General features: G+C 31.1%; 2 protein-coding genes and 1 long non-coding RNA gene across 4 annotated transcripts; all 3 read left to right on the plus strand.

Moving 5' to 3' along the window:
• Positions 1-653: 653 nt before the first annotated feature.
• Positions 654-49,569, plus strand: LOC129988293 (organic cation transporter protein-like). Its single transcript, XM_056096480.1, has 12 exons — positions 654-872; positions 6,145-6,442; positions 8,204-8,321; positions 10,136-10,239; positions 13,760-13,914; positions 16,633-16,801; positions 21,570-21,711; positions 30,878-30,966; positions 37,350-37,555; positions 41,667-41,848; positions 44,180-44,319; positions 45,897-49,569. Exons 2-12 carry the CDS (start codon positions 6,171-6,173, stop codon positions 45,985-45,987), a joined length of 1,668 nt encoding a protein of 555 aa, XP_055952455.1. The 5' UTR covers positions 654-872; positions 6,145-6,170; the 3' UTR covers positions 45,988-49,569.
• A 6,265-nt stretch (positions 49,570-55,834) lies between these two features.
• LOC129987609 (A disintegrin and metalloproteinase with thrombospondin motifs like) lies at positions 55,835-105,447 on the plus strand. Of its 2 annotated transcripts, none has more exons than XM_056095572.1 (15): positions 55,835-55,951; positions 60,686-60,786; positions 63,519-63,582; positions 66,527-66,732; positions 75,394-75,480; positions 78,631-78,859; positions 80,396-80,574; positions 82,645-82,716; positions 87,131-87,335; positions 90,458-90,584; positions 92,305-92,466; positions 93,880-94,009; positions 99,610-99,729; positions 101,834-101,942; positions 103,647-105,447. In XM_056095572.1, the coding sequence occupies exons 2-15, from the start codon at positions 60,691-60,693 to the stop codon at positions 103,784-103,786; spliced, it is 1,926 nt and encodes a 641-aa protein (XP_055951547.1). In that variant the 5' UTR covers positions 55,835-55,951; positions 60,686-60,690; the 3' UTR covers positions 103,787-105,447. The 2 variants fall into 2 exon arrangements, with proteins under 2 accessions (XP_055951547.1, XP_055951546.1); XM_056095571.1 differs by lacking the exon at positions 55,835-55,951 and adding an exon at positions 58,561-58,753.
• Positions 105,448-113,825: 8,378 nt separating this feature from the next.
• On the plus strand, positions 113,826-120,874 carry LOC129988552 (uncharacterized). Its single transcript, XR_008785654.1, has 3 exons — positions 113,826-114,050; positions 114,898-114,950; positions 118,334-120,874. It is a non-coding gene; the product is annotated as an uncharacterized LOC129988552 (long non-coding RNA).
• Positions 120,875-136,758: the final 15,884 nt, after the last annotated feature.

Here is a 136,758-nt window from a genome sequence, read left to right on the forward strand (position 1 = left end):
TCTAATCATCAAAATAATAATTACTTCGAAGAAATTGTCAATTGGGAATAAAACTGTGAAATTTCCTGTCTTATGAATGAAATCCATGATTTTTCCCATTTATGATTGCTGTGATTCAGTTTAATGATGACCTAAATAAAAATGGTTTAGGAACAACAACAATGAATGATCTGAAACGCTACCTAATAATAAACTAAATGAAAGTATCAGGAGAAAATGAATTGATTCTTCTTTTTTTAAAAACAAAAATAATCTGAAATTAAAAAAAAATAAAGTGGAGAAATGAATTAGGTTGAAATGGAAAATTATCTCTGAAAACATCATTCATTTTAATGATTGAAATAATTATTTTGAAAAAAGTGTCAATTGCAATAATCGAGAAAGTAAAAAAGCAAGTACACATTAAAAAAGAAAAAGCATGCATAAATTATAAATATTTCTTTCCATAAACATACTTTGAAAATCAGATCAGGATTACATAAAAAGCAATCTAACCATTCTTCCATTAAGGAAATGTTCTATTTTTACTTAAATGCAACGTGGAAACAAAAAGAATCAAACTTCCACACTTGAATAAATTTGGCGAAAATGAGATTATAAAATCTGCCTTTGGCGAGCTGAACATGCAGTGAGCCAACGAGAAACGGGAGTTCTACGTCATTCATCCACACGTAACGGAATAAATTAAGTTCATGAGCCGCGCAATAAGCTAATTTTTTTTTCTTTTCGTTTTCCACCTGCTAAAGAACGTAGACTTTATTGACTTTTGTTTACAGACTTTTCCCCTTTGAAAACTATTTAGTATGCCAATTTGGTTAATTTAGTAATCTCATGATATGTAATTTTTATTTATGAAGAATAATTTAAAAAAGGTAAGAGAAATTCTTCTATTTCTATGGCTTTAGTAGTAGTAGTATTATTAAAAATTTATCAAACATTTATATCTGCTTCCCCAATTTTTTTTCTTCTAAAAATAAAACTTTAACATTTTGATTTTATTTTTAAACTTTAACATTTTTAACATTTTAAATTTCAGTTTGTCGAAAATAATTCAAATGCCTTTATTTAAGTATCTTTAAAAAGTGTGAGTGTGTGTGTGTGTGTGTGTGTGTGTGTGTGTGTGTGTGTGTGTGTGTGTGTGTGTGTGTGTGTGTGTGTGTGTGTGTGTGTGTGTGTGTGTGTGTAAATGTCCATATATAATCGAATTATCATTAAATATTAAATACGATTAAATTATTATAGAGGAAATTATTTTTACTTCTTCAGATGAATAAAAAAAAGAAATTTTTATTGTACAATAAAATATAAAGAGTCCTCAATTATTGTTCACGTTTTTATAAACCGTATAAAAAAAATTCTACCCTTTAAAAATTAGCAAACTAGATATATTATTAAAAGAAACGAAAGAACATTGTATAAAAAGGTATATCTGATTATTATTATATTAGTATTACGGTATATTATTTTATTATTAATAATATATTAAATCATTTAAAATTCTTTTTATATAAAAAAGTGTATTTGAATAATTATTTTAAAATTCTTTTTATATAAAACAGTGTATTTGAATAACAATTTTAAAATTCCTTTTATATAAAAGAGTGTATTTGAATAATTATTTTAAAATTCTTTTTATATAAAAAAAGTGTATTGAAATAATTATTTTAAAATTCCTTTTCTATAAAAGAGTCTATTTGAGTAATTATTTTAAAATTCTTTTTATATAAAAAAAGTGTATTGAAATAATTATTTTAAAATTCCTTTTCTATAAAAGAGTGTATTTGAATAATTATTTTTAAACTCCTTTTATATAAAAAGCATATGTGAGCAAATATTTTAAAAATCCTATCATATAAAAGGGCATATGTGAATAATTATTTTAAAACTCCTTTTAATTACAAAATATACTTCTATTGATGTTTTTAATAAATAAAATACGGCCTTATATACATTAATAACAAAGAAATAAGGAAATAAAGACTATGACTCTGAATTATCAGTTATATCGGTATTAAGCTGGAAGATTTCATTTCTTCAAAGGCATGCACTTAAGATTATCTTATCACATCAAACAAACAAAAAAATTGTAAATATAATATTTAAGGGCTTTATAAAAATATTTCAAAATTTCTCTCTGCAATAACAGAAAACTTTAAACCTTAGTATGTAGACTGAAATTACTTTTTAGAATATTTATTTATTTAATAAAATAAATATACCATTTTTTTAGATACTTTGAGCTGAAATTTTACTGCCTTGCGCAAACTTCAAATGCATTTGTGCAATATTTCAGTCGGAAATGAAATCTGTGTTTTTCCATTTTCAAACACTCAACAATGATATTATCACATGACAAAAGTTTTATTTTTGTAATCTTCTCTAAGTATATTAAGTTTCAATATTTTTAGTTGTTGAAATAAAACATTTCTTAAAAAATTGAAAGTAATTTTACATAATGGTATTAAAATTAAATTAAAGATGAATTAAAATTATTAATAAAGTTCAGTATTATTAACGTTTAATTTAATGTTTAATTAAAATAATTCATTAATTTAAGTATTATTAAAGTTAATTTCATTTTGAATTAAAATTAGTAATTATTTATTTAATTTAATTTATCAAGATAAGGATTGTTAGTCCGACGAACCACATATCTTTATTTTTGAAAGTACGCGTCCACCTATCGTTTTTTAAAAAACTTAACTGCCGTGACATCACAATTGCATTGTAGAAGTAACTGTTTTTTATTTGCATGCACCGTTACTTGATGTAACAAAAGGGGGGAAAAATATGTTTTTTGAATTCTTTCTTCTGTTTTTGCATTTGTGCCTGCGACCTTATATTTGAAATTTATTTTACTGTCACTTGCGTACTGACTTACATCTGTAAGCCTTGTGGTATACTTGTTGGCACACAAGGAGTTTATACATAGAGAACAAAAAAAAATTATAAATAGTACTGAATATTAATAAGATATATGTATACGCAAAATTTTAAAAGCTTCATTAATGAAACAAAAGTTATATATTTTTTAAGTAGTTAAAAAGATAATACAAATTTCGTTGCATTATTTCATGCATATCATTACACTTTTTATATTGACTATGTTTATTAGGTTAACTGTTGAAATAAATAGCTATAATAAAATGCACTAATTTTTTAAGAAAAATAGTATTATTTTAAGAAAAAAGGTGGAAATTCTTTGATGATTGATCATAGAATCGAACGAAACATTGAAACATTTTTTTTTAATTGAAACAACGAATTTGAAACATTTTTTTCCTGCTAATTTTGATTTCTCCATTATAATTCAAAATTACTTCATCGTTCCAATGAGCGTGCGGGTAATAGCGATGGATAATTATTTGGAAAGTTCTGCCCCTTCTTTCCCTTCCTTTGAATATAAAAATAGCAATTTTCTATACTTCCATATCTAGTTTTTTTGGTGATAAGATTAAGGTACTTTCGTTTAAAAATTGCAGATATTTTACAAATCGTTGTTTTGACACTAGGTTAAAAAATAAGGAATAGTTTATAGTAGCTTATCGATAGAACTAAGTTCTTTATTCCTTTTTCGGAAAAAGGAACTCACTTCAATTCATTCTATACTGCTGATCATAGCATAAATAAGAGCTGCTATATAGTAGCTTATAGATAGAACTAAATTTCTTATTTTATTTCTCGGAATAAGGAACTTATTTTAATTCATTCTAGACTGCTAATCATAGTATAAATAAGCAATAGTAAATAGTAGCTTATTGATGGAATTAAATTTCTTATTTTTTCCTCGGAATTAAAAACTCACTTCATTTCATTCTAGATTGCTAATCATAGCATAAATAATAATATTAAATAGTAGCTTATTGATAGAATTAAATTTCTTATTTTTTTTCCTCGGAATTAAGAACTTATTTCATTTCATTCTATACTGCTAGTCATAGTATAAATAAGGAATAGTAAATAGTAGCTTATTGACGGAATTAAATTTCTTATTTTTTCCTCGGAATTAAAAACTCACTTCATTTCATTCTAGATTGCTAATCATAGCATAAATAATAATATTAAATAGTAGCTTATTGATGGAATTAAATTTCTTATTTTTTTTTCCTCAGAATTAAGAATTCATTTCATTTCATTCTATACTGCTAGTCATAGTATAAATAAGGAATAGTATATAGTAGCTTATAGATAGAACTAAATTTCTTATTTTATTTCTCGGAATAAGGAACTTATTTTAATTCATTCTAGACTGCTAATCATAGTATAAATAATAATAGTAAATAGTAGCTTATTGATGGAATTAAATTTCTTATTTTTTTTCTTTGGAATTAAGAACTCACTTCATTTCCTTCTATACTGCTAGTCATAGTATAAATAAGGAATAGTAAATAGTAGCTTATTGAGGGAACTAAATTTCTTTTTTTTCCCTCGGGATTAAGAACTCACTTTAATTCATTCCAAACTGCTAATCATAGTATAAATAAGGAATAGTAAATAGTAGCTTATTGATGGAATTAATTTTTTTTTATTTGGAATTAAGAGCTCACTTCATTTTATTCTATATTCCTACTCATAGTATAGATAAGGAATAGTAAATACTAGCTTATTGATTGAACTAAATTTCTTTTTTTTCCCCTCGGAATTAAGAACTCACTTTAATTCATTCTTGACTGCTAATCGCGTTTGATATACCGACAAAGTTAAACTGTTACAGCATCCGGACAGAAAAAGATTCAAATTTCCAGATTTTATATTTACGGATAAAAGCCTCTTCTTTGTGACATTCGACAAGACGTTTTCATTTAGATTTTTCTCAATATGTCGCCATTAATTAATGGATAGTACGCAGAACTAATAATATATAATTCACAGAAAATATAATAAAAATAAATACTAATTATTAGAGTTTTTATGTAGAAAATACTTAGAGTGGAGTTAACTCTCCCAGCATCTAATTATTTATCAACTTTCTATAGTAGGTGGAGTTTCAGAAATATATCATAGTTTTATGTATTAGATATTTGTGGATTGTTATCCCCCCCCCCTTCTTCCATTTCATATATGGTATGCACATTTATCCCTTTTTTTTCTAAAAGATCAAAGGGTCTTATTTATTTATTAACCTACGAACTTGTAAATTACAATTTATGAAATCATATTTCAGACATCAGTAAGAGCCCGTGCACCATCTGGATTTTGTTTTACAAATAAAGTCCAGTGCCCATGTCTGATTTGTGTCGAACAATCATACGATGTAATTCCCGTCAAGCTACAATGTCGGACATGTAAACAATTACAGTCTAGCTCAGCTTTTTCTCAGGAGATTGAGTGAAACTTAGTGTGCAAATGTGTGCAATACAATACTAATAACAAATAAGTTCTTGAATTCACTAATTGTTTCTGCGGTATTTTGTATGGTTTAGGACGTGTCCAAGGCAAACTAAGTATACACACAAAACTTCAAGAGTAACAAAATGTTTGGCAAGCAATTTGTGCCATTATGTACTTACATTGGATGGGTGCACTTGCTTCTGATGACTCGTTTGTTTAACGGACACTTTACTCTACATTAGATGTCATGGCAATGCAGTACTGTCGGAAATGTGGTACGGAGTACATTGAAATCATATTTTTGTGGCGGAAATGGGCATACATATCACCAATAATGAGCTTTTGGTACTATAGAAATATCTAACAAATAAGTAACTAGGAACAAAAAATTCGATAGCTCTTAGTGAGGATATCATCAAATGGAAGCTCAAATTTTAATGTCAGACATCCTTTAAAATAACAAAACCGTTTCCCACATTTTAGAAAAAGGTAACACGGCGGGAAAATATAGATATTATAAAGAATAGCTCAAACAGATGAAACTGGTTCATATGTTTGAAAAATTTAGAAAAGCTTTTTAAAACTTTTTATTATTATTTATTTATTTTGCATATAATCAAAAATATGGCTATTTTTAAACTTTTTCAAAAAATTCTTCGAGAATGTAGCCTTAAAATCAAGTTACTGCACATATGTATAAAGATATTCCTGGTATTTGTCTATTCAGTTATTTATCAGACTGCGAGTCCGAATGGTGTTGAATAAGTAATGTTGTAATATATAAGTGATTTTTAAAATCTCTTTCTCATGTAGTGAATCCAAAAAAAAAAAAAAAAAAAATGGCTCAGGGTACAGAAGAAAATCGACCCCATCATGAGACAGGTCACCATCAAAAGGATCTCATGGATCTGGTGAAGGGAAATGGACCTTGGCAGTGGATGGTTTGTGCGGTGGTCCTCGCAGTCAACTTCCCAGATGGAGCCAATAATATGTCTATAGCTTTCATGGCTCCCAATGTCGATCACTGGTGCGCACGGCCACCTGGCATCAACATGACCGTGGAACAATGGAAGGAGATTGCCCTACCTCCCAATGACCCACATTGTTCTAGGTAAGATCATACCCTTTCATTTTTTTATTCATGTACTAAAGTCGATAATTTAGAATCGCTCCATTTAAATGTAAACATATTCCATGTCGTTTGCCTCTAGCTCCTTTATTTGTATTAGTCATTCAGAATCATCCCATTCCATTCAAATATTGCGAATGGCATTCCATACTATTCCACATTTTTATTTATTTTTTATTTTCTCCTAGGCAGTTCTTCTATACCCTAGTTCTGCAATTTCTAGGCAGTCCCTTGTGACATTTCCATTCCACACTGTTCCATTTTGTATCATACCGACTTAGGCCAGTCATTTATGATCACCACTCCACTGAAATTGTGGGATGGTACACTATGCCATTCTACTTTTTCCCTCCCTCCATTTAGGCTGATTGCCTTCCACGTCATTCCACTTTGTGTCCCCTTCATTTAGGCCAATCACTCGTGATCATTCCATCCTACACTATTCCACTTCATAGCCCCTTCATTTAGGCCAGTCACTCAAGAGCTCTCCATTTCACACCATTTCATTTTGTATGCTCTCCATTTAGGCCAACATTCAGGCTCACTCCACTCCTTTCAAATGGTAGAATGGCATTATATGCCATTTTACTTTTTCTCCCCCTCCATTTAGGCTGGTTACTCAAGATCTCTCCATTTCAGAGCATTTCAGTTTGTATCCTCTCTATTTAGGCCAGCATTCAGGATCACACCACTCCTTTCAAATGGTAGAATGACATTCTACTTTTTCTCCCCCTCCATTTAGGCTAGTCATTCCACACCACTCCATTTTATATCCCCTTCATTTAGGCCAGTCATTTGTGATCACTTTATGATACTCGCTAGATGACATTCCATGATTTAATCCGGCCATTTCGGCCATTTATTCAAGATTACTCTACATAAATGGTGTTAGTCACATATTCCACTTTGTCCTCTCCATTTAAGCTGATTTCTCATGATCATTCCATTCCATTCATGATCCATTCCACTCCACTCATATGGTATGATAAGCATTCTACTTTTTGGACCCGATATTTAGGCCAATCATTCATAATCACACCCCACCTCATAATTCCGTAAATTTTTAGTGACTTTGATTTCTTATTTCCCGAATCTCTCCCCCCTCAAGCCAAGTTAAAAGGTTACGTGTTCTAAATTTTGTTCAGTCTCTAATCTTGTTAATCATACATAACAACTTATTCTGGACACACTAATATTTTATTATTTTATACAAATAAAACTCCCTTTTTCAGCAATTAAAATTTAACAATGGAAAAATTTACCATTTCCTCGAAGCAATCATTATTTACTGGGAAAAAAATGAAATTCAAAGTTTCATCTCTTTTGAATAGTTTGATCATAAAAATGGGAATTTTTTGTCTTAAAAGTTAGCGTGCCTTAAATATTTTGCTAAAAGCGCCTAATAGAAAGGAAAAATAGTATAAAAATTTAGGTATCACAATTTTTTCAGCAATACATTTACTATCTCGAATAATATAAAAAAGAAATTTTTATATCATTTAAAGCAATTTTCAACTGGCGGTATATGTATATCGTTAATGCTTTACAATTAATTTGGCTGTTGGACCATAACTATAATAGAAACCTTTGTATATCGCCGCACTCTGAGTTGTATTTAAATTAGAATTGCAAGTATTCTTGCAAAAGTAAGTTGAATGTTTTTGTTTTTAAATATCGAGAAAATACTTTTTCCAGCTAAACTTCAAACTTATTTAAACAGGTATTATTTCCTTATTTAAACAGGTATAGATATATAAATATTTCATTGGCTTCTGAAAATAGCAGCTCATCTAGAGAAACAGTACCCTGCGAATCGTGGGAATACGATCATTCCATTTACGCTTCAAGCATTGTTAGCCAAGTAAGTATGGACAACTTTCAAAATTATAATTTATTTAAACGTAAACCGAGTGACGACAAATAATTAAAAAAAAATAATTGTAAGAAGAAAGATACAAAAACAAAGGAATGGATTCAAATTATATAACATCATCATAACTTTACAAAGCTTTTCGTTTATGATATTTTCAAAATTTCCAAACTGGTATCGTGACATCACAATTTCTTCACGAAAGATGCGAATTGGATTCTAAAATTAAACTTTCTAGGCATATGTGTTGTGTTTGGAAAAACTGACATCATTAAGTTTTATTATTTACAAAGCTTCGAAGTTTAGCATGAAAGTTCAATTGTGGAAAAAGAAGTTCAACTGAAAAGTGAAAACGACTTTTTAAAAAATTAGTAAAAGAAAAAGAAATCAAAATCGCTTTCGGAATTTGACTTAGATTTACAAAATTTGCACAAAAAGAATATGTACTCTGATGTGATTTTTTTTTTAATTGGTTAAAAGTGAAGTGAGATTTTGATATTTTTCTACGGTAATTTTTGAAAATATTTCTACACAAAAATAATTTGTATATCATTTTAAAATCCAAAGAAAAAACATTTTATGATGCCAGTTATTTCGTCATGTAATTTTTTTCTGAATTTTGTTATTTTTTTAAATCTTAAACAATTTTTAACCATAGTTGTCATTTTTCAATATAATTCAAATCATATTCATTTTATTTTCATTTCAATATAATTCAAATCATTTTCATTTCAATATTTCAACATAATTCAAATAGCTTTCATTTCAATATTTCAATATAATTCAAATCGTTTTCATTTCATTAAAAATTAAGGAAAAAATGATCTAAATATTATCTATACAATTTTATTGACCAATAAGGAGGCGACTTGAGTTTCATCATAAGAAGATAACGAGAGAAAAACAACATGCGATTGGAAGCTAGATTATTCGAATAGTTACTTGTACCTAATGGCATTTTTGTACTATGGAACTTAATCCCATTCGGGAGGTGCAGAGATATAATGAACAAAAGAAATTTAAGGTATTAAATAACACGACTTTAATTAATTAATTTCACAGTTTAATGCTGACAAATATTTCACAATTGATGAAACAAGCATCACCTTTTAATGCCGACAAATATTTTATTGATGGAACCATGAACAAGTTCTGTAAAACATATTTCTCTGAAATCATGCGGAATCAAAATAATTGGTTCTTCTTCCTAATTTGATGATTCTTCCTAATCTTCCTTCATATTTTACTAAATTATTATCTGGAAAAAATAGTTTTTGCATTATCTTAAAGCTTTAAAAAAAATCTTTTTAATGGTATCAATTTTACATCCGCATATTTTTTCCTTGTTTTTTAATAATTTTTTTTTATTTAATTTGATTCATAATACGTAATAATGTTTTTTATGTCACCATGAAATTTAAATTACCCATGAAAACATTCAATCGCGTGCTTATACCATTGTTAAAATTCAGAGTAGAAAATTTTTTCTTCTGGCATTAACCTTGAAATAAGACTTTCACTTCCTCTTTCATTTTTCTTTTTTACTTTTTTAAGTTTGCACAAGCAGGAAATCAATATAGATTAATTCAATTAAATTCATGTTTTTTTGGTCGTATCAAATAAAAATGTAATTTTTTAAAAATTCATATTAGCCATTTGACACCCTAAGAAATCTATAATCGGGGGGCATACAAGCTTATCAATAGTCAGAAGGTTATGTAAAAATATAGTTCTAAGAAACAATATTCGTTTATGATGTTAAGAAACATCGGAATTTTATCTTGATATAAATTCTTTTGTTATAGTGGAACTTAGTCTGTGATCGAGCGTGGCTCGTTTCAGTGGCCAAGTCCATTTTTGCTGCTGGGTACTTCCTTTCATGCACTTTGTTCGCATATCTTACAGATAAGTAAGCACATTTTATGTGTTAACTATACTTTTTATATTTTTACTGAACCTACTGTAAGATTTTTTTTTCTTTTATAATGCGAAACTCGAATTTGAGCGAAATTTTATCATTTCTCGATTATAGCAATTAAAGCATATTAATCAACAATTGATCCACTGAAATTCGTGAAACAATCAGCAGATCATACATCAAACTGTGAGTAAAATAATTTAGGATTATTGATCGAATTAATACTTTGCTGCAAATGAAAATGCCCAAATTAGAGCTGAGTGATACTGTATCAACCTGATATTTTGCATCAGGTGAGTGATACTGTATCAACCTGATACTTTGCATCAGATGAGTGATACTGTATCAACCTGATACTTTGCATCAGGCACGCAAAAGTATCAAATAGACAAAACTGTTACATACTATGGATATTAAGCATTTTGTCTCAATTTTTGGCCTCGATATTGATAATTTCTTTGAATTTATTTATTTTCAGTCGGATGACAACGTATGAATGTGATACAAAGTATTAGGTCGATATCTCTTAATTCGTTGAATTGACTCGACGATGTTATGAGCCTGCTTGAAGTTTTTTAATTATATAGATTTCGTCTCCTGCTATTATCGCCCATTACTCCATGTAATGATACGATACACTGAAGAATTCCCAACTTCTCCTATTCTACCTGTATCCGCAAAACTTTTCATTTCCTCTTCTCACTCAACCGTAAAGCACTTTCAAAACCAAGGCCATTATCATACCGGCATCAATAGTACTTCCGAAGAAGCAAAATCCCATTATGGAATCATATTCGTGTATATACCTGAGCTAATAAACAAACATATAATAGGGTTCAATCCTACAGGAAAAAAGTCAGTTGCCGGCTGTATCAGGTATAAAAGTATCAGATGAAAATTTCAGGAGTAGTCGAGTATCAATATCAACATGTACCTGATATAATAAAATCGGCTATCAACCTAGCTACAACCGGGTATGCCTCTCTCAGAAACAAAAAGCTTGTAGAAATGTTCGGGTTAAATCGGTTACCAGCTGAAACAGGTATAAAAGCATCAGTTTCAGTCGAGTAATAGTATCAACTTGTATCTAATACAATAAAATCTAATATCTACAGCCGGAATGATTATTGTTATCTTTCCTAGTCACAAAAAGCCTGTGAAATGCTCTTTACTGCCACCGTTCTTGTAGCCTTGTAACCAGGTGCGGAGAGCTTGTCAATATCATTTTATTTGGTCATCTTGAAACTTTCTCGCATTTTTCCCCTTAAAAAGGCTATCTCCTCCTCTCACCGCGTAAAAACTGCAAACTTAGACGAAACCGTGAAAACCACGAGTAATATTTTTATTTTCAGATTTCTACACAGAAGAGTTTTATGTTTTGTAATATTTTAAATAAAATCATATTAGCTTATTGGATGACTTATTTTTTCATCGACTGAAAACAAAATTTGATATAAAATCGAGCGAATGTCACGAAGTGATCTACAGTGCCCGAAAAAATTATAAGGACACGCGAAAAATCGCCAAATCTAGAAGTCTTGTTTACAGAATCGTATGCAAATTTTTGCAGCAAAAATAGAAGTAAAACTAAAATATTTTATGCGTAAAGTAATTAAAATTTTCAATTTTAAATCTGCTAAAATTTAAATTTTAATTTTTAAACCTAAATGAAAACGGAAAAAAGTGTAAGGACATTGCTTTTTCTCCAGTAATTATTTAAAAATTTGAATATTTGAAAGCATAAAATGACAATTCCGAGTTAAAAGATTCATTTGTGAAAAGAATTTCCCATTCGGTGACTTTCAGTGTGAATTTTTAAACGATGCCCAAAGGAACTCAACTTTCTTACTCTGAAAAAGGAAAAATTGTTGCTTTTCGAGAATGTGGATTAAGTGGATGGAAAATTTCAAAAAGAATCAAGAGATCTAAAACGGTGGTTTATAATTTTCTAAAAAATCCTGGGATGTATGGTATGAAAAAGTGAACTGGGAGACCAGAAATTCTCATTCGTCGACAAAAAAGAATGATTGTAAGGAGAGCTTGCGAGAAAAGAGAAGCCGCAAATGAAGTTAGACAAAATTTGAGTTTACCATGCTCAACAAGGACTGTTCAAAATGTTTTGAGTAAACATCCTCAAGTTTCTTATGGGAAATTAGTGTCACGCCCCCCCCCCTCTTACAAATCATCATAAGGAAAGAAGAGTTTACTTTGCCGAAAAATATATTTCTCTTGGTCAAAAGTGGGCCGATGTAATTTTTTCGGACGAAAGAAAATTTCAATCTTGATGGACCTGATGGTTTTCATTATTTTTGGTATGATCTGCGAAAGACCAAAGAAGTGTTTTCCAGGCGTCAATATGGTGGTGGCTCGGTTATGGTATGGGGCGCTTTTGCGGCAAATGGAACCACTCCAATTGTATTTATCAACCGTAAAATGAATTCGGACAGGTATGTTGATATGTCGGGAGAAAGTTTGTTACCTGAAGCGCCACTAATTACTTCAGGGGACTATATTTCTCAGCAGGATAATGCTTCGATACACGTTTCTACGAGTGCAAAACTCTGGTTTGAAGCTAATTCTCTAAATTTACTTGATTGGCTGGCGAGAAGTCCCGATCTTAATCCAATCGAAAACTTATGGGAACTTCTAGCCCGAGAAGTTTATAAAAACAGCACACAGTATCAATGTACACAAGATCTTGTCGTCGCTATCAAAGACTCTTGGGAAAAATTATTTGTGGACATTTTAAAAGATCTTTCAGGATCTATGACCTCTCGGCTTTTTCAAGTGATTGAAAAAAAAGGTAGTTTTCTTGATTATTGAAACATTTTTTAAGTATTTTACAACATGTCCTTATAATTTTTTCCGTATTTCCTTTAATGTTAAATTTTGTAAAATCAATATTTTGAAGCTAAATTGTGTTTTTTATGTGGTATAAGTGTTATCACAAAATTATGCAGCAGAAGTAAGAAATATAAAAAGTTCATTTAGGTAAAAGGGAAATAAGGCATATTTTCATGCAATTACATGTTGTCCTTATACTTTTTTATTATCTATAAAACCCAATCATATTTTGCATTTCGGTTAAATGAGAAGGCATCATTAGAGCTTTTCTCCTAACCAAATTTTCCTTTACAATGTGACTTAACCGATATGATGGATCATTAATATTAGCTGGTGCACAATGTTTTATTTCAAATTTCAGCATCTAAGATTTGGTCTGTCTTGAGTCCGCCTATTAAATGGCCAGTTAAGATTGAGACTAACATACCATGAAAATTAAAGATGCTGATTTCTACATTTATGCATATAATCAAGATGCTGCTATTAAGTTTCCAGTTCTTGATGAAAATTAAAGATCATAAACCTATAAAACACAAAAATATGTTTTTATGCATGTCTATTTTAAACTTTGAAGGTTTAAGCATATTTTATAAAAATAGAAATATTTGATGCGATATCCAGATAGCAAATTAGACACTAGTTTATACTCATTTGGTATTCTTCACAGGTTTGGCAGAAAACCACTGATTCTTGCATGCAATATTCTTGCCATTGTGAGTGGAATCTCTTGCATTTTTTCTACATCATTTCACATGTTCGCCATATCGAGATTTTTCGTCGCAGCCGGACTCACTGGATGCGACCATGCAGCATCTGTCTTGAGTAAGTAAATTTATGAAAATAAAATGTTGAACCAACACAGACATTTGCTAAACCAGCTGGAGTGGGTTCTCCGAGACAATCATGCCATTTGTGTCGCACATGGCATTGGCGTATAAAAGTTAGAAAATATTAACTTTTCACATGAGTTTAACATTTTTACAGAATTTATCGTGCCATTCAGAGCTAGTTAATTAGCGATTAATCCTTGCCATGCGTTAATAATATCCATAAATCGAATTTGTGTTAAAGACACATTTTTTTCAACAGATTGAAACAAAAATTTAACACAAAATTGCACTTGAAAGTCATAAATTACCATACCAAATTTGTGTTGTTGTTGTTTCTTATGGCACTTAGAAAAGCTCGCTGTTCTGAAGGCAGCGATTTAAGCCGAAAGGGGGTGAATCTCTTGTTTTTGTAGCGCCAACTAGGGCCGACTTTGAAATTCACTCATCACTCACTCGCTTGCACAACCCCTTTTTACAGGAGGGCACATTCACACAATTCACAGATAGAACAGAGGAAGAAAAACCATGCCCGAACCAGGGCTCGAACCTACGACGCATAGATCACGGGGAAGACGCGCTACCCCTATGCCAGGACGCCTGCCCATACCAACTTTGATATGTTTAAATTAATGCGTTTTTGAATTGTCGCGTTTATGTATTTTAAAAGTACAGACCTACAGACAGTCAACCCATCGTTGGATTTGGCCCAAACTTGACAGTTGTCTACTCTAAAGATTTTAAATCTATGTACCGAATTTTATTTATCTAGCTTTCTTTGTTTTGTAATTATCATGTTGACTTCTATTCGAACAGCTGATCAGACGAACTTCCTCTGAATATATTTTACTCAAACTTTGATAGAAATCCTCGAATTTAGTATAAGGACTATATACCAAATTTCAACAGTTTAACGAAAAGCGTTTTGAAGTTATCTTTCTCATAGACGGACAGATATTTTCCAAAAATATGTTTTTCGAACTCAAGGAGGTATGGAACGTGGAAAATCGTCACAATTTCGAGTTCGAATTTTTTGATGCTTTTATGATTACTATGCCTTCTTTATACTACGTATGCGAGAAAGTTAAAATAAGTTCTCGTAGCATATAAACCTCATCTGTTTTGCGTTTGCAAGATTAGTGCCGATTATTTCGATCCATTGCAAAATAGATATTATTGTAGGGAAAACAGCGATGCAGATGTTTTTGATAGTATCATCGATGCAGCGGATTGCGATGTTTAAAAATCGATAAGAGGTCGTATTTCATTAATGGTGGTTACAACACAGTAACTCTTTACAGACTTTCCCTTGGAAATATTCAATAGTCACTTTACAACTCAGCTGTTTCTCTTCCTGATATTTCATAATCTTGTAAGACTTTTCTTTTTGGAAAGTGCTTCTAGGATAGCAATATTTAAATCAGCTTGAGTGGCCTCCTTGAAAATTTCTTGCATAATCTTTAATAAAGATCTTACCTTCCCTACCCCCCCCCCCCACCCACCTCTGCATTACATTGGGAACCTTGGATGCGACAGTGAATTCCTTGCATGTCGTTAGTGAATGATAGTTACGAAATATATTTTGGCTTGAATATTGCATTTTTATTGAATTTATTACCCGAATATGTTTTTTGCCATCACTTTACCAGCCTTTTGAATAAACTTGTTTAAGAAAATTGCATTTCCATCGTTTTAACTTCAAAAATTATTTTAATCCATTCCAGAAAACATTGAGCGTATGAAAATATTACCAAGAAAAAGAATAAACGCAAGCAACGCGCAGAAAAGTAAAAACGTTTTATATCACAGTCACAGTTAATCTGACGTTTAAGTTGAAATACAGTACGCTCCCTAGTATCCGGCCTAATGTGGCGGAAGGACTGTTCGGATAACAAAAAAAAAAAAAAAAAAAAAAAAAAACGGATAGACTGGAGTTTTGTGAACTCTTTTGTTTGCCCACCAGTACCTAAACACAAACATTTTATATCAAAACTTACTATTATAATACACATTTTCTCACTTACCGAGTTCTCAGCCCTCCATTTATATTAAGCCACGTAGAATGTAAACGTAGTTAAAATAGAGTATTGGTAGTTTATATATGTTTATATACTGCACTGAATGTTTTAAGAATTTATTAGAGAAAAGGTAAGTTAAAAGATATAAACTATTCGCATTTTAACATAAATTCTGTTATGACTAACTTAAATGCAGGAAACATAAACAAAACATTAACGTAAATCGTAGGCCTACAGAAAATTGACTGAAACTGATTTTATTTTTCAATAATAAATGATTACATAAATATGAAAATGTAACCCTAAGATGAATGAATGAATTTATAGTTTTTAGGTTTTAAAAAAGTCCTTAAGAGATGATTTAATAGACATCTTTAATAGGTGCCTTGCTTTCTTCATTTAAATACAATGAAAGAAAACTAGAGCGCCGGATAGTACGGATAACCGGATAGTCACGAGCCGGATACTCGGGAGTGTACTGTAGTAATAGTATAGTTAATGTAAAATCAGTGAAAAATTATGCAGGAAATTATGCAATCAAACAAACACTTAATGAATTAAAACAGAGTTTTCCAATTTTGTTGCTGTCAATCAGCTACAGATGTATCTGGTATTGTGGGATAAGACTTCGGCGCAATTTTCTTGAAAAATTCGCTATCTTTACTCTATCTAACCCAACCTTCCTTTCTTTTTAGTGATAGAGATTGTCAGTCCTAAATACCGAGCGCCTTATCACGTTATAACTGGCATGGCGTGGCTCGCCGGAGTGTGTCATCTTCCGCTCATCGCCTTGTGGTTGAGGAATTGGATTTACATAAAAATCGCCATCGTGCTGCCGAGTGTCTTTATACTTTCCATTTGGTGGTATGTTTCCTTTTGATTAAGATGCAGAACAGTTCTCATATTTAATTCTAAAATTTGATAATTGGTTTTTAATTAAATAAATAAAAATAGAGAAAATAGGGTTTTTACAGGAAATATATAAATTAAATTAAATTTCTTATGTCACGAAACAAGAAGCTATTGCTAAGTTAATTTCAATTACCAGATAGCTCTACAAACAGTGGATAAATGTGTTATCTAGGATAAAAACCAACACCACAAGTTATATCAAAAATTAGTTCAAACATTTTATTCAAGTTTTAAATTAAATACAGTCACCAAAATTAAATTAAATTAAGTACAGTCAAATTCTTCAATTGCCGAGACAATGTTTCTGTGACAAGGTATGGTCAATGTTTGATCCAATTGAATTTAATCCACATTTTGACGTTTAAATAGATCGATTGATGACAAAAGAAAAATTATAATTGTCTCTGTAGCAGTGATAGTATTGTTTTGTTTTAATCTGCTAATGGAAAAAAAGTATTGAAACATAAAAAAGTATTGCTTGATTAATAGTGGCAAAATAACTCGTGCCGCGTAATCACTACACCATACAAAAGAATTTACAAGACTTCATTTGACTCGGATGTAAAAAGTCAGCAGAAACAATTTTGGCAATGCAAACTCGTAGATAGAAGTCTTCCCACACGGAGTTTCAAACTTTCAAATGTACAGTGTTGAAATATATTCGTAAAATCGTGTAGCATTGCTCTTGCAACTGCAGAGCTATTTAGTATTTTTAATTCTTAGCTATATTTCTTGATAAATATCCACCAATTAATGAGGTTTCTGACTTTGGAATCAATTTACATATGAGAATTTAAAGTCCCTTTTTTTAAGTCCGAAGCATCAATTTTTGGATCTTGATTTTTTTTAACCCTTAACTGGGGAGGTGCGGTCTACGAGATCGCATTTCATTTAGACTCAAATTAAATTTTCTAATGAATGTATTAGTATGAAAAACTGCCAATATATTTTTCTTGATATATAGATATGTTTAAAAAATTTTCAAAATATATTGTCATTGAAAAAAGTAAATGCGTTGGAACATACGTTTTCTTCTCAAATTACATGTTACAATAAATAATATTCTTGAAAATGCGTATTACTTTTTACTTTTTAAATCATATTTATTTTTACAGTATATGAAGGTATATAGAAGACAATATAATGTAAAATTCAACAATTATATGAAAAATAAAAAAAATGACAATGGGTAAAATTGGCCCTTTTTTCATCGGCTTGTGTAACTTTCATAGCACAGTTTCTAGGGCATTTTAAACATACAGGTTAAGAACTAGCATAAAAATCAACCTATAAATTCTGCATGTATATCTCTTGGTATATTAATATATTTTATAAATTTTTCAAAATACATTATCATTAGAAAAATTGATTATGTTTGAACATACATATCAAAATCAGTTCAATGCGAACTTTCATCGAAAAATTCTTCTGTACAATTATCCTTATCACTAAAATCACTTTCTGCTTCATTTAAAAGTGTCTGTCATAATAGGATCAGTAAATTGGATGATATTTCGGAGCCCAAGTTTTAGCGCCCTCTGCTAAGCCTTGTTTATCACTGGGGCACTAACAGGGAGATGCGGTCTTAGAGACCGCACTCGAAGAAATAACTGAACTATTTTAAAAAGCATCTGCTGAAATCTGTTGAAAAAAATGCACGTGTATTGAAGGTCACAAAACAGGAAGCTACAGAGACAATCCATTCAATTGAGCTAAAAATAGAATAGGGGTGATAGAAAAATCCATCGCTAACGGTCTCACTGACCGCACGTCCCCAGTTAAGGGTTAATAGCATAAATACACTACACTCAAAATCTGTTTTAAATTTTTGCTGATAACACAAATAAAAACTGTATGTTACTGACAACACAAATGGTTACTGACAACGCAAATAAAATAACAGTATCATCAATGAAAGGCAAAATTAAATCAATATCAAAAATTTGTTCTTTTTCAAAAATATTTCTATTTATTTAATTTTGCCTTTTTAAATCATTAAAATAGTATTCTAAAATATTTATCAATAGTAAACCTCCAAATTTTTTCTAGCAATCTCTCGATTAACATTTACAGATGTTAAAATATTTATATATAAGAGCTAAAAAGTTAATATAATCCAATGTAAAGTACGTCTAAGCATATCTAAAATTTATAAGAATTGTTTGCTGTTTCCAATTTTCCACAGATAAAAATTTATTCCACGTTTTTGCTTGTAAGGAAAATATAGCTCTATTTTTTTTTTTTTAATTTCATATGTATGCTTTTATAGTGTTAATAAAGGCTATTAAAACTGTATAAAATTTTCATGGGGAATTTTAATATGATAATAATAGATTATCTCACAATTTATAAAACCCTTTATAAATTTTGATTTTGTTCGACTATAAAAGGCTCAAATTACACAAAATTATTAAATAATTCGCTTATTATATATAAAAAAATATTTGGGAGAAGACGCTTTCAAATTTTAAACTTTTATTCCATCCCTGGAGGCATAATTTATGTACAAGAAGCAATGACGGACTAACATCCGCTCACCAGCGATACAAAATCAGAAGAAGCGTAAAAAGGGTAGAAAATATTTTTCCCAATGTTTAAATACTATGAGATTCTGATAAGGAGTTCTTTACACGCGTCAATTTAGAAAAGAGGGATTTAGGTATTTTTTAAAAGAATTTATTTAGGTTGGCAAATTTTATCCCTTCACTGGGAGTGTGAGAACATGTCAAATTCAGCAATTTTAGAACTCAGCAATATTAGAACTTAATTAAATAAAAATGGTGGATCAGAAAATAAGAAAACATAGAACGAAGTTAAGATGGGCTAAATTAAGCTAACAATTAGGAAAGTAATTAAGTTTAAATTAGATTTATATATATATATATATATATATATATATATATATATATATATATATATATATATATATATATATATATATATGAGACATGCCATCATACAAGAATGACGCTTGCGATGATGAAGAAATTTTATGAAAATTCAATGACAATGTCGTAATCATGAATCTTCTATTCTTCTCAATTGTCTTTTCAACCACTGTAAACAAATACTCATCAATCAAAGACCAACCATACCATTTCAATACCATTTCCTTCTTCATAGTGAACATTTTTCACGTCTTCACAGAAACTTCGTCTCTTTTTCTCCTTAACATTGAATGACTCACCTTGTTTTGTCTTTAAATTTCACAATTTGTCTGTTTATTTCAATCGGTAGTTTATTAGTTTTGTGTTCTAGTTATTAAGAAAGCGGCTGACAGAATGTAACTCGTATTTTAAAAAATGACTTCTATTGTTTGCCAATGAATAAGCAAAACTCAGCGCTTACGCAACAAAAACTGAAAACGGAATTTAATGTCTTGATACTTCTAGTATATATACAATTAAAGGCAAACGAATTACCGTTTGAAGTTTCCAACTGATTCATTAAATGTTTTTACAACTCCAGTTAATTCAATCTGCTCAAAACTTCCTTTCAGTCAGAGGAAAAAAATTATAAAAGAAAGCAAAATGATAGCAATAGTTACCAAACAGAAGGTTTAATTGATTGCTTAAATTGTTTAACCATCGCCACTTAAATACAGTATTCGCCAAAATATACAGTACTGAAATGAAAAGATGAACAAAATTACATTATTGTCATCTGTGAGTTTATTTTTCCTCAAAAGAAATTAACATACATACATTAACACTATTAGCTTGTTGATTTACCAAGATGTGCGTAATGTAAGTGTTCAGAGTGTGCACTGCCTCTCTGTTGACAGTGTTCATATCATTCACACAGATTCTCAAACATACCCTGTTACAAAGGTTGATGTGCAAAAGAGATGATTTCCTCACGTAATGCAGGCGCAGTTCTTGGTGGATCTTCACAGTTGAACACATTTTCCTTTAACATTATCCTTCAGTTGATACAGTATACTACCAGAACGTCGAAATTTCGTAACAATAGACAGCAATACTGTGTTACTTGGTGCCTCTTATTAAAATTCTCTTAAAATTGTTCTCCTACCTTTTTTCAAACTCGTTCCACCTTCTCGACAGCTTCCGTATGAGCGGAAATAATGCTGAACTATAAATTTTTTTCCTCCGACAAAAGACTCATTTCCAACAACATGTGCACAACACAAGTTCCTTTTCACTACTGCGAACATGTGTAGCTGAGACTATGCCTCGTCCGCAAACGACCACGAGTTCGAGATGTGCGAGTTTCAGTACTGTATATTTTGGCGCATACTGTAATTGCTATGGAAATTGACATTCATATCTTCCTAAACTCTTATCTAAAAAAGACTTTTTCATTATCTTAAAAGTCAAAAAATTTCCTTCCTAATGATATTTTTATTTCCGTACAATATTTTTTCTTTATTTCTAGCCTTTATTCATTATTAGTAATATTGTTTTTAATTTTATATTGAAATTCAAACATATCCATTGAAGCATTCAGTTGTAGGTTTCTACGCTTGTTAAAATGAAGATAAAAAAATATTTTGCTTGGACTTAAACTTCAAAATGGGATTTTCACTTTGTCTTAATTTCATAGTTTTAATTTAATGCGTTGCAGTTTGTAGTATTCTGATTCAATTAAACTTATATTTTCCATCTTTATCAAAAAACGAAGTGAACTTTAACGTTTCTGCATGAATATGTAGGTATTCACCCTCTATGTCTGGTAAAAATAATTCTGTAGATTATTTTAGGCTTTTACCCGAATCCCCTCGATGGTTGTTGGCGCACGGAAAAACAGAAGAATCCCTGAAGATTCTATCAAAAGCTGCAAAAACAAATGGATTAAAAATTTCTGATGTTAAATTAAGGGAAATGGTATTAAGTCTGAAAGAGGTAAGTTTCGAAAATTATGTAAGAGATATCATTTTTATCATGTTCATGCGTTTTCATAAAATATTTTGAAAATCAAGGTGGGGAAGACTGTTACATTTGTGTTACTATAAGTGTTGTCCAAATGAAAAGTGGAAAAGTTGAATGAAAATAATACCTTTATTGGAAAGCAAAAGAAATTACCAAGGACGTTGTAATTGTTGGATATTCGAGTCAATTAGATCTGTCCCAGAAAAGTAACATCATTGGTTAGATCATTTTGTAACTGGAAGTATGGTGTACTTCCGGATCAAATGCGATTGGTTGTTGTATTTGTGCTTTTAAATAAAAAGAAATGACACTTACTTGGTGTGAGCTTTATACTCTGAAAGAGTATAGTTCATTAAAGAATTTAATGAACTTTTAGTTCATTAAGGAATTTATTTTTAAATATCCTGCCTCGTGTTTGCACTTTGTTCTTACTGTCGTGAATTACGCCAATAGGCTCCATCGTTTAAGTAGCAGGTCTATGCCTTTGCTGTAGAAAGATGGTAATTGATTCTTGAGAAAGTCCTGCATAGCTTCCTTCACTTTATCGCTCGAATGGAAACGTTCCACTGTAAGATTCTCTTAAGTGGCCCAAAGATGTGGAAGTCACAGGTTGACAAATCCGGACTGCACAGCGAGTGTCTCAATGCTTCCAATGGAATTTTTTAAGGTCGTTTGAACTGATTAAGGTATTGTCGTTAAGGTATTGTCATGGAGAAGGATCACTTGTTGTGCGAGATGGCCCAGTCGTTTGCTTTTGATTGTTTTCCTTAGTTTCGTCAGAGTACTTTAATATTATATAGAATTGATAGTGTTTCTTTGGGACAGGGAAATCAACCAAGAGTGAGCCATAACAGTCGAAGAATCAGAAACCGTACTACCGCGCGTCTCTCCAATCTGGAAGCATCCATATATAGCACGCCGTTACTTTCGATCAATTACCTCTACAACGAGCAGCTTTCTCTGTTGAACACTGTATGCAATGCACACCTCCTACTGCCTACGCTGCTAGAGCTGCAACCGTACTACCGCGCGTCTCTCCAATCTGGAAGCATCCATATATAGCACGCCGTTACTTTCGATCAATTACCTCTACCACGAGCAGCTTTCTCTGTTGAACACTGTATGCAATGCACACCTCCTACTGCCTACGCTGCTAGAGCTGCAACCGTACTACCGCGCGTCTCTCCAATCTGGAAGCATCCATATATAGCACGCCGTTACTTTCGATCAATTACCTCTACCACGAACAGCTTTCTCTGTTGAACACTGTATGCAATGCACACCTCCTACTGCCTACGCTGCTAGAGCTGCAATCGTTCTGGCACAATCGCAAGTGTCCATTTTTCATTTGGGCAACTCTCATAAATATGAAAGCAAGAAATTAGTAACAATAATTCATTCACTTATAGTATGAGCTTCAAATAGTAGCGTTCAAAAGTATAGTACAGTACAAACTTCATAAAATTCTATAATAAAAGAATTTTTATTTTATAAAAATCCTTCATCATTTGCATAAAATTTATCTTGCTCTAACATTATTCATTTAGTAGCTGTCAAGATCGATGCAGCTTGATGACACAATTTAGACTCCGATAACATGCAGGTTCCGAATTAGATTTTATTAGAAATAACCGTAAGTCTGCCGAAAAATATATTTGAAATCGAAGATTACATTTTTATAGTAGTTTTCCCTAGTGATAATAGTCTGATAAAGTCTATAATAGAAGTGGAAAAGAATTACATTTTTCTTTTCGAAAATCGTTCCTGAAAAACCATTTACAAGAACTTATTTTCAAATATCTTACCAGTGGGAATGGTCACCTCGAAACTTTCTCGCATACTATTTAAACAAGGCGTTATCCTCCTCCAACCATATAAAATTGTTGGCCCTCAGCAAACCTGTGAATAAATACCACGAATGCTGAGATTTTCATTTTTACTCATAAAGCGTGCTTTCTAGTACAGTAAATAAAACAAGAATTATATATTCACTATATGTTAATTAGCGAACAATAGTTACAAAAGATCGAACTTCGGCGTGAATCTAGTGTTTCTACTGAATCTATATGATATTTAATTGGTGTTAAAACTCTGTGCCAAATTTTATCTTTGAAGATTAATTGCTGACATTCAGTTAATACACAAGTACTAGAAAATCAATTATGTATTTTGGAACTTTTTCGCCCTATTATTATCATAGAATTACAGCTGTAATCAAAAGATCCTATACCGAATAATTTATTCATGTACATACTTTTTTTATATTCATGTACATACTTTTTTTATATTCATGTACATACTTTCCTGTACATACTTTCTGATTGCGTTTACTTGTCAGTTACGTTTACAAATCTACAAATTTGGAACCAAAACCATCAAGAAGTAAAGACCAACAAACGGTCAACCTCTTGATGGTTTTGGTTCCAAATTTTACACGGATCTACATAATTGGTGTTAAATCTCTGTGTCAAATTTTATTTTTATTGTTTTTTTTAATGCTTTTCAGTTATTATGTTCGCTTGTACACAGACAACCAGATAAACTTCTGGCTGTATTTTATGCAAAATTTGATAGAAATCTACAAGTCTGGTAAACCAAATTTCATTCATCTAGCCAAAAACATCGATTTCAACAGACATGATTCCAAAAATGTGTGTGTTTATGTTTTTATCTGAGAAGGATCGGTAACGTGTTTCAAATTCGAATTTTTCGATGATTACCATATTCTGCATACTTCGTGTACGTGAAAGTAAAATGGTATATTGTTGCTGTTTCTTATGGCACTTGCCATGGACAAGCCCGCTGTTACGAAGACAGCGATTTTAAGCCGGTTGGGGAGCGTCTTTTCTTTTTATAGTAGCGCCATCTAGAGCCAAGAGAACGACTTAGCTACAAACACGTCACAACCCTTTTTACGGGGCGGACTTCATTCACGCATTTCATTCACTCCTCCACAGACCGTAATTTAGACTTGAATAAGAGAACGATCACCCCCGATCCAGTACCCTCAGTGGTATTCCTCTCGACATGGAGGATGACCACGACAGATTTATACGCGTGACAGCTAGCGGGGAATCTTCGGCCGGAGGGGTTCGAACTTGCAACCTAAGGGACGCGAATCCAACACTCTACCAACCCGGCTATGCCGGCGCTAAAAAATATATATATATATATATATATATACGAACCCCTAATTTTAAAACATCGTTAATTTGATACAAATAGTTAATTACCACTTTTGTTCTCTTTTTATTGATATTTATAAAAAAGAATCTCTAGAAAATAAAATAGAAATAGAAAAAGTTTCAAATTCTAAGAATAAAAAAAAAATCAAAATTTTTCAGTATTAATAAAAAGTTGTTATAATTCGGATATACCTGAAATTCTAAACTTTTCACAATTATGCATAAGAAGTTCATAAATATTGCAAAACATAGCTCGTCCGTTTTATTTTCTCATACAGAAAGCATAGAAGTATTGTAATCACCAAAACATTTTAACAAATTCCCGGTTTTGACATCCATAAGCTCGAAAAATAATTTTTGGCATTCAATCTGTCTGTGAAACTGATAAGTCAAAACCCCCTTTGAGCTAGATGACTGAAATTTAGTGTCTGGACATATATCCAAATTTTGAACGAACGAAGAAAAATCGTCAACTGCAAATGCAAGAAACTACGTAGTTAAATTTAGGTACATAACTAAAATATAGATTCTTATAAAGTTTAGAGCCAAATCTGTCAAATGGTTGACCGTCTGTCGGTCTGCACTTTCGCATGCATAAAGGCAATAATTCATAAATACAATGACTCAAATCAAATTCGGTATATTAGTTTATGACTAGAACGTTAATTGTGTTGTGAAATTTTGTAAAGTGGATGCAAGTTCAAATGTCGTCCTCGTCATCTTACCACGTTTTAGAATTACGTGATCTGTCCCAAAAAAGTCCTAATGTTGATTTAAAACTGAGCATTAATATAACTGAACTTAATCGTATCAAATCTTGTACAAAACGGTAATTCCATGTTAGAATCTAAAACGATATCCTCACGATAGATTCTATGATAATGATGTCGTGTCCGCGTTACTACGGAAAGGGGGTGCAGTAGCTTCTGAGGGTAAAGACCCTTGAGCACCCGAGGGCAGAAGTCTGACTTCTAGCTCTTATGAAGATGAAACTCACACATTTGCTTGCACAACCCCTTTTTACAGAAGGGGGGGGTACATTCACACACGTCACAGATAGAACATAGAAAAAGAACAGCCATGACCGAACCGGGATTCGAACCAGGGACACCCAGATCACGGGGAAAATATGCTACCCCTATGCCAGGACGTTGGCGAGAGATTCTATAAAAATGATAAATCCATGCCTGAGATCTGTATTTCGTAAATATCGTTCACAAATTCAATGCAAGGTTTCCGCGACCTTACTCTAGGTCAACAATTTTATGCTGGAAGAAGGGATAAAAAGTTAATTGTAGGGTTGCGAGAAAGTTTGAAGAGACCACTCTGGTTTGTTTAAATTGTTTTAGTACAACTGCATCATTCAGAAATTAATTTCGTGGCGGCATTACGGTTAGATAAAAAAATTCTCGAACGCTAATCGCTGTAAAATATTTAAATATTATTTATTCTTATTTCTTAAAAAATACACGTGAAAATATTTCATTCAATAAACCAAAATCTTATTTATAAGAATTTTTGAAAAATCGTTTTATATCAAACTATCATAAGTCCACAATCACAAACAGAAATATATACTGAATTTTGACCTATGTTTTAGAAGCTCTGAACAGAAAGTATTTTGATTTAACGATGTTGATTTACTGAACAGCTGAGCACCTTGCATAAATACACTACACTCTATGACTGATTCTCTTTCGATCAGCAAACTTCCTCCTCGACACCTGTTAATATGCATACTTTCTGTCCTAGTCAAATACTCGAAGTATTAAATTGCATATTTTATCTATAGAAAAATCTCTTGATGGATATATTGTATTTTAAATTGCTGACGAAGAAAAATAGGAACACCCCTCTTAAAATTTGACCGTACACTGCATCATTTATTATTTATTTATGTATTTGGATTTCGTTAAAATTTATACAAATCTAAGAAAATAAGAATTAAAAATACAAAACAAAGCAGTCATAAAACATAAAATTGGTTTTTATTTTTAAAAAAAACTAGAAATTTCAATTTTTTTTACTTTTTTTCCAAAAACTTTTATTTTTTTAATTTAAAATAAAATAAATTTGCTATATTTGAGATTGTGATATTTATAAATTAGCATAATGTTTGGTCATTACGAAATATATGGTACAAAAATAATTCAATATGTATTACAGAGCAGACCTCTGGTTTTTGAGCCTGATTTGGCTCAAATTTGATTGAATTTCGTTACAATTTGGCTCAAATTTGGCTGAAGGTTACTCTTTGGATAGTAGATACTCTCTAAAAATTATTAATTCATTAAAATTAAAAAATGTTAATTTAAAATCAATTAACATCTGGTTCTTTGAATGAAATTTCTCCAAAACTTCAGAGGATATTATTCCGTAAAAAGTATTCTTACATCAGTTCAAAAAGTCTTTACAAGTCTTTTCGCATTGACAACTATAATATGGCTTTTATAACTACAAATAATAATTGAAAGTAATTTAATGATATTTTGCAACAATATATTTCATTGTTTAGTAACTTGGTTTATTCATCTGTTACTAGAATATTAAATACATTTTTGTGTCCATGTTATCGTTTGCATACAATGAAAGTAAAGAAATAAAATTTTAAAAAATAGACCAACTAAACCTAAAAAGGTATCATGTTACAATGCTTTACTTTAAAAGCATAAATCTCCTTTCATTTTTTTTTTTTACATAAGTTATTTAGTCATTCAAAAATATATTTAAAAAAAAACTAACATAGTGGAAGTGCAAATAAGAATCCTATTCTTCGCTAGGATGAAATCTCTTAAAGGCTTAACAAACTAATTTTGTAACACTTTGAGAAATAAAAAGTTATATAGCGGTGTGAATTTATATAAAAAAATCGGTATCAATTTCGAATTAATTTTAAAATATTGTTGATTTCACTTTGTTAGAAAACATGCTTAAATATATATCTGGATAAATGATTATTGTTTCTGAACTTTTCGAAAATGCATTGAATTTTTTCTCAGCTTTATTTTTCGCAATGTTTTTCAGAACGTATTAATTCTTTAACAGTACACTTCCAGGCTTCTTTTACATTTTCGAGTAAAAGAAAACAATGTGATCACCAAAAATTTTGAATTTAAAATTTTGACATATATTTGCAGCGATTGGCGATAGCGAGGACCGAACTCGCAATGTTTGGGTTCGTAGTAGAAAAACATGACCACAAGACAAAAGTAATTACTCATGTCTCGTACCTGTTATCTGGTTTATAAAGCTTCACCACAGTACTACCCTTCTAGTGAGTCGTAGGTGAGATGAACGTTATTTTTTCCAGTTTTTTGCATGGTGATTTTTCGGATGTTGCGCCTTGCCCATTTTTTATTGACTGATTATTTATCAGCTTGGATTTATTTATTGGCTTATCAGCTTCATTTTATTTAATGGCTGATATTTTATCAGCTTCTTTTTTATTTTATCGTTTTTTTTTTTAAATTTCATCGGGTCACCAATGTTGTGATTGCCGATAGGCGAAGATCGAACTCGTAACATTATGGTTCGAAGCCGAGTAACATGACCACTAGACAAAAGTGATCACTCATGTCTCGTAGCTGTTATCTGGTTTATAAGGCTTCACCAAATATTTACTTTCCTGAGCTCCTTGAATCCAAAGAGCACAATTTTGTAACTATGTATATCAGTATCAATTATTCAAAAGCATGAAACTCAATATGAGTTTTGAGCAAAAGAAGGAATTCGATATTGGGTTTTGGATTTTTTATTTGATATTGGATTCTGGTTGATTATGGATTTCGTTCAAGACTTAATAAAAATCCACAAACAAACTGGTGAATTTCTATCAGGTTTTGAACGAAATCCATATATGCATTCTGTCTATCTAAATCCAAGTAAACACAGTTAATGCAAAACGCAAACTATGAGAATAAAATTTGGTATATATTTTTAGCATCTAAAATGTAGATATACAATGGCTCCCAAAATTGAGTATACACTATACTCTTTCTTCTTTAATTTTATTCGTTTTGATCTTAACATTCTTATTTACGGCTAATATTTATAAGAACGACAAAATATACATTAACAAAAGTATTAGGCTAAAAATCAAAACGGAGGAATCAATAATATTTTTATTACAGTAATTTTTATGTCAAAGTTGCAAATTCCAAAGTCACAAAATTGAGTATACACCTTATAAAATATGCGACTTGACTAACATTATTTTTTTTAATGAATAAGTAAAATAGTTTTGTTACTTTAATTGGCAGTCAGTGATTTCTAAGCGAAAACAAACGTTTTGGTTATCATAATGAGCTCCAAAAATGAAACAAATGTTGAAATTCGGAAACTTGTTATTTGATTGTCTGAAGATGGTACATATCTACGAGAAACTGCAAGGAAAATTCAACGCAGTCACGGATGCGTTCAAAAAATTATCCAGAAGTATAAAATGTATGGACAAATTGCTAATAAACTTGGAAGAGGAAGAAAAGAAATCCTCAGTGAAACGACCAAGAGAAGAGTTATTCGAGAGTAACAAACAATCCTAAGGTGAGTGCTACAAAAATTGCTACATCTACTTCAAGAAAAATTGGAAAGTGTGTTTCTGCAAAAACAATTCGAAGAGTAATCCGAAAACAAAATTATAATTATCGCGTAGCCAGAACAAAACCATTCATTTCCAAAGTAAATCGAGAGAAAAGAATTTCATTTGCTAAAAGTCATATTTCAAAGCCCCCTGACTTCTGGAATCAAGTAATATTCAGTGACGAAAGTAAATTTAATATTTTTGGTAGTGATGGTCGATGTTATGTTTGGAGAAAGTTCAATTCTGAACTTCTTCCTAAAAACACCTATCCTGCTGTCAAGCATGGAGGTAGTTCACTTCTTGTATGGGGCTGTATGTCTGCAAAAGGAGTGGGGAATTTAGTTTTCATTGATGGAATGATGGACATAATTAAATATTTGGATATGTTGAAGAACAATTTAAAACACAGTGCCCAGAATTTGGGTTTAAGGTCAAGTTTTCTGTTCCAACAAAATAATGACCCAAAACATACAGCTAAAATAGTTAAGTTATGGTTGTTGTATAATTGTAAAATGCAATTGCACACCCCTCCTCAATCTCCAGATCTCAATGTGATTGAAAATTTGTGGGCAAAATTAGGAAAATCAATTCAAAAATACTATATTAGGGGCAAGGAACACTTAAAAAGAGTATTACAAGAAGAATGGTCGAAAATATCTGGCGAAACAACTCAATGATACACCGTTTACAAGCTGTTCTAAATGCAAATGGATATGCAACAAAATATTAATTTATCTTTTTCTCTTTTTGTTCACAGATTTTGTTAGATGTATACTCAATTTTGTGACTTTGAAATTTGCAACTTTGACATAAAAATGACTGTACTAAAAATATTATTGATTCCTCCGTTTTGTTTTTTAGCCTAATACTTTTGTTAATGTATATTTGGTCGTTCTTATAAATATTAGCCGTAAATAAGAATGTTAAGATCAAAAAGAATAAAATGAAAGAAGAAAGAGTATAGTGTATACTCAATTTTGGGAGCCACTGTATATCAAATTTCAGATCAAATCTGTCAAAAGTTGAACAACATGTCGATTTGCAAATTCACAAGCTTATAAATGCGAGAAAAAAATATAATGATTTATATAAATGAAACTTTGTATAGGATCTTGTTACTAAAGCTGTAATTCTGCGTCGAATTCGATTGTAAATGAGAAATCCAAAATGCACGTTCGCTTTTCTTCATTATATTATGGAGCACAAACTCTAATGTAGGGAGCTCTGGAACTGAGCACTCATAGCGTTCACGACTTTTCCCAAGATACACTTTTTAATAACATTTTTATAAAGAAATATGCAACAAATTTTTGAAGAAAGACCATTCCTGTATGTTTTAAAAGAGATAAATTTATAAATGATATCTTCTTTCCAGCCAGATGTAGATGAAAAGCCCAGAACCAATTGTTTGCAGCTATTTCAATCAGAAATCAGAATGCGGACTCTTCTCATATGGTACATTTGGTAAGAATGTTTCTGTCATTGTTCAGTAAAGAAAATCCAATTCTTAATTTCTTTCTCTCTGTCTTCTTATTTAAATGTTTCTAGTGTTTTTTTTTTTTTTTAAACAGAGCAAAAAGAAAGATTTAAAAATTTTAAATTGGAATTCCAATTTTATGTCTTTCTGAATTTAGAAAAAAAAAGTATTTTTTAAATAACACATATGTTTATCCATTTTTACTTTTGTCGTATACAGAGTACAGAGAAAATATTACTCCAGACTCCAGATTTTGATGAATTTCCACATTTTAAACTTCTCTGAGTTCGAAAAACACATTTTTGGAAATAATTTCTATTTCTGTTGTAAAGCTAACACAAAAGCACTTTGAGCTAGATAGATGTAATTTGGTATAAGGTTTTCACGCCAAAGTTTCAGATTTCTACCAAAATACGTCCTAAGGAGGTCTGAATATCCAGGTATGTTGTTGTTGTTTGTTATGGCACTTGCCACGGACAAACCCGCTGTTATGAAGGCAGCGATTTAAGCCTGAGGGGCAGCGTCTCTTGTTTTTACAGTAGCGCCAACTAGGCCCAAGCTACTCACCTTGCTACTCACGCATCACTCATTCGCTTGCACAACCCCTTTTTACAGGAGGGCACATTCACACATCTCACAGATAGAACCACCATGCCCAAACCGGGACTCGAACCCAGGACCCCCAGATCACGGGGAAGACACGCTAAGCCTATGCCAGGATGCCGGCATACCCAGGTATTCGAATATTGGTTAAAACAATAACTGCAAAATAAAGAGAGCTGGGTAAATTCAATTCGATTTACCGATTTAGCATTTGTAGTATAGACACCTGTCGAATTTGAGCCAAATCCAACAAGAGGTTGACCATTTGGCAATCCGTACTTTCAGAAACATGTGAAACCGCTTACTAAAAAATTCAATATTCTAAAAATTAGTAAATTTGATATGGAAGTTTGCGACTACATGTGTAGTTTTTTTGTCGAATTTTTATTTCAATCCGTTGGGGAAAAAAACGTCTGAAGCATAAATTCCATTTTCGAATACTATTAACCGCATGCCATGAGATAATTGCCTAAAAAACTCGCCAAGAATGGCGTGATAGATTTAGTAAAAATGATGTATTCACGCCAAAAGCTAATATTTCGTTACTATTGTATGCCAATGCAAGGCAAGACGTTTTCTGGGATAGCATCTTTATTAAAGAGTATCAAGGAAATTTTAAGATCTCTCCAGCTGATTCTGTATATTTGATGTATATGCGATAAATAAAATATCCAACGAATTAATCAGAACAAAATTCAGCTTTGAAAACTATCTTTCAGTAAAACTAATAAGTACTAATCTTTGGAGCCAATATGCCAAAGGAATTTAATTGGCTTGGTAATTTTTTAAGCCCAAATGATACCATTATTTGTTGGTTGGAAAAACTCTTTCTAGGTTTAATATCTTCTTAGTCGTTTGCTAGCTTTTCAAAATATGAAAATCATATTTGCGAGAATTTTTTTTTTTTTTCACATGAGCATTGCTATCGGCACTGAATGAAAAGGTTTCAGATGTCTTCATACGTGGACAGCTATTTTATGGCCATCCTATATTTCCGACATCTTTTGTTTCTACGTTCATTTATTTTCGTATTATTATTTGTTCCAGTGAAAATAATAAATACTTTGTATGTGCAAAATATAGCAGAACAAATTTTAAATAACTATTAATAATTATAAAATTCATATGAAAAAAACGCATAATTCTAAATGCGTTTACTAAAATATTCAATATTCTAAAAATTAGGAAATTTTATATGGAAGTTAGTTTGCGACTACATGTGTAGTTTTTTGTCGAATTTTTATTTCAATCGGTAGGGGAAAAAACGTCTAAAACATAAACTCTATTTTCGGATACTATTATCCGCATGCCATAGGGAAAATCGCCAAAAAATCTTGCCAAGGATGACGTGATCGATTCAGTAATAATGATGTATTCAAACCAAAGGCTAATATTTCTAAAAAATATTCAAACAGTTCATATCAGAATTCAATGTGTACATATTAGAATATATGAATTTGGAAATTTAGGATTTAGTTAAAGACATTCACTTTCGTCATTGATTTTCGAAATTTTAACCATCTTAGAATATTAAAAGAAGAAAATCAGAGGAAACATTCAGCAAAATGAACTTCTAAACAAATGTATTTTACAATAAGATCCTGCGAAAAATGCAGGATCTTATCTCAATATCTGCAATATGTAATCTGTACGCTTTTGCGTATCTGTGACCATTTTATCTATTTTTGACAAACCTCGCAATTATATGTATCTGTTAAGCAGTTTTAATGATCAAAATACTGCGTAATATTGAACATATGCCAAAAAAAAAAAATAATAATAACTTGGGTTGTAATGGCCTGTTGGTAAGGTCCCAGTTTCAAGGTCGGAATGTTACAGGTTCGAGATCCGATTCCACCGGGGGTGGGGGCGTCGTGTAAGCAGGTCTGATGCATGCTAAATCCATCCGGGCCAAATGTCCTTCCACTGGTGCGGTGCGGAAATATGAACAGGGGGTGTCAACTCAGATGCCATCCTCGTCATCTAGCTATGGCACAAAATTACGAGGTGCGTCCTAAATACCCATAGTACTTCTTTAAAACGGGATGGGAAAGTATTGCTTTTAAACTAAACCAAAAGAAATATGAAAAACATTCTAACTCAGTTTAAAATTCATAAAACTTTTGATCGTATTCCATTTTCTGTTAAAAAAAAAAGAACCCCTCTATAAAAAAAATGTCTTATTTAATACATGTGACTTCACAGACACTCAGACAATAGTGCGCAAGTCATCGATAACATGTTCATTACTAGGTTGTCACATGAAAAGTTGCTTAGATAAATGATTAAGCTTATTAAAACCACACAGTCATCTTGACTAATAACTTAACCCCCCCCCCCCCAAATAAATATTCTAAATATTACATAATAAATATATTCAGCAATTTCAGCAAACGGATTTAAAAACAGATATGAAATTCCATCATGTATCATATAAATAAAATAAAGGGAACGGGAAGATGTTTAAAACAAAAAATATGAATTTATCATTTTTAATTTAATCTTTTCAAGAAGATTGAACGGGTGAACCGAGTTTAACCCCCTTCTTTGTCATGTTGCGATTACGCGCCAAGGCTGGCAACTACAAGACTGGCAAACCTATTATCTGTTCCCTCGCTTTTGAACATTTCGCAAAACACGGAGCAAGACCATTGTTGGCGAGTTGGCGATTTTTTAAAAATGCGCCAAGCAAGGGGTTAAACTCCGGTCGTAACCGATTGAACATTTATTTACTGATTTGAAGCCCGGAAATGACACCATTCGAAAATCTGGTTTTAATCCTCGGGAGACTTTGTTTACAGTCGGGATTCTTATAAATTTATCATCTAACTGGACGTTTTTTTATGCTACGCTATGATGACACGTTTTGTTTCCACTTGAAAGAAATTGCGAAATTATTTGATGACAATATCCACGCGGTCATAGTTAAAATAACAAAACGATCTCATGTTGTCTGATTGTCAATTGGTATGAAGTAACCGCCTTTTTGGTAATGTAAAACAGCTGAGTATTTCACAATGATGTTGGCATGAAACGTGTGACGCATGTATTTATTTGAAAAGTTTGGACGAAGTATTTAAACCGTTCTGGCTTTCTCAGTTGCATTTGCATATTGTTTTAGATGGATAAGTCAGAAGAACTTTCCATTACTATTTTCAACATTAAAATAAATTATTATTAAAAAATTAAAATAAATTATTATTAAAAAATTAAAATAAATTATTAATTCAAAATTATTTAACATTAAAATAAATTATTAATTCAAAATTATTTAACATTAAAATAAATTATTAATTCAAAATTATTTAACATTAAAATAAATTATTAATAATTTATTCATAAAGTGTTGTAAAATACAGTGAAAGAAGAATACTCCAGAGAAATTCTCAACTTCAAGTGTGAAAATGGAAAAGCATTTAAAAATCACGATATTTTGTTGTTATCATAAGTAACAATGGATTTTAAGTTTTAGCTTCCGTCGTTTAAATAAGTATATCAGAAAAAAAAAATTTATACACAAAAATTTAATTTCGGGGTTCTTTTTAATTACTCTCAAACTGCGATTAAAAAGACCGGAAAGAAAAATCTCTCTTTCCTCAAAAATAAACATCAAATTAGTTATTATTTTCTGAATAAGAAATTTTACAAATATTGTATCTAAATCCGTTTAATGATTTTTTTTATCTAACTTAAGGTGTACGTACACACTTGAAGATTTTTTTTTTAATTTTAACTTTAAAAATCCAGTTTTTTCACAGTAGGTTATTAATATATGTTTAAACTCATTTCAGTGAGTAAAAACCATATTACACTAATTATTAATTAATTAAATAATATTTAATGCGATAATTAGCCTATTTTTTGAAACAAGATATCTTAAATTCTAATTTGTACAGACACACAATTCTAGCTGGAAATTATTCCTAATATTAGTCTTCATGTTGTCTGCCTCAATCAAGTTATAAAAATATATAGTTTCTTTTTTTACAATTTTTTCATCAACGATGAATAGAAAAAGCGAGATTTTTTCTATAATTTTTACCTTTAAACAGCTATTAAAAATTTATTTCCATAAATATAACTTTGATTGAGGCACAAAACATCCGCTATTTCATACAAATTATTTTGATATATAAATAACTGTATTTCGTTAATTTCTTATTGAGTAATTATTGTTTGAATGAAGCAACATAGTGAAAAAATATCATTCTTCATAAAATGAGTTTTAAAAACACCGTAACTAGAGTTTTCAATGAAAGCACCTCAAGAAAAATAATTATAACTCGAGAAATATTTGGAATATTGGCAACATCTTGGTATCGTTTGAAAGCTAAAGAATCAGAGATCATTATTAAGCAATAAAAATAATATTCGATATTTTGAACGATTTTGGAAGTTTCAAGTGTGTACATACACCTTAATCATAACGATACCTTAAAATTTATCCCTACATATTTTTGGTCATCTTTAGAAATAAATTAGAAGAAAAACTTACATTAAAATATATATAAAAATTAGAAAAGAATTCATTTGTGCATTGATTGTAGCAAAAAAGGTTTTCCTATATACGGTGAATAATGTGATTCTATGTCCAACTATTCGCTCACCATATTAATAGTATTAGTTGTGTCAAAAAACTTAATTGAATTACGTGTTATCACAACAAAAGAAAGCACTATTTTTATTATACAGGCATAATTATGTAGCAGCTGCATAATTATGTTTACCTGATAAAAATAAGAATTCAAATGTTATTTATTAAATTCAGAATAAAAAATAGAGAGCAGATAATTATTGATATCCATACAGCGAAATAAGCGATTAAAGTATTGACAACCTAAGAAATTTTAAGTTAGATTTATTGTATTTTTAAGTTAGGTTTATTGTCAGCTTCAGATAAACTGATAAAATTTCTATTTTTACTTTCCCGTATAAAAAGTATAGAGAAAATCTAGTCAAAAAATTCATTGTCAAAAACATTCGTAGTCGAGATTTTGAAGAATTTACACATTTCAGACATCCAGGTGTTAGAGAAACGCATTTTTAAAAAATGCCCGTCTGTCTATGACAAATATAACTCAAAAGCTCTTTGAACTAGACGGATGAAATTTGGTATACTAGCTTAAAACCAAATTTGGTGATTTCTATCATATTTAGAACAAAATCCATTTACAAGAAGTCTGTTCGAATATAAGTTAGCACAATAACTATAAAACGAATGAGCTAGATAGATAAAATTTGGTATACAGATTTAACATTTTTAATATAAACGTCTACCAAATTTTCAATGAAATCCAACAAGGGGGCTGACCGTCTGTCTATCCATATTTTCAGAAACATGTAAACACGATAACTAAAAAATGCTGTAACTTTATATATATATCAAATTTCATTGATATATATTCATTGATTCATTCAGCCATTCAAGGCGTTCACTTGGAAAATATCTTTATGAAAGTGCATGCGAAAAAGTTTTGAGGAATCATTCCTGTAATGTCAGTCTGTGATTACTTGATGACATTAAAATTCCTTGTTATTTATAAAGTTCGAAGTAAAGAAATAAACAAAAGAAAGTCTTCCATATTCTTGCTTCGAGATAAATAACAGCAATGCTAATTTAAAAATTACAAATTACAAAGGTTTATTTCAAATTTTAAATAAACACAATTTGATGAAATTCTATTTGTATTCCATTTATTTACACATATCTTTGACAACTCTCACTTATAAATATATTTCAATAAATTTTCCCTTGCATCTCTTTCAGGGTGGTGACGGCTTTCGTCTTTTACGGCATAGCTTATAACACCAATGAGTTAGCTGGAGACCCCTTCGTTAATTTTACCATCTTCAATCTCATAGACGTTCCAGCATCTTTAACCATTTTATGTTACAAGGGACGACGGAAGCCTTTAGCCGCCTGTTTAGCTTGCGCGGGAGTGGCTTGCTTGCTCGTGTACCCTATTCCAGCAGGTATAAAAATTATCACTCTTTTTTATTTTATCTTATAGGAAGTATGCAATGAGAATATAGCACGCTCATTAAAATTCTCGTCTTCATTACTCATTTTATTATGTTACAAAAACGTTTATTTTTGTGTGTTTTTAGTGACAAAAAATACTTTATTTTTCCATTCTTGTGATATATTTTTATATTCTTTTATACGAAGTATAGAAAAAGTAATGTAACCTTGAAAAAATTCGAACTCGAGATTTTGACGATCCTTCTCCTTTCAGGTCGCCTTGAATCCGAAAGGCATAATTTTGACGTTATGTCTGTCTATCTATGAATATGAAAACACAATATAAATGCATTGAAATAGAATTAAGGTATTTTGTATCTAAAATCAACTTTAAATTTTTTAAAAAAAAATTATTTTCTTTAAGTTTTTTTTTTTTTTTTCTATCCCTGTGCAAGATATCATGATAATTTTATGTTAAAATTGTAGCAACTTAACTCTTTACACTTCGATAGGTAATGAGATGATTATTATGTATAAGGATTTCTTTTAAAGCTTAAAAATCTCCGAAATCATTGTAAGTTTGTTATAATTCTTAAAAATTAATGTAAAACTTTTTGCTATTTAACGGTTTCCATATTCATTCTCCAACAAAAATTTGAAAACCGTACATCCGGCATATTGGTATAGGTATGGAAAAAGCTAAATATTGATCCGTATTAAATTTTGAATCAAATCCTTCAACGGGTTGACCATCTGTCGGTCTGTAGTTTTACAAGCATTTAAACGCGATAGCTTAAAAACTCAATAATTTAATTAAATGTAATGTGGTGTGTGATCTTCTTATTAAAATTATAGTTTTGTGCCAAATTTTGGTTTCAGTTGTTATATATATATATATATATATATATATATATATATATATATATATATATGTAGTGACGAGCGCCTGTTGGCTAGCGCCATCTGCTGGTTGTTAGACGGAGTTAACGCTGGTTAGACGGAGAGCAGATCAGACGGATCTGGGCGAGAGTAAAGGCGTGGCAGATCAGACGGATCTGGAAGAAAGTAAAGACGAGACGAGACGCGACGTATTCGACGAAATCTACTGAATGTTCAATTCTTTTATGTTAATGTATATATATCCTAAATGTCCTAATCGTCCTAAATGTAATTAAATGTGCGTTCCAAAATAGTAGTGATTTCTGAGTCCTACAAATATGGGGGTTCGGCCGGGATATTAATGAAGACCGGCACATAGACGAAAGAACAGCCAAACAGGAGTGAAATTTGACGTAGAGCAATTTGACGAGCTACAATAAACCTTTTGGATACCAACTCCTTGTGGACTGACGCAGTGTGGATCGACGTTGAAGAAATTATTTCTCTACTTTGATATAACTTTCGAGGACGAAAGAGACGTCAGGATCGCCGAATGTAGTGACGAGCGCCTGTTGGCGAGCGCCATCTGCTGGTTGTTAGACGGAGTTGACGCTGGTTAGACGGAGAGCAGATCAGACGGATCTGGACGAGAGAAAAGACGTGTCAGATCAGACGGATCTGGACGAGAGAAAAGACGTGGCAGATCAGACGGATCTGGACGAGAGAAAAGACGTGGCAGATCAGACGGATCTGGGCGAGAGTAAAGACGTGGCAGATCAGACGGATCTGGAAGAAAGTAAAGACGAGACGCGACGTATTCGACGAAATCTACTGAATATTCAATTCTTTTATGTTAATGTATATATATCCTAAATGTCCTAATCGTCCTAAATGTAATTAAATGTGCGTTCTAAAATAGTAGTGATTTCTGAGTCCTACATATATATAGGGTTGGCAACTAAATAATTGCGGATTTCACTCATATATGGCTTCAGTTGAATTTTTAGGTTTGCAGACGTAGTACAAATGTAAAACACATTTTATTATTTGATATTTGGTAATTCAGCTGTCAATCAGTAAAAAAAGTTTTTTGATCGGTTACGTAGTTTTCGTTTGGCGTTCGTTGAAAAATGGAAAATCAAAAGGAGCCTTTTCGTCATATTTTGCTTTTTTATTTCCGCAAAGGGAAAAACGCATCGCAAGCTCATAAAAAGTTATGTGCTGTTTATAGTGACGAAGCCTTAAAAGAACGGCAGTGTCAAAATTGGTTTGCCAAATTTCGTTCTCGTGATTTTTCACTCAAAGATGAAAAACGCTCTGGTCGTCCAGTTGAAGTTGATGACGACCTAATCAAAGCAATAATCGATTCAGATCGTCACAGTATAACACGTGAGATTGCAGAGAAGCTTCATGTATCACATACATGCATTGAAAATCACTTAAAAAAACTTGGCTATGTTCAAAAACTCGATACATGGGTTCCTCACGAACTGAATGAAACGCATTTAACGCAACGCATTAACAGCTGCGATTTGTTAAAAAAACGTAATGAAAATGATCCATTTTTAAAACGACTGATATCTGGCGATGAAAAATGGGTTGTTTACAACAATATCAAGCGGAAAAGATCGTGGAGCAGGCCAGGTGAACCAACTCAAACAACATCAAAAGCTGATATTCATCAAAAGAAGGTTTTGTTATCAGTTTGGTGGGATTACAAGTCAACCTTCTAACTCTCCGACCCGCCCTAAGGCACACGGATTTAAACCATAGAACTGAATGACCGGACCGCCGCAACAGCAATTGGCGGGAACTGTGGTTGAGTCCTAAGGGCCGTCACCGGCCACGGTACAACCCTCCCCGAAGGAAGTACGTCCCGTCATCGATGGGGGGAGTCAGATCCCCCACCTATTAGTGTACCCTCCAGGGTGGCGAGATCCAACCACCATGCCGGAAGCATCTCATCCTCATTTCGAGGTGCCCCCCCGAGGGTGATTACAAAGGAATTGTCTACTTTGAGCTCTTACAACCCAACCGAACGATCAATTTTGATGTCTACATTGAACAAGTAACGAAATTAAACAATGCAGTTGAAGAAAAGCGGCCCGAATTGACAAATCGAAAGTTGTTGTATTCCATCATGACAATGCAAGGCCAGACACATCTTTGGTCACTCGGCAAAAATTATTGGAGCTTGGTTGGGCTGTTTTGCCACATCCACCATATAGTCCTCACCTTGCATCACCTGATTACTTTTTGTTTCGATCTTTACAAAACTCCTTGAATGGTAAAAATTTCAATAATGATGATGATGTCAAATCGTACCTGATTCAGTTTTTTGCTAATAAAAACCAGAAATTTTATGAACGTGGGATTATGATGCTACCTGAAAGATGGCAAAAGGTCATTGATCAAAAGGGGCAATACATTACAGAATAAAGTTATTTAGTTCCATGAAAAAATTGTCTTTGATTTTCTAAAAAAAATCCGCAATTACTTAGTTGCCAACCCAATATATATATATATATATATATATATATATATATATATATATATATATATATATATATATATATATATATATATATATATATATATATATATATATATATATATATATGAACACGATTTCACGCACAAACAAAAATCATTTTTTTCATAACTAACTATTAGAATAAGTATATTTAACTTCCGCTTCGAAGTATGAGCAGTGAAGTATAGTGGTCAGGACAACATAACTGATGCGTCATGCGTTTTTTATAACTAAATATTTACATGTGGTTATACATTGTTGTCGTTGTTTCCAATGGCACTTGCTATGGAGAAGCCTCGCTGATCGAAGTCAGCGATTTTAAGCCGAAAAAGAGCGTCTCTTTTTTTTTTTTACTAGGGCCAAGAGTACGATTTTGCTACTCACGCATCGCATTCGCTTGCACAGCCCCTTTTTACAGGGGGGGGGGGCACATTCACACATCTCACAGATAGAACAGATGAAGAGCAACCATGCCCGAACAGGGACACGCACCCAGGACACCCAGATCACGGGGAAGACGCGCTACCCCTCTGCCAGAACGCCTCTACATATACAATACCAATATATTGTACCTTATATTATATTATTCAATATTTGTATGATGCTTTACGAGGTGAGCATATATTGACTCCATTCATCTTATCACCACTTTTAAAGTTGTAATCGAGTAGTGTCCATTCATTCATCTGTTATTTGATTCTATATTGCAGACCTTATGTGGCTGCGGACAGCTGTTTCTCTGATGGGGAAGTTCTGCATCTCAGCCACTTTCACCGTCTTGGGCTTATTTACTACCGAAATCTTCCCCACTATTTTGCGAATTACAGGTTTAGGATCAGCGTCAGCGGTTGCTCGTATCGGAGCTATCCTCGCTCCTTTTGTCAGAGAGCTGGTAAGTACAATCTTGCATCCGTTTGACGTGTTGAATGCATGGAATAAAAGTTCTCGAATTGTTTTCCTAGATTTTTATGATTTATGTTTATAATTTTTGAGTATAAAAATGATCTAATAGCATTTAACCTACGAAATATAAATATTTTTATGTTTTAAACTTTCAAAATCAGGATTTTAATAATGTCAAGTTAATTTCAACAAATTTTGTGCATGCGTATATGTATAGAATGCTTTAAATGTATGTATTGACCCCGCTGAAACCTTTCCAACTCAAGTTAAGTGAGAAAATTCTCAGAAAAGTAGGTTACTTCTTTTCAAAGTAGGTTATTCTTATAAAAGTAGAAAATTCTATTAAAAGTAAGTTGTGGGCAAATGGAATGGTAGGCCCTAAAAAATTAATCAATTCTTTCATTTCTATGATCATTTCAGTTCAGTTACTGGAACGCCTTAATTGCTTTTCCAATCATATGAAAAATTCCTCTACAATGGCAGCTCATGTTCTTAAAGGGGGGGCCACTGCAATACAAACGAATGTGCTTCTTAATGCAAAAGAAGTCTCCACTCAGCTATTGATGATGATGGCGTGTCCGCGTTACCACAGAAAAGGGGTGCAGTAGCTTCTGAAGGTAAAGAAACCTGAGCACCCGAGGACAAAAGTCTGACTTCCAGCTCATATGAAGATGACACACACACATTCGCTTGCGCAACCCCTTTTTACAGGGGAGCACATTCACGCACCTCGCAGATAGAACTCAGATGAAAAACAACCACGCCCAAACCGGGATTCGAACCCGGGACGCCCAGATCACGGGGAAGAGTCGCTAACCCTATGACAGGACGCCGGTTCAGCTAAAAGGTAACAGGCAAATATGTACTAGGTCATCTTTTAAATGCTCTCATCCTGTCCCCTAATCTATCTAGAGAGCATCTCTAATGAACAAAGCACGCGCCACAGGTATTCTGTCAATTTCATCATATTAACCAAAGATAAATATCTTTAGATGATTTTCTTGTTAAAAAAGCATGCACTATGAATAATAATTTATAGTATTATAAATCTAAGGTTTTTTTTTTTTTTTTTGGAATGCAAAGCATTGCTCTATTTTACAGGGATTACTAAATGAAAAATTATTTTTTTCTAACGAGTGTTTTGCATTACGAGTAAAATTCGGATAGGAATTATACTCATTAAACAAGATTCCGTTGCGTCATATGAAAGGATTTTGCTCCAGGAAAAATGTATTTTTTTCCTTCCTACTTGAATCTGTCAGTAGTAAATGCTACACAAATATGTAGAAAATTGAGTGTGAGTCATGATCACATGATTTATACTTTCGTTTTTTCTTGTTGTATTCGGAAAGCATGCTACATACTGTTAACCCAATCCTACATGTGTGTAACATATATTACTGTGAAACACCAAAATAAGATAATGTCAACATTCTCCGTGAGTGTCGATATTCTCATCCAGTGAATGTTGACATTCACCTGAGAAAGTCAACATTTATCGGCTATTGGTCTATAAAATATGTTATATATAATAGTTTTTTTCATCTTCCCTTTTTAAAGGCGAATTTCAATTTTATTTTCGTATGTGCATAATCGCTTCAATTTTTCTTTTAAGCACGCTTTTCATGACACCGTGATTCAAAACAAGAAATTTTATTTTTAACTTCTAGTCTTTATACAGGGTGATTCAAAACTTATCGTTTAAATTTCGTGGAGTGGTAGGGAATACGTCAGTAAACCGATTTCGCACAGAAAAATACGTACTCAAATGTACGCTCACGCATGCAGAGGACGCATGGGGAAGGGGGGGGGGCTTTGTGGATGACCCTGAAAGCCCATGAGTACAAGACCCCCATACAATGAAATTTACTTTGTTGCAGAATAGTAGCCACCACAGGCACTGACCGTGATATGCCAGGCGTTTTTGAAAATGTTCTGCGATTGAAATGATAGCAATTTTGAGCACCTGCTGTGAACCTGTACTTTACATTTTGTTAGAATAAAAGTCATATTCGCTACCACTTAACTGTACTGTTTCCTTGTGTCCACTTCATTTGTTCATTTTGTCCATGCAGATGATGTTTGTGGATAAACTTTCCTGCGCGAAAACGGTTTACTGACGTATTTCCTACCTCCCCTAGGAAACTTGAACGATAAGTTTTGATTCACTCTGTATGATATGTGTTTAATAAAACATGGCCTAACCTGATATGCACTATTAAACCAAGTAACTAATCCTTTTTTACATATATATTTTAATACATCCTTTCAGGGACTAAATGAATATAACATAATGTTTTTTTTTCTTCAAATATCACAGGGACGAGCAAACCATCCTGTATTCCCACAGATTCTGTTTGGAGTTCTCAGCGTCTCGGCTGGCGGACTGGCACTGCTGCTACCGGAGACGAGCAATCGCAGCGTGCCAGACACTGTTAGGGAGGCAGCACAAATCTCAAGGTAAGATCCAAAACTGATGGCAATGAAAACAAACAAAAAATATGCTGTTCTAATTACATATTTCTTAAAAAGCGGTACAAATGCTGGACTATGAGTTTTTTTTTTGCTTATAATTATTGTAAGGATCATGTTTGGTAAAGGTCCTCAGAAATTTTCCCAAAATTGTTTCTTATGATGAAGCATTTATTTGTGCAATTTTAATTGTTTTCTTGTCTTTGTCCAGTCTTAAGAAAGTTATGGAGAAATAAACGTTTCAACATTTCCCCCCTCCTATTATCTCCAACCCTGTGAGTTGAATGATCAACGTTAAATGCAGCCAGAGTTTCTTATCCTTCCCTCAAGTCGTCACTTGTCGGTTCAAATCAATTCAAAATTATCATGTCTATACGATAAAGGGATTAAAATATATTATATATAACAAGTTATTGTAAAAACAGCTATCCGTAATCACTGTAACCTAACTATCATAGCATTCACAAGAATAGAATGAAATTTTGGTTCAAGATATTTTGAGGTATACGCTCAAGAAGCTTATGAAAAATGGTTACAGTGACGTAATTTCAAAATTTTCAAAAGCAGTATCAACTCTTTTCTATTGGAATGTGTTCTAAAGAAAAAAAAACAATAGATAGCGTTGGAACGGCACTTGTAGAAGATAAATCAACAGTGCTAGATAAACTAAAATGAAAAGAAAAAAACAACAACTGCAGTATGCCTCTTAGAGATGTGAAGTTTAACAGATTCCACTTGGCATGGCACGTGCTTTGGTTCTAGGCACCATCTGCCGCATGCAAAATGTTATCGTAGTTGAAGTAGGTCAAGTAGAAAATTTGTGTAACTCAATAAAATGTTTTATTTTCTGTTACTTCTGTACTGTTGTTGTTCGTTTACGCTTTTCTTCTTAGTCTATCTATCGCTGATGATTTTCATACTACAACAACACTACCTTTCCAACACTATTTATTTTTTTGTTTGTTTTTTCGCTATGAAGAATATATTTCATTAAAAAAAATGTTGTTTTTGTCAATTTTCATATTTTGCTGTTGTTTTTCATATGATTATTGACCGCATATCCTAAAATACCTTGAACCAAAATTGCGTTCCGTTCCTGAGAACGGTTTGATAGTCACAATCTCGTATATCGAGAGAGTTTTTTTTTATATAATCATCCGGTATATATGTATGTATAATATGACTTCTGAATATTTGCTTTGGGTTAGAAAGATCATTTATTATCAATAATAATCTGTAGAAATATTCTAGAAGTTGCAGAATGAAAACTATTGTAATAGGTAGTATCCCTAAAAGAATTCTACATAATAGTATAAACAAAATGTATATATATATATTTACAGCATATTTTTGAAACAGTCTTCATTAAAATGAATATATTTATAAAATTTAAGATGTGAACTGTCTCGCCTAACGAAAAAGAAAAATAATTTCCTTAGAGATATTAAGAATATTATCAATCCAAAATTTATAAAAATGTCAACTGATCTAAAAAAAATTACAATTGTGTGTTAATTACAAATAAGAAGTTATTGTTGTTTATGAAGCCGTTATTTTATTTTCAGGAAAAAGGATTCCGAGGAAAATCCAGAGAAAACATGGATGTTAAAAGATTTTAATGACGGAAGTGAAAGTGAGGATTTAGTATTCGACTGATACAAGTAATAACTTCTGTATAAAGCGTAATAAGAAGTAAAAAGAAGAAAATTGTATATATAAAATATAAAGAAGAAAAAAAGAGCAATAACAAATATGGAAAAGACTGAAAGAAAATTTCAAAAAGTGTGTTTTGTAAATATGTGAAATATACTAAGAAAATGTGTTTAAAATGTATTTGTTAAAATGCAAGGTCTTACAAGGAAATATATCAGGCCAAAATGCAAAGACAAATAAAGACCGAAATAAGCATTTTTCACAAGACTGCTTGCTTTGGAAATGTTGCATTTGAGCACTGGGGACTAATCTGTGCTTAAAGATTTGAAATGACAAGTAAGGCTCACATACTATACGCACAATCACCTGTTATTGGAGAAAACTTGCATTTTTTTTTATCAAGAATGTTAATTTTCAACTTAGATCAAACGAATATTAATTAATTATCTAGTATTTGGACCTATAACTGTGGAACATTTCAAATTCTAGTTCAGTCAGTGTGGCTGGACTACTTACTCGTAAATTTAAAACTTAATGCTTCTACTTGCCTAATTTAGATTTGTTGTTACTTTTCAATAAATCTCAGCATGGTTCTTGAAGACAGCACATTTATTAGACATAGGAAACGAAAAGAAAAGAACACAGGTATTGACAAATACACACACAGCATCATGTTAAGCAGTTCGCGGGAGGAATGGGCCAGAACGAAGCAGAAGCGTAATTACACAGATATTCCTACGCTAGAAAAATAGTCCGCTCGCTTCATCCCAACAGGATTTTTAAAAAATGAGTTCTGGCAATGATATTTAGAAGGAAGCGAAGTTCGAATAATTCTTGAGGCCAACAAACAAATTGATAAAAAATTATTTCAAAAATAAAATTAAAGACAAGCAAATGAAACAAGCTTTTAATGGATTTTGTTTTTAGGGGGCTATAAAACTTTTAATTTTTCGAAATTTTTTAATGATTTCATTTGATAGCCAAAATCTAGCCGTATGTTTAAATCATTTTAAGGTATTGCACATGGATGTATGTTAATTAGTTTAAAAGATATAGTTAAAAACGTGAAGGTAACTGTTGAATTGAAACGTGAAGGTCACTGTTGAATTGAAACGTGAAGGTCACTGTTGAATTGAAACGTGAAGGTCATTGTTGAATTGAAATGTGAAGGTCAGTGATATTTAATTGTGGTATTCTTGAACAAAGAAGTTTAATAAAGGGTTTTTTTTTTTAAGTCATTTTTCAGAATACTACATTTTCAGAGTTTGAGCACATGATTAAATAAAAATATTCCATCGTATCAGTATGAAATTTTCCAAGTATTCTCATATATACATAATAAAAAAAACCATGCAAAATCAAAGAATTATTATGAATACTTTTTTCAGTACTTGCTAATATACCAAAAATATTTTTTAAAGAGTTTTATCTTATTTTAACGACATGAAAAGTAAAATAACTCCAGTAATTCTATTAAAATATATTTCACTTTGCATGATTACCACGTTCTTATGAAGTAAACTGGTGCAACATTTACTAATATAAGTTGCTCATTTTCTGAAAAACTTTACCTTCAAACAAATTCTACCTTCTACAATTTATACGAAACGTTTTTTTCACATATGTTTTAATTAATAAAAAAGATTTCACTGACTTAAAAAAATTATGATTATGTTAAATGTTTTACAAAGCTATGTTTTAAAAAAACCTAACCAAGTTTAAAAATTTTTCCTAACAGTATAGAGAGTTGCATCTGACCAACTTTGACCTTACCGAAGTCTGTTTTAGCTCTTAAAGCCCTATAACCCCTTGAATTTGATGCTTCAACGAATTATCCTATCATAATATGCTCCTTTTCGGTGAGTGAGCACCTATTTGTCCAGCATGTAACACTGATTTTAATGTGAAGCATATTTTGGTCGAATGTCCATCATTTAATTCTCATCGCCAGAACTTCTTCCATTCATCTTCTGTCAATATGATTGACTTGGTGGGTGAGAAACACCACCCAAATATCTTTAACTTTTTAAAGGCAGTTCAGTTTTTTATTTGCATTTAATACTTTTTGACATTAATAATTATTTTTTACTATGCAACACCTATTTTCCTTTTCAAAATCATTATTCATATTGTAATTCTTAAATTTTACATTGAGAGTACGTGTAAAAAGTTTTATCATTATTTAGCATTTTTATTCTTCTAATAAGTTTATTTTAATATGGCCTGATGTCAAACCATATGCTTGGCGCAGTATGGCCAAAGATGGCTCTTGAGCCATAAAACCAAACCAAACCAAACCAAACCTATCATAATATGCCCATTTTTGGCACATGGGCTCCTATTTAATTTCAAAAAATCAGGTATATCTGATGAATTTGTTGTTGCAGCAAAATCCAGTGATTGGATTTTAGTGGAATGTCTATCTGTCTGACTACTTGATAAGAAATCAAATGTGATAATTCTGGTAATTGCGATGTTCAAGAAATAGAGCTATCTTACTCAGTGTTGTATCTTGCAAACATGTTCTTTTCTATACTATCTAGAAAAGGAATCCAAATGAAGTTCATTTGCCATATTTTATTGCAAAAATAACTTTATTTTGACTCTTCTACTACCTTTTATAATTTGAAGTAATGTTTTCAAGACGTTCTGTTTATAACCGTTCGGGTTCCTATGTTATATTGCATTGTTGTTGCTTCCTAAAATATTATTTGAAAACCTTCAGAATATTACTTCATAATTTTATTGAACATATTTTATTGCAAATTGTTAAAGAGGGAATTTTGTAATAGATTTTCTATTCACTTTCTTTTGTGGTAACGTTTTAAAATTTTGAATATTCTCTTGTTCTCTATGACGATTCAAGATTTTAATATTTTTATTGATTAGTTATCAATTAATTGATTAATTTAATAAAAATTTAATTCCGTAGTAGACGCTTTACCTGCCAATGAATTTAAAGCAAAAACTTTTCAAAAATATGTATAATAACCAATGAAAAGAAAAATTTAAAAATTTCTATCTTTTAGTATTTAATGAAAGTATGTTTTTATAAACTGTTTTCAATAAATTTAATTGTTATTTTAGTAGTATTTTTATTTTAATTTGGCATTTCTTTATAAATCTAATTTAGCGTATTTATCTTTTGAATCTCATCATTGTTTTATGTCGATGTTTAAATAGTTCAAAGTTGTTGGAGATAGAGTTTTATTTCATTTTGACCATCAATAGATTTTCCACACTCAGAGCAAAGAGATAAAAATCCCTAATGCTTACAACATTCTTTTAAAGATACCTAATATCCCCTTGGCTAAATCGATATGTGGAAAAGAAATCCCTATCAGAATCTTATAGTAAAATCACTAGAGGGAAAAAATTCCCTCTCTTTCTCTGTACAAATTTTAACTCCCGTGGTGGAATAAACCGAAATTTAAAATTTCAAGTTTTTTCTTTTCGGCCACTAGTCTACTAAAATTATGTTTACAATCTTACGTTTTAAGTAATTTTTTATATGTTTTCTTATTTATATGTTCCTAAAAAATTATAATATATATCTGTAAATAAATTTTTACTATTTTAAAAACATTTAATCTCTTGAATTATGATTTCATTCTTTCAACATATCTCCACAATGACATTGTTTGACAAGTTTTTATTATTTTATCATTTTTTTATCAAACTGCATCATCATTATTATTATTAATAATTGTATCATTATTATTATAATCAAATTTGGAACACGGATTTGTATTACCTTTTTTTTACATTAGAAATCTAAGAAAATGGGAAATATTTCATATTAATAAAGACTTCCATATTCTTCAAGTGATCAATAAAAATTAAAAAAATGAGGGTATACCTTGGTCTAGTCACCGGAAGTAGGGGGAAGATAGTTGTAAATGTCCCACTTTTGAAAAAGAAATATTTTGAAGGGATGAAAAAATTTCGTGTCCCGAGCCCCTACTTCATATTTGCTAAATCAATGAAAGAATGCATTCTACTTAACTTTCTAGATATTTAATAATGCTTCTCATAATAAGTGAATGAAAATTATTGGCCCAAAGCCTTTGATTAGCATCAATAAAAATTCTATAAAAGTGTCTAAAATTTATTATTCCATTGACTTTTTGAAGTTTTTTTGCTTCCGTAATTTGGGAATTATAATTTACAATAAATTTGATAGCTGTGATTTAAAAAAATCTATTTTCAAATTTTCTTTAGGCTGTTTTCGAAAAATTGATTTTTTTTTTTTTTTTTTTGTATTTCAGATGTATTTTCCCTCTTCACATGACTGACATATAATCTTTTTTTTAATTTTAGTTCATTTCCTGTTAGATAATTAATCCATTATATGCTACAACTCTATGACTTATAATGACTCCATGACTTTCTACTACTCTATGGGTCAAATATAATCGCCATTTATACTCAGCTCTATTTCCAAGCAATCATCGCATAAAATATTCGACAAGTAAAGTGATTTCAGAGGATTCGTCCAAAAATTGAAAATGTATTATCCTTTATTATCATACAGTTTTACTGAGTTAAACCATGGTGCAGTGAAATTTAGACCACAAAGAAAGTAAACAAAAATTATTAAAAAAAATGCATTCAAGGGTGGTAGAAAATTTAGTAGGACATATAATAATATAATCAATTTTAGGAAGAACCCTTTTTTCAAGTCACGGAAAGTTAATAATTTTAATCTCAAATATCTCAGTTAGTTTCATAAATAACTCCATCAAACTTTTCCTGTGTTTTTATTGTGGTATAATGTTTCTTTTTCTAAATGACTTTCTGAACGATCTTTATATATATATATATATTGCAACTTCCTTATTTCGTTGCTAGGGGTGCTATATCTTGTCTCACTAAATTCAACATACTCATTTTACTAAAAGTACATATTATTTTCCTGGATATACGAGATGCATTTTTGAATTTTAAAGGTTTAAAAGGAATTTACCGATCACTTTGCATACAGTCAATAACCAAGGAAAAATAAAAATGGGTTTCAATAAAAATCCGAACAACCCTAATTGAATTGGGCATGACTCTTGCCCAGATTTTCCAGTATTAAATGAAGGAAATTGTGGTTTGCTGTTAATTTTGTGATCCATACAGCACAGAATTTACAAATAATCTAATATTATAACTATATGAATGTTGGCATAGTATTTCTGGTTCGTTAAAGAGTCAAAAACAGAATATTTCTGAATAAGGTGGAGAAATTGCAATTGGCAGTTCTGTAAATACTGTAGGTAATGTACCAGGGGACATGTACAACTTTCATGTATATATTTATACAAAATTTACGTTTTGTGCTTCTTAGTATAGAGAGAAAACACTCACTCGAGAGTATCATTTTAGATATCTTCATTTAGAGTTAAAATTTAACACAAACGTACAAAGTTGATAATCAGATCACATACCAAATTTCGTTAAACTGTATCATTACGAGTTTGAGCAATCGCATTTATGCACTAGAAAATAGAGAGTCTGCCCTTTAACGGACTCAATACGAACGTTTAAAGCGTTTTACATTTCTAAAGATATAACCGCATTATAAGTTTTCTTTTTTACATTTATCTGTTTTCTCACTCACGTGAGCACAGACGTACAGATATCTATTTGATAGATTTCATGAAATATTTGATAGAAAACTACAAATTTTGTGCAAGATTATAAACCAAATGTTGTGTTGTTAGTTTATAAACCACATATCTAATTCATGCTGATCTTTATTTATTTTGTTCACATATAAACATAATTCCAACAATATACTCAGGAAATTCGGAATCATGAGTATTGATTAAACTCTCGAGGTAGAATTTTAGGTGATTACAATAGTTTTATCCTTTTTCATAAAATGTATACAAAAAGGTGAAAAAGTTACTTATTTATTATCAATCTTTGACTTGCCATCCATATGGAAATGAGTGTTTTATCATATGAGGCAGAAGAATATGCCTTCAATACTCCTTTCTTTAGGATACAAACCTACAAAACAGAATCAAAAATTGCATTGGGAAGAAAAGCCTTTTTGACATCAGCTTAAACGCTTCGGCAAGAGTCTCCCAGAAACTTTCCATATATTCTCCAACAGAGGTCTTATCCCCCCCCCACATTCCCCGGGAGGGCACTTCGAAATGAGGATGAGATGCTTCCGGCATGGTGGTTGGATCTCGCCACCCTGGAGGGTACACTAATAGGTGGAGGATCTGACTCCTCCCATCGATGACGGGACGTACTTCCTTCGGGGAAGGTTCTACAGTAGCCGGTGATGGCCCTTAGGACTCAACCACATTTTCCGAAAGTGTTGCTGTTGCGGCGGTCCGGTCATTCAGCCTTATGGTTTAAATCCGTGTGCCTTCGTGGGGGGTCGGAGAGTCAATGGGTTGACTCCCCCAACCACCGGATAAAATTATGGGTATTCAGTATGGCCGTCAGCTCCTTGAATGGCAATGGCAAACAATCGTCACGAAATATAGACTTGTGGCTTGAATCTAAAAGCTTTATTGAAATTATCGTGCTAATAGGCAATTCCAAAGCCTTTTTAACGGCCAATTGAAATCAATTTCTGGCACGGAAATTGAATTATAGTCATAAGATCACATAATATATTTCATTTAATTAGATCGTGAGTCAGCGTGAAAAAAAATTGAAATTTTTTGACATATCGAATTGACTTAATTTTAAATTAACATTTTTTTTTACTGTATTGTAGAATAAAACAAAATGGTTCCATGTGAAGCCAGCGAATGACAGTTCGAGGTGATGTGTTCGAGGAGATGTGAAACTTTCGCATCCCGAAACATACTCGCATACTCTCCAATTGAGATCTCATCTCATCTCCTCCAAATAAAAATGTTGACCTTGGAGGCACCCATTTGCGAGCAATAGTTACTAAATATAGATCATTTGAGTGAATCTAACATTTTTACTGAATGTATCTTGCGAATACATACTTTGAACGACTTTTACTGACATTAACATTTTCATATTTCATTGATTTAAGTCATTCTGATTATTATTGCGTTTACATGATTGCAAAAGTACAGACTGATAAACCATCAGCCCTTTGACATATGTGGTTTCAAATTTCAAAACAATTTTTACTTTACCTGGATACAAAATTTTATCTATCTAGATTTTTTTGGAGTTATCGAATTCACATACAATCGAACAACCACATAGTCAGATTTTTTGTCAATTGATTTCATACGAAATAAGATAGAAATTACAAATTTGGGCTTAAGTCTATATGTCGAATTTCATTTGTCTAGCTCAAAATGTTTTGAGTTATCTTGCTGTCAAAAACTTGGAAATTCATCAAAATCTCGAATTTGGACTTTTTTTTTTAACAATTGCAATATTCTTTTTTCTTTCGTATACGAGAAAATGAAAATGAAAAAATTGATATTAAAAATATAATTACAAATGATGCATTGCGTTAGTGTGTGCAATCTTTAATTATTTAATATTCCTGTCCAAGCGATTTTTCCAAAATTTTAATTTTAATTAAGTATAAATTAAATTGAAAGAGATTTCATGTGGTCTTATGACTACATCTCCTTTGTCCATCCGTTTTGGTTGCCTCAACAACTCCCAATTATTTGATTTGTTCACCAATTATTTTCGCCACTTTGTAAACATGTCCAACAAATCAAAATTCTTTATATTTATTCTATAAGTATATTTAAAACAATAACTTCCATTTGGTTAGATAAAATAAAATTACTAAATTGTTGCTATTAATAAAGCTGGTCGTCATAAGCGGTTAATATATAATATAGTATATAACAATCACAAAAATTATTTTGATTTTACAGATTTAAGATTCTTCAGTTATTAAAAAGATGAAAGTAATTACCATTAATATGAAATTTAGATTCAAACTGCAAGAATTTGCCGAATAGTTGCTTCAATTCTTTCTTCGTTACGTTACTTATTTTGCAATTTTCTTTTCATGAAACAACCAACTATAAAAATTCAGCACCATAAACAGTGCAAGAGCAGATTAAACAAAATTTCTTAGGAACTTGTCATCGATTCAGATAAAGATGCATACCAGTCATAAGTGTCTGTTTGATACAAGGGTGCGTTTGTCCAGATATCTGATTTTCTCTAATGCACTTGTTGTATTGGCATGCATTTATCTTGAAATCTTAAAAAGAAAGGAAATCTTTCCTTACTGTAGTTCTTGAAACACTTTTGAAAGTAGGACTCACCAGCGTAACACTCTTCCAAAAATGTGTTTAAGCTTGAAAATTTAGACAAAATTTTTACTTCAAACTTAATTTCCATCCTTTATTTCGAAATCGGCCATTTTGATATTATTCGAAATCGTAAAGTAATACTTTTAGATAAGACTTTTTTTTAGTCCTCAAACTTCGATATATAAAAAAAAGTACTTAAAGGGCATTTTTCGATCCTGTTTTTTCCTGCAAAGTTAATTTTTTTCCAAAAAAAATATATATTACTAATATTGATCTGAAATTTTTAACAATTATTTGCTTTTATAGATCATATGCTTAAGTGAAATTCCAGAAATTTTGTTCAAATTAAAAATATATATATATAAATATTTTTCAAATTATCCTTTCTTTTATTCACCGATAACGACCCACCCCTAAACCCACTTCACGAATAACTTCTTCTACTGTTACTTTTAATAACAGTTCAAGTGTCGACCACCCTTGTGATAGGAGACGTAAAAAAGTTTCAAAAATCTTAAGGCTTGGTTGGGGCATTAAAGGGATACTTAGCAATTTACTATAACTATTTGTTAATGATTTAAAAATTACTTACTTACCAATGTGTGTTTCCATGCATCCCTTTTCAATTTTCACGCTGATTCGTCTCCAGCGAGCCGATTTGTAAACCACTAATTTCAATGCTGATTGTTTGTTATATAAACAAGTCCATTATTAAATCCTGCAAAGAATTTAATAATGAACTTCGAAGGGTTGTCTGTCCAATAATCATAACAGATCACCATAAAGTTCATCAAAGATTACAACTTTTTAATTTATGTAGCCATCCTAATATTGTCCATATAGTTTCCAATAAATATCATTTCAGTTATAGTTATGTTATATTTGTCCAGCTTTTCCAGCCCTAATAGGCCGAATTGTGACTACATATCCAGTTATATGATCTCTAGGTCGCTGTTTTAAGCTATGGTATTTTTTAATAAAAGCATGCAATCTGCAACTTAATTTGAAGGGGTCTTTGTCTATCAAACAAATTATCATACTCATAACAATCACTTTATCATTTTTCTAATGCATTAATGTATTCGGATGTTTTAAGATTATAAGAATATAAGTCATTGACTTATGTGTTTGCTTTGCTGCAATATTCTTCATTCTGTTTAATTGATCCATTCAGGACCTCCCAGTGACATTTGTTTTCCAATGGCTTGAGCTGAGTCATTCTTTTTCTGGCTTTAGAAACTACAAAACCTTCTATGTGATAAGTTCCACTTTTCCTTTGAAGGTGGTTTCCATTTTTAGGTATAAACTTTCGCTCTAAAATTAATAGATTTTTATTTGACCCTTAAATGGGGACGGGTGGTCTATGAAACCGCTAGCGATGGAGTTTTCTGTCACCCATATTCTATTTTTAATTCAATTGAATGAATTCACCCCGTAGCTTCCTGTTTTGTGACCTTCAATACATGTGCACTTTTTCAACCGATTTCAGCAGATATTTTTTTAAATAATTCAGTTAACTCCTCGAGCGCGGTCTCTGAGACAGCACCTCCCTGTTAGTGTCCCAGTGATAAACAAGGCTTAGCAGATGGCGCTAAAACTTGGGCCCTGAAATAACATCCAGTTTACTGATCCTTTCATGAAGCAATTCTCCAGACACTTTTAAATGAAGCATAAAGTGATTTTAGCGATAAGGATAATTATACAGAAGAGTTTTTCGATGAAAGTTCGCATTCAACTGATTTTGATATGTATGTTCAAACATAATTAATTTTTCTAGTGGTAATGTATTTTGAAAAATTTATAAAATATATTAATATCCCAATATATATAAATATACAGAATTTATAGGTTGGTTTTTATATTAGTTCTTAACCTGTATGTTTAAATGTTAAAGAAAACCGTACTATGAAAGTCACAGAAGCCGATAAAAAGAGGCCAAATTTTACCCATTGTCATTTTTTTTTCATATAATTGTTGAATTTTACCTTATATTGTCTTCTATATATCTTCATACACTGTAAAAATGAATATGATTTAAAAAGTAAAAAGTAATATGCTTTTTCAAGAATATTATTTATTGTAACATGTAATTTGAGAAGAAAATGTATGTTCCAACGCATTTACTTTTTTCAATGACAATATGTTTTGAAAATTTTCTAAAACGTATCTAGATATCAAGAAAAATATCTACAAAATTTATTGGCAGTTTTTCATACGAATACATTCATTAGGAATTTAATTTAAGTGTAAATGAAATGCGGTCTCGTAGACTGCCCCTCCACAGTTAAGTCCTAAAATTTCACCTCTCTAGTTAAGGGTTAAACGCGAAAAGGCGTGTTAGAACTTTTGCCCACTCTTCATTTTCTTATCTGGCAACACATCCAGGTACAAACTTAAAGGTCTGTTTTATAAAGCCATCAGCTTAAAGCAATAAAATTGTTATGTATTATTTCTTAGTAAAAATACTGTTTTACTGGACAAGTTCATGCCTAATCGGAATTTTTATGATGTCAGTACCTGCCTTTATGTTATCAGATGAATTCCGTCCATTAATTTTATCTTTACGGCTGAAGGTTTAGCTATGCGGGAAATTACTGATATACTCTCAATTTCAGAACAAAAGAAATCTTTTTCTGACACATAACATCCCTTCAAACCGTGAAAAGTTTTGATACCAAATCATTGAAGATCATTCACATAAAATGGTTGTTAAAAAAACTACAAGTATAAAAATGGATTGGATTCATCCAAATATCACTTGAAATGAAAAGGTGATTTCGGTCGGATTCAGACCCCAAATATAGTTTAGTTATTTTAATGTCCCGTTTTAAACAAACACTAGGGCCATTTTGGTACAGACCTCGTAGTTTTGAACCACAGTCAGATGACGAGGACGACACCTGAGCTGGCACCCCCTCTCCCCGTCACACCACACTAGCGGGAGGACGTTTGATAATGACGGCTTTAACATGCACCAGATCCGCTTACACGACGGTTCTTCGGTAGAATCGGGTCCCGAACCTGAAGTCCTCCGGTTCCGATATCAAGACCTTACCACCAGGCCACCGCGGTTCCGGATCAAATATAGGTTTGATTGCAAAGGAAAATATTGTCATGTAGGTTCTTCATCGGGTGGAACTCAATGACACACACAAGAAATAAAGCTAAACCAATTTATTAACTCAACTCTGAACTGAGAACCCAGTGAATGACAGATCTTCTGTTTTTAAACTAGCAGGGGAAGTTCCAAAATACTTTTCTGGAGACAGTAAGAAAAGTCCAGAATTCTTGTCTGGTAAACTAAAGAAATGTCCAGAATCTTTTGGAACATGAAATAAAGGAAAACATAAAATCAAGGAATTAAATATTTACGTAGACTGTGAATCGCATTGTCTTTAGCGGGATTCGAACTTACGATCTCTTGATTAAGAGACCAGTGCTATGACCATTCGGCCATGGAGAGTAGACTGCCTCTTTTCAATGCGGCAATATTATCGCATATTCCAGAAAATCTCTCTTTTTTAAAAGATGATTGAAACCTTAAAAATAGCAAAGCGAGACATTTTTAAAATAGCAGTGGCAATGCAAAATTGGATTCTGTTCTTAAAAATATCGCTTGAAATGAAAAGACGGTTTCCCCTGAAAAAAATAGTCACGGATTCGAACCCATATATAAATTTGATTGCAAAGGAAAATATTGTTTCATATTACTGAACAATTTCACTTCAAAAGATAACTGAACCTTAAAAATAGCAAAGCAAGGTACTATAGAAATAGAAAAAAGCAATTACAAAATTGGTATGGATTTTTCCAAATATCATTTGAAATAAAAAGGCGGTTTCTCCTGCAAAAATAGTCATGTATTCAAACCATCTATAGACTTGATTGCAAAAGAAAGCATATTCTTGGAAAATCTCATTTTAAAAGATGATTGAAACTAAAAATAATAAGCACCAAGAAATTGTTTGCCCAATTCTCATTATTAGTCTGCCTCTTCTAAATAAATTTGATCTTACAATAGTCTTCTTTATCAATCTATAACCAAGAAAAGAAAATAATATATATGCTCTTGGATTGTATCGAATATGTAATTTAACAATCAAGCTTTTAGAAAGGTTAATGTCAACAACTGAATAATTTTGTCGTTCAAAAAATATCTTTGATTAATAAATAGCACCAGTAGTTCTTTCTTCACTCTTTGAAGTTCTTTTATCTTTACTAACTATGACTTTTGTGAGCACATTTATAACTAAATTCCCCATTTCAATCAATCAGTCAATCCGTATATTGACATGCTGATTTCAGTTTTGCTTTGTCATTGAATATGTTTGTTTCATGTCAACAGAGGTGTGGTAGCTGCTATTTATTGTTTGGTCAAACATTTTATATATAGATATTTGGCTTCCAATTTTAATTTTTAGCCCTGTTGTTGAAACGGCATTTGTTCATGTTTTTAAACTTTTAATGTTAGAGTTTTATTACATACTTCTTTTTAAGGAGAATAAATTTTTTATACTGAAACAACAAGCAAAGAACAAAGGATCAAAAAGGTACACAGCTATTCTATGGTATTTTAAATAATTATTTTTACTTATAATATTTATAAAAACTTTAACGTCTCATATTATATGCCTAGATGCTTTGTATTCGTAATTATTTTCTAACATTTTTAGATATATGTAAATTTTTTTGTGCATATATATAATTTTTTGTTTATAAAACGATTATCATTGTAAGAAGTAGATCATTAGGTGCTCCTGCCCTAATGTCGTCCTATTCATATTACCATATTCCAGATTTATGATTTCCACTTCAAATTAGCCTTCGTATTATTTCTAAACGAATAGTTAATTATAACTATATTATTAGATATATTAATATACTTGTTATAGATTATAAAAAGCAATATGACCTGTTGCCAAAGTCTCAACTTTGGGATTGGTGATGCGCGATTGGTGATGCCTCTCAGAAGATTGCAGAGGGGATGTTAGCTTAGATATCGTTCTCGTCATCTGAACATGGTTCAAAATTACGAGGTCTTCTCAAAATAACGCTAGTGTTGCTTTAAAACGGGATTTCAAAGTCGCTATTCAATAGGAACTGAAAAATAACATGTTCGAAATTTGCTTCCACTGGATAACCATCACGCAAAATGGGCCCATGGCACATTAGTTTCGAAGGGACCAAAATCATGCCCCAATACACAAGCCTCTCAGTCCATCTGATCGCTGCCCAAAATTAAGAGGCCAGTCACAAATCAGCCCTAGTGCTGCTTCTAAATAACTAAAACTAAACTATGTTGTACATTTTAAAATAATAGGGAGAAATTTTTAAATGAGAATGCGCTGTTTATTTTACGTTAGTTCGTAAAAGATGCTTTGTTCAGGTAACTTTAATCAGAATAACATAAAACTATTAAATTGATTCTATTTTATAAAATCGTTAGCAGAAAGAATTTTTTTCGAAAAATTTCCTTTTTGAGCCGAAATAAAACCGATGTAAGCATCTTTAGATTTTTAAGTTGTATAAATCTTTAATCCATATACTTTTCTATCTAGTGACCATATCGCACTTAATAAAGTATATGCGAAAAGACTAAACTACCTAACGAATTGTATCAGATAATTCGTTCGATAAGTTCAAGATTATATAATCCACTTTTAGAGGACTAGGGAAATCTTCTAAATTTCCTTTTTTGCGACTTTAAGTTCCTTTTTCAATTCTAAAAGCAATGTTAAAATCCTTTGAATCTAGATTATATAAAAAAATTTAAAATTTACAAAAACCAGTTCTATAAATATTTGCATCATTGAAACATTATAAATATTTTCTTAACACGTTTAGTGCCATGATAATTTCACATGGCTCACCCATCTTCCAAAATGAATTTCTAATTATGCGTTGAATATTTTAAGGAAATAATAATTACAAGAAACTTTAATTTGTATAATCATTTTGAAATGCATTTATTTTATTGAAACCACCATTGACCCACATGACGCTGAAATGTCATGATATATAATGTTCTGTATTGCATTTAATTCCTTCACGCTATTTTAGTAACGATGATACTATTAAATAAAACTACATTAGCAGATGATAGATAATGGAAAAACTATACTGTGAAAGCCGACTGGCTCCAAAATAAAACTACATTAGCAGACGATAGATATTTCAAAGGCTATACTATGAAAGCCGACTCCAAAATAAAAAGGGATAAATCGCCAATTTGTTGCCTACGCATTTTGAAGCTTCAACAATTTGTTGCCTTCAAATCGCTTCAAAACGACATCATGTTCCCTCATGATAAAAAAAAAAAATTGAAAATTTACTAGTTATGTGTTCTTAGTAATCTTAGCATTGACTAGTAATAGTCGAATATTGTTTCACATATATAGTTTCTAGTAATCTATTAATTCCAATGGCATTTATCGTGTTAAAACAATGGTAATTATAATTTCCTCTCTAAATCTTTTCTGTAGGAACAATGGGATTTCTCAAGTCAGCCAATATAATGCCTATTTTGTGCTTCAATCTTTTGACAATCTGTATTCAAGGCAGTCTTGCATTTCCAGATTTGTCAGTAAGTATTAAAAGTTTGAATATTTAATCTTTACTTGTAGAATTGTTAACATAGAATGGATCATAAATGGTCAATTAATTGGAAACATTACCTTAGTTAGTTTAAATGTATTATTTTTCCTTCTAAAGTGCCAATATTTTTTTATTTAGGATATATTTAGAATTTCATATGTTCCTTGTATAAAACTAGATTTTAAACAAAATGCTTGTTACAGTATGCCTGATATTCCTATCCAATAAAATATGAGAATGCAGGATGTATTTTCCTATAAATCACTCAGTGTCATTTGATAGAAAAATAAAAATTTGGTTGAATCCTAGTTTAGTGGCCCTTGAATTTGTTGCTAATATGGTAACCTAGGAAAGCAAGCGAAATAATTTTTTCTAGTAACCCTAATACTGATTTGTTCCTTTTTTTTTCCTTGTTGAGATATATCTACTTTAGCAGTTTTGTAAAAAATGAAAATTAAAAGTAATCAATACATAAACCTCCATTAAAGAATTTAATTAAATTGTTTTATAATTAAGTATTATTAGTGCTAATAAAACATTCTGTATTGTATTTGTGAATTCGATGTCAACATTTCGAAATATATATGGCGCAGAAAGAACGACGCTCCCATCATCGAAAAGTTCTGCTGTTTTTTTAGTGGAGATGGGGGGGGGTATTTTTTATTGTTTTTGTTTTATTTTTTATGGAAATCGTCCCTTGCTCTAATGGAGAATTAGTTGAACTGAGTAAGTATATTTACTCCTTCAAATTTCTTCTTAAAAGCAAGTATCAATCTCTAGTAGCAAAGTTATTAGTGCGGATGCTTTCATTTTTCCTTGTGTTGTTCTTGTTATTATCAGATTCCTGAAGTTTAATGAGCTAGCAAAGCTAGTAGGTTTCCGCTCCCGCTGCTAGCGAAGTCGTAAGAGGCTTTTTAAGGCAAAAAATTATGCCCGGTGCCTTCTTCAGATGCCGAAGGCATTGCTTACCCGATTTATTCCCTTTTTTTAGAGTTATTCGTAAAGAACAAAATTCATTATGTCCATTGTGCTAGAGAAACTTCTGAAGTCCATCTGCTACCGAAGCTGTAAATTTTTTTAAAAACTGCTCAGTGGCTTCTTTATATGCCGAAGGCATTTTTTGTCATGTGAGAACATGATGCTGTTTTGGTTAAAGAGTTTTGAAGCTCGAAATCGCGTAGGAAATGAATAAAGCATAAATCGCAAGTTTCATCTTCATCTTTTAATCGCATGTATTTCTTTACCTGCTTTTATCAGTATTGCATTATTATTATGTATGCTTCTTTGAAAGCATATGCGTTTTTAAAAAGTTGACGTAAACTATGACATCATAGCTGTTATTTCATCTCAAAATAGGTCGAGCTCCAAAATTTTGTTTACCATCTAGAAAAATTGAAAATGAAAGTTTAAAAAAATTATATATATATATATATGACGCAGATTTCGAATCCTGAAGGCTAAATAATATGTAACATTATTTCTGTTGAAGCAGAGTGCAGGTTTGAAGACATAGACGAGACGTTGCCTTTTTAACTTCGTTTTATACTCTCTACCACCATCCAGGAAAGCATAATTATTTACAAGCAGACACAGCGCAGCACAAAAGCAGAAGGCAAAAAGGAGAAGGTAAAAAAGGGCCAAAAAAAATTATCACTAGTCTTATATATCATGGGATTTCCGGTCACGCGCCAATGCAATACTCATATTGACCTATGAAGATATCACTTTCATTTGATATCTAGTACTGATGGCGCATTATTTTTACAAAGGGCGCCATTTTTTAATTAAACCGAAAGTGGAATTGGTTCACGAAATAAGAGAATATTTTTAGAATGGAGTTACTATGGGCTAAATTAAGATAAAATCATTGAAATTAAATTGAAATTAAAATATATATATATAATAGAGAGAGAAGGGGGGGATAGAGACCGATGATACAGAAGTCTCGTGATTGTTTCAAACCGGTTTTAAACTGGTTAATGACTTAATTAAGACAAATAATGTCTTAGAAAATAATAATGTTCTTACATAACTCGAAATTTGCGATAGGAGACTTCAATTAAATTTTCTTAATTATTTCATTTACTTTGAATTTTGTTTGAAGTATAAACTAGTTCAAAAATTCATTATTTCAGATTTCAAAGGAGATTCAGGAATTGTGACCCATAAAATTTCAAAAAGTACTAATTGAATCCCAGTTCTATACAGATGATTTCTGTTTACTATTTAGCCCTTTAAAAGGACATTTTTTTCTAATCAAGGTATTTTAAAATACTTATAGGATAGTTTAAAAAAATAATTCTTTTAGTTTATTAGAAACATTTATTTGATTTATTAATTTGTTTAATAATTAACAAATCAAAACGCATCATTTTCTATGAGATAAGAAAGTGAAGTATCCTAAATCTTGTAATATCGAAAAATTTCTAAGAACTTATACCAGCCTACATAACTTTATTCAAATATTGATGAATTATGTGAGAAGCATGGGTCCCATGGCCCTAGAAAAGATTAATTTGGCGAGCTATGTGCAAGTGCCTCGCTAATTAATAACGAGACGTACAAAATACTATATAATGAGACTTACTGCGTAACCGAAAGAAGGAATTTTTTCGTACTTGGTACAACTGTGTCTAATATCTTCATTCAGTTTTGTTCCTTTGTCATCTTTTATTACCCTAAATGAATAATTCACCTAAAATTTATTACTTTTTTGTCTAGTACCACAGACAAACGAATTCTTCCCGGTTGGAACAATTGCGAAATGGGGAGCCCAACAGTAAAGGTAAGAAACTTGCTTGTCATTATTTTAAAAACTTGGGTCTTTTTTTCTATTCTAGCTATGTTCATTTACGTAATTTTTGTCTTGTTTTTCTATGATTACACTGCTACTTTTCATTTTTTAAAAGAATTTGGAAGTGCTCCGATTGTTTGAAAACCATCTCTGGTGGTGAATCCAGGCGTTTTAGTCCCAAAATCATTTGTGGAATTTTTGGGTTCTCTTATTTAGCTACACGATAAGTGTCAAGAAAATTACCAAACTGCTCATTACAATGAAACGACAAGGCAATCAAAGATGCGCACTCGTTACATGAACAAATGGCGAATGCTAAATTAAAATTACAAGGATAATCAAGGACAACAGTTTTGAAATAGTTGTCAAATCTGTTCGGTAAATATCATAATCTAAATCTGTTAATATACGTTTAGCAACCGATTCTTTTTCAGACATTTTATTACTGCTATTATTTTTATTTCAGTTAAAATATTATTAAAAGGTAAAAGCAAACGATTTTTTCTTTGATAATCATATTTTATTAATATATTTTCGTTTATTTTTTTCTTTGTATAATAGCTGATGATTAATTGTAAACCTTTTGGAATGTGGCAATGGTTTGGAATATATGCTGTTAAGTTGAAAGAATAAACAAACCGATGGAATTCTAAAATGCTTGGACTATTATTTTAGTTTTTAAGAATTTAAGATGCTCTGCAAGCTATAGTTTGAAGCTTAAGAAAACGGGTAGTTTCCTAGAAAGCATGCAAAACAAATCTGACATAAACTTTTAGAAAATGGGAATGAATCATCCCTCGAAGTAATTTTTTTTTCAAAACTTTAATTTTTTTTTTTTATTTAAAATAATCTTGATGTAATTGGGCAATAAATTTTGAAAATATGATAAAAAAATTTACGTCATATTGCCATAAAAAAATTCTGCAATATCAATATAATTATTGTTCCATTTTTCCCCTAATTTTTGTATAATTTTAAGAATATTCTTATTGAAAATTTGTAAAATTATTTTTGTTTGCATTGAAATTTAAAATACTTTCATCAATACAAATATTTATAAATAAGTAATACTAAACTATATTTACTTATAATACTAAAATATATTTACTTATAATACTAAACTATATTTACTTATAATACTAAACTATATTTACTTATAATACTTATTTTAGTTTAGTGTGTCGTTTATATTTAGATATATTTTGTTATTCTTGTATATAGATATATTTTGTTCTCTTTCATTTTTTAACTCTTAAAAAAAAGCAGAAATTTTATTAAATTTTTCATTTTTTGACTCTTAAAAAAAAGCAGAAATTTCCTTTCTTTTTCAAATTTTTTGAGAAACCTGTAAGTAAATGCCTCAAAGATATTAAGTATTAATAAAATAAACTTCGCTATTTTGAGGTATCGACGGTTATCAAAAGTAATTTTTAAATTTCTAAAAAAACAAAATTCCATATGCTAACCGTGGTAGACCTAGGAAAATTCCGTAAAAATAATAGCAGAATTTTAAAATATCAAACGTTGCAGACGCAGTGTCTTGTATACAAAGTAGATCAGTATATTCAAATTGTTGTACGTGATCCAAGAACCCTAATGTAAAGTAAAATTTTTCTATGTTTCATATTGGCATATCATTCATTTCTGCATGAATCGCATTCTGTTTTTCATCACTGGATTATTAATGAAATTTTGCGCAATCTGTCTTCCGGGCATTCCACTGGAATTACTGATATGGTATTTTAATGATTCATCAAAATGTATCTGCAATTTTTTTGTTACTTAAACTTGCCTGCAAATCTGTTTCCCAAAAACTTCTGCAGTCTTCACATTAAATTTGGTTTCAATATCCATTCATTAATTTTGCCTGGACACTGTGACCACCGAGGGGGGGGCACCTCGAAATGAGGGTGAGATGCTTCCGGTTGGATCTTGCCGGTGGTTGGATCTTGCCACCCTGGAGGGTACACTAATAGGTGGAGGATCTGACTCCTCCCATCGATGACGGGACGTACTTCCTTCGGGGAGGGTTGTACCGTGGCCGGTGACGGCTCTTAGGACTCAACCACAGTTCCCGCCAATGTTGCTGTTGCGGCGGTCCGGTCAGACTTGCCTGGAAACTGCTTGCAGATCCCTCCGAACAGGGAAAAATATATGGTCATCTTAATATTAAGCAATATAATCTGGAATCAGAATAATAGTTTTATTATTCTTTTCATCAGCATTTATTTATAAAACAAACACGCTGGAGATAAAATAAATCGCACTATTTTAATGTTGAAATCAACTGTTTATTAACTGATAAAACACTGTTATTTAACTTATTTAACTGATGAAACACGAAAATGGATTTAGTGCTTATAACTTGCAGTTGGATATTTGAAGAATTGAGAAATTACGTCTTCTGATTTAACTCCATTCAAAACATTCAGGTAGACAATGAACTCAATGAATACAAGACTGGCATCTTAAATGTCTATCACAATTTGAAAATACAGTGTAAAAGGAGCAATGAATATCGATTTGGGCTCAAGTATAAATCCAAAATGAAACTTGATCCATATAACAAACGAACAAATCGATCACCAAAAATGGCTTGTAAACTCTAAAACATCCATGGATGTCGTGGTGGAATAAACAAAGGGAAAAATTATAATTATATCTGCAAACTGATTAGAAACCCTACAAATCAGCGTTTAGAGGGAAATGAAATCCCTAATATCTTGCGAGTAAAGTCTGTACACCGCTTTGAGAAGGAAAAATATATCTATTGGTAATACCTTTACACCCTCCCACTCCTAAAGCAAGAAAAGGTCACATTTTCAATACAAAAATTCATTATGAATATAAATTTACATGGAAAATTGGATTCTTGACTATCTAATTTTACAACAATCCAAAAAAATCATGATGTGACTTATACCTGTGATTCCAGATTATGAAATCGTTCAGCTGCGAATCCTGTCCAAGAGGAGCGCTGATGACAAGGACGTAATTAGGGTCCACTTCTCTGCCTTCGGAAAGAATATCCACCTGCGCCTCCAAAAGAATGAGGATTTCAACGATAAACTGGAGGCCTTGAGAGTCTATGAAGCAACAATGAGCTACGGCGATATTAAACTCGAAGAAATAATTTTGAAGGTAAATAGAGAATATTTTTATACTTGCATAGATCATATTTTGCAATATGCTATATCACTAATTTATTTTAAAAAAATTCAGAAAGCAAAATAAATGAGAACATACATCGAAAATGATAAGACATTTTCAGAAACAATGACAAGGTTTTTTGACAAATCATTTTAGAAAGTTTACTCTTCGCAGATGGTTCTCAAAACAGGAATTATACATAATTTCTACATAGATTCTCCATTATTGCTATGATATATATACGCAGGATGTTTCAAAATTCGGGGTAACTTGTTAGGAAGTGATAGAAGACAATTAGTATCGCTCAAATTCATAAAAATCGACATACATATACATAACTCAAAAGATCATATACAATACAAAGTATTCTATCTGAATGCTCTAAGAAATGGCAAAAGTGATAATCATTCTTTAGTGTTGAAATTTTTGTCTCCTCCATACTTTAAAAAATACCAAAATCTACTACTGTTCGAATTCCAGGAAATGAGAACGCATATAAAACAGCGAAGATTTCAAATACAGCTCTAGAAACGCTTGTTTCTATGGTTGATGCTTTGAGGCTTTTCAAATTTTCTCAGCAACGAATATGTCAAAGAATTTTGGATAGGAATGGTAACCTTTGGTAATATTTACTTTCAGGAAACATAACGTCATTTTGATAAGGCTTAAAGTAGGACACACCTATTTAAATCACCGCCATCTTTCATGTTTTGATCCAATTCCTATATGTAGCATGTGAACTGCATTTTAAGCGTTAAACGTCTTTTATGTTAATGCAAGCATGTTTAACAAAGATAAGCTCACATCGGTGCACATACTGTTGATTTCAGATCATTGGAAACAATTTTAATGTCGTCTTTCTTTACCACTTTTTAAAGTGATTTAGTTTAAACAGTTCATTTAAAAAAAATTGTGATCTGAAAGATAACAAACATTTAGTGCGATATGGCCAAACTCTATACTGTTAACCCAAACTAAATTAAATTAATTTGTCTATATATTTGTGTTTGTACATATGTCTTTCTGTATCTATTCTCAAATCGCCCTCCAATATTTCATAAGATGAATTTTCAGTAAACATTGTACCGTAATACTGTTCTATTACCTCTTTATTTTTAAACTTTTAAATATTCTTCTTGCGTATAACACATTGTCCACAGTACTTTGTTAACACGTTAACTATAGTGACTTTGATTATATTTAAATCGACAAGACATGTGCCTTTTGGAAGGTGAATATTTCGGGGGAGCTCACTGATGGATTATTTAACTCAGAGACAGGAAACTGGGTTGTTGCAATTTTCCTTTTCTTATTAGTCCATAATTATCAAGTTAGAAAACTTAGGAAACTAATTTCCGTGTCACAACAGTGTTGAAGTTTTACTCACATTACCAGGCATCCAGTAAAATCGAAATGATCATCACAGAAACAGAAACGATGGTTAAAATTAAGTCCTAAAGGTCATCACCGCTCACGACACAAACCCTCCCGTAGAAAGTAGTCCCATTATGGAAATTAAAGTAACTACAATACATCCTTAAAATAATCATCCATGAAGTGAAAACATCATACCGGAATATTCTTATTCACATATCCTCGGTAGGAAGTAGTTTCATTATAAGTTACAAACAGATTTTAAATTAAGAAGTATGAGATGCTATGGAGCCGATAACTCTACTAGAAAATAAAATCTTCCAAATAATATTTCTACGTTTTGCTGGTCGTAGATAAGATTTCTTAGAAGTCACGCTTTCAAAACTGAGGATGGTGAAATCATGATACTAAAGAGAATTTCATCATAAATACTTGCATTTAATCTAAAAAAAGGAATCAAACTCCTTCATCTGGTTTGTTGACATGAATATTTTTAAAGATGCTTTTTTTATATATCGAAGAGTAAACCTCAGAAAACTTAGTTTCCAAAGTTTTATAAAAAGTATTTTTATTATGGCTTAACATGATTTGTAAATACATCCAGAAATTTACTTCGCTAAGTCATGAGTGTTTGTGACTCGCATTAATAGGGAAATTTAGCTTTACTCAAGTGCATCCGAAAGTAAATTGTAGATGTTATTATGGCCCATTAAGTCAGAATCTTGGCACTGTGAACTAAAAATCCATTCAACCATTTCAACACCTTCACTTACCGATATTTATAGTAAATTCCCAAATAAATACAAATTGAATCACGAGTCAACCCCGGATGTTACCTCTAAAATGTTTGTTTGAACAATTTTTATTTTTAACAGAGAAACTCCAGTTGACTTAATAAAAAGTAAATTTTTATTCCTTCAAATTTGTTAGTTTCTTTAAAAAAAATGCTCAATTTTTTTTTATATTTGATATTTTTTATATTTTTTTATATTTTTGATAAGATATTTTTTATTTGATTAAAAATGTTTAGCATGATTTTGTTTTAGAAAATCGAGAGTATATTTCATTACCACATTAAAATTCGCAAACATCCATATATAAACAAACTATATATGAAAAAGTTTCTAATTAATGAGGAATTTAAAATTTATTTAAAGAATTTTAATATCTTTTAAATTATATTTAATATATAATATTTCTACGACAAAATAAATTATCCCAGCAGCTGGTTACTGAATAAAATTAAAAAAATTCAGAAAAATCTTAATAAATCCAGTTGCAATTTTGCTTTGAATAGACGCGGAATGCAAAAAAAAAAAAAAAAAAAAAAAAAATCTAAGTGCAGTTCTTGAAAGCCTGAAATCAATTATTTATTTATTTTGCTTACTGATAACAAGCATTCTCTGATAAAGCAGTCTCCTTTTTTTGTTTTGGAGGCCAAGATGGCGCTACGCGAAAAATTGGCTCGTTAATGATCACGTGCTTAAGATATTCTTTTTAACTGTGTTCCGTGCAAACTTATCCTATCGGTTACTTCGTAGCAATTTTAAGTCAAATGATAACGGAAAGCTTCGACCAAGGGCACTGTCCTGCATGTTATTTTGTTTTTCAATCTTTTCAAGAATCGGTATTAAGTTTTTGCCGCCTTAAGTAATATTTTGCTGGTGTGGAATTGCTTAATAATGTTATTTGCATCAAGAAATGTCACTCGTAGTTTCTGGAGAGTGAGATTTTGTAGCTTCAATTTGTTCTAATTTTATTTCATAAACATGTTGTCATCTTAACGATAATTTAAAAAATACTGAATCCTTGAAAAAATAGTAAATTTCACATGTTTTCACTGACGACTTATATAAACGGTAAAAAAAATTGTTTAATAAATTCTATAAAAAGGTTGAGGCAATTCAAGAAGCCATGATTCATTCATCTTGTTTTTAAAACTCAATATTTTTTTTGCGAAATTTGTCTATAAATTCTGGAAAAAAAATCAGGTATCAAAATTTTTAACAGAATTATATTATCCAAAATATGGTAATCTAGAAATGAAATTTCCGAACTTTATAAATATAAGTCTAAAAAATTTCACTTTAAATTAATTAGCAATTTTATAAAATTACCCTGTACATTCCCTTCCTTCAAAGTAAATATGTACCAAAATTGGTACATTGATGTCTAAAGATCTGTCCATTGAGTACCAACAGAGTCACACGTATGCACTAAAATCTCTATTTTAAAACATTAAAGTAACGTTTTCTTTTTTTTCTTTTTTCTTTTGAAAGAAAGCTTGTACTCGTCCTTTTACCAATACAGAAGTTCTAAATTGTAAAAATTTGAAAAATCGAACTTGAAACTATTTTGAAATCTTTTTCTTTGCTGCCACTAGATGGCAGAAGTTGCAAAATGAATTGGCATTTAAAAAAAAAGCGTTAAGATAGATAATAAGAACTCTTGCCATCGCACAGCCTTTGTTTAGTGGTTACTTCGTACTGTTTCGAACTCTGATGAAGTCAGAGCAACCACGGAGGCTGTCCTGTGCATTATTTTTTCTTTAATTTTAAACCATCAAAAATATTATTCTTGATTTCATTTTTGCTATTTTCTTATGCTGTTTATGCAATATTATTTGAAATGATCGAATTAATCCATCAGTTAGAGCTGTAGAGAGAAAATCAGGACGCGGGTTCAAAACTGCTCCTTTTTTTCTTTTGGAGGGAAATCGATTGCTTACGATATCGTATTTGTAAATAATAAAATATAATTCCAAATAAATCATTTAGCTGTTTTTTGTTTAAAAAATCTATTGGTAAATAAAATAAAAATCCAAATTCAAAACAAAGCATTTAATCTGAATAATTTTCATTTAATTAAATCATTTTAAGGAGATAATTTTACAGCAGGAGAACAGAATGTGCAATTGACTATTCTTTACTGCTGAACTGAGCAGAATCGACAGATTTGTTTCTAAATTATGCCAAGAGCTTACTCTTCAAACACCCGAGTCCCTTCGAGGGGCAAGTTACTCATTGCATCCCGTGAATCCATTTTATTTTTTCAAGACGGTGTGACCTCCACTCCACACGTAGTCAGTTCTAAAAACCAATTTTGTCAAAATTTGATAATTTTTACCAGTAATCACACTACTTCGACGTTTAAAGTCCAAACTGAATTATTTCCCGAAGAATCGAGCTTGCTGCTCCTTTCATTGCCACTAACTCCTATTAGTATTATTTGTAGAATCGTCTGTCCCATGAGTACTTCCTTTTGCATAGGTGGTGTAGTGTTTCACTTGCTTTCTCTATCTTTCACAAAATTTCCAAATTAGAAAAATATTGTAAGAACCGTGCCAAAGTCGCCAGAGGTATATCATGGAGTCTCTACTAAAAGAATCTAATTCCTCACATTTCAATATGTAGTGATGGAGTGAGCCTATATGGCCTTAGATTCGTAAGTCACCTGTCTGTCGTCCAAACGTTTTGGAGTATGCTGGTATTTTTCCATGCTTTGTAATGTCGAAGAATGTTATATCCTCGAATTGATATTTATGGTTGGCAGGAATTCATTTGCTGTTCTTCCTTTAGTCGACAAGAACCATTTATCCTGTAATCGGTGCCTCAAAGCAGTCCTCAAATCCTTTCTGAAGATACTTCTGGATTGAATGGTTGACGGGTCTTGTGTATCTTGCTGGATATCGAATGGTATAGTAATCATCACGCTCATTACCAATATGGATTGTAACTTCACGCATCTCTAAACATGAATGTCGCAAAAAATGTCCTTTATATATATATATATATATAGGAAAGTTTGAGAGCTAAAGACTGGTGATTTAGAATGCTAGTCGGAAACTGATGTATGAGAAGATGGCGGTTTGCTTCTAAGCCCGCTGGCTTTGATAAAAGGTCAGAACAAACGACAGCTTATGCATTTCGACATTAAAGATGGTGGCGTGATCAGAAAAGTGTCGTATCCCGTGATCCATTTCCTGTCCATAGTAGTGAGTAACCCTGGCTGCTAATACATCAGAACCATCCGAGTACATTTCAATTTCTTCCATCATGGGATCCTCCACACCAAATCTCGTGTATATCCACTCAATGGGTGCCATGTACAAGGACTGTATCTCGTAATCCAATTAGTGAAGTGTTTTGCATCCAATCGCTACATCCTATTTCTAGATGAATCTCAATTACCTTCTAATCTATAGGGATCTAATCTATTCCAGCTAAAATTTGAAATACCTCAATGGTAGACCCTCGGGGGGGCACCTCGAAATGAGGATGAGATGCTTCCGGCATGGTGGTTGGATCTCGCCACCCTGGAGGGTACACTAATAGGTGGGGGATCTAGCTCCTCCCATCGATGACGGGACGTACTTAATTCGGGGAGGGTTGTACCGTGGCCGGTGACGGCCCTTAGGACTCAACCACAGTTCCCGCCAATTGCTGTTGCGGCGGTCCGGTCATTCAGTTTTATGGTTTAAATCCGTGTGCCTTAGGGCGGGTCGGAGAGTTAGATGGTTGATACCTCAGTGGTAACTGTTAGAAGAGCTCCAGGCAATTTTAGTAAAGGCTGTCGTTGAATTGTATTCAAAGTTTATCTAATCTTCTGAAGCTGAATCCAATTACCGGAACAACGAATAGGGAATTTTTTCTCAAGTCATCTTCGCAGTTTATGCAATTAAAATAATATTTGCATTTACATTATAAAAAGCGGTAGTAAATCCATTAGAGCTTAAAATTTCGCAAGATTGATTTTCAAACTAATATTTGCATTTATAAATCATATTTGGTTTTCTCATGCTGAGAATTCGATAATTAAAGTACATAGGAAAAGTAATAAAAATAAAGGAAAAATTAAATCAACAGGTAAAAGACACATTATGAAACTTTAGAAGAAATACTGCTGGAAAACATCAAAATTCGTACGACTGATGCCTCAAAAGAGATGCATTGTTTTCTTCCTCTCAATTTAGCTTTAATGTAGTTGACTTTAATGTTTAATTTAGCTTTAATGTTTGTGGCTTTAGTTTGGCACCCACTCATGAAACTTTGGCTTATTTTCTTTGCTATTTTGGTTCTATGTGTTCGTCTTTGTTTGTTAGAAATTAATTATTGAAATGAGATGAGCAATAATTTTCTAAATATAATCCTATTTAAAAGTACCATTGTACTTTAAAGTACTAATACTATTTAAAAGTATGACTATTTAAAGGTAAAGTTACTCTTTATATTTCAGTTGTATTTTTTTTTAATATTTTGGTAACTTATTCTAAAGTATAAGAATGCAATAACTGTACTCTTTAAAAAACTGATACTTTCTTCTCTACATACGTATAAATCAATATATTTCCACTTTAGAACATCTACAACCTGCTCGCAAAAATTTAATTTGCCAGGGTGCCATTCAACGAAATTCTATAGATAAGCATCCGTAAAATATTTTAAAATATTAAATCATCAACATAATATAAAAATCTTTAATTACACTATTATGAAAATTGGACAAAAAATAAAATATGAAGCTTTTTCAACATTCACATCTTTTTTCATTTGTCATTTCAATGCCAAACTCTTTAGCTTTCTGGATTATCTTTAATTCTTCGAAGTTATAACCATTCTAAATTTATCATGAATCGTAGTATATACCCTTGTTTCATCGGGCCGCGGTGGCCTGGTGGTAAGTTCTCGGCTTCGGAACTGGAGGGTTTCAGGCTCGTGACCCGATTCCACCGAAGAACCGTCGTGTAAGGGGGTCTGTTGCACGTTAAATCCGTCATGACCAAACGTCCTCCCGCTGGTGTGGTGTGGTGGGGTGGGGAGATGGGGGTGCCAGCTCAGGTGTCGTCCTCGTCATCTGACCGCGGTTCAAAATGACGAGGTCCGTCCCAAAATAGACCTAATGTTGCTTCAAACGGGACGTTAATATAACTAAACCAAACCAAACCAAACCAAACCCTTGTTTCATCCACTTCAAGCTGTGCCACAATCTATTTTTCTGTTCTATATCTTCCTTAGAGCGATCCAACTTAGAGCTCTCAACATTAGGGACACACTTTGCCTATGCAATCTCTTATCCGTAATCACTTTCGGGAAGATTCCTATTTATTATTATTATTTTTTTCTGAAAATGCGATTCTCAGTTACAATTACTTGATCGGATATTGACCAACCATCACAGTACAATATTCTTTTTCAGACTCCAGTTTCTATTGCTTTCTTCTCTGCCTAAATTTAGCAGGGGGGTTGAGGGTCATATCCTTACTGGGTTTTACTCTGTTTTTGTACTGATTTTATTTACTTCCCTGTTGTAATCAAATTTGAGAGGAACCGCAAAAGCGTCGATAGGTAACCACTATCGTGTTGCAAACTCCTTCCCTACCTCTTTAATGCTTGCATACTCCAGCAGATATTAGTTTATATTTCCCGGACTTTTCCAATGGCATTTATCGTCATTATACCGACTAAATCTTTTGAAATAGATTTAAAAAAAAAAAACTTTCCCTGGAATTTATAGATGGTGGTAATGGTCCTGCTATTGACATATTAACTCTTTGCGCACGGAAAATTAATTCCAGGCATAATTATTCACCTAATAAAAAGACTTGTTTATTGTCCCAATATATATATAATATTCTTTTAAGTTGAATTTCCCGAAACATTAATCTATTTAGTTTACCATTCTCTAGGTATTTTTAACAATAAAAATTGAAAAATAAATGAAACGTCAAAATGATGTACCGTCTTGAATGGTGAGAGTACCGCCATTCGAGTGCAAAGGTTGACTCCTAAAGCTCTATGTCAATTATATAATATACGAAATTCCAGTTTTCAGCTGGGAAATTAACGTGTTAATTCTTTTTGTTTTAACCCATTGTTCATCGTGTGAATCGCTTGAGATTCACGTTTTCTATCTAATTAAATATTCTATTCTCTACTACAATTAAGATGGTAAGCATCTTATTAGATAGTGGTCCCAATCACAAGCATGATTCGTGGCAACGAATGAATCAATAATGAGCAGGAGGGCATTTACTTAAGCCTGGTACAGCAGTCTTCAGGAAAATGCATAAACTATCTGTACGATTATTTTCTAGTAAAATAGCCCTCTGCAGAAACTTTGAGGTTTTATAAAAGGCTATTTCCCTGATTCCAACAAAGCATTGTCTCATTCGATTGAGCAGTACGTTTATAACCAGTGAATCAAATTTCATTGCAAGTTGGTCTGACTTCGGTCAAAATCAATGCAAACTTGCTTACAATTGTCACGAATCTTTTACAGGGTGATGATCTCGGAATACCCTACATAGACCCAGTTCAGATGGCCGCTGTCACCATCCGTCACGCACCTGATGGGATATTGCAAATGGTAAGAGTTGTCCTAGTTTAACTTTGCATTTTAAACAAGTTATTAATTTATATAACTACCTTCAGACACTTAAAAAATATGTATCAGTGGTATTTTGGTCATACATAACAAGTATGAACATGCATTTTAAATTATTTTTACTTGATATACTCTGCAATTATTACTCCTCTTGTTTAATTGATAACTTCTTTCCATATCTCAGCAATCGTTATTTTAGATCAGAATAAATGAGGGAATGGCAGTTTTTTTTTTCCTTTCGCATAACAGAAATTCTTAACATGTGGTAAACATATCCTTCAGAGTATGCGGTAGACCTGTTACAAGTAGGTGAAAGTAATCTTGGCAATGACCTAATTGAAACCAAAGGATTAAATTTTTAAAAAAGTGTCGAAAATACTGCTTTCCCAAACTCACTCAAAGATGTGCACGTCCGGAAACGTTTTAGCGAAATAAGAAAAAGAAAGAACTAAAGTAATATATAGTATTGTATTTAAAACTGATTAGCACCAGCGAGATCCACAACCAATCACTTTGTATGATCAGCTTCAGTCATCCGTGTATTTGCAAAAGCTATAACTTCATTAGATGCCATAACATTTTGATACCTTTTTTCCGATTTCAGAATTATCTACAGGAATTCAGAATCCTCTTTAAACTCCTCTTGGCCTTTTTAGCACAATTAAAAGCAAGCATTAAATAATGGATTATCGTTTTGAATAATTATTAGCAATTCTAAAACAAAAAATATTTCAAATATTTTTTCCTTATTTATAACTTTAAACAATTACTATTTTACTATATCCATATTATTTTTCTAAAAGTCATTGCAGTTACCTTTTTTTATTTTGTGTACGGAGTATATAGAAAGTATAGTAATCGTCAAATATCTGTTTTTAGATCTTCCTGAATTCGAAAACCACATTTCTGAAAAATGTCCGTCTGTGACAAAGATAACTCAAACGCTTGCAGCTAGACGGTTGAAATTTGGTATACGGTCTCTGCACCAACTTTCCATATTTCTATTAACTTATGAATAAAATTTATTCAAAGGAAGTTCGTCTGTCCGGCTATTCGAATATAAGCCAATATGATAATTATAAAACTAAGGGTGCAAGATAAATAAAGTTCAGTACACAGATCTATCATCTGTAGTGTATAGACCTGTCAAATTTTGGGGCAAATCCAACTACGGGTTGACTGTCTGTCGATCTGTACATGTAAACGCGATAATTCAAAAAAGCATTGACTGAAATTGGTCTATTTCGGTAAGGGATTTTGTGAATACAAGTGCTGTTTTGTGCTAAATTTTTGATTTAATCGGTTGCGAAAAATGTATCAAAAACACAAATTTGAATTTTGAGTATTAATGCATGCCAGGGATTAATCGCCAAATAACTCGCCAAGGATGACACGATAGATTCAGTAAAAAGGCTAAATTCACTCCAAAATTTAATGTAACATTTTGTAACTATTGTACGCCGATGCCATGTAAGAAATTTTCTGGCGTTGCAAATTTATTAAAGAATATGCGAGAAAGTTTTGTGGAGACTGCTCCAAATTATTTTGACATGAAGAATTAAACCAACTTGACAATGTGATACTGGTCCAAAGAAACATAAACATGAGGTTTATGTTTCCCATACCCTTTAGGTTAATCACTAAAGGGTAGAATTCTCTTCTACTAAGCGAAGCAACTATTCAAATGCATTCACTGCATGCGCATGCAATATGAGATGCGTCGAAACGTCTTTTACAGTTTCCTCTGAATTATCTTTATTCTTGACAATGGAGAAGAACTATTGAACTTCAACAAGAATTTATCCATTTCCATGGGAAGCTTTGATAACGCAACACATCGGGAAATGAACATTGATTCGATTTGGGCAGATTACTCAACAGGTAAAATCACTCTCACTATTTTCAATGTAGGTGGTTTTCAGCGCACATTGTCATAGTACCCAGGAATCACTCTAAAACAAAGTTAATCTTTAAATTGTTTGCCTTCAGCTGCACTGTACCATTCTTTCGAATCATTACTTGTTTTTTTCTGTATCTTCACGAGAAAACTCGAGTCGGTTCGGCTTTCGCTTCGGATGATTCCAGGTTCTAAACCCGACTCCACCGAAGAATCACAATGTAAACTGATCTGGTGTATGTTCAATCCGTAGCGTCCAAATATCCTCCCGCTGCTATGATGAGGAATTTTGGAGAGGAGAATGCCAGCTCTAATAACGCCCTCGTCATTTGAACGCAATTCAAAATCGCGAGGTCCGCTTAAAAATTACCCTATTGTTGCTTTAAAATGGGATATTAATGTTTACTAACTTCAGTGAACAGTGAGTAGTGTATTCAGTAACTAACAGTGAATCCAAAATAATGTTCCGCAATTAGTATGTCAACAGAATTTTACCAAATTTTCCAGGTAATCGGAATTGTACGACATTTGACCAGCGGTTAATCCTAATTACTGCGGATTCTCTAAACTTCCTCTAGTATCTTCCTCTAATATATCTTTTTTCTGTATAATTTTGTATATTTTGCATAGTAAGTATAAAGTTTGCTATTCAATTGCCTTTCTTTTAACGGACTTGGCACTAGTCTGTTGCTTTCATTAATTCAGCAATCTCCTAATCTGATTTTTAACGGATTCCTATAATATCTTTTACTCTATTGTGAGCTACGACTTCCCCATCATACATATAAAGCATGCGTGTAAAGCATTGTATAAAGCATGCGTGTAAAGCATTGTATAAAGCATGCGTGTAAAGCATTGTATAAAGCATGCGTGTAAAGCGTTGTATAAAGCATGCGTGTAAAGCGTTGTATAAAGCATGCGTGTAAAGCGTTGTATAAAGCATGCGTGTAAAGCGTTGTATAAAGCATGCGTGTAAAGCGTTGTATAAAGCATGCGTGTAAAGCGTTGTATAAAGCATGCGTGTAAAGCGTTGTATAAAGCATGCGTGTAAAGCGTTGTATAAAGCATGCGTGTAAAGCGTTGTATAAAGCATGCGTGTAAAGCGTTGTATAAAGCATGCGTGTAAAGCGTTGTATAAAGCATGCGTGTAAAGCGTTATACATTCAAAGCATTTTAAGAACAAATGGAATAAAGAATGAGTCTTTTCCAACTAACTTCTGTTTAACTACTTTCAGGATGGTGTCATTGGTGACGACTTGCGCATAAAACCTGCATCAAATGACATCGATTATCTTATGGAATTTTTTGACTACGTCGGCGAGTTTGAAGACGACAACAGAATCATCAATTTTGGAAAAAATGGAAGAAATATTCTTGGAAACTCCTCATCAACTAGAATTAAAAGTGGTCTTCACTTAGTGTACAGGAGTTTAACGAAGTCGACGATGTCTTCTAAAAGTTTGCGTAAGAAATCACTCTTATTTTCCACTAGCAATGTGAATATGTATTGGTGACAAATAATAGGAAACGACGGAGAAAGGAAACTTTGATATATTTTAACATCAGCGCATTGCAAAATAATTTGTCTCTTATATCTATTATTATTATTATTACTTGCATAACTAGGAGAGTGTACACTTAATGATTTTTTTGCGCACATCTATCTATATTAAAAAGAACAGCGTATCGATTTTATAATTATTTCCTTATGCAACTGGGTGGGTTTGAAACTGATAGAACTAAATTCTTGGTGACAAAATTCCATATTCCTTTATCTAGTCTCTTTTAGAGTTATCGCGTTCATGCATACAGATATTTTATTTGACAGATTTATTCAAAAATTAAATCAACAATTTGATGATAGTACTCAAAATTAATTACTTTAAAATTAACTCGTTTACTTTATTTGAATTATCGCTTTCACTTTAGCCTGAATAGACAGATATTCAATGCATTTGAAAAAATATTAACAAAATTAACCCTTTCTAGGGCCGTGAGAAGTATGCTTCCCACCAAATTTATCAATCTTTGTATGAAATTATGTAGGCTGGCATAAGTTCTGACAAATTTTTTTAGCAAGTCAGAAACTTAGATGCTTCAGTTCTTTATCTAAGACAAAATGATGTGCCTTGATTTGTTACTTTATTATTAATTAACCAAATTAATTAATCAAATTAAATTTATCTAATAAGCTAAATGAATCCCTTTTCTTTTTCTAATTTCAAGCCTAAAAATATTTTAACATAATATGACTAGAAAAAAATGGCGCTTTAAAGGGTTAAAATATCAGATGAGGGTATTTTATTTTTAATTTTTTAAAGACAATTTTTAAAATTTTAAATTACGTCAAATGCAAAACAAATTTCTTTAAAATAGCAATTTATTCTTTTCAACATCATTATCATCAACAATTATACAGTTTCTTTCTAGACATGATATGCGGTACTGAGAGCTAATAACAAATCAAAATATTAAATAAATTCCTTAAGTTACATCTTAAAAATCGGACTCCAAGATGCATTGAAATACCATTACGACTACCGGTCAAATTACATGCCTAATTGTGCTAGATTTCTTGGGATACCGTACAAAAAAAAATATATACGATTATAAGGAAAGAACATAAACACTTTCTTCCGTAAATATAAATTTAACCAGTTAACTGATTTTGACGAGTATACTCATCATGGAAAAAAATATTGCGTTAAATATTGCGGAAAAACATTTTGCGTTATGACGAGTTTATTAATGACAGTTATTATATTTATATAATAATTGTTTAATTATTCTATTCACAATTATTTATTTTATTTATATTATATACATATGTTTATGGCAATTTAGATACATATTTTCCGAAGAGGTCGAAACAGTTAGCTAGTTAAGGAATTCACACATTTGTGAAATTCACTAACTTCGCCCAGAAATGCATCTGTATTCAAATGACTTTTTTTTTCTTGCTCTGATCATTTTTGCTCTGAAATTGTTTGCTTTCAGCAGCGCTCGATGACGTTCTCAACAACATCGACTCTGCAGACGATGGACGTCATCGTAAGGGACCTCTACATGCGTGGCCCGAAGTACTCCTGATGGTGGACTACAATACTTATGAAATGCATTTAAGTCATGGCTTCAACGACACACAGATTAGGAATTACTACATCAGCTTTTTGAATGGGGTGAGCTTGAATTCCCTTTAGAGATACTTTTTAAACAATGTTTTTAATCTGGAACACTATTTTTACTATTTTTAGAGAAAACATAGGAATCGTCAAAAAATTCGAACTCCAGATTTTGACGAATCTCCACATTTTAAGCTTCCCTGAGTTAAACACACACACACATTTTCGGAAAAAATTCTTTCCGTGTCTGACTCAACTCAAAAGCGCTTTGAGCTCGACAGGTCAAATTTGGTACACGCTCTTCAGATCAAATTTGCATATTTCTATCAAATATTAAGCTAATTCGGTTCAGATGAAATCTATCTGCCGGGCTGTAAGTTAATAATAAGTTAGCAAGATAATTACAAAATAAAGAGATCTAGATCAATAAAATTTGGTACGCAGGTTTAATGTCGAGTCTAGACACCTATCGGATTTTGATCCAAATCCAACAAGGGGCTGATTATTTGTCAGTCTGTACTTTTATAGACATGTAAACGCGAAGACTTAGAAAAAGGGTATTATTTAAATATATAAAATCTGGTGTGAGATTTTGTGACTATAAGTGTAAGTTTGGGTGAATTTTTGGTTTACATTGGTTGGACAAAATGAATCTAAAGCACAAATTCAAATTCAATTTTTGGATACTAAAAACTGCATTCCACGAATTAATCGATAAATAACTCACCAAGGATGATACGACAGATTTAGTAAAAATGCTAAATTCTCACCAAAGGTTAATATTTCGTTACTATTGTACGCCAATGCTACGAAAGTGTTCTCGGGTTCTTATTGAGATAAAGTTTTGGGGGGATTAGCCCCTTTGGTTAAATTATGCCATGCAAATTCTTCAAAATGTTCCTAGAAACATATTTAGATCTACCAAATTTATCACATAATTATTCTTCAATAATATTTCAAAATTTTACGAGTTTAGTTTTCCTTTACAAAATATTCCACAAATGTCAATATTTTAGTAACTCGAGTGAGTAATTAGACAGAATATGAATGGTGCAAGTGATCGAAAGGGATGTTTATGAACAGTCACCTGTTAGAGTTGTGCATATCATATCACATTTCCCTCAGTGACATAGTATCAACCAGCTTAAATAGTCCTTAATTCTAGGCAAGGTCCATGACTTCATGGGATCTTTTCCATATCTGTATAGGTCCATCAGTCACCTTGCAATCGAAAAACGACATGTTTCGAATTTTCAACCTTCAAGAGGCTATACAAATCTAAGAAGATAATTAGAATAAAGTCAAACTTTTTTTCGTGCGATCCTTTTTTTATGGAATGATTTTTTTGTTCAATTTTTAATGCTGTATATGAATACCAACAGTTTTGGCCTTATAACACATTGTAATGTTTAGTATCAATGTAAAAATATACACTGCAACAATGTTATACAATGTCTATGGTTATACAATGTATGTACGCATTGTATCAGCCAATTCCAATATATAAATACATATTACACCAGATATTAACATCAATTGCTAACTTTCGAAGCGACAAAAAAATATTTTTATTTTCTCATATACGAAATATAAAGAAATTATTGTATTAGTCAAAATAATAGTATTGCAATAGCCAAACTTTTCAATTTCATCTATGAATTTGGCATTTCGTTAAAAATATCTCTATCTATTTTCAGTTTTTTCAGTTTTTTTATTATTATTATTGTTATGATTATTATTATTTCAATTTATTTTCAAATAAAGTCTTCCGAAAATTCTACTTTTTTCGCTGTATCTGTTTTTCAATGTTCAGTTCTTAGCTAGAATTCCAATATAATCTTCATGCAAATAAACAATTAATATTATCTTTATAAAGAAAGAAATTGCCTTTTTGAATGAAATCTACCTCCTTTTCGTGTCGCCACATAATGGGTAACATAGGAATTCATGGTGATAAATTTAATTGCATATCCTTCTCAAGATTATGCATATCGTTATAGTTTTTTTTTTCTTTACTTTTCATTCTTGATTCTCCAATGTATAGATTAAATTGTAATTTGCAATTTAGTTAAGTGGTTACATCTCATTAAATTTTCAAACAAATTTTTAACTTTGTTTATTTTATAGGTTGATCTAAGGTTCAAGACACTAACAAACCCCAAAATCAGTCTGATACTGTCTCAAATTGTAATTTTTAAAGTAAGTATATAATATATTCTAGACTTTTTATTTACAAGGATGGGCTATTAGAAATGAACATTATTTAAGGATATATTAAAGAAATTAAATTTTTAAATGACATGCCTGGTTACATGTGGATTCTAGTAAATATAGACTGCATCTAAATATCATTAGCTATATGCAGTTATAAATTGCATGCAGTAAGATATAAAAATAATCAGCATGCGAATATATATTTCATTTGCTTCAGACAATAAGAAAATTTCATCTTCCTTCGCCATTTTTTTTTCCAATTTCATATTAGTTTGAATTATGAGAATAAAAGAGGGTGTAAAAGAATACAACTAATGAGAACTTTCCAACGAATTACCATAAATGATTTAGAAATGCATGAAGTTAGAAAAGTAAGAGATTCGATCATGGAAAGCAAGACGTCTTAGCATGTCAATATTTTTTTTATTACAATTAACTACAGCAAAGAGAACATGCAATAACATGATTTGTAGAATTATTCAAAGAAAATTATTTTCTGAAGACTTTGTCCTTTTATGAACTAATAAAGCCTGAAGACTTTTTCTGATTTGTTTTCAATTTCCAAAGTATATCTGAGGATAAAAGTGCTCAGAGAATGTCAGATGTTAAACATCTTATAATGCAGGTACGCGTGCATGCGTGTATGTGTGATTTCGCGCGCCCGCTGTTAGTTCTCTTTTTAAAGCATTCATTAAAAACAGATCATTTGGCTGTTTTTTCGTAATAATTTCTCTAAATATTAATGCATATTCAACGATTTTAAAATTTACCTTTCAAACTATACTAATTTAATTGCTGCGTAGTTTTTCTAAATTTTTCTCCATTTTGAAAAGAGATTTTTTTAAGTTTCGCATCTAAATTCAAACAGTTTTTATTGTCACATCAGATATTTAATTGCTGGATTTTCTTTTTTGAAGGTTAAGGAAGAAAGATTTTGTAAATTGTTTGTGTATTCTTTTACGTGAGGATTCAAAGTAAAAATAAATTTCTCCGAAAATGACAATAAGCAACTTGAAATAGAATACTCAGACACTTAAATTTTTAATGGCATTATATTAGATACATTAGTTGCAATTCATTGTTTTAATATAAGTTCAACTGAATTCCTCTGCAACGACAGTCTTTTTTTATGTCTTTCTTTCCGCGGGAGTTATGAAGGAAATGCTCCTTTTCATTTTGTTCCAAAAAAATTGATTTGAAATTTTTAATTGAAAATTTTGATTATGTTGCCGTTTGATTTTCAATTGTAATCTGTGTGAAATTATTAAATAAGCAGTTGCCAAGGAGATCTGTGATCCAAAAGATTTTTATGCGATATTTTGAAACTTAATTTTGTGCTTTCATTTAATTATAAATACCGTGCAATCAACTTATTCAAATTAAAAACAAGTCTTTAATAAATTAATTTTGGAACATTAGCAACATTTCAAATTATTTCCAAGTTTCATATTTTATTTTGTAACTCCATAAATGTTTTATAATTTAAAATAAATAATGTTTTATTATTAAATATTATTGAGATTTAACTAAGAAAAATTTTCTTTTTCATGATTTTGTTTAATAATACTTTTTAAATTTCAGCTGTGCATTTTTTTCCCGCGATACGTCGAAGCCAATATTTTAGGAAGGGATCTGAAATTAAGTGCTTTGCTTTTTCAATTGATCTAAATTTGTTATTTAAAACTAATATGTTATTTAAAACTAATGGGTTAATAAAAAAGTATTGAATTAACCCATACATGGAGTCAAAATGACTCCACGTTGTTCATTGGCTCCAGTTATCTCGTGGGTTTTTAAATTCTTGAATACAATTATCTCCTCTGTACCTGCAATTGGTACTTTTAGCAGTATGTTGGCAAAAGTCCAAGTTTAAATACTTTTCATATAAACGAGTTATTCCTTTTCAAAGTTTCCGTTGCTGTATATGATATCATTAACTCCACATCTCTGAAACTGAGATTGAAAAAATATATATAAAGCACCAATTAATTTCTACATATTTCGCATTGCAATCCGAATTGTATTCTTCATTTTTATTTGTGAAATTCTGAAAGTTATTGACATTAGTATCATCCTGTAATATCTAAACGAAGTAAGTATTATCAAAAGAATGTTTAGGCTTTTTTCTTATATCTTTCCAAAATTTAAAATTATAACATTTAGCCTTTTTAATATGGATATTTTTGGTAATTATGATTTGCAGAATATATTATGTTTCCAAATTCCTAATGGTTTTATAAAATACTAGCCGCCTTTGGCGACCAGCCGGTTCGCCAATCTTAATGTTCGTTAAAATTTTAATAATTAAATATTTTATGCAATTTCTACTTTAATAGCTTCTTCATCAAAATATTTTAAAACTTCAAATTTTGATTATCATATAATTCATTCATAATATTATAAAGGCCTTCAGTCATAACGTAATATGTATCTCTCTCATTTTCTGTTAGCACCCGTAGAATTTATGCTTTAAATTAAAGTGGAAAGAATTTATCTTCAATTAATATAATAATATTTTTTACTGAAACAAAGCATTTTTTTATAATCTGATTACTGAAAATAGTCACTCAGCGTTTAAACTTTATGGGCACTAAAGAATATCTTTTTTAAATTTATGTAATATCTCAAGAGTTGGTCAACAAAATTTTCTTAGATTCATTATGAGCAGATCGATTAATTAACAATGTTTAAATTTAAATGCATCAAACACTAAGAAAATAAAACGAATCGTTTAAAATAAACGGTTGAAAACAGGTTTTAAAAAAACTACTTAAAAAACGATGTACTTAAAACTATAAGCATATACAAAAAATATATAACTAACATAAATACAATTTACTTACAAAAGCATGCAACTAACCCAAAAATAATTTAAATCATCCATTGATAACGTTGTCATGGCAACAATCAGAACAGAATGCGCATGCGTGAATTTTCTTCGCCGGTTACGTAACGCAAATACGTGATTTTTTCTACGCCAGTTGGGGTAACGCTATGCGGATTTGAAATTTTTAATTTCCTGTATTCTGTTTTATTTTAATTCAAAAGTACTTCAGAATGAATCTGAAAGATTGATTCATTAACAATGTTTAATTTTAAATGCATCAAACATTAAGAAAATAAACAGAACCGATTGAAATAATCCACCGAAAAATGTTAACCCTAGCCTCATTACTGTTGGGAAAAAAAAACTGAAGCCTTTCTCGTTTGGCGCTGGGATAATGGAAGATTTTTTTGGCGGAAAAGTTGGCGGTGGGGAAAATGGAAGATTTTTTTGGCGGGAAAGTTAGTTTTTAATTAATAATTAAAATTCTAATTAAAAATTCGAAAAAAGAAACCCCAGGTGCACATTCCCAACCTCCAAGGTATACATGTACCAAATTTGGTAGCTGTATGTCAAACGGTCTGGCCTGTAGAGCGCCAACACACACACACACACACACACACACACACACACACACACACACACACACACACACACACACACACACACACACACACACACACACACACACACACACACACGCACACACACACACACATTGAGCTTTATTATAAGTATATAGATAAAAAATTCTATGAACTCTTTGACTCCATGTCTCCGCTCTCGTAAGGAAATTCATGTCTCCAGTTATGGATTTTAAAAAAGTAATAGATTTTGAAATTTTGGAGAGGGAAAAGGGCTCCAAGATTTGCATCGCCTAAGGCTTCTTGAAGGATTAATCTTTCTGATATCTGATTGTAATTAACATTGTATTTAATATCTGATTGTATTTAAAATATTAATTCAATTCATATTCTTTAAATTCTTTCTCTAATTTTATGATATATCAAATATTTTATTATTTTGAAATTTTATAATGCGTCTTCAAAAGTTAATTGAAATGATTTCTATTTTTAACAATTTTCTCAGTTTAAGTCTTCGCCAGACAAAGTATTTCCAATCAAATTATCAACTTCCAAATCGTAGATAAAAACTTTGCGTCATTTTTCACGAAATTATCAAAATCGGCTTTTGTTTTCAAATGTTTCCAGTCATTCTCGTCTAATAGTCTGCTTTAAAAATGTGCCTTTTGCCGAAAGAGGAAAAAAAGAATGATGGGAAAAGAGAAGAATATGTTGTAAGAATATATCATATCGAACAGTTGTAGCATATGATCGGCTAAAAGAATCGATTCTAAAAATCAGAACAAATAGGATCAAGAAAAAACTTAGTACAAAGAAAAATATATTTATATGTTAGGTAGTAGCGCCCATTGTCCCAATACACAATAAAGACTTGTAGAAAAATAAGCATTTTCTAGAATAGTAACGAACGTGGAAAATATTCTATAAACTAAAGTCGAGTTTTATATAAATTTTATACAATACCGAATATCATACAAAATTATATTTTCAGAGCATGGATGCGACTCCATTCCTGAAAGAGAACATATTTCCAGGCACAAATATATTCAACGGAGACAAAGCCATGACTGACTTGGGGCGCCATCTTTATTCGGCCAGAAAGAAGTCGGATTTATATCCAGAGTTCGATTTGGCCATCCTTTTGACTCACCTCGACACCTGCAGCGATCATATTATATGCGATCGGAGTACAGCAGGTATGATAAAAAAATCATAACTTATATTTGCTGAGAAATCGGTTCTATTTCTGAACGATTCATTGGTGGAAGAACCGATCATTCTATTTCTAAATGATCCGTTCTTCTACCAGATTTTCTTGGCTGTTTTTCTTATTAGCTCAGAACACTGAACAGCATTGTGACGATATCTTTCAGACATTGTCCGGCGTATTGAATATCAAATAATATCTATGGGAATATAATACAATATTTTGATTTAATAGGGGTAGAAACTGGTTTGACCTTGATTAATTAGATTAGACATATCAAACAAAAACTGTAAAAGTAATTTTTGGAATCTATTGCTAATTTGTTGATATTTGAACCGATATATTGTCACGTATATACTTTAGTGTGAACGCAATGGCACACACAAGTAGAGCTAAACCAATTTATTAGCTCAATTCAGAACTGAGAACACAGTGACTGACCCATCTTCTGCTTTTATACTGGCAGGGGAAGTTCCAGAATACTTTTCTGGAGACAGTAAGAAAAGTCCAGAACACTTGTCTGGTAAACTAAAGAAATGTCAAGAATCTTCTGGAACATGAAATAAAGGAAAACATAAAATCAAAGAATTAAATATTTACACAGATTGTGAATGACATTGTCTCTAGCGGGATTCGAACTTGCGATCTCTTGATTATGAGATCAGTGCTATGACCATTCGGCCATGGAGAATCGACTGCCTCTTTTCAATGCGGCAATATATTCGGAGAGCTTTCCAAATTTTAAATAATTGAGGAGCGCATTTTTGAATAATCAAAATGCGCTATCAAGATAATCTCATCAGCAAACAAAGTGCAAGCTGTTTCCAAGTAGTACAGCTTGTGAAGCAACATTGTACAAAATTGTGGGATATTATATTGTTCAATATTCAGCAATATTGTGAATATATTGTGAATATCATACAATACTGTGAATGTTGCTTAATATCGTATAATATTGTACAATTGCTTGGGAGGTTATAATTTTAAAGTGACATAAATTGATATGCATATGGTCCTTTCTCTCAGTTATTAACGAAGCGTTTCACATCACAATGGAAAAACGTGGCTAAATCTCTATGGTAATCTTCTATTTTTTCAATTATGTAGTTTTCATCTTCTTGTATTTAGCTCTTGTATGCTGTTTAAAGAAAATGTAAGAAATCACCTTTCTCAAGGTGCTTCCAATATGGTTCAGAAATGTATAATTAATTTGCCAAATAAAGCGGTGAATATTCTAGGTTTGAAAACGGTCCTCACACAATTTTACAATTTATGATCGACTTTTAAAAGGAACCAAAATACAACTGCAACCTGAAAACTTAAATATAAATTTGTAAAATCTATACCTCTTAGCAGTCCAGAAACCTTTGAAAAATACATGAGAGTTGTGTATTTATTTCGCACAATTCATCATGTGTTTAATCATTAGCAATTTAATATACGTATACATTTACAATGATACATCCGCTGTATTTCAAGACTCTCTAGACTATTTCCACATGAAAGTTGCGCAGAGAATTTCTCCTGGCTGCGTTGCGGCTCAAAGAAGTTATCCACTGAAGTGTGGTGAAAGGTTGATATCAATGGTTACATCAATCAATGAAAAAATCAACGGGATCGTTAAATCACTCCTATTAATTCCTATTATCGCAAGATATTGTGTACGATATCTCCACAATGTAATCCGGCATTCTGAATACCGGCCAACATTGAACATATATCATAACAATGTTGTCGGGAATTTTGAGCAAAAAAAGTCATTGTGCCATTTTTGATACAATCAGTACTTGTCTTTGCCTTTCTGCAAGTGTCACAATTCACATATGACAAGCTAGACACATGAAATATAATTTGTACAACATATTAAAAGCGTGATAGTTCTCCATTGTATTAAAACTGGTGATTTTCCATTGCCGAACTCGCAACTCGAGCTGGGGTCGATCATCTGCGTAATTCTTTCTCGATACAAAAATTGACTGAATTGATTACTGGCTGATATACACGACATAGTTCAAATTAAAAAGTATTTTTATTCTTTATTAATAAAAAAAATTAGCAAAGACTTCATGCCAATTATAAAATCTTTGACATTCTGGCTCATATTAGAAGTATTTATAATATAAATGCTTTGATTGTATTCGATTTTTTTTCATTATGTTATATGAAATCTGCAGATGACAGTGAAGTCGTGCAAACATCGTAAAGAAAGTGTATTTAATATTAGCAATGTTTAGAATGCCCAAATGTAAGCATAATATTTTAATTTAAAAAATATTTTTATGTAGAATATTATGTACACAATCTTCTCAACATCTGTAAGATTTCTCATTAAATCGAGAATATTAGTCAAGCTAAAGAAATTTTTAAATCTTGTCGAAAAATTATAAAAATTCATACTGTACTAATCTGTTTTAAGTCTGTCTGTGATGAACGTTGGAATACAGACACAGAAAATAAGAAATGAAAAGAAAAACAAAATCACAAAGTGTTTATTGGCAGTGTTGTTGACAAGTACAATGTTTACAATAACTGCTCAAAATTTCATCTAACATTGATACATGCTTGACAGCATTAGTAGAATGATTCGTGAACACATTGAAAAATGGCATGTATTCCACTCACACTTGTAGTAATAGAGGATATTCGTGTAACGAGATCCTCATCTGAGGCGTTTGGAGTCGCATTAACAAGACCCTTCAGATACCCTCATCTGAATCGATTGGAGTCTCATATAAACAAGATCTTTCAGATATCTGAATCGATTGGAGTAGCATAAACAAGACTCTTCAGATGTCTCCGTAGTAAAATAATCAAGGCGCGATAAATCGGAAGTTCGAGGTGGTCAAGTGACTAGTCTGTTGCATAATATCCATCGCCTACTGTCCTCTACTCCATTACTCCTCCGTTTCAACTTTTTTTTTTTTCTGTTTGCGCCTTACAGCATTAGTTGCGTCCATACATTTCTATACAATAAATGACTGTTAAAGTATCCTTTAAATCTGTACCATAAAGGGAGATCATCCTTTTTAGGACAATAACTAATTATGAATTTTCGCTTTCATCAGCAACAGCATTCACTAAAGATAATAATGCATCTTTCTCTTCTTACAGGTATCGCTTATTTAATGGGTGCTTGCACTACACACCAGTCGAATGAACAATGGATGGGTGTAGCAATTGTTGAAGACCGTGGAGGTTTCGATGGCATTCTGACTGCTGCGCATGAGATCGGACATTTGTAAGTAATAAATCGTCATAAATTTTCTGAAAGTTTAATATTGTTTATTTTACAGGTCAAATAATTGGTTAGAAATATCAGTCATATAAGGGACAACAGTTGTAGCCTATAGTTTGTTACTTTGAATGTGAATGTTATTCAGAAAATTAATTCAGATTCACAATGTAGTGTCATTGGACAACTGCTGTAGTCTATAGATAATTTGCATTGTGAATGTTATTCAAACAATTATTTCAATGATTTACAAAGTAGTGTCATTTGAAGTAAGCAAGAACAAATTCTAGTTTTTATCATTCAAATTAAAAATGACAAAGTATCTATATACTATTTTGTAAGTGCATAATCATGTTCTATAGCGGTAATCAAGCAATGACTTTTTTTTTCAAAATGATTTTAATTTTCCAGCTTGTAAGAACCTTCCCAATTATCACATTATGGGTGGTAAGATTGGGAAACTGTTTTGACTTCTAATCATAATAACAAACTGGTTTAAAGGAATATATATTTGAAATAAAGAGAAACTGCTGAATGTTCCATCAAAATATATTTTACTGCCTGTTTCTGATTTCCCCGAAATAACTAATATTTCTTGCTATTCTGCTAAAATGTCTAATATCATAAATTATCGCATATAAACTACCATAACTATTTTTAAAAAATTCCTCTCGGCAGACGATTCAGATCGTCTGTTGCTTTATCTGGCAATAGTCCAGAACTTACCATGGCTTTCAACGATTGTATATTGTTAAGATTTTCTAGTCTAATTTTTATACAATTTAGCAAATGGAAAAGTGTTCATTTTGCAGCTTTTTTACAGTCTTGCTTCTTTGAAAATCCTTTATTTGCACATAAAATTTGCTTCTGTTTCCTCAGAACACCACAGGTTGGGTGCCTCAGAACATATTCGTCGCACGATCCAGAATTCATATAAAGAAGCATGAAAATAATTTTGGAAATGCCGAGAAATACGAAAAGTAAGAATTTGAAACAAAAAAAATATTACAGCATTTTGCTTCCCCAAATTCGAGAGTAAATTAAAGTTAAGGAAGTCTGAGAGAAAGTTAAGGAAGTCTGAGAGTAAAAAAATAAGAATTCAATGATAAAAATAACTTTCGCGAATACATGATTTGTGGAAAAACGTATATTGATGAGTTTCGGGAAAAACTTGCAGGATTTATATCCACTTTTGAATTTAATTTTGTTTCTAAAAATTCAGCACAAGTATTGCATCATAATTGTCCATCATTTAAATATTTGACAATCACGATAATTTTCTTGGCTTTATGAAAAGTTTGAATCCGATTCAATTTCTAAACTCTTAGTTTCATTGAAAAAATATTGTGAAGTACTGAAGGACTAGACACTTTGGTGAGATGGCAACAAACTAAATTTAGTTGATGCCGAGTGGCAACGTGGAAAAAGAAGCGTGGAGCGGAATGATGTGGTGTGCGTGAAAAAGGTACACCGGAAGGAATAGTTTATTAAAATGTAAAATGTTTCATGTTTAAATGTTAGTCTTTGTAAAGTTGTGTAATGTAGTGATCGTCCCTATGTGTCAAAAAAGAAATAAACCAATTCAGTTTAAAAATCTGCCTGTTTCTTTGTAGTAATCCACGCTACCATTTTGCAATATTAAAGTGATCAAAACGGAATTTTGGTAAATCAGTATTTCTGTTTGGTAAATTAATTTGTAGAATTAGTATATCTATTTGATTTATAGGTTAGGAGCAGATCATGACGGTACCCCAAATTACCGCCTGGGTCTTCGAGATTCTCTCGCTTGCAACCTTGGAGACGGATATATCATGAGTCACACTACGTTGTCAAGTCGGATGTTCCAATGGTCAGAATGCAGCGTCAAGCAGTTTAGATACTTTTTAAGGCGAGTGCAGTTATTTTATAAATAAGCATTCCTCCAATTTTCTTATATGATAATTTCAAACTTATGGTGGATTTTTTCCAGTAAACAATTATGCAAAGGATTTCTGAAATGGTAAGAAAACATATTCGAGAAAATTCCCAGCTTTTCATTAGAATCAAACTTTTACATTCTATTTGTGATATTTGTTTTAATATTTTTATAGCTGATAAAAGATAAATACAAAATGTACAAGCCAAATACTTTTCTCCTTCGTGAATACTCAGTTAAATATTCCGTCCATTCAAAAATTTGCAAAAAGGAAATCAAGAGGAAGGGAAATAGAATATGTGGAATCAATGAGATTGGTTTCAATTTCATAGTAAAAGTAACTGCAGGATGGTTTAATATCTCAACTGCATTGGTGACTCGCATTGCAATTCGATGGCATTTTCCTCCAATAAATATCGCCCAACGACAAGGATTTTACATAGTGACCTAAAAAGGCTTTAACAAAAGTGGAACATTAACCGGAGGGTAAGGGGAGAGATAGATGCCACAGGTAGACAGTTTTAGGAAAGCTCTGAGAAAAGAAAGTAGAAAAGATCTCGTAAGTAGTAAATGAACACCTGATGCACTGGAATCTTTTGGCTCCATTACAAGCAATTAAGATGAGACTTTATGGGTTAGAACTAAGTTACTTAAACTATTATCTTTAACGCCCACTGTAATCCACTCGTTCTACCGAAAAACAATTTCGATCTCCAAGAATTGAATGAAAAAAGAATATATTAATGTTTATCCAATAGATTTTAACTAATTTCTAATATTTTATTTCAATACTTTTAAGTACTTGCTAATCATTTTTTCAATATATGGAGGAAATACTACTTCCCGGGAAATCTGCAATAATTGCTTCTCTTTACAGAGGATTGAAATAATCGCTTTTTTAATAGTGCATTGTAATAATTGCTTTTTTTAATAGTGCATTGTAATAATTGCTTTTTTTAATAGTGGATTGCAATAATTGCTTTTTTTAATAGTGGATTGCAATAATTGCTTTTTTTAATAGTGGATTGCAATAATTGCTTTTTTTAATAGTGGATTGCAATAATTGCTTCTTTAAATAGTGGATTGCAATAAGTGCTTTTTTTAATGGGGAATGGGGGATTTCAACTGTCTTCTAAAACAAATGCAGGTGAAACGTTACTCCTTTCTGTCAAGAGGCTCTAACGAATAGGAATGTTTTCATACTCGTATACAACAAATTCTTACAGAAAGTAATTGATGAATTATTTGTATTAGATCATCAAATATTAAAACTGAAATATGATCAAACCCTGTTCGTTGTAGGTCGTTTACAACTACACTGACGGATCTTTGATAATTTAAGTCATATACATGTCTCTTAATTCACTTTTCGGATTTTTTTTCCAGCTCTGAAAGAGCTTCTTGTTTATTCAACCAGCCCAATTATCCGAATAAACTAGAGAATAGTGTGTTACCTGGAGTTGTGCTGTCTCTGGATGAACAATGTAACCGTATGATGGGATCTCGAGCATGCGCAGTAAGTAGTAATGTAGATGGTTATCTTTAATGTATAGCTAGTAAACCGCTTTGGCATCTATTTTTCTTCCAAAATCTGATTGCTCATTACTTCTTAATTCTACAGCGTAATTTATAAAATGAGCTCATTATTATGATAAATTTGTATAATGTATAAATTTTGTTCTTAAATAAAGCTGGTTCAAAACCGATTCATTAACGTATTCTTCCCTGTTTTCAAAGATCGGATTTTTATTTTCCCATATACGAAGTATGGAAGTAGTATTGTAATCATCAAAAACTCGAACTCGGGATTGTGATGAATATCCAAGTTCCAGATCTCCCTGAATTTGAAAAAACACATCTTTGGCTTTATATCTGTCTGTCTGTCTGTCTGTGAACAAGGTAACTCAAATGTTTTGAACTAGATGGGTGAAATTTGGTGCCTGAAGTTTAGTACTAATTTGTAGATTTCTATTCCATTTTGAATGAAGTACATTGTGGAAATCTGTGACTGTTTCATTACAGTTGAGCTAGTTAAACACATATGTGAGGAACTAGATAAATGAAATTTGGTACGCAGGTTTAGCACCTACAATATAGATATATATAAAAATAGAAGCCAAATCTGTCTCACGATTGACAGTCTATCGGTCTTTACTTTCATATCCCGGCAAATCTCATAAACGCAAAGACGTAAATCAATGCAATTTGGTATATTTGTTTGTGACCACAACTGAAACTCCGTGTCATATTTCGTTAATTCGTCAGGGAAAAGGAGTGCAGAATACGTATTCGCACGATAGATTCACTAAAAATGCTAGATTCAAGCCAAAGATTTATATTTCGAAACTACCCAAGGTCCTCAATTTATACTAATAGAGACGGGGGGGGGGATAAAAAATGTTTTGACAAGTCACTGTGGTGTTAATTTTTCACTCGTATACGGATGTGTGAAAGAATTTAAATTTGTTACATTTATACGTTTTCGAACGCAATACTCTTTTAACATTTTAAGAATTTTATCAGTAAATTAAATTTTATTTTGTATCAGTATCATTACTTAATTGAATCTTAGTTCATCATAGAATCTTAATACAACTTAGTTACATCAGTGACTTGGAGATAATAGAACCTAAGGAACTGGGAAATCGAAATCTGTGTTGTTGTTTTTTACAATAACCGAAATATATGTTTTAAAAACTTTAGATGGAAATTATTTCTTTAATGCGGTAACCAGTATTTTATGCTTTTAAAATTATTATTTTTTACTTTCTTTCATACATAGAACAGAGAAAGTAATAATCGTCAAAAAATTGGAACTCGGTATTTTGACGAAATCTCCACCTTTTAAACTTCCCTGAGTTCGAGAAAATACATTTCTAGAAAATGCTCATCTGTCTGTCTGGGACAAAGATAACTCAAACGCTATGAATTAGATTATTGAAATTTGTTATACGGTCTTACACCGAATTTGCAAATTTCTATCAAATGTTGAGTAAAATCTGTTCAGAAGAAGTCAATCTGTCCTGCTATTCGAATATAAGTTAACACAATACTTACAAAACGAAGAAAGTTAGATAAAATTCAATTCACAGATTTAACATCTATAGTGCAGTCGTCAAATTTTGGGTCAAATCCAACTACGGGTTGACTGTCTGTCGATCTGTACTTTCAGAAACATGTAAACGTGGTCATTCAAAAACGCAATAATTTAAATGTATCAAATCTGGTATGGGATTTTGTGACTAGAAGTACAGTTTTGTGTCAAATTTTGGTTTCAACCGGTTGAGAAAATCGTGTCTAAAACAAATTCCATTTTTGGATACTATTAACTCACACCAGCTCAACTCAAATAACTCACCGAGGACAGTACGACAGATTCAATAAAATTGCACTCCAAAGGTTAATATTTTTGCGGCAATTCATGCAAGGCGTTCTCTGGCATAAAAATTTTATTAGATAATGCGAGAAAGTTTTGGGAAGATCACTCAGATTGGTTATCTCAATAATTGACATAAATATTTCTACTGCATTAATTATAAGTTGTTTGATTAATTTGAATGGATGATGCTTGTGTAGATAAAAAGCAATTTGAGAGTTCCAGAAAACTTATGCTCTTTTCAATGCTATTCATACTTTTTTTGGTAGCAGATTAAAACTTGAAAACTGTTTTAAGAATTGTCTTCATTCTCACGCGTTACAAGTTCAAAATGGGTCTGTTCTAATCCTAATTGAAAGAGGAATTCAGTTCTTATTTTGAGACTGCTGGTTATGTAAACAGTATACAATCAAATGACTTCAAGGTCTGCATGTCACAATACAACCACTTTCTGCATGTTCCTTTAAGTTCCAATTAACGGAAATGGTGGAAATATCATTTATAAAGAGGACTACATTCTTTCCTGATAACTCTAAATTCACTGTTGGTTTGTTTTCCTTTTACTAGTCGCCTTTTGCGACCAGCTGATTCGAAAAGAGTCTTGATTATATTTGATTTCAGATAAATCGTTTAGATATTATTCATGTCAATTGATTCCGCCAAATTGTCTGACATAAGCGCCAACTTATTTTAATTGTCTTAATTTCTGTTTATTATATAAATGAAAATATTTCTGATGAGAATCAATCCTATGGCGCTATTAAAAAATGTAAAAGCCTTGCTCATCTGACAAATTTTATGGTTTTGTAACTTATTTGTCTTGTTTTGTAACTTATTGATAGTTAAACAAAACTTTCTTTTAAATTTTGACAATTACCAGAAAACAAATCACGCGATCAGATAATTGAAACAGTAAAAGGTTTAAACTTCGGAGCAGCAATATGATATATTGTTGGAAATCAAACGAAAAAAATTTTTATTACTTATATTCAATAAAACAATATTATTCATAATATTTTTTTCCTATCATAGTAATTTTTTGATATCATATTTAATGATACCATTATTAAATTGAAGACATTTTTTAAAATTTTGAAACGATATAAAATTTGTAATACTTTCGGAATTATCACAGAAAAACGTCAAATTTCAGCTTAATTTTTAATTAAATTTCTAATTAAAATTTCGATAGTGCACATTTTTACACTCCAAGGTCTATATTGTTCCAATTCGGCTAAATGTCAAATGATCTGGCTTGTAAAGCATAAATATACACACGTACATCCATCTTTATTATTAGCAGAGATAAGAATTCTTTAAAAACATTGTAATTCAAAGATAGGCAAACGTAAACTAAAATCTGTAGCATGGGGGTAATAAACTTTTGGTAAAAGAACTGTGATCTTGAATCTCGGGACGAATTCCTCTTCTCAATATCTCATGGAATTAGTCTCTGGCTCTTTGGGTGATTTATCATAATGTATATTTATGCACATACACACATCAGACTTCTGATCGATTGTTTTTTAAGGAAAAAAAATTAAGGAAAGATTTTACTTCATTTTCCTTTTTACTTCATCTGCCCGTTGCAGAACGCTCTTAAATCTTGGAATTGGAATTACATTTCTAATTCCTTTTTCAAGATCGGCAAATAATTAGAATTAGTGCAAGCTTACACATCTATTTGACTCCATAATTTCTTATTTGCTATATAAAGTCAAGATACCAGTCACTTAATATGACTAGCTTGAATGTCTGTTATTGAAGTTCAGATTTTTTAGATTTCTCAAATTATTTTTTGGAAACTTCTTTCTTTCGCCACAGAATATCCCCGAACTTGGAATCTCTAGGATTCCCTGTCGGTTGAAAGGATATACGTGGGAGTATCTATTAAGATAAAAGAAATACACATAAAAAGCGATAAAATATCAATATACACATAAAAAGACATAAAATATAATCAATACACATAAAAAGTAACTATATACAATATTATAATGATGAAGGAGGTGTTCGGTGGGGAGTATGAGTAGATGAAATCTATTGAAGGTAATATATTCTGGAGAAGATCTTGGTTGAGAAATGAAACGAAAATTTATACTGGGCTTGGGTCTGGAGAAATCAATTCCTCGTTCTCTTGTAGGAACTGCACAAGATTTCTAATTTTAATCTTGTTTCTCATAACGATGGTGCACCAGATATTTTCTAGGTCGTGGGTGGGTTTTTTGAGATGAAAAGATGTGGTGAGAGGGCAGCTAGTGGCATAATGAAGGGGATCGCCTACTTCGCCGCAGCTACATTGATCAGATCCTTTAATATGGAATCTCTTGAAATATGAAGGGAGATGGCCATGGCCAGTTGCAAAGATAATGTCAAGCCTATTCCAAGATGATGGGTTAAAGGACACTTTCGAGATGATTTGATGGATGTTTCTGCCAGTTGAGCCATTGTCCCATTCTTCTTGACATCGCTGTAGGCTCAATTCATTTACAATACTTTTCAGATGGCTTCTAAGAGCTGGGTATTGAACGGGCGTACCTGCAGAAATGGCCTGTTTGGCTAGGGAATCTGCAACCTCGTTTCCGTTGTGGCCTACATGTGCTTTAACCCATCTTAACTTAATAGAAGGTTGGGGGAGCAGATTGGCTTGAATTTCCTGAACAATTGGGCTTGAGGTGGAAAATGAGCTGATCGCTTTTAAGCTGGACTCGTTATCACTCTATATTTTAGCATTATGATTGTATTTGCTAGCACATTTACATGCTTCCTTAATCGCCAGCAGCTCTGCCTGAAAGACAGAATTCTTTTCGTTCTGTTTACCGAGCCACTGAGGAATAATTTGTTCATTTTGGATATTTTTTTGGAAACTGAAGACAGCACTTTATATAAACCATAGGGTGTATTTTTATCGAAACTTTCTAGCATACATTTCAATTTAAGTCTTATCTCCCCCTCCCCACCTCATAAAATTATTTATCGTGGGTAAGGCAGAAAATGCCTTGTATAGTATTAACGAACATTATTTGCGAAATATGGATTACTGATTATTTTTACTGAATCCATCGTGTGGGTATATATTTTGAACACCTTTTTGTCGACCGAATGTAAATCAAAATTTTTTGTTTCTAATGGTACTTGCCATGGACAAGCTTGCTGACCAAGTCAGCGATTTTAAGCCAAGGGAACGTCTCTTGTTTTTACAAGCGCCAACTAGGGCCAAGAGTATGTCTTAGCTACTCACGCATCACATTCACTTGCACAACCCCTTTTTACAGGGGGGGGGACACATTCACACATCTCATGGATAGATAGATAGATAGATAGATAGAATAGATGAAGAACAACCATGCCCGAACCTGGACTCGAACCCATTATGCCCAGATCACGGGGAAGACGCGCTACCCTTATACCAGAATTCCGGCAATCAAAATTTTACAGGAATAAAGTTGTAACCCCAAGATAACATAATGAGATTCATTAATTGAAATCATTACAATTAAGAGTTACTGCATTTGCATGCATACGAAAACACAGACCGACAGACGGTCCTTTTGAGAGATTTGGTATAAAATTTGATCATCTATATTTAGACCCTAAACCTGTGCACCAAAATTTATCTACCTAGATCTTTGCGATTTGCAATTTTCAAGCTCACTTGTAAGTAACCCGGCGTCAACATATGGGACAGCATTATCAACATACTGAAAGTGGTTTATTATGTTTAACGTATTTTTTTTCAGTGGGACAGCAGAGTGTGCACCGGCCTCCTTTGCTACGATACTGTTTTTGGTATTGAACCTTGCTGGGTCGGACTTACTCCAGCTCCAGCTGCAGAAGGTTCCCCTTGTGGAGAAGATCTCGTAAGTAGTAAATAAACACCTGATGCACCGGAATCTTTTGGTTCCATTACAAGCAATTAAGATGACTTTATGGGTTAGAACTAAGTCACTTTAACTATTATCTTTAACGTCCACTGTAATCTACTCGTTCTACCGAAAAACAATTTCGATCTCCAAGAATTTAATGAAAAAAGAGTATCTGTAATGTTTATCCAATAGATTTTAACTAATTTCTAATAATTTATTTCAATACTTTTAAGTACTACCGCGTGCGTAAAATATAATCCAACGGAATCCAGGTCAGGAAAATGTGAAAATCCAAGTTTATATAACTTTTAATTTTCCATACATCTGTGTCCCTCTTCCATAATTCTACGAAGTCAGCATCAATACCTTTTCTATTTAATGTTACTTCATTTGCTGTTGTAATGATATGTTTAAATGAAGTAGAAATTCGGAACATAAGAATGATAGTTATACTACACTGTAGCCTGAATGGAAGAGGGAGAATACTAATTACACTCAAACAGATTATCCATAACTTTATAGCCTGTATAGAACATCAAAATTGCAATAAACTATAAACTAAACTTAATACCAAACCGATTATAATTTTTTGGCCTATTTTAAGAAGACTTGGATGTGAAGCTAAGTCATTTCTGCATCAATCACACTTGGAACACACACAAATACTTGTTTTTTGAAGAACGATACTTGCCTTAATTATGGTATATTCTAATCTATCACACATATTTTAACTAAATGCTGTTGTGGAATATAAGGAGCATTTCGTAAACGAAGTATTTCTACACTGTTCATGAGTGCATACCCCGTGCACCTGCTTGCAAAAAAAATAAATCTGGAAACTGTTTTCTCGACTAGTCATCCATTTTATTCACAACGAGTCGCTCCTTATTTTTGCACAATTTCCGATAAGCAATTCCATATTTCAGTTACGAATATTTCTTAAAGGCAATAAAAATTATTTTCTTCATAAACTACTAATTTTACAAGAAGCTAGCTAGGTTCTCGTGCGATCATTAAAATAAATTGCTCTGATTTTCCTCGCGAGCTACTGATCGCTCACATTGAACGTGAACATCTACTTTTCTCGACTGCTAAGCAAACAAGAAATCTTTTCTGCATAACTTTCAATACAACGGGAATACGTTGCCATCTGGGTTTAGGAAAGGGAACTAATCCAGCTCTAATTTTAATTATTATCGCTTAATATTTTTTCATCCGTTTTAAACGTTATTTAATGAATGAAAACCGCTATTCTAAACTTTTGGTTTCCTCAATGAAAAGGTAACTTCTTTCATAGTATCTGAAATGTCAACATTTTACTTTTCGGTCACATGTTTTTAATTAATCACAGCATTTCTAACCAACTGATGTAATTCTTTTCTGTTCATTACGATATTTTTTTTTATTGTAGCAATCCAATTTTCATCGCTCATTCAATCATATGTTTGGTGCAGCATGTTCTACCTTGGACATTGTACTCCCCTCCCCAAGATAAACCAATACTACCATTACCTTCTCCCCCCCCCCCCAAGCTTTCAGTTCTTATGCAATGTTACCATGGTAATACGCAGTGGACCCTTCCAATTCCTCACTAACGTAAATGGATATATCTAGAGGGAAAAAATGTGTTAAAAATGCAACCCGAAACTTTTGAGATAAAATAGTATTTTAAAAATATTGGCAGCAATAATAAATAATTTTTATAAATTCATTCATAAAAAAACAATCTAACTGAATTTCGTTAACTACTCGAGCTCTTTTTTTACTTAAACAACTTCAAGACACCTGTTTTTGTTTGCTTATGAATTGAGTTACACGCTTCTTTTATTGTTACGTCACCAGATAATGTTATTCAGCGAAAAGACCACCATCGGCAGTTGTTTGAGATTCCATGTTAATTTCCTTCAGGAACTAATAAACAAATGACAACAAAGACTGTCTTTCATTTCAGTATTGTTTTCCTTTCCGCATACAGTACTTTTAATTACTTTTCTTTTAATGCTTTGTCAGTTTTCCTTGCATCTAAAAAGAGTATCATTTCACTATTCTTCGCATTTTTTTTTTAATTAATATCTTAAATTTCATTTTTTTTTTCCAGCATTGCATGCACGGAAAATGCGTCTCGAAGTTTCTGATCTACAGTCAAGCTTGGCATATGGAACATAGAAATGCCCCAAAAATTAGCACTACAGAGAAACCTGTAGAAAGTGAGATATATTAAATGAAATAATACACTTCTTCAAATTTTTGTAAGATTACATGAATAATGAAATAAAAAGAATCAATGCAGAGATAAAAAAAAAAAAAACTATCTGTCTCAACCAAAGAATTCGAGCCATTACCTGTACTATTAAAACTACTGAATTATGAAGCGAATGCCATATACGTTGTTTTATAGAAATAATCAAATTCTTTGTCTAGATATATTTTCTACTTTACTACTTGCAATTCATAATATTCGTAATTTGAAATCGAGTAAAGATTCTTGTTTGTTATATCCTATTTCATACAAAAGTAAAATAAACATAATAGCCTTGAAATACTTAATCTGATTTGTTTCATCATTACAACAAATACTCTTATTAAATTTAACTATATTGTCTGTTTTCCTTAAATTTTCTAAGTCACTTAATAAATATTCTGAAGATCTTCTTGTTTTCGATTTATCTGATCGTTTCAAATTTTGCGGTCCATTGATTTTATTAGTGCTGGAAAATAAGTTTAAAAATTCCCCCAAGATTATACCCCCCCCCCCTCCAGGCTGGAATGCAATTTAAAGGAAATTTTGAAAGGACCCTTATTAGTATGTCAATAAACTATGTCCAAAGGTACTGGTTAGTGGAACTAAAATGTGATGACCAGCAGACAGCAAAGAGTTAAAGTTAAATGTCTTCTGATTGGATGAATGTGGGAAACAGGAAAATCTACGATATTTTAGATCTCCAACTCCATCTTGGTCCCATCTCACGTTGAACTGAATGGCAGTGAGTTAGCTGGTGCCTTTCCAAGACTGCTTCTTACCATTGCAAGCCCTCAGCCATGCTTGCCAAGCCATTTCTGCTTCTGCTGTAGCCATGCTCGGAAACAAATCAGTCACTCACTCTGTAATTTCAAAAAATTGAAGAAAAATAGAAATATATAAGCTTTCGAAAGCTCCATGCATAATATATTGATGAAGGCTTTGGGGTCTCTCTTTCTCCCAAAAATAAACTTACCAGAAAACAACAGACGACTCTCGAGCGATTTATAGTTGGCACGCCAATGTTTTTACCTTCCAGTAGGATGGAAGCTCTTCTCGGAAAGCCACTGGTTAAAGACCAGACAACTCGCTTCCGTATTCTTCACTCAGTGGGATTCACCAAAGACAACTTTCTGAAGTACCCAATTTTATTTATCGACATTTTCGGAATATCTTGAAGACGATCTAGGAAAACTTATCTTTTGGGATTAGTAAAAGCAACAACAGGTTTAATGTCTGTCTGTCTGTGTTTTACTTCACGTCAGGATACACTACAATCTTGATTGAGTATTATATATCTTATCATTCTCTTCATATTAATGAATAATTTTCTGAAATTTTATTTGTTTACAAAGATATGTTACTCGCAATTTAATTTAATCTAAGCAAAATCTGTTTGCTTCTCACTACATTAAAATAACGTGACGAAATTTTCGTTAAAATTGAATATCTAAAGAATATCTAAATTTTTACAATATTAAATTTTTTACAATAAATATATCTGAGAATATCTAAAATTTTTACAATATTAAAATATTGTGAATTTTGGAATTTTATTCAATATAATGACTAAATGTCGATTTCTCAAGCTAGGAATCTGCTTGATTAGCAAATACTTCTTGTTTGTCACGTTTATATCAATCTGAGTATAAATAGCATCCTCTTTTTTCAGCCTGTACAGAGGACAGCGACGAGTTTTTTTGCGAGAGCTACTTCTGGACCATTGGACGTAAAGAAGCCTGCAAAAACAGTCGCATATTTGAAGAATGCTGTTATTCTCACAAGGTTTTATGTAAAGTTAGGTCGTTGTAAACATTTCTTTGACGACACAAATTATTATCAAACTTGAAAATAATTTAAAAGAAGAAATATATCTAGATAATTAAATGAATTTGATCTGTGTGCATTTTTACTTTTTATACTTTATTTTTAAGGAATTTGTGACTTTAAGTGTAGTTATGTGTTAAATTTTGGTTTCAGTGCCTTCAGAAAAACAAGTTTAAAACATAAATTCGATCTTCGGGTGCTTACAGCCATATGCTAAGGATTGATCGCCAAATAGCTCACCAAAGATGTGACAGGATCAAACAATTGATTCAATAAAAATGCTGAATTCCTTCCAAAAAATTAACATGCCGTAACTTTTATATACCATTGTCTTGCAATATGTTATCTGGGAGAACACCTTTATTTGATCTCGGATAATTAGTGCAATTTTGAGAATCGATAATGAAAAACAATTTTAAAACACAAATTTGATTTTTGGATATTTTTAACGCATGCTAGGAATTAATCGCCAAATAACTCGACGAGTACACACGATAGATTCAGTAAAAATGCTAAATACACATCAAAGGTTATTATTTCTTAGCTATTGTAAGCCAGTGCCATGTAAGGCGTTCTCTAGCATGACAAATTTATTAGAGAATATCCGAGAAGGTTTTGAGGAAACCATTCTCCCTGGTTTCAATGAACTACGAATGATTTATCGGATTTTTATGACCCGTACGGAAATGCTCTGTACAGAAGAGTCCCAATACCAAAATTCTTTACCTATCAAATTGAATCAAATTTTTCAGTAAAATGTTTTATAGAAGAAACTTGCGAAGCTTATCTTTTATTTATTTTCAATACAGACTTTTACAGTTGGGGCATTCTTTTCTAACCTCAAATCTCGTAAATGAATTACTGTTAAGTGCTATAGTTTTTATTTTTACATACATTTGATTATTTTCAGTTACTGCAAAAGTATAGTCTCGTTATTTATTTCATGTTTTTTACTTCTTTAAATTGTATTGTAAGAAATGGTTAATTTGTACGTACATTCGATGATTTTTCCGTAATTGTAAATGAAACATTCCGTTATTTATTTCAAGTTTTTTTAGATCTCTAAGTTATATTGCTTAGAATTCTGATGAGTGACTTCATTCTAATGTCTTTTCTGCCAGTGAAATCAATTGCTGAATTGTCACGTCTTCTAGATAGAAATTAAACGTAAGCTGCAACAAACGGCAAATCTTGCACAGAATCTAGCATCTGGATATTGAAAGAATAGCACCACCAGTAAATAAATTCAATTTTTTAAAGTTGTATTTTGTTGTTTATTCATGCACATTTATGAATATTTTATACAGACATGCAAATAAGGTTTTATGATTCAGATAGCATAGCTTGCTGTCTGTAAGCAAATTTAAATATATCTTATGATTGGTGGAAAGATGCAACCTTTAATGCAGTATATGCGCCAATAAATTTAGTTTCTATGAATTTTAAAAATTTCATTTTCAGATTCTAAAGAGAATTCATTCGTAACAAAGATTTCATTTCCAAATTCTAAAGTGTATTCATTCGCAATAAAGATTCCATTTCCAGATTCTAGTGGGAATTCATTCGGAAAAAAGATTTCCAGATTCTAGTGGGAATTCATTCGGAAAAAAGATTTCCAGATTCTAGTGGGAATTCATTCGGAAAAAAGATTTCCAGATTCTAGTGGGAATTCATTCGGAAAAAAGATTTCCAGATTCTAGTGGGAATTCATTCGGAAAAAAGATTTCCAGATTCTAGTGGGAATTCATTCGGAAAAAAGATTTCCAGATTCTAGTGGGAATTCATTCGGAAAAAAGATTTCCAGATTCTAAAGGGAATTCATTCGGAAAAAAGATTTCCAGATTCTAAAGGGAATTCATTCGGAAAAAAGATTTCCAGATTCTAGTGGGAATTCATTCGGAAAAAAAGATTTCCAGATTCTAGTGGGAATTCATTCGGAAAAAAAGATTTCCAGATTCTAGTGGGAATTCATTCGGAAAAAAGATTTCATTTCCAAATTCTGAAGTGAATTCGTAATAAATTTCCATTTTATTATGAATATTTGTAATGCGTGTGATGATACATTTACTCAGAAATCAACTTTAAAAACGCATTTACGTACACATATGAAAGAGAAAATATTTACATGCAATAAGAGTGATCAAGCATTTACTCATAAATCAAATTTAAAAGCACATTTACGCAGACACAAAAGAGAAATCGTATTCTTGCAGTACATGCGGTAAAGCTTTTTCTCAGCCGGAAAATTTACGAACACATTTTATAATGCACACTAAAGAAAAATCTTTTAAATATGACGTATGTAATAAAGCATTTTATCGGAAATCGAATTTAAAAACACATTGCAGGACGCATGCGAAAGAGAAACCATGTGCATGACTTTTATGATAAAACATTTGTATATGTAGGAGCTTTAAAATACCACTTACGGATATTTCATGAAAAAAAAATGAATAAACTATATACACCTTTGATGTTTAGTGAAAAGTTTCCGAGAAAAGTATTTTTCAACAAATTATCTGATGCATGCTAAAAAGAAATAATATTCAATGATATATTTATTTTTTAACTCGTGATGAAATGAATGATTGAAACCGTTCAATGAATGATTGATTGAAAGAAATGATTGAATGATTTGAACGAACCGTTTTAATATTTAAAATGAAATAATTTAAAAATTGATTAAATCTTATTCTTTGTTTTGAGGGACAAGCTGCTTAAGATACAGGGCATCTTGCTTAATTCTACTACTATTAACTCATTTCACTTCATGTAATACAATATTTTTACTAAATGAATATTATGCAACTGTGACCTGTTTATAGTATTACAGCATTTTCATTTCAAAATTTTCGGAAGATGCATTTATGAAAATGCATTAAATTTAAACAGAGAAAGAAAAAAAGTACCTGATATGTGCGCAAAAGTTTGCCAATTTCACAATAAAGAATTTAATGCACGGATTTGAGGATTTTAATTAAGAGATAATACGAGAAAGAAATTGAGATGTGCCATTATTAATCAAAATGCTTCAAAAAACGTTTAGATTGTATTTAAGGAAAACTGAATATATATTCTTACTGATTTGATGTGACACAGTATTTTAATTTATTTTTTATTTTTGTTTTCTGTGAAATGTCTAAATGAATATTTATTACTTAATAATTTCATTTCATGAGAAGCTAGATTTTTATTGTTAAGAATATTAATATATATATTACGCATATATATATATAATGCACACACATACATGCCCTCAAAACATTTTATTTGTAATTTCTCATGCCTTTAAATTTGCCTTTTTTTTATATATATAGAATCTAACACGTATGAAGGCTTAAGATTGATATATTCACGTTAGGTATACGTTTTGAAGAAATTATTTTATGTGTTATGTTTTCTGTTTTGCTAAAGTATTACCATTTATTGTATGTATGAATTACAAAATGTATTTAAAATATATTCCTTTCTATTAAATTGTATTTAATGTTAAATCCTTTTTGAATCGGATAAGTTTTGTAAATTTATATATGAAATACGAGTGATTAAAATTTATAAAACAAGACTATGCTTTGTGTTTTCCTGAGATGGTGCATTAACACAAAAGTTTCAAAACAGTTGCAGCAGAATTTGTAGTCTTAATTGAAAAAAGCAGACTTTAGAGATTCATAGAAATCTGTAAGGTCTTACTTTTAACATTTTATCACGTAAATAAAAATGAGGGTTTTTTTTTTTTTGTGATAACTACATAAAATATGTAAGCTTTTTTGTATATTTTTTATATTTTATGCAAAACATTCAGCATCAAGATATGATCTATTTTAATCGGATTGCAGTTATAAATCATTTACTTTTTGCAATAAAGACGTCTTTTATATACTTTGTGATTTTTCACATTTAATTTGTATTTTTTATTGCTTTATTTTATTACTTTTTATTATTTTATTGAAAAAATCGCGTTTCTAAATTTCATTAGATTTTTTCCCAATATTAAGACTTAATATTTGATATTGGTAACTGTTATTAAAAGCAAGATTTTTAACAATGCAGATATTTATTTATTAATCACATCTTAGAATTTACGATTTTCTTGGGCTGTTTGTTACATAATGTGTCATGTGTTGAAAATTTGATCTTGTATCCCTACGCAATATTATTCATTCAAAAATCAGAAAAATTTACTTAAAGCTTTTTATATTGATTAATTTTTCATAAATGGCCACAAAGTTATATAATTTCATTCTAACCTAGTAATTTAATTAAAGAAAAAAACATAAATTCAGAACATAATTTTTTAATCTAATTTAGAAAAGTCGAAATTACATTTTGAATTATTTGTTTTTAAGATATATAACTTAAAGTTATATAATTATCATTAATTAAATGGGATTTTTAAATTACTTTTGGATAACTCAACATCGTGGAATTTTGTTTATATTAACCAACTAAAATGTTGAGTTAGTGCTTTTCTGCAAAATATGGGCATTTTTAGTAATAATGCTAGGATACCCAAAGACGATATTTTTAAGGATAATTGAAAATGATAAAGAGTCATTTACCTTTCTAAATCCAAAAAAATGATCTTCTGTACAATAATAAATTAAGCATATCTATTATATTTCCATATGCCATAATTTTTTCCTCCTATTTCACTTAATTTGCAATGAATTAAAAATCTACAGGTGGTTATCAAAATAATGCAAACACCTTAGATTTATAAAGAATCCTCTATTAATAAGTTGTAGGACCACCTTTGGCATGTAATACAGCTTGGATTCACCTAGGAATCGATCCATACAAGTGTTGAATAGTGCTTAGAGGAATATTGTACCTTTCTTCTAGGAGATATTGTGAAAGTTCTGGGAAAGATGCAGTGGAGGATATCGATTGAATGTTCTAAAATAGACCATAATGGTTCAATTATATTGAGGTCAGGTGATTGTGCGGACCAAGCAGATGTTTAACTTCATCCTCGTGTTCATCAAACCATGATTGGACAAATCTCGCTGCATGGATAGGTGCATTATTATCTTGGAAAATCCCACCTCTTCCGGGAAACAAAGTTTGCATCATAGGATGGACCTGATCATTTAAAAGTCCTCTATACTCCTCTCCATTGATCCTTCCTTTCAAGGTTACGATTAGTAAAGCAGAAAACAATGGCATGACTGCCCATATCATGACAGATCCACCTCCATGCTTGACAGTTGGAGGGAGATAATCACGATCATACGCTTGTGCAGGTGTCGTCCAAACGTGCGCCCGCCCTGTTTTAGGGAAAAGTGTAAAACACGATTCGTCAGACCATATTACTTTCTTCCACTTGTCAATCGACCAGATTTTGTGAGTGCGACACCACTGTAGACGACGTTTACCATTAACATCTGTGACAAGTGGCTTAGGAATTGCTGCGCTGTCATAAATGCCCTATTTATGAAGGTGCCTTCTAATTGTAATCATTGATACTGGAGAATCCAGTTGAGGATTAAGCTCTGCGGTCTCTTTTGCAGCAGTTGTTCACTTTTTAACATTACAATCTGCTTCAATACCCGTCGGTCTCTTTCACTGAACTTCTTTTTCCGCCCACTATTTTGCTTTACCAAGCTTGTCTTGGCTCCTACAGTTTTGCCTCTTTGAAAATATGTGAGGTCCGACATTTTATGCTTTTGAAAAATACTGAAGAATTGCAGAACTTCAATAAAGCTAGCACATACTACCAGAATATATACACTGCTATTTCTAAAAAAACTGGTAGCTGTTATAATATATTTTAATGCTGACGAAATGCATTCAAAAATGTCAATTTTATTCACAGGTGTTTCCATTGTTTCGATAACCACCTCTATCTCAGTACTGAAAATAGCTTCCTAGCTGTATCTAGGGAACAGGGTTATGAAAATATTTTCTTATTGCAACTCTGAGTTTAATAGGTAAAGGTAGTTAAAATCAAATCATAGACTTACAAAGGTAACACAAAATAGTTTTAATGAAAATTACTGATAATGAATTATACCCGTTTAACTTTACTCTAGAATATTCAAAATTTCTAGATGCTATAAAAGTGTTTCTCATATTCTTCTGGATACTTAAGTAAAGGTCTAATTGTGGAGAATAGGAATATATTTTCATTTCTTCTTGATATTTTACTTTAAAAAGTGGCATAAATGCCCTAATTTTGGTTTCTGTTAGTGCATTTATGCCACTAGGTATCTGCATTTCTTCCATGCTGCTTTATCACTGACCATATTTGACTAAGTTTCATACTTTTCTACGGAAATCTTTTTTTTATCCCGCTTTCTACATCGTTTATTAAGATAAATTCATCTTTCATACATAAAGTATATTTTAAAGATAATATTAAGAATTAAAAAATAAATTTCATTTTAAAAATAATAGTCTCTCTAAGTTAGAAAAGGTATTCATGGAATAGAATTTAAGAATAATGTACGAATAAGGTATTTATAGCAAGTATTTATTGCTTTTCGTATTGGACTTTCTAATCAGAATTTCGTATGCAGCTGAAAACGTTCTTCTTTATATTATTAATGAAGTTAATGGCCGCTTTTAGACTGGTGAAGGTATATATATTTCTTTTTACAGAGAGAATTTTTTTTTGATTTAAAGTAACTTTTCTTTTATTGAAATTCCAAAATTTCTAAATAATCCAAGTAAGATATATAGAGATTTTCAATCCATGGAGTTTATATTTGTAAGGATTACTCTATTTAAGAAATGTTTTCGTTCAACAGATATGACAACATAAAAGGAAAGATAATCTTTTCTATATGTTGAAACTTAGTCTTATAATGCATAAAATTCTTTGCAATAGGATATTCTTATGCTTATAAGGACATACTTAATATTTCATATATTTGAAAGTATATAGTGAAAGATGAGAGTTCATTTCATAATTTTAACCTATTAACAACGCTAAGAAACAACTGTATTAGCACAAAATATCCAGCAACATTGTCACGATATCTTCATGATATTGGCCACTGTTTAGAATGTCGAACAACACCGTAGAGATATCACACAATATCTTGTGCTAATAGGGAACATTCTAGCAGAAATGAAAGTCAAACTCCGATCGATGCTGATAGGACGGACAGGGCAGTATGCTACAGCAAGACGTTCATTGATAGGGTTGGAGTGAAGCAATCACAGCATGGCTGCAAGTGTTTCAAGTAATTGGATGGGCTGAAGTATAGAAAGTGAAAATTGCCATCCTGCCATTTGTTTGGCATAGAATGATCGTGAGTAATCAATCTTGCTTCTCCACAATAAAATCATCCTTTTTTAGTTAGAATTGTATCTTCAATCTCGTCTTCTTTGCAAATTCTTCTATTCCACGTTTATAGCTTCACCTCATCTTTTTTGTATTGCTGTTGGGCGACCGTAAGAGGGGACACGTGCTTCACTTTTCCTCTCGTTCTGCTGAGCTATGTTCTATAGGCTAGTTAAAGATAAATTTTTATGAAATAAAGACGAACTTTTAGAGGGGGAATTATCTCTTTAGATTGATTTCATGAAAGATGTAATCTTAAGTTTTGATGACATCTCGATTATAAAAAACAAAAAAAAAATGCTGATGGTCATTAAAATTTATATGATAATATTAAGGTTTTCGGTAAAAGTTCACTATTAGCACAAAATAGTGTATAATATCACCTCATTTTCGATTTTTTTTAATGCTGGTCAGTATCGTGAAGCTATTGTAACAAAGTTGTGGGACATTTTGTACTAATTGGGATTAACTTGTTTACAACTTGTAACGTTATTTTATTTTAAGTATATAATGTCACAGTTACTGACAAATGAAAATATTTGTAATGTACTGATCATGAAATTATAGATCACGAAGTCTTTATCTGATTGCAAAAAAATATTGTAAAAAATCTATTTGTAATATGGCATGTAGTACTTTGCAAAGAAATATATAAAGTTTGTAATACAACCATTTACGTCATTAAGTTTTTAAGTTGATTGCCCCTAGAGCTCAAAGAATGTCAAGATGTGTTTCAATTTTCCTTAAATATTGTTCAATATTTCAGCTCTCTCACTTATCACAGCCTCTATGATCTTAATTTTGAGTGATCTTAAACTAAGCTGGTGTGATAAATTCTTTGTCTTTCATGTTACTGCAAGTTATCAACAATTCGCTTGTAGTGATTAATGTTGGTCGCCGGAGGAGAAAGTCTAAGGCTTCTGGTAGTGGCGAATTAAAAGAAAGAAACTGATTTTATCTAAATCGTTACTTTTATCGAACAGCCCTCTAAATCAATCATCTGTAAAATTCTGATTCTTTGCATTCAGTGAACTAACGGCTGCTGCCACACAACACTATTCAATTTAACAATGAACAAACATCGTGTGATGAACATGAAAAAGAGATGCAATATCCTAAAAGAAAATCATCAGCTTCATAGATTAAGTCAGCAGTAGACTGCTAGTATGTTGAAAATTTTCCAACTGCTTAATTCATTGCTAAAATATTGGAATAGCATTGAATCTGTAGTCCAAAAGATTGGTAATTTGGCGCATAATCGAAAGCGATATGGATATAAAACACTCGTTGAAGAAGTTGCGGTGAAAGCTTATAAGCCAGTTAACAGCTACGCTACCTGAGCAATTGCTTTTGTATCGTGGTCATGTTAATCGGCTGCGAACGATTAGGTCCCACGTTCTATCCCCGCGCATCACAATTCGCCACATTGGTGACCTCGGACAATGAACCTTCAACCTTCGTACAGCTGTTGTGGCGCCATTTACCCGTAGCAACCCAAAGTTGTCAGACTCATTTGACGCAGCAACAGCATCAACAACCACTCACCCCCCCCCACCATAACGCTTGGCGCTACTCAAATGGGTACAGGCGCATTATATTCAACAGCTAATACATCACCACTCAACAGCCATATCGTTCGTCTCACCTCCGACTTACTGGAGAGAGAGTCTGTGGTGAATGCTTATAAGCCAGTTAACAGCTAGCTACATGAGCAATTGCTTTTGTATTGTGGTCATGTTACTGGACTGCGAACCATAAGGTCCCAGGTTATATCCACGCTCATAACTATCCCCTACAAAGTGATTTCACAAAGTGAGAGAAAGGAACGGATATAGTATGAGTGGATCATTGCTTCATCTGAAGACTAAGATCATTCCAATATCGTGCTAACTCTTTTCATTTGCATCACTCATAAAAACGGTTTAGCCAATGAATGCTTGATAACTTTAAAAAATATTTTAATCCCGATAATTTTTTTAAAAAACTGTCAAAAATAAATACATAAGATTTTTTTTTCAGTTCTGTATACTAAGTCGAATTTTCTAATAGAAATGATTGAATAATACCAAGGATGCCGCGTGATATTTTTTTCTGGCGTCCTTGTAATCATGCATACTTGTATGACATTTTAAGGCATTTTGGATGTACTGGCCATTCGGATGTAGTGATTACTTCGATTTGGACCCAAAATAGTCACTACAAGCGACGACTGTTAGAAATCCTAAAATATTCCCAATTAGCACAAAATGGCCAACAATGTTACGATATCGTCACGATATTGGCCAGCATTCAGAATATCGTGGAGATATCGTACAATGTCTTGCAATATTAGGGTTAGCTCGATGAACTTTCGAGGTGAATTAATTAGATCAAGCTGGCTTGACAATAAAAGTAAAGTCCCTCTTAGAAATACACTTGATCTAGAAAAAGTGCATCTAGTTTTTTTTTTTTATTATTATTATTTAAGTAGAAGATAATCTTATACATTAGAAAATGATATCAAGTATAACAAAAATTAGTTAAAGAACTAATAAAACATTCATTTTTAGTTTAAGATGTAGAAAATATAAAGTTTGCCAACAAATCAATTTACAATTAATGAAAAATAATTACACTTAATTAAAAACATTTTGGCAGCTGAATGTAAGAATAATTTTTTTAAAAACTTGATAAAAGTTTCGGATTCTAATCTGGAGATATGGAGCCGAGACTCAAGAATGTGAACGGTTCGAATTTCTCTAAATTCACAAGTACAAATGTTGTATATCGGTTCTGATGTTTTGAATCAAAACAAACTAAACCGTGTTTTCGGTTGTCGACTAGGCGCCGTAAATAGCAGCAGAAATTGGATGCAAAAAACTGGAAGGGATACCAGTCCACTCGGTTTACATTCAAGAATCATGCAGCATGCTCTCAAACTAGAGATGCAATTACCGTCCGTTGTGTCTAATACTTCTTCAGGTAAAATAATATACATTGGAATTTAGTCATCATTATTTTTAAAAAAATTAATTTCATGAAGTCAGAGACTTATACAGTACAACATATTGTCCTGCTTATATTTTAGTTTTTTTTTTTTTTTTTTTTTTTCTTTAATCATTTTATTTGTCCGTAAAATTGAAAGCAGTCTTTAATAAATATTTCTTACTTTGACATGTGCATAAAATGAAAAATCGATGTTACATTTTTAAATTAACAGTATTTTAATCCTTTTTCACTGTTTAAAGTATCTGAGTATCTTTAAGTGCAGTGAAAGACCATTGATTCTAACATACCAAAACTTTGAGATGTTTTAGTCTTTTAAAATATGGTACAGATATTGTAATAACCAACACATTTTATTATTTGATAAAGAACACTCCTAAATAATTCTCTTTTCAAATGACATGTCTAAAAGATAAAGTTTTCTTGCTCTTTGCAAATTCTACTTTTTATTGTTCGTGATTGAATGTTTTTAAATATATATATTTTTTAATGTGTATCGTTATTATTAATAAACATTTAGTTATATGCTCATTAAAATATCAAAGGAGTTATTCTAGTTTTTGTATATTTATTATATAGTGATGCAATGCCCCCCATTTATGAAATTTTGTTTTGATAAACAAAAAGAAAATGAAATTAAACTGTCAATGTTATTAAATTAATAAGCAGATTTAAAATACAGTAGAAGAAAAACAATTGTGTAGTTGTAATACAATCAAAATATTTGCTGGTATAAACAAAATTACATAAATGGAAGCAAATTGAATTAGTTTTTAAATCAGTTTTCCTGCCATGCATTTTAATAATTTTTGCCCCTTTTTAGGAGAAGGATATCTGTTTTAAGTTTCTATACAACATTGGACTAAATGGGAAAAAGTAAGTTGGTTTATTTAATGTGAACATAGTTAAGTAATGTGAAGAAAATTTTATTTTACCATTTATTATTTCTTTTTTTATTGTATTTTTGTATTGAAATCAATGTTTCTAAATTCTTTTTGAATAAAATATTTATATAATAGTGGAATAATAAAGGATTTTAAGATTTTTTTAATGATTCTTTACTAGCACAAAATGTTCAATAACATTGTCACAATATTATTTGGTATTCAAAATATTGAATAATATATATAGATGCTATATAAGATCTTGTGTTGATAGGTTCAGTTTTTGAAGTCACTAAAAAGTTAAAATAGTTGGGTGCTTTATTTTCACATCATCTTATTCAGCTGTTTTATTTCAAACGTATACAAATTATTCAGATAACTAGGAAAATATAGACAGATCATCATCAAAATATTGAAAATGTGATACAAAATTATATAATATTAATTCTATTTTATGTAAATAAAGAATTTATGTATAAATTTTTCACAAAATACTTTCATCTTTCATATATTTGTTATGTAGTAGCCAAAAGTTTTCAAATACTAATAATCAGAAAATTCAGTCCAAACTTTACTTTATTTAATAATGTCAATAGTTAGAAAAACAGATTTTTATTTATAATAAATGAAATTTCACTGTCACTTCTGGTTTTGTTTAATTTGTAAAGCATTTTGTGAAATTCAATCTTTTATATTAATAATTGTGAAATTCAATGTTTTTATATTATTTAAATTGCTTTAATGAATTAATTTGCTTTAAATTAATAGATTTAATTCATTGTTCTAGAATATTCAGAACACCAATGAAATGTTTCCCATTCTGAAATGTTGAAATGAATATTCTGTGAAAAATTTCTGATATCTATAAAGATAATTTTTTAAATGTTCCAGGATATCTAAATAGCAATTAGTTACTTAGTAATTAGATATTGTTAAATCAGTTACTCTTTTATCTATTTAATAGTTCTGTTCACTTCTTGTTTTAGAATTTGGTTGTTTACCTGCCAAATGCAAGAGTTCATTTGGTAGTTATAAAGGGCAAAAGATAAATATTGTCAAAGAATATAAGTTCAGTCTTTCAAGTTTTGTTGTTACTTTTATGGCATTTTAATATTTTTATTACAAAGTTTATGAAACATATAATTTACTATTTTAACAAACGAAACTAAACAAAATTATCTTGCAACTTTTTATGATAATAAACATTTGTCACTTATTAAAAAATACAAATTATTGATTAGAAATTGTGCTGTAATTTTGCCATGATATATATATATATATAATGCACAGTTTTTTCAGCTTTCTAAATTTTACTGTGTTAATATCAAGCATTTTCTGTGGTTTAAATATACTTTCTCTGCCAAATGTATTGTTTTTAAAGGGAAAAAATATATTAAATCTTAACCTTCCCCTGGTTTTGAGTAGGAATATTAGAAAAATATTAAATTGTAATATTGATAAAAATATTTTGACGAAATATCATTCTGTATTAAAAAATTTTCTTAAAATATGAAGTTTTAAAAAATTTTCGCACATAATTTTCTCCATTTCAGTCCATTTTTTTTCTGTAAAACATTGAATGGGAAAGGGGGAGACTGTGTTGAAAACAAGGATTCTATGGACGATAGTCATTTTTTCTTTTTTCAGAACAAAGCATTTTTATAGATGAGTTTATCAAAATGTAGCTACTATCTGTTCATAATTATCTAAGTAACTTTAACCTATAAACATTCTTATAAAAATGTTAAATAAATTTCTGTAATTGTTAAAAAGCTATTGTAGCTTTGATTAACAATAAAATTTTAAAATTTTGTGGAAATCATGGGGGGGGGGATTCTGTAGTGTAAAAAATTAGCATTAAATGAAATAATTAGAAAAATTATAAAATTAACTAAATGAAAAATATTTAATATTGTAAATATAATATTTTTTAATATTGTGATATTTTGTATTTTATATTTGAATGTATATGTATTTATATGTTCCATTCTGTATGCTTTTCTGATATTTATGATCAATTTATATTATTCTGTCTTTTTATATTATATGGATGGGTGTATGGATATTATTAAAGAGATGGCGTTTGTTACAAACTATCAAGAAACTATTAAAAGTTTAAAAGGTAGAATAATTCTTTTTGAGGATATTTCAGATGATTCTATCTTTGACCATTTAGAAATTATTATTAGTAAACAATACAGGATTAGTAATCATATCATTGAAATTGGCTACTAATATAAAAATGGCAATATTTGAAATGATTTTTTTATTAAATAAAAATGAAGTGGATTTTAATATTTTTCCATCATAACTTCCAATAGTATTATTGTGCACAAATAATTTTTATACCATTTTAAAATTTAAAAAATTGCCTTTTTAATAACGCAAATTTAATTATTATGCAGTTTTTTTCTGAATTTAGATACCTTTAAAAAAGATTTTTTGTATAATTTTCAACAATATTTTTCTTTATTAAAATGAAATTAAAATTTTTTCTCGATATCATTGATTATTTAATCGCATGATTTTCTTGCATTATTAAAAACTTATTAAGAAAGATTTTGTTTCATACACTGCAATTTACATACAGAATAAGAAAATGAAGTTCCAGATATATGTATAAAAAATTATAAAAAGGATCATATTCAAATTTGGAGATGATGTAAAAATTGCTTTTATCAGAGATGTTCTCCAAACTTTTAGAAAATATTATAGTTTCTGAATAAAGAAGCACCATTATGCAGCAGAATTTACTATTGAAATTGGCAATTTTTCTAAGATTGTTACTGATCAATTAAAACATATTTCTAAATCATATTGCTGACACGACTAATTTCTGTAGAATTCAGGGTTTTTTTAAAATCACATTTTATCATTCTTGAGAATGATGAATATTCTTTAATATAATAACTCTGCATTATTTTTTATATTTCAGACACTTTTGGAATAAACTTATACATTCTATTGTCCAATTAATTATGTTTATTTTACTTCTCAATATTTATATTTGGCACAATTTATTATTTTATGAAGTTCATCTTTGTTCTAAGCCTATCTTATATCCGATTTTAAGATAAGCCATTTTTACCAAACATTGTAAGAAACATCATTATTTTGAAATATATAAATAAGTTAAAGAATAATTTTTCTGATTTTTCAAATTCATGACCGTTTATATAAAAAATGCTTCTGATTAATTGAATTTAAATAGTATTGTATATGTTCTATTATTTTGAAAACTTGCTTCATTTCAAAGATATAAAACAGGAAACCTCATTCTCCATTAAATTTCAGTCTGGGCACTAATATAACTATGATAAATGTATCAAGATGTAAACCTATGCTGAAAGAAAAAAAATGTATTTTATTTTCCAGGTGACTTCTGATGATAATCAAATGCAACAAAGTTCCAAAGTTGTCTTCTAAATAGATCACTACATTATATGAGTTATGAAGAATAACCCATTCATTAGTCATACAAGTTCAGTTCAATTTATTTAGAGCAAAAGGAGTCTGAGCAGAGATGACAGAGACTTCTATCAAGATAAATGAAACACATTTACTGAGTAATCCATGTAATAAAGATGTTGGCACTAAAACAAATTTCCAAAGTCAGATTTGCTCGAATGAGAAAATATTCATATGTGATGTATGTGGTAAAAAATTTTCTAAAAAACATAATCTAACTGGTCATTATCGAACTCATACAAAAGAAAAACCTTTTTCTTGTGATGTATGCGAGAGGCAATTTTCTCATAAAAATAATTTAACTCAACATTATCTAACTCATACAAATGAAAAACCCTACTCTTGCGAGGTATGCAGCAAACGGTTTAATCAGAATGGACTTTTAAAGAGGCATATTCGTATTCATACAAATGAAAAACCTTATTGCTGCATTATATGCAAGAAACAATTTTCAGACAAAGGTCATTTAAATAGACATTATCTTCACCATACAAATGAAAAACCATATTCATGTGATGTATGCAATAAAAAGTTTTCCCAAAGAAGTGGTTTAAATAAACATTTTCTTTCCCATACAGATAAAAGCTCCTGTTCTTGTGACGAATGTGGTAAAGAATTTCCTAACAGTAGTAGTTTAATTTACCATTCTCGAACTCATACAAAAGAAAAACCGTTTTCTTGTAATGTATGCAATAAAGAATTTTCTCATAAAAGTAATTTAAATCAACATTGTCGAATTCATACAAATGAAAAACCTTATTCTTGTAATGTATGTGGTAAAAATTTTAGTCAGAATTCTACTTTAAAACAACATTTTATGGCTCATACAAAGCAAAAACCTTTTAGTTGTGAAACTTGTGGTAAATCATTTACAAGAAATAGCGGCCTGAATAGACATTTTCGTAGCCATACCAATTAATAAAAACACTTTGTGTATATTATATATATTAAACCTATATACATTGTATATATTGAACCGTTTATTGTAATGTATGTAATAAACGACTTTCACACAAACGTAATTTAAATCAACATTGTCGAATTCACGCAGATGAAAAACCCTATTCATGTAATGTATGTGGTAAAATTTTTTTTTCAGAATTCTACTTTAAAACAACATTTTATGGCTCACACAAAGCGGAAACCTTTTAGTTGTGAAACTTGTGGTAAATCATTTACTAGAAAATGATCTGAGTAGACATTTTCTTAGTCATACCAATTAAAAAAACATTTTGTATGTATTGTATATATTGAAATCTCTTTTATAAAAGCAATTAATTGAAGATTATCAACTTGTACAGATGAGATGATGATTTCATACAAATATAATTTGTATAAAACTTTGCTTAAAAATCTTATTATAACGCTTGTATTATTGTAGCGAAGGTTTACAAATTTCAATCTCAATATTACATTCAAAAATCGATTTTTAAATGTACTTTTAACTTTTGTATTTTAACAGATTGTTGCATATCATTATGACCATCTCTAATCTTTGGATCGTTACCTCATTTTTAATCAATGAATGTTTGTGTACCTTTCCGTTGTACTAAATTCTATTCCATTGTCTGAATAGACATTTTCGTAGCCATACCAATTAAAAAAAAAACCACTTTGTGTATATTGTATATATTAAAGCGTATATATATTGTATATAACGAACCGTTTCTTGTAATGTATGTAATTTGAGGAGTATGTAACTCTTTAATTTGATGCTGAATTGTTGCAGCCATGTCTCATTTAAGGTATCCAACTAGATTAAAACAGGAAATTGGATGAAAATTTGTAATTTTATTTTATTTATTTATTTGGTGTTTCAAAAAATAGGCACGTTTGTGTTTTCAGTGATATCTTTATTTGGTTTCTATGTCAATTAGACATAGAAACCAAAGTTATTGCAAGCCAAGTTATTGCAAATTATTGAGTGTAAGTTATGCTTATTTATTAGCATTTAAAACTTTAAATGCATTAAATCTTAAGATTTTGTTTTCCTTCAAAGTTTATTTGATTTTTATTACTATCCAGACTTGTCAATTACCAGAAAATATTCTTTACATTATGCGAAGAACATACTACCATCCCTTCTTCTTGTACCTTTGTTTGAAAAATTGTTCTTAGATGGGTATCAGTTAGCACGTAAAAAATATTTGTCATATTTGAATTAAATTAATATCTACCAACAGCCTCAGCATTGGGCTGTGACGTCAGTATAAGTAGCCGTATCTTTCTGTTTCCCCTTGCTTCACGGACACAGTACTATAAAAGGGAAATTTTTCGAGATATTTTCTGAATAATGTTTCACATTTTTCTTCAGATATTTTTTATGAATTTATTAATTTGAAAACATGCGATTAATTAGCATAAACTACTGGAGTTACGTTTCTCCAGTAGTTTATGCTAACTACTGGAGAAATTACTGTACTAATTCTGACAAAAGTATTTGTAAATGAAAACCCTTGAATATATAAATCTTAGTTCTATTCCTATGTGTTTTCTAATATGGTATCTTGCATTTGTATTTGCATTATTATTTGATTGTTTTTCATTCATAATTACTGCGGTTGTAAATCAAATTTCTAATTAAAAAAATTATACTGAAAGTAATATTTAACTAATTGCTTTATTGCAAATGTAACCATTTAGCGACGGGCGTGTCATATATGCATCATCAGCGAACGCCGTTCACACCTGAGCGTACTACTTGTGCATTTCTGAAAATCGAAGTCATGGGACGGTGATGCATATGTGCATTTTACACTGGAACAATTTTTAAACGACACTAGATGACTCTCTGTGTTTATTACTTTTAAAATAAATATAGTTTTCGTATCCTGATCTTCAATTTGCCCATATTCAGCCTTTGGTATTTTACTCATAAACTATTTCAGGTAAGTGGGATAAGAGTATTGTAAATAAATAGTGGTGGGGTGTCCACTTGATAGAATCATTCACGTTTCTAATAACTCATCGAATTATTATTTTGTTGTTGTTGTTGTTATTATTATTTTGTAACCGTAACTTGACTTTTTGAGTTTTACCGTCAGCTCTGTTGTATTTTGCGTAGTTTTCAGATAAATTTTGCGCACTTCTCTTTTTATTACGGAAAGCCTTAGTTTCGGTTTATTATGGCAAAAAAAAAAGCGATTTTTAAGAGGAAAAATATGCTTATATTGTAAATGAACTAATAATCTAAAAAGGTAGAAAAAATGACGACGTTACGACTAAAGCTTAACCCATCGAGCGCCGGCTGTCTAGCTTAAGAATGTTCTTAAAACGGCGGCAGTCAAAATAATGGATGAACACAATTTACTAGAAAAGAAATTGGCAGAACGTTCGTAAACCGGCCTGGTATGTTTTTACTTTCCCCCGACCATTAACAGCAGGGTGTAAACTTTCCCGCTTCTCGACTATCACGTCCCCCTAAACACCGGGGATTTTGAATAGTACTGACCGATTAATCAAGTAATAAATCTGTCAACGCAGGGCAATTGCCATGCGGTTTTTCAACTCAGAATTTGGTTTTCGCTCTGAAGACTAAGAACTTCTCTTTTAATCTGCAATATTTGCAAAAAATAGAATTTGTTCAAAAATAAATTCCGCATAAATTCACAAATAAATAAAAAATTCCGCAATATGATTTTATAATTTTTTTTAAGTAATAGAAAAATTTGTTTAATAAATGATTTAGAGGAATTACCATTTATCAAATTGCATTACGAATATAATATATTCTTTTTACTGACATTCAGAGAATTTTACTTAAGTTTCATCTAATTTTTAGTTTTAAGCATTTTACTCGTATATTTGGTATACGAAAAGAAAATAGCATTGCATATTATATATATATATATATATATATATATATATATATATATAATATTGTTTTCTGATTAAAACAGATTGTAAAAAATTTATTTTTAATGATTTAATAATACGTAATAGTAAAAATACTACGTTCATTTCGGAAAATATAATCTGTTATTGAAAATTTTTAAATAAAAATTTGCATGATTTTTTTTTGTTTTAGATTTTTGTTTCCTATTCCATTGTTTTATTATTTTCAGAACTTAAAAAAATCTTTGGTCAATATATAGTAGGTGAATATTTTATTGATAATATGTTTATGAAAATATTAACTTGAATATTTTTGACATATTATCTTATTTTGAAATAATTAAAGCAATAAGGTAAGATGATACGTTTTTAAAGATAATTTTAATGCTGAAATATGAAAACTTATTAATGCATCCATTTACTCACGAGGTTTATATCTGATAAAAATTATCATTTCATTCATATTTTTAGTAGGTGAATATTTTGAATGGCAATTTCTTATATCATTCCTAATCTTGTCACAGATCTTGATAAAAAGGACTCAAAGTCAGCGCAAAAATAATTTCCTAAATCCATGCATTTCTCTGCCGACAAATATTGGAAAGAAACCTTTCCTTCATTTAACTCCATCAATGAACTCAAAATTTAAATTGTACCCATTTTATTAAGTTACAACATTATGATTTTTTGTGAAAATTCGTAAATTATGAAATCTCGCAGATAAAAATGAGACTTAGCTGCATATATCGAATAATTAAGAACTACCCCTTTCAGACCGGTACTTCCATGCTCTTCATGTCTGAACAATTCAAACGAATTTCATTGGCAACATTTATAATATATTTCACTTCATGTGAATTTCAAAAAACGGATGCACAATAAAATAAAAGAAAAACAATCTAGAGTAGGTAATCATAACTTCAGCGAAGTTTAAAAACCCGTGAGTGAAAAATAAGGTTTTTATTTCATTTCAACAATAAAAGTACTTGCTATAAATTTTGGCACATTAATTAAAATAAAACAAATTATAGATATTAATGAATCTGTAATAGTTTTGCCAGTTTGTGGAGGAAGGACAGAGTTCTTCATTTAAAGGATCTTATCCTCCGGTCACAAAAATTGGATGGAAGAAAAGTGGCTTAACAATGACATTACATATTAAGAAGATTGCGCTAAATCAGAAATAGTATATATAAGTTATTTTATATATATAAGAAAAATAGAGAGAAGCGTGAATTTTAACGTCATAGAATTAATTAGCAAAGACTGGGTCGGAGAATCATGTTGGTGTGGTAAAGCAACAAGTTATTGGTGGTCTAGTCACAGATGACTCATTGGGGTCACATGATGTTAAAATCTTATCATCTGTAACTATTTTTTATCAAAGCAAAAGGTAAGCTTTTAAATTAATAAATAATTAAAAGCTATTAGCTTATTAGCTTTTAAAAAATTCAAAAGCTAATATTTTCGTAAATTATTAATTTTTAAAGCATGACAAAAATTTTAATTAGAATTTTCCCGGGGTAATTCAAAGAAAAAAAAATTAATTATTTTGAAATTTGTATATCAATTTATCGAATTTATGTATATTTTACATCAGTATATTTCATTATGAAAGGAAAGAAATTATGGAAGTGAAATTAAATTGTCTTTATTGTTGCTTCTATTGTTGATATCAAGATATGATTCAACTTATTCTTTAATGTTGAGTATGTTTCAGTGGTATGCTTTTGTTAAAAAAATTGTTATACTTGAGATAAAGTTCAAGTGCAAAATCAAGCATTGGTGAAAAAATTTTAGCTCATTTTTAAAAATTGCTATTAGGACCGGCCTTAGGAGGTGCATTAGAAATAAATTTCCTAAAGGAAGCAATTTTTCTATTGGAAACAATCTTTACTAGTGTCTGATCAATAGCCGAATTTCAACCAAAATATAAACCAATTTAGTAATAAAATCCATTTGCATTATATTAGTGAACAGAGAAATCGATTTTTTTTATTTTACTTGTTAGTTATTAATTATTATTAAATATATTAAGAAGTACGTCTTTAAATGTTCTATGAAAAAAACTTTAATAAATATGAAAATCAAAAATGATAGAGCACACAATTTTTTGAACCAAAATTTGAACTTGGATAAAGAGCAAAACTTTAAAACTTTTTTCATAGATTATTGCCATAATACCGACGTTAATTTTATAAAAAGAACAGTGCTTTCAAGAGTGATGAATAAATCTTTTGAATCCAAGACTCATAAATTTCAAGAATGGTAAAGATTAAAAGAAATACTCGTAACATCCTTCAAGAATTCTTTCGTGTCTTTCTGAATGCCTAGCAAGGGAAAATATCCTCCCTTTCAATGCAAAATTAGTACTTCTATTGTACAATTTGCCTGGAGCATGTTTTATATAACCCATTTTGAGACACAAATGTTTCTTCAATAGGCTATTGTCGCCAGATATAACGCTTCTCTTTGTAACGTAACTCGGGTAACTGTTAGCACTAAACCTACCGACATTTTACTGCTTGATTTGATCGTAAAACTTCTATTAACAATACGGACAAGCCGAAAAACTACTTTCACATAGAGAAACACTTGCACTTTCTTACGGAATACTAACAATTGAACAGAACCGAAATCCATAGAAATAATAATAATAATAAAAATATTCTTGAGATAATCTGTGAGAAGTTTCTCTTAAAACACATTGCACAGTAAAACGATAAATGAACCATGGTGGTAATAAAACAGAACATTATGCATTTACACCACATCGGTCCAACTCTTCGACATTGTTCCAAGCTAATAGGAATGGTTCCATTATGTCTTCATTGAGAGTAGATAGTAAAAATGTTGCTGACTGTTATCAATTGACGGGTTGCATATTCTCTACAAAATGTCATCCAAGAAATCTGAAAAATCGAAGCAGCATTAAAAAAAAAAAAATCCTTTTAGATGAGAGGAAGGGGTTCTCTAAATAAATCCTTTATCACTTTTTATTGCCTCTGCTTTCTTATTGGCCACATGTTCAAATTCTAATTTCTCATTGGTATTTTCTTCATAACAGCTTGACTTATATAGGCATTCACCAGGATTCTTATTCTTAGATTTTAAATCCAAAGGCTCTTAAGTTTTGCTGGCTATAGTTTTCTGTTTGAAAGGTCTAGCAACTCGAGGGAAGTGCACTGCGCAGGGAACTTGAGTAGACCTTATTAATATTTATTTAATTAAATAAATGTTGATTGCTTTAATGAAAGATTTTATCATCCAGTTTCTTTAATATGTTATTGAAATTTGCAATTGAATTCCTGCAGTCAAAGTAATTAATATTATATTTATGAGAAAATGGATGAGCTTAATATGGATTCAAATTCTGACTATTCTGACTGTGATGAATTAATGTTATCGTCTGAAGATGAATACTCTGAAAGTGAATCTGACGATGATACTTTAAATGCGGCTCGCTGTTGGTGTCCTATTGACTTGCAAGCACTTTCACCTGCTCCTCCAAATTTTCAATTTACTTCGACTCCTGGTATCAGTTCAGCGGCAAAAAATTTCCTTGGGGACTCAGATGATCCGATGATGTTTTTCAGCATATTTTTTGATAATGCAGTGATGAGTTTCATTATGGAAGAAACAAATAGATACGCCGAAGACTTTTTCAACAAAACCGATTTGACACCATCATCGAGAGCATTAAATTGGAAAAATACGAATATAAAAGAGTTACATCTATTTTTTGGTTTATTTTTACTTCAAGGAATAATGCCAAAATCTGTGGAAGCAACGTACTGGAGCATAAGACCCATTTTAAACACTCCTTTCTTTGGACATCATGAGTGAGAAAAGATTCAGTTTGCTAATGAAATTTCTTCATTTTGAGAATTCAGATGAATTCAATAAAAATACGCATCCAAATGCAAAGTTAAGAAAAATTTTTGATATCCATAACATGCTGGTTGAGAGATTTAAATCTGCTTATACACCCAATCAATCTGTAACAATAGACGAGTCTTTGCTTGCTTTCAAGGGTTTACTTGCATGGAAGCAATACATTCCAACTAAAAGAGCTAGATTCGGAATTAAATTTTTCCAACTCTGTGAATCAGAAAGCGGTTACATTTGGAATTCTATTATCTATACCGGTAAAGGAACCCTTTTCATGGAAGAATACGAACAATTTGGATTATCTACAAAATGTGTACTGACTTTAATCCATGAACTTAAAAATAAAGGATATCAGCTAACAACAGACAATTTTTATACTTCTCCGGAAGTGGCCGAAATTCTTCTTCAATATAAAACTGATTTGATAGGAACTGTTAGAGGAAACAGAAAAGGGTTACCGGTGGAATTTAAGAACACAAAATTGAAAAAGCATGAATTGAGAGCATTTCAAAAGGGAAAAATTATGGTACTACAGTGGAAAGACAAGAAGGTTCTAACAATGCTAAGTACCATTCATAATGCTGCATTAGTTAGTGTTGAATCAAAAATATCCACTACAACCAAACAAAAGCCTAAGGTGGTAGTCGATTATAATAGATCTATGGGAGGAGTTGATAAGTCGGATCAGTGCTTAGCATACTATTCTTCACCCAGAAGCCGACAAAGGAAATATTACAAAAAAATATTTCGACATCTACTTGACCAGGCTGTGTGGAATGCTTTTCTGCTTTATAAAAAAAATGGAGGAAGTGTAAATCATCTGGAATTTAGAATGCGATTGATAGAGAGATTATGTGAGGAAGGAAGAGGATTACCATCGTCTAAAGTCCCAAAGAGTATTGAAAATGTGGGAAGATTGACGGGCAGACATTTTCCGTCTTTAGTTGCTCCAACAGAAAACAAAAAATACTCTGCTAGGAGATGTGTCGTGTGTTGCTCAAAAACAAATGCAAATGGTAAAAGAGTGAGAAGAGAAACACGTTTTGAATGTGTAATCTGCAAAGTGGGTTTATGCGCTGCTTCATGTTTTGAGATATATCACACTCAATCTGTTTTTTAAATTTCCTTACATGTAATTGCAGTGGATGAAATATTGTAAAACTTGCTCATGATCACATTTATCTTTCAAATATTGAATTATGCCTTTTTATAAATTTCATCTAAAAATTTTGCTGTATTTTAAGTTCGTATTTTTTTTTTTCAGTATTTATAGCTTCATGTTAATATTCTCACTTTTAAGAATTCTGTAATGATACGTGGAATTTGGCAGTTATTTTCTAATTTTGTCACTTTTCAAAGAAAGTATACAAACTATTTCTGATGAAAAACTTTTAATAATCGCTTAATTATTTTTTTAAAAATATTTCTAGTAAAAAATAAACAGATTTTATGCAGTACTGTTTGTGTTATATTTATTAATCTTAGAAATTTTATTATATTTAAAATTTCTTCTAGAAGATATTTTAAAATATTTATATTCTACAGATTATCAGCAGCTTTGTTGCAGATATATATAAAAAAATGTATCATCTGTTAGGTAGTAACTTTTATTTATAATTGCATTCATTTACTTTCATTTTTAAGTTTGCATGTAAATCAGTATTCATTATTAAGTTCTGAATCCACAGCCTTGGGATACGTTCAAACAGCTAGAAATCGTATCAGCCTTTAAATGCATTTGTTTAATTTCATTAAATAGCTAATACTGTTTTAATGCAAAGCAATAATTATAATCACACAGATACAATTTATTCTTTCCATTTTTCAAAGCAATATCTATTAAATTCACTCATCATCGAATTTTGTTGAATATAAATAAATATTTCTATAATAGTTCCCCATTTATTAAATATATTTTCTTTCTTTCATATAATAAACTTTTTTTAATAGTCCTTATTATTTCTATTTTTTTTTTTTTTTTTCATTTATACTTTTCGCAGCCCGTCACAACACACAAAACTTCTTCCCATTTCAATGTGTGTTTTTTTATAGAGATTTTAAATATATATTTATAATATAATTATATATTTTAAAAATATAATTTCTAATTGTTTTTTTTAAAAATATTTATAAAAGAAACGTTTTTTCCCTTCCCGAGCCCCTTTCCCGAAAAAAAGACAAATATGATTTGCAAAAAGCAGTAAACAGCGCTTGTATTAAAATAATGAAATAAAAAATAATATTAAGCAGTAAAAAGAATAATAGTAACAACATTTATTAAGATACTTTAAATAAAAACGTTTATAAAAATAATTAAAAACACTTTTACTATAGTTCACTCTAAACTATAAAAAATAAATATATAATTAGATCCAAAAGTTTTCAAATGTGCCTTTCATTACGTATTAAATACTTCGCCAAAATCTATATACAAAGCCTAAGCAATAATTAAAATTACATTTATAAATAAATATTTGTCTCGATTAATAAGTGGAATGAAAATAAATTTTAAAAAATTATATAAGGATTTTTTTTTATATTTTACTGCGTTTTAAAAAATGTATTAAAAGTTCAAACGTATTTTTTTAATATTTCATCAACCAAGTACTGAAAATTCAAATCGGTTTTTGCGAGCTAATCGCAGTCATTAACTGTTATACATGATTATGACATGTAAATATGAGGGATTCCCTACCTTTAATAAGTATGATAGTTTTCACCTGTATATTAAATTTGCTGTGAAATAATGAAATATTCAAATCAATAATGAAGTATACAGCTCATATCACCAATCGATCCTGCAATCGTGAATTCTTGCGAAGAACGTTATTTCCACTTCTCGTGAGTTCATTCCCCTAATTGGAGGGACCACCCAAATTCTAATTGTCAGCGAAAACCACAAAATGACCTTAACAAGCAGATGACCCACCTCGTTTATTGCCTTTAAGGGGGAAAGCATTGACGACTTTCTACGTTGGAGCCGGAATTCAAACAGTTTGCGGAAAGCAACTTCCTACGTTCCAACCGGGATTCGAACGACACGTTGGAGCGACTTCCTACATTCCAGCCGGGATTCGAAAGATACGTTGGAGCGACTTTCTACGTTCCAGCCGGTTGAAGAGTTAATTCCTTCTTGTAAGATGATTCCTTTCGCTTACGCTCCGTCCCGTGCTTACATCTGAGCCTCCCGTCCCGAAAGGGTTAAGCAATACCGTTTTATCTACAAATTCAATAATTTGTACATTTATTATAGAATATAAAAGTTAGTACTTTTTGAAACCATCTGAATGTATAATACCTTTGTATTTATATATTTCGACTTGTGAATCATTGCATTTTTACAACTCGGCTATTTTTCTCTCAACACAAAACTGGGCTTATTGTGAATCCAAAATTTGATATAGATTTCTATTCTAACGATAAAACTACATATTATATTTCACGCATCTAGTTGTTTGCGTTTTTGACTTATCGTGTTCGTATACTCCCACCGGGGGCATTTAGATTTGAGGATGAGATGCTTTCGGCACGGTGATTGGTTTGCGCTACCCGGATGGGCATAGAAATGGTGTGGAGTCTACTCCCTATGGATGGCGGGACTTGCTTCCTATGGGAAGGGTTGTTCCACTGCCGGTGATGACCCTTAGGACTCATTTCAGTTTCCGCCAATGCTGACGTGGCGGTCCAGTAATTCAGATTTATTTGCGTGCTTAAAGACGGATCAGAGTAGTCAATGTGTGATTATCATGTTCGTATGAATGATTGCTCAGACAGAAAAAAATTATTTGCTCAAATTTTGACAGAAAGCTATTTTTAACTTTAAGCGACTACTTAAACTTAATGCTTCTAGTTCGTTGAGTTTTTCAAAAACAGACAAGCTATTCCGGCAGTGACTTATTACCGACTAAAAGTGTTCTAAAACGAAGAGATTCCTCAAAATATCGAGAAGGCACGACTGCCTGGAAGTAATAGTTCTGTTTCCAGAACTCAAAGAAAGGTATCCGAATTGAAAATCCGATTCTATTGAAGTTCCGTTTATGCGAATTGGTGCACGTTAAATCTGGTTGCGTGGCTCAATTCTAGATATTTGAAGAGAGGGGAGGGGCATGCATCAAATCACGATAGAAAATTATAAGTTCGATCCCAAAATAGCACCAGAATTGGTTCAAAAAGTTGCAGCTACAAATGAACTAAATCAAATTTTCATAATCTCGGGGTTATTATTTTTTTTACAATTTTTTTATTTATGTAGGAAGGATTACTATAATTTAAAGATAAGAAGAATTACAATATTTTCATTTTGTATGCGAAAAAATACTTCATTAAGGGATTATTTTCAAATTATTATTTAATTAACAGCAATTCCGTTTTGAGAAAGTATTGCACTGAAGAAAAGAGTTTTTCTCCAGTATACAAAAAACGAAAAAAGTACGGACTTTTAATAATTATGTAATTTTATTAAAAATTGTTTCCCTTTTTTAATAGCTTTATATTTAATTCGAAAGTTGAAAGTTTATATTTATTGAAGCACTTTAATTAGTAACATCCTTTGTTGATAGTTAAAAATGTTTTATATTGAATAATTTTAACTCTAAATTTGTATCCTAAAGAAAAAAGAACTCTCAGTATTAGAAAAGAAATGTGTTCGAAGAAACTTAAAAATTTATTGTGTAAAAGAAAATGTAATTGATTTTTACTTTTTCGTAATCTAAGTGCAGAGAAAATAATGTAATCGTGAAAAAAATACAAACTCGAAATTTCGACTAATCTCCACGTTTTAGACCTCCATGAGTTTGAAAAACACATTTTGAACGTTACGTCTGTCTATCTATGACAAAGATAACTTAAAAACGCTTTGAACTAAACGGATGAAGTTAGGCACACCATCTTAACACCAAATATGTGCATTTTTGTTACATTTTGAGCAAAATCCGTTAAGAGGAAGTTTGTCTGTTCGATTGTTTGATTACAAGTGAACATAACAGCAAAAGAGAAGAGAGCTTGGTGAATAAAGGTCGTTACACAGACATAAAATCTGTATTGTAGACACCTATCAAGTTTTGACCGAATTCAACGAGGATTTGACAGTCTATCACTCTTTACTTTCAGAAACGTGAAACGCGGTAACTCAAAATGCAGTGACTTAAATATATCAAATGTGGTATGGAGTTTGACTATATGGTAGCTTTATGTGAAATTTTGGTTTTAATCGTTTGGTAAAAACGCGTCTAAAACACAATTTTGACTTTTGGATGCTGTTAATCGCATGTCAAAGATTAATCACCAAGAAACTCGCTAAGTATCGCACGATAAATTTAGTAAAATTAATAAATTCTCGCCAAAGTTTAATATTTCGTCAGTATTGCACGCTGTTGCTTTTCAAGGCCTTCGCTGGGATACAACCTTTATTAGAGAGAATGCGAGAAAGTTTTGGGGAGACCATTCTTGTTGGCTTTTTCTTATTAAAATTAATTTAGCTCTAGTAAAATAAATGTCATTTTAATTATAGCATTTAATGAGGTATAAATTATTAATTAGAATTATTTTAATATTGAAATGTATTGAAATATAAATTTTAAAAATAACAGAAGATATTTATTAGTTAATCTTACTGGGGATATAAAAATTAACTTTTTTGTTCGTCTTCTCTTCTTGAAGCGTCACCCTTGTCGCTATATTTCACCCTGTTTACATTCTAGTCCAAAAGACGATTTATTAAAAAAAAATCCTTTTTCTTCTCTTATTCTTAAAAAATTATTTATTTATTATTATTATTTTGGAAAAGTACTCTAACTGAGAATCCAATTGGATACCAACAAGTTTTTTTTTGTTTTTTTACTGAAGACTGATACCAAATTCTAATAATTATAAAGCTGTTTCTGATAATTTCATACAGTCTATTGCTTTATATCATGTTACCGTGCTATTGTTATGAGTGACTCATAATAAATTAAAAATATACTTAAAATATTTTGGCAAGCTTGATATATTTTAATATAATAGGGGTGAGTAATGAAGGACGGTCTTAGCTGATTTCTAGTAAGTTCTAAGCAAGAAAATAAGAGTGAAATTGATGGACATTGTACAAAAGTTGTTTTCCAATTAGGACACGGAAATTGTCCCAGGTAGTTACCTAAATGTAGAAAAGAGTTTTGTCTTATATATTGAACTAACCAGTTACTACTAAAGTTTCTGATAACTGTTAAAAATGAAAGTACATTATTCATTCGCTCTGACTGAAATGATAATTTGAGATAAAATGTTAACCAAAAAGAAATTTAAGCCATTTTGGAAAGAAAAAAAAATCTATCTGAAATAAAATCAACATTTGCAGGCCACCATGGGCGTAAAAAATGTAAGGGGATCGTGCAGGGTAATTTAATTGCGTCTCTAGCTATGCGCGGAGTTTCGAAAGGATAAATGGCATCTGGGGCATGATTTTAGTTTCTCATCTCTTCATCATAATTGACTCTAAAAAATCCTATAAATGCACTAATGTTTTGTATCCATGGCATCCCTTGCAATAAGCGCGAAGTTACGCATCTCTCATGTCTTTTTTTCATTGCGTGTCTCTTTTTAGTTCGAGTGAATTACCTTTAATCTATCTGATCTTGTAGAAAATTCTGAGTTTGATAGTGTAATCTTATTTATATATTAACACTAAACGTACCGTCATTTCATCGATACATTGAAATTGCCATTGGAAGGCGATCATTTGCAGGTCTCGACTTAGCTTAATTGGGGCCCGGGGCAAAACTTCTTTGGGGGCCCCTCTATCTTTTTTGTCTTTGAAAAGCAATGTTAAAAAAGTTCATTAAGGAAGGAAACGTAAAATAAACTTTCTATTCGATTTGGGGGTCTTCCTCTAATGTGAGGGCCCGGGGCAACTGCCCCGTATGCCCCTGCCTTAGTCAGGCTCTGGTCATTTGATTGTTCATGATAGGTTTAATGTTAAAAATTGGTGCGCACAGAAGATTTTAAATATTAGAAACAATATAAATGTATTTGTGCATGCAAAAAAAAATTAATTAAAAATTGTTTAATTTTCAGAAATTATTTTTATGAAAAGTAGATTAACCATGCAGTTTAATGTACAGCAAAATCCCTCGTTATTGACATCCATTTAACAAGTAATATCAGAATAACGATATAACAAGTAATATCGGAATAAAAACCAAATTTAAATCTGAAATTTGGATCCATGAGATAAAAAAATTAGGTAATATATCATTGACGAAGAGGTGCCAATGAGGATAATGTAGATGCCTGTTTCTGGCGCACACTCTCTCAATAAGGGCAAAATAATCACATGTGTCGCTGGAAAATAAAGAAAGCGATCCCGATTGCCGATCATATAAACCGTATATGTATGAAGACTAAATTTAGAGGGCATCCCCCTCCCGCAAAATGGTAAGTTAACTCAGGGCTCGTTTTCCTTCATCAAATATCTGCAACTTGCTTCAAAGAGCCAGGAGTTGTTTCTACACTTCCTTTCCCGTATATAGTCAAACCTGTTTTTGCGTTATCCTTTTTTATGCAATATATAAATTCCTGCAGCATTGGCATTAAACACCGTTGTAATATTTTATATCAGTATGCATATGTATACTAATACAATTCGATTGATATATAATATATGTACATATCACGTGAACTAATTCCAATATTCCAAAATAAATCAACTCTAATATCTTCTTATGAAAGTGATTTTAAACCAGTTCATTACAAGAAGATGCGCGTTTTGGATTACGACGAGTAGTATTGAATTATGTGCATTTTAAAATTTACTCTATATTTAAAATGAAAAATTAAATTTTTTAAAAATTCCTTCTGAAATTTAATTACTTATTTTATTTCAAGGGTACTTTTTCATTACTTCTTAAATCTTAGCCAGATTTTTCTAAGGGAAATTTTATGTCGTCCCCTTTCACTGCATAATTTTTTTTAATATGTCGTCAAAAATTATTTGTTATAGCTATTTATGATGTGTCGGAATATTTTTTGGACGATTTTTTCTGCGATCTCTATATACCGCCAAAAATGGGTTTGACTATATTTAGACTATAAACCACCTTCTTTCGGTCTACATAGTTTGAAAACATTGCGGAGGTTGGGAAAAGAGAAGGCAAATCTTCGAAAGGCACAATAAGCGTGAGAGCCTCCCTCCCGCTTTACCACAAGAGCCCAGTTTACCAGGTTCTGTGTGTTCTAGTACAAGGGGTCAGGGGAACAGAATTGATTCAAAATATTCAAAACTCATGATTGTTAGATGTCTTTGTTTCAACCATTTGGCTCCAAATTTTAATACAGAGTCAAATTATAGAGGAGAAAGATCACAGTTGACGTTAAGTAATATAAGCATTTTTAATATTATAATTAAAACTATCTAATTTATTTATTCCATCCTTATAATATGATATATTAGAAAATGTAGAGCAAGCAATATTATTCGTGAATTATTCACTAATTAGTTTCGTAAAAATTTATAAATTGAAAATAAAAATTTCTATATATGAACGAAATAGTTATTTTGAAAAATATTAGATAAAATCCAGCAATAGATATGTGCCATTATATTCATTAGCCACCTCTGGCAACTAGCTGCTTTGAAGCCATCTATATATTTAAAATATTAATTGTAAAATAAAAAAAGTCCACCAGCATCAGCCATTTAACCGATTTCAACAATTTTTAGTTTCACATGGAAGTTGTAACACCTAAGCGCTTCATCAATGAATTCATGCTCTTCACTGCTGCCCATTTTCGAAAGAAGTCTCAAGAACACTTTTCTACTTTTTTCTCTAGGTGGGGAAAATCCTTGGTATAGTTCTCTAGTCACACTATTAAATGAAATATCTAACATACCAATTTATTATATACCAGACCTCTTATATATATAAATATGTAAATACCAAAACCTAAATTTGATTGTTTCAGATCCAATAACCTGACCTGTGGAGCATTTTGAAATTTTTTTCACGTATGACGTGATTTATAGTTAATATATCTGTAAACAAACATCATCATGTTAAAATGTGCATCATTTATATCAACAGGTTGAGCTCTTTTAACCTAAATAGGCTGTTAGGTGAAGAAACTTATACTATCGAAGATTATGATACAAGAATAAACAAGAAAAAGTATTGTTACCAAATGCACTAGCGGGCAAAACGAGTGTTTTTTTCCCAGACTGCAAGTATCATGTGGTACACACTACGATGACGTCGCATGAATTCACTGAATCAATTTAAGATCGAAAAATTTCTGAACTTTTGAACCAGTTCGTATTTTAAGATTAGTATTATCGTTACAAACATAAAAAAATCCTACTTAATATTTCTGTTTTGCTAATATTGTATCACTTCTATGATATAGCATATAGTAGTTGGCATACAATTTTTTCTTTGGACAAGCTACTGAAACGACCTATATCACGTGACTCAAATAACAGACTTCCGGGATTCAAATATTTCATTTCATAAACTTTTTAAATCGATAACTGCAACCACAGTAAATTAAACATCTTTTTGTACTATTTTTACTAGCGTCTCAATCGCAACGTAATCCCTATGGGATGGGCGAATCCATCATGAACCGTACTTTTCACAGGTAGGTACGTTTGCCCGAGAGGGGCAGCAGGGATAAACGTTGGCTTTTAAATGTTGAGTTGTAGCTCAACGCTTATCCCGGTTCATTTGAATCGTTTTTCATTGATCACGAGGGAATACGTTGTCATTACTTTAGCATGTGAATGTGGATATAGTTTTCCTCTCTATTAATGTCTATTTTTAAATCACTATTTCTTATCTTTGAAAATGTTTACAAATTTGTTCTTGTGTTGCATTTCATAAACGGATCGTATATAATTTTTAGAAATGTATAAAATTACATTGTGAATGAAGAGGTAATGTGATATTGATATTTAAGTTTCAGTATGTAATATGGAAATAAAGCAAATCATTAACCATTTCATTTTCATACTTGATTTTTTTTTGCCATTATATTACTCTTGTGCTTTGTAGTTTTAAGTAAATGCATGTTAAATTCTTGTAAAGGTAATAAACTAACAGGAATGAAATAACTTATTGAATTTAAATAACACGTTTTGTGAGTAGAAGACATATAACCAAAACTTAATGATCTAGGTCATCTTTATTTTTAAAAAAATAAGTTAAATAACTTTTACACAAATTTAGAAAAATAATTTTATAAAGTGCTTACTGTAAAAACAACTTTAGCACAAAGTTTATTTCCTACTCGGGGTTCATAGTGTAATAAAAGACATAGCATGTTGAGTAGGTATATATTGTAATATTTATTGTATATCAAGTCAAGCCTTTATTCAAGAAACAGTTTTCTTAAAAGGATTCTGATTTTATTAATGTTTGATTGAGATTTATTTTACTATATTATAAATTTCTGAAATTTTTATTATCACAAGTTGTTTTCCTCTTCTCAATAAATAAAACAAATTGAGTTTTATTACTTAACAGATAAATCTCATTAAATGAGCTATAAAAATATGAACCTTTTTAATGCATGAAATAAAACTATTTTCAATTCATGTTTTATTGATAATTTAAGTTCTTTTGTAACAAATTAGTCCT

This window comes from Argiope bruennichi, chromosome 10, assembly GCF_947563725.1.
Source record: "Argiope bruennichi chromosome 10, qqArgBrue1.1, whole genome shotgun sequence".
Lineage (NCBI taxonomy): Eukaryota > Metazoa > Arthropoda > Arachnida > Araneae > Araneidae > Argiope > Argiope bruennichi.

Coding starts and splice junctions, on each gene's coding strand:
- LOC129988293 (XM_056096480.1), top strand. CDS start 6,171: ATGGCTCAGGGTACAGAAGAAAATCGACCCCATCATGAGACAGGTCAC. Junction 13,915..16,632: donor CCATGCAGCATCTGTCTTGA/GTAAGTAAATTT, acceptor CTTTCTTTTTAG/TGATAGAGATTGTCAGTCCT. Junction 44,320..45,896: donor GAGGCAGCACAAATCTCAAG/GTAAGATCCAAA, acceptor TTTTATTTTCAG/GAAAAAGGATTCCGAGGAAA.
- LOC129987609 (XM_056095572.1), top strand. CDS start 60,691: ATGGGATTTCTCAAGTCAGCCAATATAATGCCTATTTTGTGCTTCAAT. Junction 63,583..66,526: donor TGGGGAGCCCAACAGTAAAG/GTAAGAAACTTG, acceptor CTGTGATTCCAG/ATTATGAAATCGTTCAGCTG. Junction 99,730..101,833: donor CCCCTTGTGGAGAAGATCTC/GTAAGTAGTAAA, acceptor TTTTTTTTCCAG/CATTGCATGCACGGAAAATG.